At 37.0% G+C, this 144,179-nt stretch overlaps 1 non-coding gene across 1 annotated transcript; it reads right to left on the reverse strand.

The window, feature by feature from the left end:
• Positions 1 to 40,621: 40,621 nt before the first annotated feature.
• LOC141694859 (small nucleolar RNA R71) lies at positions 40,622 to 40,728 on the reverse strand. The gene has a single exon (XR_012564141.1). It is a non-coding gene; the product is annotated as a small nucleolar RNA R71 (small nucleolar RNA).
• Positions 40,729 to 144,179: the final 103,451 nt, after the last annotated feature.

The raw sequence follows: 144,179 nt of genomic DNA on the forward strand, positions 1-144,179 counted from the left end.
GATAATTGTTTTATTCTCATCCGTCAAATTGTCTCAATCATAGTCGTTAAAACTCTGAACGTTATCCATCGGGTATACTTACAGTTTATAAGTATAACACGACGGATAAGTGACATAATTTTTACAGTTTATTTATTCTTAAACGGCTATTTTGGGTTATTTTGATTGGTTACTTTATTTCACTTTATTATTTTTGACAGTTTATTTCTGAAATAGTATAAAAGCAGAATTCATTTTTATTCTATTCTTTTATCATTCTTAAATCAATTGCTCTAACTTCCTTTCTTCTCCGAAGCGAATTTTCTCTGTGCAAATTTATCATTCTCTAACAATGGCACCAGTAATCAAAATCATGTCTCAGTCTGGATTTATCTATGAAAAGAACAACTTTGTAGCTCTTTTGAAGAAGGAGATTCCACAGTCTGGAGACTTACACAAGATGATGGACTTTGTGAAGAGCTTTAAACTCAGTTATGATATGCTGGAATCACCCACAATCTACTGTGAAGTTGTGGAAAATATATGGACAACTGCTGTGTACAACTCTACTGATAAGACCATAACTTTCACCCTTAAAGGTAAGCAGTTTTGCATTAATAGTTACATTATCAAAGCATGCTTTAGAATTCCTGATAACACTTCTACTGTTCCACACACAGATACTAATATAGTTAACATGTTAAATTCTATGGGCTATGCACTTTCAACTTCTAAGTTAAGTGAGATTAGGAGGCTAGGTCTTAGAAAGGAATGGAGTTATCTGTATGCTATGGTGACTAAGATATTTTCTGGTAAAATAAGCAATTTTTGTCTCTGTTAACATTTTCATGCTTAACATGCTTTATATGCTAGTTACTGATAAGTACTTTAACTTCGGTGACTTGATCATGTTTGAGTTAGGTTATAAGTTAGGGGAACTTAATAAGAGAGGTAAAAGTGTCTATTATGCTAGATTCTTTATGATGCTTGCTAACCATCTTATTGAGAACATTGATGTAGAGAACCCAACCAACAAGCTGAATTGTTGGGTTCAAGAAAGGAGAATTATTGTAGACCTCAACAGAGCAAATAACCACAAAGAGGTGCCCCTCTACTACTCTCCAATCATGGAGGGCCCTCAGGTAATTGAGGTAAGCACCACTGTCTCCACTCTTCCAACCTCACAAATTTCTTTGCCTTCAAGTGTAGCTATGGCATCTGTATCAATGACCCAACAGATGCCTACCCAAGCTACCAAAACAACAATTTCAAAATCCAAAGCTAAGAAAGCCCACTCTGGTTTCTTTCAAAAGACATTAGTTGCAAAAACTACTAACACAAAGAGGGGAGTGTGAAGGAGAGTGAGTTAGGTGAGGGACAGGGTGAAAATCAAAGAAATCCTAAGGATAAGGCTTGTGAGATTAGTGTACCCAAGCCTAGTTGTTAAGTGGCATTTATGACAGTTATTTATGCTCTAATAAGCTTTGAGTTGGTGTATTTGTACTCAAGTTATTTGTGTTTTAACGTATTTTCAAGTGTTTTTTTGCATTTCAGGCTTTACTTCGAGAATCAGGTGAATTAGCATTGTTTTGAAGCTAATATGGTGTTTAGGATGTGTTGGAATAAAAGCTTGAAAGATTGGCTCGAAGCTGCAAGGAATAAAGAAGAAGAAAAAAAGAATTTTTGGCAGAAGGCAGGCGCGCCCGCGCTGGTGTTGCGTGCGGCCGCGCCGGGAGAACAGGAAGTCAGCGCGCCCGTGCTGGTGAAGCGCGCGGCCGCGCTGGGTCGGGATATTAAAATTCTGATTCAACTACAATTCGATTTGCTGGACTCCTAGGATGCATGGACTGCTATATAAACATAACTTAGGTCATTTTTCAGAGACATCAAGGAAGGAGAAGACGGAAGAGACCTTTTGGGCACAATTCAACAAGGTGAAGAGAATCTAGTTTATTCTTGTAAATATTTGTTTTAAGTTGTAATTTGGATGCTTGTTTCTTGTTTTTGCTGAATATTTACTCTTATTTGTACTTTGGTTTATTTATTCGTATAAAGACTACATTTTCTATATCATGTTTTCATTGGAACCCACGTTGGCGGTGAGTTCGATTATGGGCTAATCGTTATCGTGGGGTTCTAGAGGATTTATTTATGGATTTCTTTAGTTAAATTATTTCGATGCCTTAGTGTGTGGTGATTGTATGATATCCTAGTTATGGTTGTGCGTATTCGTCTTGTGAGCATCGTGAACTTATAAGATAGTGTGTTAATTCTTAATGAAACGAAAGTGAATTTAAGGATTAAGAACTTGCCATGCTAGCATAGGTTCATGTATTGTTATGCATGATTTGTTGGTAATTTTAACCATCTTACTTGCCCTATGTAATCAAGATAGATAACTTGTTCTTAAACCGTTATGTTATCAAATTCTATACACATATAGGGTCTCAATATAATTGGTGCCTATTCAGCTTCTATCCCTTTTGTGGATGTCTGGTATAATGGTACTCGTGCAACGAAAGTTGGCATTTATCAGTTTCGTGTTGTCTGATTAGTGTCATCACCATTGCATGCTAAGGTTAAGAATAATAAGGCTATTGAATGAAGTACTTAATGAAGTTAGAATCCCATGTTTGTTATATATATTAACTCAGTCTATCTTATTCTCGTACTTTCAATAATTAGTTTAATTCTTAGTTATAAACAACCTCACTTTGTTATTTTCTTAGCATTGAATAATAACCATACATTATTGCTTAAGTGCATGAGTTGATTAGTTAACCAATACAGTCTCTGTGGGATCGAATCTGATTTATATCTTCTACTACTTGCGAATGCGTATACTTGCGTGTAATATTAGCGCGTGTTTAGCGACTAACAAGTTTTTGGCGCCGCTTCCGGGGACTGTAGTGTTAATAATTAGTTTATGTGCTTTCCATCAGTGGTCGTTAAAGTTCAGAGATTGTTACTTATTTGTTTCCTTGTTTTATTTCAGGTGATCTAGCTAGGGTGTATGCATACGCGTTCGCGTACTCGTAAGAGAACACTAGATAAAGCTGAGGAAGAACTTGTGGTAGTTCGTAGGGAAGTTTTTGAGGAGGAAAAGAAGGTAGAAGAATAAGAGAAAGTTGAAGAGCCAATTGTAGTAGCTATGGGTGATCAAGCGGAAAATCCGAATGCTTTGATGGACTATTCTAAGCCTAAGATTAATGACATTCAGTCTAGCATCATTAGACCAGCCATCAGAGCTAACACTTTTGAGATCAAGTCAAGAACAATCCAGATGATACAGAACTCAGTTTAGTTTAGGGGTTCTTGTGACGGCCTCAACCCCGGGTTAGGAGTTGACGTCACTAACAATATTAAAATACAATTATAATACAATCAACTCACTTTTATTTCAATATAAACAAACCTTTTTTCACAAGATCTTTTCCAGGTTCTAGTATAATTTAGGTTACAAACTGATTACAAACCAACTTATTTAAACAACCTGACATAACTATTATTCTACAGCAACTCACAGAAGACACTTGGTCAGACACAACCCACTCAGAGGAGCTCAACACAGGAGGAACGGGAAACTGGCCCTTACCAAGACAACAACATCTCCTAAGAATCTGCAATGTGAAAATGTACAAACATATTTGCAAGAGTGAATGATCAATTGCTCAGCAGTACCACTATATGAATACTAATTAAAACAGTTTATAATAAACAATTGTAGGAACAGAAATCACAACTTGTTAGTAGAAAACAAGTAAAACAAGCGTAAACAGATGAAAACTGATGAACTGTTGAAAACTGGATCTCAATAGCTAGCATGCTCTCTAAAACATTTCATTAATTATGCTGTGTAAATACCAGAGTTAAATTTTAGCATGCTACTTTCATTTTCAAATCTTTTGTCCCATCGCAGGACCCATAAAACCATTTATCCCATTACGGGGACCCAAAATCATTTGTTCCGTTACGGGAACCATAAAACTTGACCCATCACAGGACCTATAAAATCACTTGTTCCTCCCCGGGAACCTCAAAATCACTTTCTCAGATATAAAAGTATTGGATGATCCCTGGTGAGACAGCTGATCAGGCTATCTCTATAGGATAACTCTATCTTGGCAATCCTATGAAAACTTGTTCCAGAACTCAGAGACTAGCTAGGTCTCTGTCACGCTGGGCTGGTGGTTATAATAGGGCGCGCAACCACTTCGCCTCTTACGCTATCATCCAGGCCGTTACGGGCCCCCTGCGCACACTCATCCAATTATCTGATCATTTTTATCCAGTTTTTGAAATCACCTACCTATCTCTTGTCAAAATAATTATATCACAGCACACTTTCCAAAACATTTTCATTTTGTTCAAAATTTAGAGATAGGTATTTTCAGAAGTTACTTTTCCCCCAAAACACAAGTTAACAAAACAATTTGAACACAGGGGATACGTAACTTAAAACATTTTGTTCCACTACAAAAATAAAACAACAGTATATTCATATATGCTGAACCATAAGGATATGGTCAGAGGTACTTGCCTCAATACGCTTTAACAACTATTACCGGCTGGCTTTGCACCGACCGAGATGCTAAGGATTTCGACTAGAACCTACAGGAACCGAGATATCCTAAATTAGACGTCCGAATATGCTTGACTATCCTCACTAACAATCTACCCGTACGTTAACAAACCCGACTCGTAACATTCTTAATATAGTAATACACGTATCAAGTAGGGTTCACGTCTTCAAAAGCCGGTTCGGTGTTTGTTTTCAGAAAATAGGTATATTTGTCCTTTTATGAAATTAGGGTTATCAATTTTCGTTAATTATTCCATCACAACACATAATCATGTTTCGTATAAAGTAGTTACATATAACCGATCGACGTTCCGATAGTCATTGGGTACGGCCTCGTATTTCCGTAGTTTAATTTTCCGGAAATCGGACAGCTCCTCCTTTAATTATCGGCAAACCCGTCGAACGTCTCGACATCAAATCAATCACAACCGCAATCAATCACAATCCAAAATCCAATCAACAACTTCAGTCAACAACGTCAATTTGCAAATTCACCAATACCAATTAAATACAATTATTAATCGTTATCATCCGTATTTTTATGTTTTAATCCGTATTTTACAATTTTTATTCGCATCTTGTGTTTTAAATCTAGGACTCAGATCGAATCATCATAGTCCACCGTCGGCTCCCCGAAGCTCATCGCCGACCGCGATAAAATTTACGGGTTCCCGTAAATTCTAGGCATCCTACGTAAATTCCATCGATTAATAATATAATTCTCGCACTAAAATATTTTATTCATATCACAAATATAGTCAAATATTTTCCGGCGAAAAAAATAAATTCAATAAACCCAAACTAATATTCGAATAGCAATTTGGGGAGATAACAGACAATAACATAACAACCGAGCCCAGGCACAACACCGGCGAATCACCGGAAAATGAATAGGTGACCAGAAAACGAATAGGTGACCAGAAAACGAATAGGTGACCAGAAACCGACAACAGCCAATACAGAGACCTCAACCCACGCCAATCACGCATCTACACACACAAGTAAATACACACACACACAAAGGTAAATACACACGCACGTATAATTAGGGGCACACGCGCCACCATAACCCGCCAGAAAAGCGAGGCCGGAGGCGGCGATACAAAGGATATCGTAGAAGAAAAAAGCAATAAGAAAGGAAGGGAGGAAAGTGTCGGCAACCACTGACCAGAAGGAGAAAAATAGAGAGATGCTGACAGGGGAGAGAGAGATTTGTTGAGAGAGAGAGGAACCGACATGAGAGATTAGAGAGAAAAATTGAAGGGGATGGAGTCACAAAGAGAGAGACAGGCGGCTGTTGAAGTAAAAACAGGGAAAGAAAAATAAAATGACAATATACTAACCCTTATCTGATTACTAACCTGAGAACTATCGCAATTTACCGATATATTTAACGGGTAAAATAACTCGAGAATTTACAAAAATAATTTTAAAGGTCTCGGAATAATTAGAGGTTAATAAAATAAAATTTCCGGAATTTATAAACCATTTTTGAAATTTTAATCAGACCCGCATTTTTACGATTAAACGAAACAATGCGCGAGTTAATTTAATCCCAAAAATTTCCGAACAAATTTTAAAATTCTCAGTATATTATAAAATTAATAAAATATGAACTTCATAATTTTGAAGAATTCTGAAATTAAATACTAATTTTACAATTAAATAAAATCAGAAAATCATTTAAAGATAAATAATCAATAAAATATTGATTTCTAAATTTTATAAACTCCTAAAAATAATAAATAAGATTGTAAAGGGATAAAAATAATTTTAGAGACAATCCAAATATTTATGGAAATAAATTTTGAATAAAATCACCTTTAACCATAAAACAAATAACACAGCGTCACAATCAAATACACAAATGATCCTCGAACACCAAAAATCACACATACTTAATAAAAATATTAACAAAAATAACATTCAGCTGACAGTACACATACACATAGTTTATTTATTTATTTAATTGGTAATTACAATAGGCAACTTTAAGATTGTAACTGCGGTGGCAATGCCAATTCATAGGCAACTTTACCAACTTTCCTCAATATTTCAAAAGGTCCGATATATCTAGGACTTAACTTGCCTTTTTGCCCAAATCTAACCAATCCTTTATAGGGTGATACTTTCAGCAATACCAACGACCCTATTTCCATATCCACGTCTTTTCGATGAAGGTCCACGTTCTGTTCCTGTCTATCTTGAGCTGCTTCTAACCTTTTTCGAATCAATACAACTGCATCCTTGGTTTGTTGAACCAACTCAGGGCCTAATAATTTCTTTTCTCCTACTTCATCCCAATAGAGAGGGGATCTACACTTACATCCATACAAAGCTTCGTAGGGTGGCATTCCTATACTGGCATGATAACTGTTATTATAAGAAAACTCAATTAACAGCAAGTGCTCATCCCAATTTCCTTTAAAATCCAAAGCACAAACCCTTAACATATCCTCTATTATCTGAATGGTTCTTTCACTTTGGCCATCTGTCTGGGGATGGTAGGCGGTACTCATTTTCAAATTAGTTCCTAAACATTCCTGGAATTTCATCCAAAATCTTGAATTAAATCTTGGATCTCGATCAGATACGATTGAAACAGGAACTCCATGCTTGGTCACAATTTCATCCAAATACAACTTGACTAGCCTGTCCAAAGAATACTTTTCATTGATCGGAAGAAAATGTGCAGACTTGGTCAATCTATCAATAATTACCCAAATACCATCATGGTTCGCCTTCGTCTTTGGTAGTCCTACCACAAAATCCATCGCAATTTCTTCCCATTTCCACTGTGGAATCTCCAAAGGTTACAACAATCCACTTGGTCTTTGATGTTCCGCTTTCACTGTCTGACATGCATGACATTTGTTAACCCAATTTGCAATTTCCTTTTTCATTCCTGGCCACCAAAAGTTCTTCTTCAGATCTTGATACATCTTAGTGCTTCTCGGGTGAATGGAAAACTTGGAATTATGAGCTTCCCGCAATATCTCATTCCTCAGTTCAGCCACATTAGGGATCCATATTCTTGAGGAAAACCTGAACATACGCTTGTTATCCTTTTGTGTGCAAAGTTCTTCTCCAGTTAAACTATCTAATCCTTGATCCATCATTTCTTCCTGACACTTCATAATCTTATTCATCAATTCTGGCCGAAAAGTGATCTCATACAATTGTCCTTTACTTTCATTTGGTGCTCAAACTTCAATTTCCAGCATCTCCAATTCTTTGGCAAGTTCCTTAGAAACGTTGATCGCATTTAACCTTTCCTTCCTGCCCAGGGCATCTGCCACTACATTGGCCTTGCCTGGGTGGTATTTAATGGAGCAATCGTAATCCTTAATCAGTTCTAGTGTTAGGTCACACACACTATAGAAGGGAGTTGAATACAGTGTCTAGCACAATCAAATCGAATATAAGAACTCAAGTAACAAAACACAGATTTTATTCAACATAATAAACTCTGTTACAAAGAACTGTTCTCTCTCAGTGATGAACAAATTATCACGAGAGCTGCTAGGGTTACAATAAATAATATTCTCGAATAAGATAACACATATAGTGTAAACCCTATGTTGTGTTTATATAGACACACAGTTACAAGATAATCTTCTAATTGATATCGAATATGATTTTGTATCCTAAAATATATCAATCAGTTATCTTTTCTTTCAAGTATTCTATTCTTCATAGAATTCTTCTCCATGCATATTTCTTTCAGTTTTAGTCTCGATCTTCTTTCCTTTCAATCAGCCGCCTTCCTTATCTGAAAGTCTCCTTAAGTCCTGATATTATCTCCTGATAAATATCTTCTGATAACTTAAGTTCTGATAACTTAAGTTCTGATATCTTAAGTCCTGACTTCAGTATAAGTACTGATTTCCAGTTAAGTCCTGATTTGTCCTGTTAGTTAAGATCTAAAAACTAAACACAAATCATCATTAGATATGACATCACAAATATAAATAACAATCTCCCCCAACTTGTAAATAAGCATAATATACAAGTTCAACAGATATTTGGTGATGTCAAAAATATTAAGTACAAATGCATGAGAATTTGACTAGATAACTACAACTTACAGTCCTTACAGCTTTACCATCCTTAAAGTCTGATATCAGCTTCAGTCTGTATATCCTTCAGAATTTAAGTAGTTGTATATCTTTGACTTGGATTCAGTATGTGATCTCTTTAATATCAGGAGTTGTTCTGAGATAGTTCTTCAACAGACTTCTCTCAGCATATTCAAGTTCATTCTGCATCCTCCTTTTTGCATCTTTAAGTTCAACTGTATCTTCACATGTTTAGAAGATAGCAGCCCTGAGATCATTTAATTTTGCTTTCCTTATATCCTGATCCAGTCTGATGATATAGGCTTTATCAGACTCTAGATTGAATTCAAGACCCTTAATACCAGAAAATGTAGTGATGATTTTTGCGGTAACTTCATTTCAACAATATCACCATTGTGATCTCTGTACTTAGGAAAATATGGTCTGTCAGACTTTACAGAATAAAGTCTCTTCTGTCTTTGAATATCAGATTTTAAATAACTGGCAGCACCATTTGTTGATCTGTTCTTTACTTGAAGTAGGAATAGAACATGTTCCAGTTCTTCAAAATACTTCAGTCTAATAGCATTCTTCCTAATCTGGAATACCCTCCCATCTGTCATTAAGTATAACATGACATCTTCTTTCAACACAGAATGATAAACCATTTGTACATATTCAAGTTGATTCAATCTCTCAGGAGTTGCACCTACTCCTGGTTCACTTAAGGAAGTTGGATCATTGGTAGTGTTGTGTATTCTCTTCTCTTTAGAACTACCCAATCCTGATTTGTCTCTAGCTTCCTTTCCTTGAACAACTCTTGCTTCAAAACCACTTGATGTAGTCTTCAAAGATTGAGTCTGTTGAGCTTTGGTGAATCCTGGTAGTAGACTTGTAGTAGGTTTAACATGAGCACTGTCAGAGGTTAATGTGTCGTTCTTCTTATCTTCTGATATCAAGCCAACTTGAGCTATGTCAGAGGTTGCTTGCTTCTTTGTAATATCAGAACTTACTACATCTTGACTCTGAACAACTTGAGCCATGTCAGAGGTTGATTGAGAAATCTTCTTTTTCTTCAGAGTAATACTAGTATCTTCTTCATCAATTATTTCCTCATCCATGATTGGCAGATAGACTTTTACAAAGTCATCAATTTTAGCTTTGCCCTTGAACCTTGGATCTACCTCCACTTGTGATTTGGCCTTGGTTGCCTCAGAAATTGTCTTCTATTTTATCACAATGCCCTTAGGCTTTGGAAGTTTCTTTTCAGCAATGGAAGCTTTAGACTTGGATTTGACATTTTTCCAGCTTTAAGTCTGGCTTCTTCTTCCTTCAGACTTTCAAGGTTCATACCTGGATTGTCTTTAAGAAATAATCTCTTTGAAATCTCTTCATCCAGCTTCTGTAGCTTGGGGTCTTGATAATAAACAGTTGTTTCCTTCCCCTTGAGCTTCAGTGTCTGCATAAACTTCTGTGATTCTTGACTTTCACCCCGTATCAGAACATCGGGCCTAGTCAGAACTTGTTTACCAGAACTTATTCTTCTATCAACATTAGAGCTGGATCTCTATGTAGAAATTTCAGCTTTCCTAGATAAAGAACATGGACCTTGACCATGACCTCTACCCTTTTCAGAGTTTCCCTGGTCATCATTTCCATCATCCTTACCCTTCAGTGGTTGAATAGATTTGCATTTGGACTTAATCACTTTCTCCCCCTTTTTAGCATCAGCAGGTAGAAGAAGAGAGACAACCAATTCCACTGAGGATTGTATCTCATTGAGTTGAGTTTGCTGAGAAGCTTGATTCTTTAGAATTTCAGAAATCTGATCTTGTTGCTTCTCCTGAGTCTTTTCAATATACCCAATTCGGTCAAAGGCTGGCTTAAAAAATCTGTTATTTTCCAATTTTACATTCATATCTTTCTGGATCAGTGATTCTTGAATTTTGTTCACCTTTTCATGAGTTATTGAGTGTTGACCTTGAAGGTGTCTGGTACTCAATGTAGTAACTCTAAATTGTGCCTTGAAATCATCATTTATCAGTATTTCATCAGCTTTGGCCAGGTGCTCAGCAAGTATGTTCTGAGTTGGAACAAAATCAATTGTGTTCCACTCCTTAGTCCACTCCTTTCCTCTAGGAGTTTCACTCCAAGGTACTGGTGCATCCTCTCTAACAAACTTCTTGATTAGATCAGCTTTGGATAGATCTTGTTGAGGTGCATGTCCAGATGGACCAGCTGCATCAGCATCTACATTTGTAGCAGCTTCACCACTAATTTCAGCATTGTCAGCATCAGAACTTACAGAGCCTGCAATATCAGCATCCTCTGATAGAATAACAGTATGTGAGGCTATAGAGGTTTCAACATCATCCTCTAAATTCTGATCTGTAACTAAGTTCTGATCAATATCTAAATTTTGATGCCCACCTAATATCTGATCTTCAGCATCTAGATTTAGAAGAGGTGTTGTGGGAATTTATGCAATGAAATCATCATCCAGAATTGGTGTTATTGGTGGAGTAACTTGAGTAGGTGGAGCTTCCAAGTACAGAACCTCAAGCACAACCAAGTTATGCATGTCTATTTCAGCACTTGTACCTGGATCTTCAGCATGTACTGGATCAATAATAGGAGACACGGGAGGTGTAGGCACTTTTTCTGGAATATCCTCTTGTTCTTGAATAGGAGACTTGTGAGCTGACTCATCAGTGGGAAGTAATTCAATTACTATAGGTTCTGTTGGGATCAGAGAAACCTGACCCCCTTCCTTAGCTGCTACTTCCAGGATTTCCTCAGAGTGAGATGATTCACTTACAGCCGTCCTGGCTTTTTGCTTTTTAAGTCTCTTTGCTGAAGTAGAGACTTTGGGAGCTTCATCATCATAGTTTAGCTTTCTAATCCTTTTGAGGAGCCTAGAACTCCTAGTTTCAGTATCTTTCTGAGAAGATATCTTCTCAGCTTCTACAATAACAGGTTCTAATAGGGGAACCTGTTCCTCATCATCTGACTCATCTCGCAGAATGATTCTCCTTCTCTTCTGCAGAAACTAAGGCACAGTCTGTGTCCTCTTGGGTTTAGAAGATGAAGGCTTCACTGGATGTGCTGATGGTTGTGGTTGATTTTGAAGTTGATGAGAGATGGTATGTTCTGATGGTTGTTGTGTTGGTTGTGATGAGTTGGTGGGTTGAACATCAGGATAGACAGTTGTATAAGTGTGTGGATCAACATTTACCAAAATGTGTTTTACTGATTAAGGAATTTGTAAGGGTCTTAGCACTTGTCTCTTATTATCAGCATGTAACAAATCATTAAAGGCCCTTTTTGCAAGCTTAAAGGGTGAAATTAAATTACTAGCTGGTTGGGGTTCATCAGCACAACAAAAAGTATATATAAGCTGACAGAATCTTGCAAAATAGACTACATTCCTATCTTCTGTCATCCTATCCCCTATGAAACCTAGCACAACACTTGCATAATCAAAATGAGTTTGATTGATAAGGGCATACCCGATTTGCTGACTCATTATAGGAATAACATCAAAGTTGGAGCATATATTGGCGAATGCCTTGGTGATACAGTTAAAGAAAAAGCTCTCCATTCCTTTCTGATATAAGATCATTTCAGTTGACCTAGCTTTCCCATACTTTGCTCATAGCCCAAACTTGCCATAAGCTGCTGTAAAACCGGCTCCTCCACTGTAGAGAATGTACAATCTTCAGGTAAATGGAGAGCTTTGCGAACAGTCGACTTGGTAACCACATACTCAACATCTCCTGATGTAAAAATGATGCTTGGTGAACCAGCAGCACCACCATTATCAAATAGCCCAGTTCTCCAAAATGTCAGCACTTGTTTGCTTGAAAAAGTTTGAAGTTGGGTCAAAGCATACCCAATCTCACTATTGGCTAAGAAATCTTGCACAAAGTGCAAATCTGATGGAGCTTCAGCCTTGTTTAGGATTGTAGAATAGTTATTTGGCATGAACTTGGCTCCATCAATAATTAAATCCTTGGGCGCCATCAGAAATAAGTGAGAAATTAGATGCCTGAAAGGTGTTTGATGAAATGCCTGTATAGAAAACCGTTAGAAAATGTGAGAGAATAAGAAAAGAGAGAGAGTGAATAGAATAGTAATGTGAATAAAAGATTTGAAAATCTTTTATCTCTTTTACTTAAACATCCCACGTGACAACAGTTATTGAGAAGTGAAACAGACCTTTACACTTGTCAGCCATGCAGCAGTTAAGATAACAGTTAATGGGCACGGTAAAGAAGTAATGATTACATTGCACGTTCAGTTTTTCAAAAAAATTGTTCCCACTAAACAAATGATTATTACTGCTTTATCTCACATAATCTAATATTCTGAAAAATATAACCGTTTAAGTAATGACTTAAAAGAAAACCAAATGAATAAATACTGCTACGTCAGCATCAGAACTTGATTATTATCAAAAATTAAAAGTCATCAGAATATGGCTTCTTTAACTCAAAAAGTGAATGTTTATTTCTGTAATTCTTCACATAAATACTGATATGGTTTCTTCAGAAATTAGTCATCAGAACTTCCATCAGAACTTGTCCTCAGAACTTATGCAACTGACACTTAAACTGTTCATCTAAAATAACATTGATCACCACAGTAATTTTCATCATTCATATGGAGTGTAAATGTGTGCATTAAGCTAAATATCAGACAAAGAGTAAAGTCTGATTCACTTCAGTATATCTTATAAATAAGGCATAACTAAGAACTGTGCTCAAAATCTGTTATTATGCTAAAGTCTACTATAGAATGAGTTCATGCATGAGTCCCCCTCAACTGTTTTGTGCTCATTTTATGCATCTTTTGAAATTCCTTTTTACAGTGGCTTCTCAGTGTAAGTGAGTCACAACTGCTTATCAGAACGTATGTTGTTGTCAAAGTATTTCTCCAGTAATCATAGAGCATGAAAAGTCACCAAAAAAAATTTGTCTTTTCTAATGCATATTACTTAATACCAGCAATACACTTGGGTCTTCCCTTCCATATTTTCACTCTAGATCTCAAAGGAGTACCTGACATTTAATATTTTTCTTCACTTTTTCTTTTGATAAGTGAGGCTTATCAGCACTTAGTACATTCATAAGATTTACCAACATCAGAACTTAACAGATAAGAAGCACTATTCTAGTTTTTGACTTAGTAATAAGATACACAAAGTAAACCTAGCCAAGCTCAATATCAGAATTTGCTTGTGATAAAAGATTTCCACATAAACAATTACTTCATACATGGGATCATCAGTATGTTAGAGACTACTATGTCAGCATTTAGCACAGTTATCCTCATTGGATTGAATAGTCACAGAAACATTCATATCACTATCAGAGTTTAGAAATTCACATCAGACAATAATCAGCACTTAGAAAATTTCAATTTAAGCACAGAATACACAAAGATAGTAATATCTTTAAATACTGATCATAAAGTCTGATGTATCAGAACATAAACTAAGCAGATTTAGAGAAAGAACCTAAAACCATTCCAAGTTCATTTACCAATATTTTAAAAGTAGCTTCAAATAGTGGTTTTGTGAAGATATCTGCTAGTTGTTGATCTGTTAATACAAAGTACAATTCCACTATACCCTCCATCACATGTTCCCTTATGAAGTGGTACCTAATGCTGATGTGCTTTGTCATTGAGTGTTGAACTGGATTACCTGTCATAGCAATAGCACTTTGATTATCACAGTAAATAGGGATTTTAGAATATGTTAACCCATAATCCAGTAACTGATTCTTCATCCAAAGAATCTGTGAACAACAGCTTCCTGCAACAATGTATTCTGCTTCTGCAGTTGATATGGAAATTGACTTTTGTTTCTTGCTAAACCAAGAAACCAATCTGCCTCCAAGAAATTGGCAACTTCCACTTGTGCTTTTCCTGTCAATTTTGCATCCTGCAAAATCTGCATCTGAATAACCTATTAGCTTAAAGTCTGATTCTCTAGGATACCACAATTCCAGATCAGCTGTACCCTTAAGGTACTTGAAAATTCTTTTCACAGCTGTTAAGTGAGGTTCTCTTGGATCTGCTTGAAATCTTTCACAAAGACAGGTAGCATACCTGATATCAGGTCTACTTGCAGTTAGATAAATTAATGAGCCAATCATACCTCTTTAATCAGTAATTCTACTGATATACCAGTATCCTTATCCAATTTTGTTGCAGTGGTCATGGGAGTGGATGCACTTGAACAGTCTTGTATTCCAAATTTCATCAACAAATTCCTGGTGTACTTGGATTGACAAATAAAAGTTCCTTCTTTATTCTGCTTGACTTGAAGGCCCAGAAAATAGCTAAGTTCTCCCATCATACTCATTTGATATCTTGACTGCATTAGCTTGGCAAACCTTTTACACATTCTGTCATTTGTAGAACCAAAAATGATATCATCAACATATATCTGCACCAAAAGTAAGTCCTTTCCATTGTTGAGATAGAATAAGGTTTTGTCAATTGTCCCTTTTTTAAATCCACTTTCCAGAAGAAACTGAGTTAAGGTCTCATACCGTGCTCTTGGAGCTTGCTTAAGGCCATAAAGTGCTTTATCATGTCTGTAAACATGATGTGGAAATTTTGAATCTACAAAACCTGGAGGTTGTTCAACATATACTTCTTCTTCCAATTCTCTATTAAGAAAAAACACTTTTTACATCCATTTGAAAGACTGTAAACTTTTTGTCAGCAGCATAAGCCAAAAATATCCTTATGGCTTCCAATCTAGCAACTGGTGCAAATGTTTCATCATAATCAATTCCCTCATGTTGAGAATATCCTTTTGCAACCAGCCTTGATTTATTCCTTGTAATTATGCCATCACTATCAGTTTTGTTTCTGAACACCCATTTTGTACCAACAACAGATATGTTCTTTGGTCTTGGCACTAGGGTCTAGACTTTATTTCTTTTAAATTCATTTAACTCTTCCTGCATTGCTTGCACCCAATCAGCATCTTGAAGAGCTTCTTCCACTTTCTTTGGTTCAGTCTGAGAAAGAAAAGAGTGATAGAGACATTCATTTGATGTTGTTGTTCTAGTTCTTATACCTGCTTCAGGATCTCCAATAATCAAGGCAGGTGTATGTGCTTTAGTCCACTTCCTTGCAGATGGAAGATTATCTATAAAACTGGATGCTCCCCTATGATCCATGCTGTCTCCATCAACATATTCTGATGCTCCCCCTGAAATTATGCTCTCTGAGTTGGATCCTTCAGAATTTGAGTTTCCAGAATTATCATAACTTGGCCCATCAGAACTTGAATTAGAACTTGAAGAGCCTGTTCTAGGTTCTGATGCTTCTTGAGATGTGGTTGTATCTTCAATATGATCCCTCTGCACAGGTGCATTTTCCTTTGGCGTAGTTATCACAGTTTCAATAACATCAGAGTTTAACCCATCAGAGTTTGCAGTACCAGGATTTAGACTGTCAAGATTTACAGAATTAAAATTTAAAACTTCATTCTCAAATCTCAACTGATCATGATCATTGAAATCGTCAAGTCCTGTAATCTTCTTATCATCAAAAGAGACATTGATAGATTCTATGATAACCCTTGTTCTTAAATTGTAGACTATGAAGGCTTTTGTGGAAAGTGGATATCCAACAAAAATTCCTTCATCAGCTTTTAGATCAAATTTGGATAGTTGTTCAGGATGAGTCTTAAGAACAAAACATTTGCATCCAAATACATGAAAATACTTCAGATTTTGCTTCTTTTTCTTCACCATCTCATATGGTGTCTTTCATGCTTGTTGATAAGTGTTGCATTCTGAGTAAAATAAGTAGTCTGCACAGCTTCAGCCCAAAAATAGGTTGGTAATTTTGCTTCATCAAGCATAGTTCGTGCAGCTTCAATAAGAGTTCTATTCTTTCTTTCAACAACTCCATTTTGCTGTGGAGTTCCAGGAGCAGAAAATTCCTGCTTGATTCTATGGTTTTTGCAGAACTCTTCCATAATCAAATTCTTGAACTCAGTGCCATTATCACTTCTTATGATTTTCACAGAGTCTTTAACCAATTTATCCAGTTGTTTGAGATGATCAATCAAGATAGATGCAGTTTCACTTTTTGTGTGCAAGAAATACACCCATGTGTATCTCGTGAACTCATCCACTATGTTCATAGCATATTTCTTCTTTGTAATAGACATGACATTCACTGGACCAAATAGATCAACATGTAGTAGTTGATAAGGCTCAAGAATTGAAGATTCAGTCTTGCTCTTGAATGAAGATTTTCTTTGTTTTGCCTTTTGTCTGTTAAAATTTAAATGAGAGAGTTTCCTGTGCCAATCCCAGCTTTCTTCAATTGATGCTCTGCTTAACAGACAGATTGCAGAACCATCAGAACTTGTTGAAAGCTTGTCTTCATAAATGTTACCATGCCTGTTTCCCTTTAGAACAACTTTGCCTGTAGATTTGCTTACAACTTTACAGTGTTCTTCAAAGAAATCCACATGATAACCTCTGTCACAGATTTGACTAACACTCAGCAGATTGTGTTTAAGTCCTGGGACTAGAGCTACTTTTTCAATGATGGCATTCCCAAGATTGATATTGCCATATCTCGGAGTTTTTCCCATGTTGCCATCTCCATAAAAAACACCTGGGCCAGCTTTCTCCACAAAGTCTGATAGCAGGGCTTTATTTCCAATCATATATCCTGAACATCCACTGTCCAGAACTAGGATGTTTTTTCCTGTTGCCCTGCAATCACAAAGACCACTAATGATTAGTTTTAAGGACCCAGACTTGCTTGGATCCTTTGGCCTTATTAAGTTTGTTAACTTTTGCAGTGAATTTAACATCAAAGTTTATGTTAACATTTTCTTATCATAATTTACAGTATCGGACTTTGCATCAGAACTTACACTAGAAGGAATAATGCTAACTTTCTTTAAAGAAGGTTTTATTTGATAATAATCATAGTACAAACTATGATATTCCTTACAAGTATAAATGGAATGACATAAACTACGATAATGAAAACAAGGATTTTGTGGCCTATATCTAACAGACTGACTCTTAACTCCTGATTTTTAAGTTAAGGAGTTTTTTTTAATTCTTCTTGCATAAAGAAGCCGGATGGTTAGAATTTCCACAGTTATAATATTTCTTTCTAGGAGTATTAGGAACAGGCTTATAATCATTGCTTTTATTCACACCTTCCTTTCCATTCCTATTTTTCCTAGGTGGCTTTACCTTGTTTACATTCTTAACATCTTTCAGCTTATGCTTAAGCTGCTTCTTTGTCATTAAGCCTATGTTAACTTCAGTTGGCTTATCCTGTTTTGGTTTGTCAGAAGTTAATTTCTCTTTAACTTCTGATTTATCAATATCAGACTTTACAGCTACAAACTTAACAGGATTTACCTTTGGCTTTTGTTTTACAACTATAGGCTCAATTTCTACAGTTCCTTTATTATTCTTATCATCTCCATAACCTAAGCCCTCTTTCCAGTTTCCACTACTTAACAAATTCTGAGTTGTTCTTCTAGAGTTAGTCCAAGTCCTGATAATCTCTCTTTCCTTTTCTAACTCAGTTTTTAGAGATTGATTCAATTTTAACACTTCATCTCTAACATAAAAAGCATCATCTCTTTCTTTCTGAGTTTGATGGAACATAACTAACTCCTTTTCTAAATAGTCATTCCTTTTCTTAAAAGCCAAATTTTCAGAAGTTAACCTTTCACATGTTAAAGTTTGATCTCTATAACTAATGAACATGGTTTTAAGATATCTTCTCAACTCAGTAATATCATCAGTATGAAAAGCATAAGTTGTTTGAGGTACCTTTAACTCAGCAGCTTCAGAACTGTTATCAGTATTTGCCATCAAAGCATAGTTCACCTCACTTTCAGAATCTGAAGTGTCTGTCCAGCTTTTCTTCTTTGTGACAAGTGCCTTGCCTTTGTCACCTTTTCCTTTCTTGCAGTCAGGAGATATGTGGCCTTTCTCACCACAATTGTAGTATTTAACATTTGAGTAATCTCCTCTGTCAGACTTTCCAGCTTTGCCTTCAGATTTTCTGAATCCTTTCTTATCAGAACTTCCACTTTTCCTGGAAAACTTATTTCCCCTTCTGAATTTCCTGTAAGCTATCTTTGTGATACCCTTCACCATAAGAGCACATAATTTCATCATCTCTTCATCAGCATCCATCTCAGATAGACTTTCAATTTCTGAATCCTCATCACTATCAGAACTTGATGACTCAGTATCAGACTTTGTGATAAGAGCCTTTCCTTTACCTTTCTTTGAGACAACCACTTTAGGGGATTCCTCCTCAGCCTTAAGAGCAATTGTCCTTGACTTTCTCCCATGCCTCTTGCTTCTTTGATCCATCTCAAGTTCATGAGTTTTGAGCATACCATAAATTTCATCAAGAGTAGTTTCATCAAGAGCATAGTTGTCTCTTATAGTAGTTGCCTTCAAGTCCCAACTTTCAGGAAGAGCTAAAAGGAATTTAAGATTATTATCTTCAAGATCATATTCCTTATCCACCAGTGACAGATCATTCAAGAGTTTGAAAAATCTGTCATATAAACCATTTAATGACTCATCAGGTTTTGAGTCAAAGTGCTCATACTCTTGAGTGAGTATAGTCCTCTTATTCTTCTTAATTGAATCAGTTCCCTGGCATCTTGTCTCCAAGGCATCCCATATCTCCTTTGCAGTCTTACAGTTAATTACCCTGTTTGACATGACATTATCAATGGAACTATGCAGCAAATATCTTACCTTTGCATCCTTTGCAATAGATGAGATATCTTCAGCTATATATTCACTTTTCTCCTTTGGTACAGTCTGTGCTGGGTGATCTGCAACTACAACAGAGAGCTTGGTTGGCTTATATGGTCCTTCATTAATTCTCTCAAGGTATTCTGGATCTGTAGCTTCCAGAAACATAGACATCCTCACCTTCCATATGGGATACTCAGAAGGTTTCAGTATGGGAACCCTAATAGTCTCATATCGATTATGGATTTGTGTCTTTGGAGTTTCTTCAGTTTTGGTGGGCTTGGTTGGAGTTTGTGTTTCTTCATACATGATTGTTTTTGGATCTTTACTGTATGTATGTTAACAGATTGCTCTGATACCACTTGTTGGGTCACACACACTGTAGAAGGGGGTTGAATACAGTGTCTAGCACAATCAAATCAAATATAAGAACTCAAGTAACAAAATACAGATTTTATTCAACACAATAAACTCTGTTACAAAGAACTGTTCTCTCTCAGTGATGAACAAATTATCACGAGAGCTGCTAGGGTTACAATAAATAATATTCTCGAATAAGATAACACATATAGTGTAAACCTTATGATGTGTTTATGTAGACACACAGTTACAAGATAATCTTCTTATTGATATCGAATATGATTATGTATCCTAAAATATATCAGTCAGTTATCTTTTCTTTCAAGTATTCTATTCTTCATAGAATTCTTCTCCATGCATATTTCTTTCTGTTTTAGTCTCGATCTTCTTTCCTTTCAATCAGCCGCCTTTCTTATCTGAAAGTCTCCTTAAGTCCTGATATTATCTCCTGATAAATATATTCTGATAACTCAAGTTCTGATAACTTAAGTTCTGATATATTAAGTCCTGACTTCAGTATAAATAGTGATTTCCAGTTAAGTCCTGATTTGTCCTGGTAGTTAAGATCTGAAAACTAAACATAAATCATCATTAGACATGACATCACAAATATATCTAACATCTAGCCATCTTCGTTGTCTCATATTTAGATCCTTTTGGGTGAATATATATTTTAAGTTTTTATTATCTGTATAAATCTCGTACTTTTCTCCGTACAGGTAATGTCTCCAAAGCTTAACACGAACACGATCGCTGCTAACTCCAAATCATGTACTGGATACTTTTTCTCATGAGGTTTTAACTGTCTGGAGGCGTAAGCAATGACTTTATCATGTTGCATTAACACACAACCCAAACCTTTCAAGAAAGCGTCACTATAGATTATGAAGTTTCCTGTCTCATCTGGCAAAGCTAGTACTGGAGCTGTTACTAATCTCTTTTTCAATTCTTGGAAGCTTTTCTCACACTTCTCCGTACAAATAAATTTCTCATTTTTCCTGGTCAGCTTGGTCAATGTCGTCGCAATCTTGGCAAAATCCTTCACAAATCTTTGATAATAACCTGCTAATCCAAGAAAACTTTTGACTTCCGTTGGGGTCTTCGGTTGTTCCCACTTGGATACAGCCTCGATCTTTACGGGATCCACTTTAATTCCATCTTTCCCCACTACATGACCTAAGAATTGAACTTCATCCAGCCAAAATTTGCACTTTGAAATCTTAGAGTACAATTGCTTTTCTCTTAGCCTTTGTAGAGTAATCTTCAGATGGTTAGCATGATCTTCTCCGGTCTTCGAATAGATGAGGATGTCATCAATAAATACAATCACAAACTTATCCAAGTATTCTTTATACACCCGGTTCATTAAATACATAAAAGCAGCTTGTGCGTTGGTCAATCCAAATGACATCACGAGGAACTCATAATGTCCATATCTAGTTCTGAATGCAGTCTTTGGTATGTCTTCAGGCTTAATCTTTAACTGATGGTAGCCCGATCTCAAGTCGATCTTCGAGAAACAGCACGCTCCCTTAAGTTGGTCAAACAGGTCATCTATCCTTGGCAGGAGATACTTTTTCTTAATGGTCAACTTATTTGACTCCCGATAATCGATACACAGTCTCATACTTCCATCCTTCTTCTTTACGAATAGTACTGGAGCACCTCACGAAGATACACTTGGCCTAATCACGCCTTTGTCCAATAATTCCTGGAGTTGCTTAGCTAGTTCTTTCATTTCTACTGGAGCCATGCGATAAGGAGCCTTTAAAACTGGATCTGCTCCAGGAACTAAATCAATGGAAAACTCAATCTCACGATCTGGTGGCAATCCGGGCAATTCATCTGGAAAAATGTCTGGAAATTCCCTTACTATTGGAATCTTTCTAGATCAAGTACTTCTTTCTCCACGTCTACCACATGTGCTAAGTAAGCTTCACATCCTTGTCTTAAAAATTTCTTTGCCTTTAATATCGAGAGAAATTTCTTTTCTTGCCTTTGTCCTTGATAATTTACCTTAACATTATCCTCGGTAACCATCATAATTTTCTTCTTCTTACAGTCAATGTTTGCCTTATACTGGGACAACCAATCCATTCCTAAAATCACATCGAACTCTCCTAGCTCAAAGGGTACTAGGTCAGCCAGAAAAGAATTCTCGTGGATTTTCAATTGACACTTAGGGCAAAACTGACTCACGGAAACTCTATCTTGATTGGTTACTTCTATAGTCAAAGGTTCAGCCAAATTTTCTAATAGTAAGTCCATTTTAACCACACAATCCTTTGATATTAAAGATTTAGATGCTCCCGAATCAAATAAAACTTTAACAAGTACGGAGTTGAGAGAGAGCGTACCTGCCACTACGTCTGAGTCTTGAGCATTGGACCTTCTCGTCATTTTAAAAGTTATGGCTTTAGTTGCGCTAGATGCTGGTCCTTGAGGTGCAGTACCTTGAGTAGCTGTCTTACAATTCCGAGCAACATGTCCCACCTTTCCACAGTTGTAGCGAGTAACTGCGGGTTTCTCTGAATTGCATTCCGATTCGTAATGACCCTTTTGATGACATTTGAAACACTGAACATCCCTTTTGCATGATCCACTATGTCTTTTCCCACATACCTTACAATCCATCACTAAGTTTTCTGACTGAGCTGGAGTGAAGGCAATTGAGGTTGTAGTAGGCCTAGCCTGAGGAAAATTCTGTATTCTAAATCTTTTATTCCTGTTTTGGCCAAACCGCTTCTGAAACCTCTGACTGGATCCTCCTGGATTCGTCTCACCAGTAATACCTTCAGATTTTCGCTTCTTATCACCTTTTTCCTTGGCACCCAACTTCTGATCACTTTCAATTACTAGCACGGCCTGAACTACAGAGGGATATGTCTTGAGTTGCAAGGATACAACCCCACTACGAATTTCTGGCTTCAGTCCCTGCTGGAACTTTTTCGCTTTCTGAGCTTCAGTACTCACATACACAGGCACCAATCGGGCCAATTCCGTAAACTTGGCCTCATACTCAGCCACACTCTTTTCATCTTGCTTCAATTCCAAAAACTCAACCTCCAACTAGTTCTGCAAACAATCCGAAAAATATTTTTCCAAAAACAACTCTGTAAACCTCGCCCAAGAGACAGGGCCTTCTCCTTCCACGACCCGGGTGGATTCCCACAAATAATTCGCTTCACCCTTGAGAAAATAACTCGCATAGTCTGATATAATATTATCACTTACCTGCGTCAGGGTGAAAGCTTTCTCCATTTCCTTTAGCCTAATTCTGGCAGCAACTAGGTCTACCTCGCCTTTAAACTCTGGGGGCTTTACTGACTGAAAAGATTTAAAATTTACAGTTTGGTTTACTTCTTTTTGCTTAGGCTGTTGATGAAGTTGCAGCTGTTGCTGTTGAATTTGTTGTTGCTGCTGCTGTTGTATGAACTGCTGCTGTTGTTGCAGAAATTACAGCTGCTACTGCTAAAATTGTTCTTGTTGATGGGCCATTTGATTAGACTGTTAGCGCAGCAAATCTAGCAACTCACCCATAACTGGGCCCCCTTCAGAAGCTCTGCTAGAGAAATTGGACGGGATATTCTTCTTGGGTGGCATTCTCCTGAAACATAACAAATGGTTTTAGTTTAAAAGAATTGCCCTCGGGTAGCAACATTTTCATGTGCCAAGAGAATGCTGCCGCAATAAAATATTCACATCCTTATTTGGTTGGGGTCCAACTTTAATGAGTGGCTAGATTTAACAAAATCAGCAACAATTGCAACAATAAAAATAACAACAATAATAACAGCACAACACTAGCCGCATGCACCAATACCTATAACAACCACCAACTAATATCGCAACCTACTAACTAAATTCACATACTCAGACTCGTTTTCACGGAATGAATGTCTAGGAATCTCTATCGGCCATTACCAATGACACCTATACGAGGGAAATACACTAAAGATCGGGGCAGTTCAAGAATCCTCAAAATATGCCAGGGTTACACCTTCGAACCCTCGACTAGACTCTTAAACTTGATCCTCTAAATGTAAGTTGCTGATTCACACCCTATACACCAACTTTACATCTTTCCGACTATATACCTAACCTAAATCAGGGACTCAAACCTGTAGCTCTGATACCAACATGTGACGGCCTCAACCCCGGGTTAGGGGTTGACGTCACTAACAATATTAAACTACAATTATAATACAATCAACTCACTTTTATTTCAATATAAACAACCCTTTTTTCACAAGATCTTTTCCAGGTTCTAGTATAATTTAGGTTACACACTGATTACAAACCAACTTATTTAAACAACCTGACATAACTATTATTCTACAGCAACTCAGAGACCACACTTGGTCAGACACAACCCACTCATAGGAGCTCAACATAGGAGGAACTGGAAACTGGCCCTTACCAAGACAACAACATCTCCTAGGCATCTGCAATGCGAAAATGTACAAACATATTTGCAAGAGTGAGCGATCAATCGCTCAGCAGTACCACTATATGAATACTAATTAAAACATTTTATAATAAACAATTGTAGGAACAGAAATCATAACTTGTTAGTAAAAAACAAGTAAAACAAGCGTAAACAGATGAAAACTGATGAACTGTTGAAAATTGGATCTCAATAGCTAGCATGCTCTCTAAAACATTTCATTAAATGTGTTGTGTAAATACCAGAGTTAAATTTTAGCATGCTACTTTCATTTTCAAATCTTTCGTCCCATCGCAGGACCCATAAAACCATTTGTCCCATTACGGGGACCCAAAATCATTTGTTCCGTTACGGGAACCATAAAACTTGTCCCATCACAGGTTCTATAAAATCACTTGTTCCTCCCCGGGAACCTCAAAATCACTTTCTCATATATAAAAGTATTGGATGATCCCTGTTGAGACAGCTGATCAGGCTATCTCCATAGGATAACTCTATCTTGGCTATCCTATGAAAACTTGTTCTAGAACTCAGAGACTAGCTAGGTCTCTGTCATGCTGCGCTGGTGGTTATAATAGGGTGCGCAACCACTTCGCCTCTTATGCTATCTTCCACGCCATTACGGGCCCCCTGCGCACACTCATCCAATTATTTGATCATTTTTATCCAGTTTTCCAAATCACCTACCTATCTCTTGTCAAAACAATTATATCACAGCACCCATTCCAAAACATTTTCATTTTGTTCAAAATTTAGAGATAGGTATTTTCAGAAGTTACTTTTCCCCCAAAACACAAGTTAACAAAACCATTTGAACACAAGGGATACGTAACTTAAAACATTTTGTTCCACTACGAAAATAAAACAACAGTATATTTTGTTATTCCCAAGGAACTAACAATGAGATTTACAAAAGGGGGGTTGAATGTAAATCTCAAAACTTTTTCAAGTTTTGAGCAGTTTTAAAGGCTAAGTGTTTTGATGAACAGTTGTGTATGAATTGCTTTGAGCAGGTGCAGACAGATATATATTCAAGACACAAATGTAAAGAACACAAAGGCTTCAAAAACTTTTCTGGTGGATTTGTTGTTCCACCAGAGATGTGTATTTCAGAAAATCTGTGATTCAAAGAATTGATCACAGCTGCGTCCTAGTACAAACTAGATGATTTTCTCTCTGGATTTTTATAAACAGCTCTGGAAAAAATTCATACCCTAATTACTAGCTGCAACTTGGTTTATATATCACCAAGTTTACAAGTGAAGACAAAAGTACAAATACAGTTAAAAAGGTTCTTTACATGTTTCTTCTTCATTTCTCTATCCAATGCAATCTAGGATAATCTGTGAATCTTTGAATACTTCCTTGTTTGCACCAGAATAGAAATGCTGCATTTTCTTGATTCTTCCAAGAGGCTACCACATTCCAATTGTCTCTGTCAACCCATGTGCCTCTGTCAGCTTATGAATTGTCACTGTCAACTGCTATTGAACTGAGCATCCGTTGAAGCTTTCATCCGTTGATGGCTTTATCTGTTGATGCTTTATCAGTTGAAGCTTTATCCATTGATGCACTCATCGGTTGATGGATGTTATCCGTTGAAGCTTTAGAGACATCCGTTGAAGCTTTGTTTCTCATCCGTTGAAGGCCTTTAATCTATCAGTTGATACTACTTCATTTATACAAAATTACAAGGCATGAAATATTTACAATTATCCCTCCTATTTGCATATCCACTAGTAGTCAACATGACTTATAATTTCCCACAATATCTAAGAATTATAACTTAAATACAGAAACTGAATTGTGCTACAATACTAAACTTATTTCTAAGTAAAGCTACTCCATCAACGGATAGCCAGAATGGTCTTATCCGTTGAGGCTACAAACACTAGATTTCCACTTAAGTGTTTTGTTTAACTTATCATCAAACTAATACACATATTCCTAACAATCTCCCCCTATTTATGTCTACTAAAATTGTAGGCATAAATTTGGGTTTAACTTGATGATAACAAAAAACTTAACAAATATATGAACTGAAATCAAGTAGAAATTCAAAAGTGCTGCAAAAGTGTATGTACTGAGATAGAATTGAAGAATTACATTGTTTCCAAGGATGCTCCTTTAGGCTGAGCAAATTATTATTTTTTCCTTTGTTCCCTTGTTTTCTTCCCTAGCCTCTTGTCATTTTCCTCTACTTGGAGTTGTAGTTGTCTGTAAAATTCAGCTTCATCTTCTTCACTGATATCCAACTTAGATTGCATGTCCTTGAGAGTTTCATTACTGGCAATTTTAAGCTGGTCTTCAAGTCTGAAAAATCTTCTGACTCCTTTATTGTCTCTGAACTCCATCAACCAATGAGCTGATTTATGAATTGTAATTCCATGCTCAGGGATGAGTAATGTTCTAGGCAAGGAATTAGACTCCCACCAAGTTTTCCTTATGCTGGCAATCTTGTTGAGAATCTCAGTTTTGGCAGTCTTGGTGAAGCCAGAATCCCTTTTGATAGCTGAGTAGACTCTAACCAAGGTAGAATAGCCTTCATTCAGAATTCTTTGAAGAGACCAAGTCATTTCCTCACTTCCTTTATACTTGAACACCAGCCTTTCTGGGAGCTGTTTGTATGCACTTATTCCCCTTACTTCCTCCAGCTCATCCAGATAGAGTTCAATATCTGTAAACTCCTTTATGTCACAAATGTGAACATAATCATCCTTTGAGGCTTGTGGCTTATGCTTAGGTTTATATTTCTGAGTGAATTTACTTGAGGTTGGGGGAGGTGTTGATTTGGATTTTCTTTTCAGTTTCTTTGGTGGTGGAGAGGTAGTTAGGAAGGTAGGCAAGTTGATGGTGTCCCAATCAATAGGTTCCTCTTTAGGGATGATTGGTTCACCATGGATATTTATACTAAAATCAACAACAAAAGGTTCAGGAATGGAAGGTAGTGGTTTAGATTTTGATTGGGTTTCCATAGTATCATCTCCACTCTTCCTTTTTGCATTGGCCTTCTTTTGGTTCCCTTTCTGCATTCATTTCTTTTTTCCTTCTTTCCTCCACACTCTCACCAACCACATTCCCCATATCCACATTTCTGCTTTCAATCTTGTCTTTTTCACTCTTGTCTTCAATCTTCTTCTTTTCTTCAGTCTGACTTGACTTTAGCTGTTTTTTAAGCTTTGTTTGTGCTCTTTTGTCAGCCTTCAGCTTTTTAGCTTCTTCCTTTAACCTCATAGTTTCTTCCCTCTTGGCTTTTGAGAATTTAGGATGTCCTTGCATTACACAGATACTCTTTCCCTCTCTATAAATGATAGCCATATTCATTATTTTCACTACATCATTGGTCTCTTTTTGCTTTATAATGCTACCACCCAAAACTTTGTCTTCATCAGGTTTTGGAAGAGGAAAATCCACTTCTTTTAGTTGACCAAAGTTTAGAGGGTTCTTTGTAGAGTCCCTATTGAATCTAGTGGATGGCTTGAGTATCATGGGTTTCAAATTCCTTAAAGAAGTTTCTCCAACCTTATTCCTCCTTACTGGCTAGTGCTCCATTGTGATTTGCTCAACTTTGTGCTATGTTTCACAGATAAGGATTTTATAGATGTAGAGCCAAACACCCGTTGCATCCTTTCATCAATTTTTCTCCTTTGCTCTTTCACCTTCATCTCAGCTGCTGCTAGCTGGATTAGATCAATTCCATCAAGCTTTCCTTTGATTTGAAGTGTTGGAGAAGTAGTGATGGCAGGAACTAGCACTTTGGATATTTGAATGTTTGTAGATGGCTCCCCTCCCCCTTCCACTTTATTCTCCCCCTTTTTATTATCATCAAGGAGAGGAGTTTAGCCTTGTGCTCTAGCCAGTTGCATTAGAAGACTTGTTTGAGACTGTTGATTTTGAAGAATGGTGACCACAGAGTTTTCAATAACTTGAACTATGTCCACCAATTTGGCCAGCCTCTTTTCAGCATCTGATTCTCTTCTCAGTCTCAGTAACAAGTCCTGCATGGTACCATAGGGCATGACTGAATCCAGCTTCTCATAATTGTAGGACTTGAAGTCAGCTATATCCTTCTTGAGTTCATCCACACTCAGATTCTGTCTTAATTGTTGTAGCTTCATGAGATGTAGAGAATCTAGGTGGGCTTGAAGAATAGCCTTGGTACCAGCATTGGAGGTGTTCTGAATGGCTTTTTGGATAGACATGATTTGTTTGACTAAGGATACATTGAATTATCCTGGTGTAGACTCCTTTGTCAATTCCCATTAAGGTAAATCTGGAATAGAACTTGGGACTTCATCTTCCCCTAAGTTCATGCTTCCATCAAATGAAACAGAGTCATCATCATTAGAATTTACTCCAAATTCTTCAGATGGCTCACCAGCTGTAGAAGGCATCAAGTTGATAGCAGCTTTATCCCTTTGTAGAGATTCTGAAGTATGTACTAGATTTAAAGTCTTTTCTGCCTCCTCATTGCCTTGAGTAGCCAACAATTGATAGGCTGATACAGGATGAATAAAAGTGTCAGCATCCAAGGAAATGTTATCAATTACAGCTTTGTAATGTTGCTGAAATTGTCTTTCCTTTTCAGCATCATCCACAATCATTGACTCATTAGCAATGGCTGGATCCACCCTTATACCTTCTGTACCTGCTTTTCTCTCAAAATCTCTCTTTTCTTGCATCAGGGGCTACCCCTGGCTCACACTCCTCACACCCTCACCTTCACCTACTAAGGTGGCACTTCTCTCACTTTCTTTTTCCATGCTGGAAGAAATAGCATGCATATTTAGACTCTCAAGCTCTCCTTTTGCCTGGGAGCAACCCAGCCTCTCACTCAAATTTTCACTCCCTTCCCTCAATCCTAGAAGTGATTGTACAGTAACCATGTCTTCTACACTTGGAATTGAGTCAGTTATTTGTGTAGAGACTATCAACGGATAGGGAGTATCCGTTGAAGTAGAAACTGATGGTATCAACGGATAACTGCTGTTAAGCTTATCCGTCGAAGAACAACCACTTGTCAACGGATGAGGAATATCCGTTGAAGAAGGAAAAGAAGTAGAAATTGAAAGTGACATAATTGTTGAATCTGTGTGGATTGATTTTAATTTAGGTGACACAGATTCTTCAACTAAGTTTGAAAGAATTGGCTGATGATCCAACAAATCATCTAAAAGATGATGATCACAAATATTTGAGTGAGGCTCCTCCCTGAGTTGTAAAGAGGGAGAATCAGGAATTGATGTGAATATCATGTCCATATCCAGAGATGGTGATGGAGAATTTGGTGATTGATGTGTGTCAATTTTGAGAGAATGGGGTTGTGACTCCACATTTGTTGGAGTCACATCAAGCTGAATTTGAGAAGACATAGATAGAAGTGGGTGTATCTGTGCAGTGTGTGCACCCTGTGTGGAAACTAAGGTTTTGACCCTCTTTCTTCTTGTATAGGCTTTTACATGTGAGTGTGTGGCTTCAGTGTCCCTCCCTTTTTTTTTATGTGTCCCTGGTTAGGGACTTTTTTTAATAGCTGCACCCTTTTATAGAGGATAGAACTAGGGATGAGTTTGAATCCTTTTCAACCACCACAGTCTTTTGAGAAACTGTGGCTTGGCTGGCTTGGGTACCACTCACCTCTCCGACCTTATTCTGGGGGGTTTCTTGATGTTCACCCCCCCTTACCACTAACACCCTGTACACTTCCCTCAAGGTTCATGGTAGGTGTTACAACTGTTGTCTTTTGAGAGACAACAGAGGTGGCTTTCTTTGACTTGGGTTTTAAAACTTTAGGTTAGGTGGCCTTGGTAGGAATCTGTTGGGGCATTGACACAGATCCCATGGCCATACTTGAAGGCAAAGAAGTTATGGGGTTGGAAGAAGTAAGAGTTGAAGAAGTATTTACCTCACTTACCTGAGGTGCATTCATGATTGGTAAGTATACCAATGGCACCTGACTGTTGAGGTTAATTCTCATAAGGTCTGCAAAGACCGTCTTCTCTTGTGCCCAACATTTGAGTTTATTACTCTCATTAGTTATGACCAAACCTTCAGTAACATGGTTAGCCAATAACATAAAGAATCTATCATAGTAGATGTTATGAGGTCAATTAGCCTTGTTACCTAACCTAGTACCCAATTCTAGCATAACATAATTGCTAAAATTAAAGTACCTATCAGAAACCAGCATATAGAGCATATTAATAAGAGATGAAGTTATTGCATCAAAATTACTAATTTTCCCAGAGAAAACCTTGATAAAGGCATCACCAAGAAAACTCCATTCTTTCCTAAGGCCTTTTCTTCTAATACTCCCTAAACTAGCAGAATCAAAAGAATAGCCTATGGAATCTAACATGCTAAATACATCATTATCAGTGTGTGGTGTCATGGCATTGTTCTCAGGTAGTTTGAAACAGGACTGTATATCATCATAGTTAATACAGTAATCTTTACCTTTGAGATAGAAAGTGATGGTCATATCAGTGGGGTTGAACTCTGCAGTTGTCCAAATCTCCTCAATCACCTCACAGTAAATAGTTGGGGCTTCCAGCATTGCATAGCTTAGTTTACAGTTTCTGATAAGTCCATCATCTTGTGATAATCTGAGTGGGCTTCATTCTTTTCCACCAAAGCTACGAAATTGTTTTTCTCATAGACAAATCCAGACTGGGACATTATCTTTACTACTGGTGCCATTGTAGTGGGTAAAAGCTTTTAAAAAATTGCAAGAAAGCGTAAAGTGAAAATAAGAATTCAAAGGGCTTTTATACTTTCTCAAATTAAAATATAAGGAGAATGATTAAACAATATTTTTAAGTAAATTACAGCCGTTTTAGAATAAAGAAAACCGTATGAATTCTAAAAACTGCCTTTAATACAAATACATACAACTGTGTATATATATATGTATCAACCATTAAGTAAAAGAATCAACGGCTGTGACTTACTTAAAACAACTGATGTGATACTTCAACGGATGAGGTAAATAGTTATCCGTTGAAGATTAACACAGTTTTATCCATTGAAGGATAAAATTACCAGAAATGTATTTGTCTTTCAACGGATAATGATCATCCGTTGATAGAACAATTTTGGCTTTCAACGGATAGGGAATATCCATTGACAGAATAAACTTTACTTAAAGCCAACTTTGTTCTTGCAACAAATTCATTTCAGGCTACAAAACAGATTATAATAAGGACATGAATTTATGAATAATTAAGCATACCTAGCTCACTTACTAATCTTGTGAAAGTTGATTCATCAAGTGGCTTGGTAAATATGCATGCAATCTGCTTTTCACTTGGAACAAAATGAAGTTCCACTGTACCATTCATCACATGTTCCCTTATGAAGTGGTACTTGATGTCAATGTGCTTGGTTCTTGAGTGCTGTACTGGATTTTCAGTAATGGCAATGGCACTTGTGTTGTCACAGAATATTGGAATTTTGTCAACATTTAACCCATAGTCAAATAGTTGATTCCTCATCTACAGTATCTGTGCACAACAACTACCAGCAGCAATGTACTCGGCTTCAGCTGTTGATGTAGAAACAGAATTTTGCTTCTTGCTGAACCATGACACAAGCTTATTCCCTAGAAATTGACAGGTGCCAGTTGTACTTTTCCTGTCTATTTTGCAACCTGCATAATCTGCATCTGAGTAGCCAATTAGATCAAAACCAGACTCTCTAGGGTACCAAATTCGTAGATTTGGAGTCCCTTTGAGATATCTGAAAATTCTTTTAATAGCCACTAAGTGAGATTCTTTAGGGTCAGCTTGAAATCTAGCACAGAGACATGTAGAAAACATTATATCAGGTCTACTAGCAGTTAAATATAGAAGTGAGCCAACCATGCCTCTATAACTTGTAATGTCCACAGACTTTTCAGCCTTGTTTAATTCAAGCTTGGTGGCAGTGGCAGTGGCCATGGGAGTTTTTGCAGATGAACAATCCATCAAACTTCTTTAAAAGATCATAAATATATTTAGTTTGACTAATGAAAATTCCACCACTAACTTGTTTAACTTGTAAACCAAGAAAATAAGTTAGCCCTGCCATCATGCTCATTTCATATTTACTTTGCATTAACTTAGCAAACTTTTTACAAAGCTTATCATCTATAGAACCAAATATAATATCATCTACATAGATTTGAACAAGTATTGTAGAGCCATTAACATTTCTAAAGAAAAGAGTTTTGTCAACAATACCTCTTGTGAAGTAATTATCTAGGAGAAATTTTGACAAAGTCTCAAACCAGGCTCTAGGTGCTTGCTTTAGTCCATAGAGTGCTTTCAATAGATAATACACATAGTCTGGAAAGTTTGGATCTTCAAATCCTGGAGATTGGCTTACATAAATTTCTTCCTCCAATTCTCCATTCAGAATTGCACTATTGACATCCATTTGATAGACTTTGAAATTGGCATGGGCTGCATAGGCTAGAAAGATTATGATGGCTTCAAGTCTTACAACTGGAGCAAATGTCTCATCAAAATCTATTCCCTCTTGTTGAGAATAGCCTTTGGCAACCAATCTAGCTTTATTCCTTATGACAATGCCATTTTCATCCATTTTGTTTCTGAATACCCATTTTGTGTCAATAGAGCTCTTGTTCTTTGGCTTGGGTACCAGCTTCCATACCTTGTTCCTCTCAAATTGGTTTAGCTCCTCTTGCATTGCTAAAATCCAATCTGGATCCAATAGAGCTTCTTCCACTCTCTTAGGTTCCTCCTGTGATAGAAAACTATTGTATAGACATTCATCTTGAGTAGCCTTTCTAGTCTGCACCTTAGATGTTGCATCACCAATGATCAATTCAAAAGGATGATTCTTGGTCCATTTTCTTTGAGGTGGTAGATTAGCTCTAGATGAGGTTGCCTCAGTATTGTCATGATGTGAGATAGAGTGTTGATTGGTTGAAACTCCCCATGAGTTACTGATCCTTTGAAAGGAACTGGAAGTTCTATCAACTGATGAAGTAAATTGATTATCCGTTGATAGACTATGATCAACGGATGCTTCATTATGTACTTCAACGGATGATGCACTTTGTCTTTCAACGGATGCTGCATTACTTCTATCAACGGATGCTGAATTATGACTTTCAACTGATGCGGCATTTTGTGCATTATCCAAAGGCAGATTTTGAATCCTTTTCGAGGTGCCTTCTCCATCATTCTCATCTTCACTATCATCACAATATATCTCAATGTTGTCAAATTTGAATCCTTCATGATGTCCCTCATCTGTTAGTCCATCAATCATTTTATCATCAAACACAACATGCATAGATTCCATAACAATGTTGGTTCTTAGATTGTAGATCCTATATGATTTTCCAGCAGAATAACCAACAAATATCCCTTCATCAGCCTTTGCATCAAACTTTCCTTTGTGATCAGGTTGATTCCTTAGAATGTAGCATTTGCAACCAAAGACATGAAGAAAGTTTAAGGTTGGTTTTCTTCTCTTGAATAATTGATAGGGAGTCATGCCTTTTGCCTGATTGATTAGAGAAATATTCTGAGTGTAACATGCACAGTTAACAGCCTCAGCCCAAAAATATGTTGGGAGTTTTGACTCTTCAAGCATTGTTCTTGCAGCTTCAATTAGTGATCTGTTCTTCCTCTCCACCACACCATTCTGTTGTGGAGTCCTTGGAGCTGAGAACTCATGCATGATCCCATTTTCTTCACAGAACAACCTCATGGTAGAATTCCTGAACTCAGTTCCATTGCCACTCCTGATATTCCTTACTTTTAAATCTGGATGATTGTTGACTTTCTTGATGTGGTTGATAATGATTTCACTAGCTTCATCTTTTGATCCAAGAAAGTAGGTCCATAAAAACTTTGAGAAATCATCTACAGTCACTATGCAATATCTTTTCCTTGAAATTGACAATACATTGATTGGTCCAAAAAGATCCATGTGTAGCAGTTGTAATGGTTCATCAATTGCTGATTCAAGCTTCTTACTGAATGATGCCCTCTTTTGCTTTCCTTTCTGACAAGCATCACACAGTCCATCCCTTGAGAATTCCACTAGAGGCATTCCTCTAACTAAGTCCTTTTTGACTAGATCATTCATTGTCTTGAAATTCAAATGGGACAGCTTCTTGTGCCATAGCCAACTTTCATCTGGACTTGCTTTGCTGAAAAGACAAGTAATTGATTATGCATCTATAGAGTTGAAGTCAGCCAAGTACACATTCCCTTTTCTAACTCCAGTTAGAACCACTTTGTTGTCCTTCTTACTTGTGACAACACAGGCTTCAGAATTGAAGGAAACAGTATTCCCTCTATCACATAGTTGACTGATGCTCAATAGATTGTGTTTGAGACCATCAACTAATGCAACTTCATCAATGATGACATTTTCCTTTGAAATCAAACCATATCCCATAGTGAACCCTTTGTTGTCATCTCCAAAGGTTATGCTAGGGCCAGCTCTCTCCTTGAACTCTGTGAGCAGGGTGAAATCTCCTGTCATGTGCCTTGAACAACCACTGTCCAAGTACCATAGATTCCTTCTTTTTCATGCACACAACAAAATCAAATCAAGTTGATTTTAGTACCCAAGTTTCCTTGGGTCCAGCCTTGTTAGTCTTTTTCCTAGACTTCATACTTCCTGCATCTTTTGACTTAGGTAACTTTGGGTCAACCTTGGTCTCAGATGTAGTTGGTTGAAGTGTAGGGTTAGTTACAGAATTATTTAGCACATTTGGTTGAATTTGATAAGGCATAGATTGTGCAAACATATTATTCCACATAGGCATGTTGTATGGCATTTGAGGCATACTGAATGCAGCAAAATAAGGATTATTAACATATGGCATGTTTGCAAAATGTGCATGAGGATTTTGTTGAGACATAAAAGGCATAGCATGCAGAGGTGACATAGACATATTAGGCATGGAAGGAGTTAAAGGCATGGGAGCATTCTTAACAGACTTGTAGTTAGCAGATAGATGATTAACACTTTTATAATGCACACAACTTTTTCTAGGAGCATACTTATCAGGTGTGTAATTGTTGTGTTTGTTAATTCCTACCTTCCCATTTCTATTAGATTTTCTTTTAGTTTCCTTTTTATCCTCAACCAACTTAAGCCTATTTTTCAACTGATCTAAAGTCATGTGTCCTATATTCACCTTACTGGCATCTTTGGATGTGCTAGCTTATTCTTTGACAAAGTTCTTGGAAGTTGAACCAAACTTCTTATTGAGATTTTTCAAATTGTTCTTTTTAGAATCACTTGCCTGTTTTAATTGATGAGCCTTCAACAGATGCTCCTTCTCTTCCTTCAACAAATAACTTTCATCATCCGTTGATTCCACATCCGTTGACAATCCATCAATTAATTCTACTTCCTTTTTGTTTTTCTTCCAGGCATTCTCACAGAGTGATTCAATTCCCTAAACCTTGATAATCTGAGCACTAACATCCCTAGATGTTTTTCAGGCCTTGATTACATCTTGCTCACGTTCTAATTATTTAGAAAGAATTTCTACTTTCTTAACAGATTCTTCTAGTTCACTCTCAACAGATAAGCATTTGATTTTAATCTTTTCAAGCTCAATTACCTTACCCTCTAACACAGCATTCCTATCACTTAAAAATAAATTGTTCTCTTTAATTCTTGTGTTTTCTTTAGCTAGTAATTTAAGGGAAACACGCAAATGATATAATTCATTGGACATATCATTTATAGCTTCATTGCATTCAATTTTAGAAAGCTGAGAGAGGTCGGTAGTAATTACCTGGTTGCTTGATGAACTAGTTTAATTTTCATCAGAATTAGCCATCAGGGCTAGGTTGACATATTCCATATCATCACCTTCATTGGCTCCATCAGCTGCCCAGTCATTTTCCTGAGTCAGAAAAGCCCTTTCCTTTTGTTTGAGCAAATCAAAATATTTCTTTTTGTAATCCACTTGCTCAAATTTCTTCTTATCAGAAGTTGGCTTTCTGCACTCATTTGCAAAATGCCCACTTATGCCATAGTTATAACATTTGAACTTAGATTTGTCCACCATGTTCTTGTTTGGCTTAGTGAATTTAGCATTTTTCTTGAATTTCATCTTTGCAAACCTCCTGGACAGAAAAGCTAGATGTTCATCAACATCATCAGAGTCATCTTGACTGGAGTTGTCTTCAACCTCAGCTACTTGCTCCTTTCCCTTGCTTGATTCTGATTTGCTTGTGCCAATTTTGAGACTTGGCATTGTCTTTTCTTCATTCCTGGCTTCAGTCTTCTCATTGTCAGCTACAAGTGCAACTGATCCACCTTTTCTCTTTCCCTTTCCCAACAGCTCATCTTGCTCCATCTGAAGTTCATAGGTCTTCAAAATTCCATATATCCTTTCAAGTGTGAAGTCCTTATAATCTTGAGAATTCCTTAGTGAAACAGTCATAGGTTTCCATTCCTTTGGTAGATACCTCAGAAATTTTAAGTTGGAATCCTTGACTTGGTACACTCTGCCGTACATCTTCAATCCATTCAATAGTTTCTAAAATCTATTGAAGGTATCATTCAGTGATTCTCCTTCTTCAAAATGAAAGTATTCATACTATTGAATGAGAAGCTGCATTTTGTTTTCTCTAACTTGTTCAGTACCTTAAGAGATAAGTTGCACAGTATCCCAAATTTCCTTAGTAGTTTGGCTGTTAATGACATTATCAAACATATCTTGGTCTAGGCCATTAAACAGAATGTTCTTGGCTTTCTTGTCCTTGTGAACCTCTTCAATATCTTCATCAGTCCATTCTGCTTTTGGCTTGGGAATAGACTGTCCAACAGCAACTGTGGTAGTTGCAGCTGTGGCCACTTTGTGAGGGATGTGAGGACCATTTTGAATGCAGTTGATGTAGCTTTCATCTTGAGAGAGAAGATGTAGATACATCTTCACTTTCCAGTGATGATAATTATCTCTTTCCAGGATTGGAATCTTTACACCAATATCCTTCTAACTCATGATTTTAGTGGAATAGATCTTTAAACTCTTTGTATGTTAAGAGCTTGCTCTGATACCAATTGTTATTCCCAAGGAACTAACAATGAGATTTACAGAAGGGGGGTTGAATGTAAATCTCAAAACTTTTTCAAGTTTTGAGCAGTTTCAAAGGCTAAGTGTTTTGATGAACAGTTGTGTGTGAATTTCTTTGAGCAGGTGCAGACAGATATATATTCAAGACACAAATGTAAAGAACACAAAGGCTTCAAAAACTTTTCTGGTGGATTTGTTGTTCCACCAGAGATGTGTATTTCAGAAAATCTGTGATTCAAAGAATTGATCACAGCTGCGTCCTAGTACAAACTAGATGATTTTCTCTCTGGATTTTTCTAAACAGTTCTGGAAAAATTCACACTCTAATTACTAGCTGCAACTTGGTTTATATATCACCAAGTTTACAAGTGAAGACAAAAGTACAAATACAATTAAAAAGGTTCTTCACATGTTTCTTCTTCATTTCTATATCCAATACAATCTAGGATAATCTGTGAATCTTTGAATACTTCCTTGTTTGCACCAGAATGGAAATGCTGTAATTTCTTGATTCCTCCAAGAGGCTACCACATTATAATTGTCTCTCTCAACCCATGTGCCTCTGTCAGCTTATGAATTGTCACTGTCAACTGCTATTGAACTGAGCATCCGTTGAAGCTTTCATCCGTTGATGGCCTTATCCGTTGATGCTTTATCAGTTGAAGTTTTATCCGTTGATGCACTCATCCGTTGATGGATGTTATCCGTTGAAGCTTTAGAGACATCCGTTGAAGCTTTGTTTTTCATCCGTTGAAGGCCTTTAATCTATCAGTTGATACTACTTCATTTATATAAAATTACAAGGCATGAAATATTTACAATTAGCCCTCCTATTTGCATATCCACTAGTAGTCAACATGACTTATAATTTCCCACAACATCTAAGAATTATAACTTAAATACAGAAACTGAAATGTGCTACAATACTAAACTTATTTCTAAGTAAAGCTACTCCATCAACGGATAGCCAGAATGGTCTTATCCGTTGAGGCTACAAACACTAGATTTCTACTTAAGTATTTTGTTTAACTTATCATCAAACTAATACACATATTCCTAACATATTCATATATGCTGAACCATAAGGATATGGTCAGGGGTACGTGCCTCAATACGCTTTAACTATTACTGGCTGGCTTTGCACCGACCGAGATGCTAAGGATTTCGACTGGAACCTACAGGAACTGAGATATCCTAAATTAGACGTCCGAATATGCTTGACTATCCTCACTAACAATCTACCCATACTTTAAAAAACCCGGCTCATAACATTCTTAATATAATAATACACGTATCAAGTAGGGTTCACGTCTTCGAAAGCCGGTTCGGTGTTCATTTCCAGAAAATAGGTATATTTTTCCTTTTATGAAATCAGGGTTATCAATTTTCGTAAAGTATTTTATCACAACACATAATCATGTTTCGTATAAAGTAGCTACATATAACCGATCGACGTTCTGATAGTCATTGGGTACGGCCTCGTATTTCCGTAGTTTAATTTTCCAGAAATCGGGCAGCACCTCCTTTAATTATCGGCTAACCCGTCGAACGTCTCGACGTCAAATCTATCACAACCGCAATCAATCACAATCCAAAATCCAATCACCCACTTCAGTCAACAACGTCAATTCGCAAATTCACCAATACCAATTAAATACAATTATTAATTGTTATCATCCGTATTTTTATGTTTTAATCCGTATTTTACAATTTTTATTCATATCTTGTGTTTTAAATCGTAGGACTCAGATCGAATCATCATATTCCACCGTCGGCTCGCCGAAGCTCATCGCCGACGGCGATAAAATTTACGAGTTCCTGTAAATTCCGGGCATCCTACGTAAATTTCGTCGATTAATAATATAATTCTCGCACCAAAATATTTTATTCAAATCACGAATATAGTCAAATATTTTCCTGCAAAAAAAAATAAATTCAATAAAGCAAAATTAATATTTGAATAGTAATTCGGGGAGATAACAAACAATAACATAACAACCGAGCTCAGGCACAATACCGGCGAATCGCAGGAAAATGAATAGGTGACCAGAAACCGACAACAGCCAATACAGAGACTTCAACCCATGCCAATCACGCACCCACACACACAAGTAAATACACACACACGGGTAAATACATACGCACGCATAATTAGGGGCACACGCGCCACCATAACCCGCCGAAAAAGCGAGGCCGGCGGCGGCGATACAAAGGAAATCGGAGAAGAAAATAGCAACAAGAAAGGAAGGGAGGAAAGGGTCGGCAACCACTCACCGGAAGGAGAAAAACAGAGAGATGCTAACAGTGGAGAGAGAGATTTGTTGAGAGAGGAACTGACATGAGAGATTAGAGAGAAAAATTGAAGGGGATGGAGTCACGAAGAGAGAGACAGGCGGCTGTTGAAGTAAAAACAGGGAAAGAAAAATAAAATGACAAAATACTAACCCTTATCTGATTACTAACCCGAGAACTATCACAATTTACCGATATATTTAACGGGTAAAATAACTCGAGAATTCACAAAAATAATTTTAAAGGTCTCGGAATAATTAGAGGTTAATAAAATAAAATTTTCCGGAATTTATAAACCATTTTTGAAATTCTAATCGGACCCGCATTTTTAAGATTAAACGAAACAATGCGCGGGTTAATTTAATCCCAATAATTTCCGAACAAATTTTAAAATTCTCAGAATATTATAAAATTAATAAAATATGGATTTCATAATTTTGAAGAATTCTGAAATTAAATACTGATTTTACAATTAAATGAAATCTGAAAATCATTTAAAGATAAATAATCAATAAAATATTGATTTCTAAATTTTATAAACTCCTAAAAATAATAAATAAGATTATAAAGTGATAAGAATAATTTTAGAGACAATCCAAATATTTATGGAAATAAATTTTGAATAAAATCACCTTTAACCATAAAACAAATAACACAGCGTCACAATCAAATACACAAATGATCCTCGAATACCAACAATCCACATACTTAATAAAAATATTAACAAAAATAACATCCAGCTGACAGTACCCATACACATAGTTTATTTATTTACTTAATTGGTAATTACACATTTAAATATTACAGAAATGTACGAGTCGTTATAGTTCTCCTACCGAAGACCCCAACATGCACATCAGGGATTTCATCGAGATCTGCGATACTTTCAAGTTCAATGATGTGACTGAAGATGCTATCAAGCTACGTCTCTTTCCATTCTCTTTGAGGGACAAGGTAAAGTGTTGGTTACACTCTCTACCAGCAGGATCTATCACCATTTGGGAAGATCTCGCTCAAAAGTTTTTCACTAAATTCTTCCCAATGGTGAAAACTGCAGCAATCAGGAATGCTATTACCCAGTTCGCGTAACAAACTGGAGAATCTTTGTGTGAGGCTTTGGATGAATATAAGGAGATGTTAAGGAAGTGCCCACACCATGGCATGCCTGATTGGATGATTATCAACTGTTTCTATAATAGATTGGGTGCTACTTCTAGACCCATGCTTGATGCAGCATCAAGAGGAGCCTTATGGGCTAAGAACTACGATGAAGCTTATGAACTTATTGAACTAATGGCTGCTAATGAGTACCAGAATCCTTCCTAGAGACTGACTCAGGGAAAAGTAGCAAGAATTCTGGAGTTGGACGCAGCAACTACTATAGCTTCCAACTTAAGGCTTTGACAATGAAGGTGGACACTTTGGCTAATTATGGAGTTAATCAAATCACTAGTGTCAGTGAGCTTTATGCTGGTGCCCATGAGACTGATCAGTGCGCAATTTATAATGAATCAGCTCAGTTTGTGAGCAACTTCCAGCGATCGCAACAACCTGTGCCAACCACCTATCATCCTAACAACCGCAATCATCCTAATTTCAGTTGGAACAACACTCAGAATGCGGTTCAACAGCCTTATCAGCAGTATCCAGCTAAGCAGTACAACCCCCCTGGTTTTTAGCAACTGCAGTATGCACCAAAACAACAACTCCAGCTTCAACAAGCTAATGAAAAATTTGAATTGTAGGAGTTGAAACTTATATGCAAGAGTCAAGCTGTATTTATCAAGACCTTGGAAAATCAAATTGGGCAAATTGTCAATGCCTTGCTAAATCATCAACCTGGTACATTTCCTAGTGACACTAAAGTGCCAAGAAAGAAGGAAGCTAAGGAGCAGGTAAACGCAATCACTTTGAGGTCTGGGAAGGTTGTGAATCCTGAACAAACTCAAGAGTTGACTGAAGAAGCCTGGGCTGAGAAAGAAGCAAAGCAGCAAGATGAAGAAGTGGAACCAAGGAAGACTACTGTTGAGCACACTCTGCCTGAGGGTAATACAGGGGAGAAACAGATCGATCCTCCACCGCCTTTTCCTAAGAGGCTGCAAAAGAAAAAGCTTGACAAGCAATTCGAGAAGTTCCTAGAGGTGTTCAAGAAACTTTATATCAACATACCTTTCGTTGAGGCTCTCGACCAGATGCCTAGTTATACAAAGTATATGAAAGGTATTATATCTCGAAAGGTGAAGCTAGATGATTTAGAGACTGTCGCTCTCATGGAGGAATGCAGTGTTGTGCTACAACAGAAGTTGCCTCCAAAGCTTAAAGAACCAGGAAGCTTTACTATTCCATGTACTATTGGAAAAGTGTCTTTTGACAGCTACTTATGTGACTTGGGAGCTAGCATCAATCTAATGCTTTTGTCAATATTCAAGCAGTTGGATCTACCTGATCCTAAACCGACGTATATGACTTTGCAGTTGGCCGACCATTCTATTACATATCCGCGAGGAATTGTGGAGGATGTCTTGGTCAAGCTGGATAAACTCATTTTCCCTGCTAATTTCATCATTCTTGATTTCGAGGAGGATAAGAAGATTCCCATAATTTTGGGAAGGCCTTTATTGGCAACTGGCCGAACCTTGATCGATGTGCAGAAGGGTGAGCTTACAATGCGAGTGCTGGATCAGGATGTTACCTTTAATGTGTTCAATGCTATGAATTTTCCTACTGATAATGAGGAGTGCTTAAAAGTGGAGTTGGTCGATTCGGTGGTCATATCGGAACTTGATCAATTGCTAAGGTCTGAAGCCTTAGAAAAAGCCTTATTGGGGAATTCCGATAGTGAAGATGACGAAGGTGAAAAACATTTGCAATATTTGAATGTTTCTCCCTGGAAAAGAAAGATTGATATACCTTTTGAATCTCTTGGAATGGAAGAATTGAACAAAGCTCCTAAATGCCTCAAGCCTTCTATTGAGGAAGCCCCCTCTCTTGAGCTTAAGCCTTTACCTGAGCATTTAAGGTATGCGTTTTTAGGTGATGCATCTACTCTGCCTGTTATTATTGCATCTGACCTTTCAGGTAGTGATGAGGAAAAGCAATTGAGGATTCTGAGAGAGTTCAAATCAGTAATTGGATAGACTATAGCGGATATCAAGGGAATCAGCCCTTCTTACTGCATGCATAAAATTCTGCTAGAAGAAGGTAGCAAGCCTATAGTCGAGCAGGAAAGAAGACTTAATCCTATCATGAGGGAAGTAGTGAAGAAGGAAATTTTGAAGTGGCTAGATGCAGGGATCATCTATCCTATCTCTGACAGTTCATGGGTAAGCCCGGTTCAATGTATACCAAAGAAAGGTGGAATTACTGTGGTGGCAAATGAGAAGAATGAGCTTATTCCTGCATGGACAGTCACGGGGTGGAGAGTCTGCATGGACTATCGGAAGCTGAACAAAGCCACTAGGAAGGACCATTTTCCATTTCCCTTCGTTGATCAGATGTTTGACAGGTTGGCCGGTCATGAGTATTACTGTCTTCTGGATGGATATTCGGGTTACAATCAGATTTGTATCGCTCCAGAAGATCAGGAGAAGACTACCTTCACTTGTCCATTTGGTACTTTCGCCTTCAGACGAGTTTCTTTTGGTTTGTGTGATACACCAGCCATATTTCAGAGATATATGATGGCCATCTTTTCCGACATGATTGGCCAGAATGTGGAGATGTTCATGGACGACTTCTCAGTCTTTTGCGATTCTTTTGATGAATGCTTGCAGAATCTGGGACACGTTCTCAAGAGGTGTGTTGAGACCAATCTGGTTCTCAATTGGGAGAAATGTCATTTTATGGTGCATCAAGGCATAATTCTCGGGCACAAGGTTTCTAGTAAAGGTCTCGAGGTGGATAAGGCCAAGGTGGGGGTCATTGAAAATCTTCCTCCACCTATTTCTGTTAAGGGAATTCGCAGTTTACTTGGTCATTCGGGTTTCTACAGGCGTTTCATCAAAGATTTCTTGAAAATTTCAAAGCCTTTGTGCAGTCTCTTAGAGAAAGATGTTCCTTTTAAATTTGATGACGAGTGCCTTGCAGCTTTTGAGACATTGAAGAAGAGTTTAATCACGACACCTGTCATAACCGCACCTGATTGGAATGAGCCTTTTGAGATGATATGCGATGCAAGTGATTATACAGTTGGAGCAGTTCTTGGGAAGAGGAAGAACAACATATTTCATGTGGTCTACTATGCTAGTAAGACCCTCAACAGTGCTCAACTAAATTATACTACTACGGAGAAAGAACTTTTGGCTATTATCTACGGTTTTGAGAAATTTCGATCTTATCTACTTGGGACTAAGGTGATAGTTTTCACTGATCACGGTGCAATTCGATATCTCGTCTCGAAGAAGGACTCGAAGCCTAGATTGATTCGATGGGTTCTTTTGCTCCAAGAATTTGAACTGGAGATCAAGGATAGAAAAGGAACTGAAAATCGAAAAGGAACTGAAAATCAAGTTGCTGATCATCTCTTGCGTTTAGAGAATCCTAATGCTACTTCATTGGACAAGACTTTGATAAATGAGTCTTTCCCCGACGAGTAGCTGTTTGGAGTGCAAGAAGAAGAGTCGTGGTTTGCAGACATTGTGAACTACCTTGTGAGTAACATCATGCCTCCCGACTTATCTTATACTCAAAGGAAGAAGTTTCTTCATGAAGTGAAGTGGTATATGTGGGATGAGCCATTTCTTTTTCGCCAAGGAGCTGACCAAATCATCAGGAGATATATTCCTTACAGTGAAACGGGGGGGATCTTGCGAGATTGCCACTCAACGGCTTATGGAGGACATTATGGTGGAGAAAAGACAGCAGCTCGTGTTCTTCAAGCAGGTTTCTTTTGGCCAACATTATTTAAAGATGCTCATCAGTTCCTTTTGAAATGTGATCGATGTCAACGGGTGGGTAATATGTCTAAGAAGGATGAGATGCCTCTTAATGTGCTTCTCAAGGTTGAGGTCTTCGATGTTTGGGGAATTGACTTCATGGGGCCATTTTTTTCATCTTGTAACAATCAGTATATCCTGTTGGCAGTTGATTACGTGTCAAAATGGGTTGAAGTTAAGGCGTTTCCAATAAAAGATGTGAAAGTGGTGCTTAATTTTCTTCACAAGCATATATTCACAAGGTTTGGAACTCCAAGAGTCATAATCAGTGATGAGGGGTCGCATTTTTGCAACCGCAAGTTCACTGCCATAATGAAGAGGTATAATGTGAATCATCGCATTGCTACGACTTATCATCCTCAGACAAATGGTCAAGCTGAGGTATCTAACAGGGAGATCAAGCGCATTTTGAAGAAAATGGTATGTCCATCAAGGAAGGATTGGTCTTTGAAGCTTGATGAAGCTGTTTAGGCATATAGAACATCATATAAGACTCCATTAGGAATGCCGCCATTTCAGTTGGTTTATGGTAAGGGGTGTCATTTGCCTGTGGAGCTCGAACATAAAGCTTATTGGGCTTTGAAGAAATTAAATCTGGACTTGGATGCAGCTGGAAAGAAAATGATATTTCAATTGAATGAACTTGACGAGTTTCGACTTCAAGCTTATGAGAACAATAAGATGTATAAGGAGAAATTCAAGAGGTGGCACGATTGGGGCCTAGTGCTCAAGAAGTTTGTGCCAGGGCAACAAGTTCTTTTATTCAACTCGTCTCCGTCTTTTTCCTGGAAAGCTGAAATCAAGATGGTCAGGGCCCTTCATAATCAAAACTGTATTTCCACATGGAGCAGTAGAAATTTTTGAGAATGATCCGGAACAAGCATTCAAGGTAAATGGTCAAAGGTTGAAGCATTATTATGGTGATACGGCAACCCGCGAGGTGGTTAGTGCCGTTTTATTGTCCACTTCATCTCGAGATTCTACGTCGAGCTAGCGACGTAAAAGAAGCGCTTCTTGGGAGCCAACCCAAGTATGTTATACATTAGTAGGTAGAGGAAGCAAGTAAAAAGGAGAAAAACACAAAAAATTCAGAAAAAAGAAAAAATTCAGGGCCAAGTACAGAAGTTGGGCGCGCCCGCGCTGGCCAAGCGCGCGGCCGCGCCATTTTTCCAGAAACCAAGCGCGCCCGCGCTGTCCTAGCGCGCGCCCGCGCTGTCCTAGCGCGCGCCCGCGCCGGTCTCCAGAGTTACAGCGCGTCCGCGCTGTCCTAGCGCGCGCCCGCGCTGTCCTAGCGCTCGCCCGCGCTGGTTCCTTGTTCAGAAAAAAATAAAAACAGCAGTTTTATTAGAGAAAATCGGGATTTTAAGTCCAAAATCAGTTTTAACCCAAATTTTACTCTTCCATATCCCATAATTCTCTCTCCTAATCAATTTCATTATTCCCATGATTCCCTTAATCAATTCCCACTTCTATTCCTTATCAAATTCACACCCATCCACCTATAAATACATACACTTGCATACAACTTCTCCACCAATCCACAAACTCTCAAACACAAATTCTCTCTAAACACTTAAGCTTTTTATCTTTCTTTTTCAATCCCGATGGCACCCAAAAGACAGAGGACTCAAGTTGGAAGCAGCGTCACCGATTCTTCTACTGCGAGTGGTGTGAGGCCCAGGTTCTCTACTCCTGAGGCTGAGGAGGAGTACACAAGGATTCTCTCGAAGCCTATTGCTAAGGAGAGAGGATTTCTGCCATTAGGGAACGATGGTAAGCTGTTGGAGATGATTTTGGAGATAGGCTGGGTTCCTTTTTGTGAGGCTCCCGCTGCTGTGCCCATGAGTGTTGTGCGGGAGTTCTACGCCAATGCTAAGGCAGAGAAGAATGGTTTTACGGTGGTGAGAGAGAGGACTGTTGAGTATAGTGCCGAGGCTATTAGGACAGTGATTGAGCAGCCTGTGAGGAAGGTGGGCCAGGACACTTGGAATGATAAGACTCCTGAGGACTTCGATTTGGATCTCATCGTTGCAACTCTCTGTGTGCCTGAGACTCATTGGAAGTTCAAGAGGGGCACTACTTATTACTCCACGTTCCCTGCATCATGCATGAACAGGTATGCACGGGCTTGGAACTCGTTTATTTGTGCTAACATCATGCCATCTTCGCATGTGCATGAGATTACGGTGGAGCGTGCTCATCTGTTTGGGGTATTCTACAGGGTGATTAAATTGATTTGGGGATGGTGATATATCAGGGGATCCTGAGGTTTTTGAGGGGAGTAACTACTGGGGCTATTCCTTATGCGTCCATTATGACGAAGTTGTGCGTGGCAGTTGGTGTTCATTGGCCCGCATATGAGCAGCTTCAGATCCCTAGTGCTCCTATTGACAGTTCTACACTGCATAGCATGGTTGAGTGGTATGGAGGGAAGCCCGATCCTAAGGGGCTTGGTTACTCATATGATCATTTTCCAGGTGGTGTGCCTATGGAAGCAGTTACAGCAGGAGGTTCTTAGCATGCACGTAGAGCAGCTTGAAGAGCTCACTATTGAGAGGAGGCTGGACCTTTAGGATCACAGCAGCAGCAGGAGGTAGCAGGAGCAGAGATGGGAGCTGGTTTGAGTTCAACGCAGTATAGGCGTCTTGCGAGGAGGATGAATGCGATGCACGACATCCATAGTCGTTTTGCACGCGATCTCACCCAGGCACTTAGGACCGCATTTAGAGCCACCAGAGTTGACATTCAGTGACCAGTTTTTGGTGAGGATTCCATGTATCCACCTCCGGACAAACCTGACACTCCACCCCTTGAGGGTGAGAATTCTGATTCACAGTAGGTATGCCTGATTCCTTACTATTACCTTCACTGAGGACAGTGAATATTTTAAGTTTGGGGGTAGTAGTTGAAGGAATATAGTTTGTATGAGTCTCATATAGTTTGCATGTTCATGATAGTTTTATTTCATATAGTTGCATATATTTTTCCATGTAGTTTTTTTTAATTTGGTAGTTTTTATGATAGTTTGTTCATGTAGTTTCATGCATTTGCATTATAATATGATTCCCTTAGATAATTTTTCTAATTAATTGGTGATATTGATGCTAGTGTGGTGATGTTGTATTTAGTGATATTGAGTCTTATTGGATTGATTTGCATGCTAGAGACACTTGTATTTTACTAAGTCTTATAGGTTGCTAGAGTGCTAGATCATAGTCATGATTTGTTTGACTATCGAGGTTTAATCACTTGTTTATATTTAAAATCTAGGATATGCTCTTAATAATAAAAGACATGGATATTTAAAAATTGGAGAATTTGGATTTCATTGCTAGTTGTGTGGCTAGGTGTCAAATGGCTAGTAGCCAGCTCATATTTTTATGAGTAGTCTAGGGTTGAATGAGATGGAACGAAACGCACTCATTCAGAAATTGTTGAAAAAGAAAAGAGAACAAAAATGTAGAAAAAAAAGAAAAAAAAAAGCAAAAGTGTTATGTATAATTGATCACGAGTGGGCTCTTTAGTACTCGAGTTATTAAGTTCTAAGGGGACTTTGTGCCTAGTGACCTAAGGCTTCTATAGTATGGGATCCGCTAACCTAACGCTCGCTACATGGGTGCTATTGTATAAGTCTTTTGTGGACCTCACTCATTGCACGATCAAATAAATATATTTGTGTTGTTTTGTTGTGAATAAAAGCATGAATACATGTTAACTCCTATATAAGAATTGAAGTGTTATAAGTTATTTTGAGTCTAGTTTTTATTAAATTTATAAACTTGTGATTGTTTTAATAAGTAGTGAGTTATGATTATCGATCTAGTTGCGATAGTATATCTGTAAGATTTTGCACACACGCACGTCTCTGGTGTGTAGATTGATTTGTGAGATTTGATGGATCTTTATGCGAATATTTGCATTTGCTGAGGTGTTGCTGGTTGATTGGTTAATTATTTTTTGGGGATCGATGCATTCATATTAGTTGCATTCATGTATTTTTATTTCTTGTTCTTTGAGTCTGTTTATGCTTGAGGACAACCATCGATTCAAGTTTAGGGGTGCGTTAAGTGGCATTTATGACACTTATTTATGCTCTAATAAGCTTTAAGTTGGTGTATTTGTACTCAAGTTATTTGTGTTTTAACGTATTTTCAAGTGTTTTTTGCATTTCAGGCTTAACTTCGAGAATCAGGTGAATTAGCATTATTTTGATGCTAATATGCTGTTTAGGATGTGTTGGAATGAAAGCTTGAAATATTGGCTCGAAACTGCAAGGAATAAAGAAGAAGAAAAAAAAGAATTTTTGGCAGAAGGAAGGCGCGCCCGTGCTGGTGTTGCGCGGCCGCGCCGGGAGAACAGGAAGTCAGCGCGGCCGCGCTGGTGAAGCGCGCGGCCGCACTGGGTCGGGATATTAAAATCCTGATTCAACTACAATTCGATTTGCTGGACTCCTGGGATGCATGGACTGCTATATAAACATAACTTAGGTCGTTTTTCAGAGACATCAAGGAAGGAGAAGACGGTAAGAGACCTTTTGGGCACAATTCAACAAGGCGAAGACGATCTAGTTTATTCTTGTGAATCTTTGTTTTAAGTTATAATTTGGATGCTTGTTTCTTGTTTTTGCTGAACCTTTACTCTTGTTTGTACTTTGGTTTATTTATTCATATAAAGACTACGTTTGCTATATCATGTTTTCATTGGAACCCGCGTTAGCGATGAGTTCGATTATGGGCTAATCGTTATCGTGGGGTTCTAGCGGATTTATTTATGGATTTCTTTAGTTAAATTGTTTCGATGCCTTAGTGTGTGGTGATTGTATGATATCCTGGTTATGGTTGTGCGTATTCGTCTTGTGAGCATCGCGAACTTATAAGATAGTTTGTTAATTCTTAATGAAGCGAAAGTGAATTGAAGGATTTAGAACTTGCCATGCTAGCATAGGTTAATGTATTGTTATACATGATTCGTAGGTAATTTGAACCATCTTACTTGCCCTATGTAATCAAGATAGATAACTTGTGCTTAAACTGTTATGTTGTCAAATTCTATAGATATATAGGGTCTCAATATAATTGGTGCCTATTCAGCTTCTATCTCTTTTGTGGATGTCTGGTAGAATGGTACTCGTGCAACGAAAGTTGGCGTTTATCAGTTTCGTGTTGTCTGATTAGTGTCATCACCATTGCATGCTAAGGTTAAGAACAATACGGCTATTGAATAAAGTACTTAATGAAGTTAGAATCCTATGTTTGTCATATATATTAACTCAATCTATCTTATTCTCGTAGTTTTAATAATTAGTTAAATTCTTAGTTATAAACAACCTCACTTTGTTATCGTCTTACAATTGAATAATAACCATACATTGTTGCTTAAGTGCATGAATTGATTACTTAACCAATACAGTCTCTCTGGGATCGAATCTGATTTATATCTTATACTACTTGCGAACGCGTATACTTACGTGTAATATTAGCGCGTGTTTACCGACTAACACTAGCCACACCACAGTTTCCCAACAAACTGTGGTTGTTAATAAGGAAATTAGCTCAATCCTAGTTTCATCCTCCTAAAAGGATGTTACTATTGAAACAAGCTCCCAACCAGGAGCACAGGCCAAAATGGTTAGGGACACAAGTTCACCACAGACTTATGCTAGAAAGAAAAGATCTAAAACCCTTGGGGATGCACAGGGCACACACACAGTGCAAAATGGAGCTAAAGACCTAGTCCCTGCACCATCTCAAAGTCAGATTGATGTGGCTCCAATAAATGTGGAGTCACAGCTAAAATCATTAGTCATTGGAGCACCTGAAACACCAAATTCACCCACACACTCACTGGATGTGGACAAGTAGTACAATCACTATTAGGACTGAGGGTAGGGAGTGAATTGAGTGAGAGGCTGGGTTGCTCCCAGGCAAAAGGAGAGAAAATGAGTGAACCAATGGAGACCATTTCTTCAGGTCTGGAAAAAGTGAGTGAGAGGAGTCCCACCTTAGATGGTGAAGGTGAGGGTGTGAGGGTGGGAAGCCAAGGGGAGCCCTTGATGCAACAAAAGAGAGATTATGAGAGAAATGCAGGTACATGAGTGATAAGGGTGGACACCATTGCTAGTGAGTCAATGAATGTCAGTGATGCAGAAAGGGAGAGACTATTTCAGCAAGAATATCAAGCTGTCATAGATTCTATCTCCCTAGATGCTGAGACATTTAATCATCCTGTTACAGCTTATCAAACTCTAGCTGTACAGAGCAATGAGGGGGCTGAAAAGATGCTCAATCTAGTGCACACAACTGCTTCTCTACAAAGAGCAAAGGATGCAATCACTGTTATGCCATCCAGTATTGGCAGTGTTTTGAACTGGCTGAAGACTCTTTTGGGGATGCTGGAGGGGATGATGAGGAAGACAGCATGAGCATAGGGGGAGATGCAGACATTCCCTCATGGATGCTAACCAAAGAATATTCATACTCACATCTCCAATCCACATTATTCAAGCTCATTCATGACACCCAAACAGCCATTCAAACATCCATAAATGCCAGTACAAAGAGATTACTTACAGCACATCTTGAAGCTCTACAGTTGCACAAGATTTAAGCTCTCCAACATAGTCAAAGCGCGGATGAAATAAAGTAATAAGTTTCTGAAGTAAAACAGGATTTCATAGCAAGGTTGGATGCTAGACTTCCTGGAACCACCATGACTGAGATAGCTCAGAAATTGAGGAAGGAAGCTGATCTAAATAGAAAGGTTGAGGACATGGAATCTAGATTATCTGATGTGGAGAAGTCATTGGCCAAAATACTTGTTAATCAGGAAACTCAGACTACTCTGCTCCAACAGTTGGTGGTTGTTCAACTCCCTTCCACTCAACAACTTGATGCTAACAAAAAGGGGGAGAAAGGTTCATCAAGTGAGGGGAGAAACAGCTCAACATTCAAGTCAGCAAAGTAATTATGCCTGCAATTGCTTTCTCTAAGCCACCAGCTGTGGACAGCATTGATCTCATCAATCTAGCAGCAGCAAAACTGGAGTCAAATGATATGTTAAAAAAGATTGATGTCAAAGTTGTTGAAAAGGAATTTGATGATAAGTGGAGAAGAATAGATGCAGAAATTCAACAGAAATTTGGGCCAATTCAGAAACCAGATAAAATCTTTAATCATCACTCTCAAGTCAAGCAGATTTATATAAATGAGATGAGTTTGAGTTATCTGGAAAAAGGCCAAAATTCTTGCATAAAGTCTCCAAAGGCAAATCTGGTCTTGAAGCCTAAAAGAAACTACTCAAAGTTCTCAGACAAAAATTCTATGGATACTGTGTATGAGACACCTAGGCCAGATGAGAAGACAATGTTGGCTAGGTCAATTGCATTTTTCAAAGATCCAGCTGATTCAGTACTTAAAAGAAGAATTGCAAAGATCTACAGAAATGGTAAGGAAATCTGTGTGGTGGCTAGACACCCTCAGTTTGTAGAAGCTAAAAAGGAAGAGAAGGAAAGAATCAGGCAAGAAAAGAAGCAAACTACCTTAGATGCTAAGAAGCTCAGACAAAAGAAGGAGCAAGCTGCTATCTTGGCCAAACTTCAAGATGTGAAGATTACAACTGAGATTTCTGCACAACCATCTGTGATTGCTGAACCTCAAAATCAGAAAATGCAACAAGAACCCCAACAGATAAAGAAATCAAGGTACAAGCAAAGAATCAAGAGAAAATTAGACTTCAGTGATGAGGAAATGGAAGATTATATTCCCAAACAGTCTACATCCATAACTCAGCCATCCAAGCCACCAGTGGTACATGAAAAATTCAAGGTGTTGGATCCAACTAGGAATATTCATGGTGAGCCTATAATTCCAAAGGATGAGCCAATAGACTGGGATAGTTTGCCAATTCCTGAACTAAACTTTCCTATTTTCAACAAGCCAAAGAAATAAAGACTAGAGCAATCAAGAAAGTGACGCCTGTGACTCTTAGATCCAAGACCCTAACCAAATCTCAACCCACGGTCAACAAGGGAGATCTTTTATACATCTGTGACATCAAGAAGTTCTCTGAAATAAACCTTTACTTGGAAGAATTGGAAGAAGTAAGAGGGATTGATGCTTACAGACGTCTTCCTGAAAGGCTAGTGTTCAAGTACAAAAAAGGGAAAGAGATCATATGGCCACTTCACAGGATTCTTCAAGAAAGCCAATCTGTACTGATAAAGGTCTATTCATCCTTCAAGAAGAACTTTGGATTTAATGTGACTGCAAGGAGAATAGTCCTATAGAAAATAGAGGAGCCAAGGAGTAATAGAGCCAAAGATGCACTTCCAAAAACTTTGTCAATTCCCTTCACAGGAAAGAGAGTGCATTTCAGGCCTTATTGGCTGATGGAATTCTTGGATAATAAGGGAGTTAGAAGATTCTTCAGAGTAGATGACCAATTGAGTATCTCTAGCAATGAGACTCTATTGGAAATGCAAGAAATGCTGGATCTATATGAAGCTGATGAACTTGAATTTCACAGACAACTCCAGAATCAAATAGAGGAAAACAACAGGAGGCTTGGGAAGAAATCCAGACAATCAAGGAAATAAAATTATCTGCTCAGACTAGAGGAGCACCTTGATAATGATTGTGAGAAAACTCTTTGTACACTTTGCTTTGTTCAATTTTCAATAGATATTGTAGCACTTATCAGTTTCATCTACTACTTTTCAATTTATATCTTTAGGGTGTTTTGTTATCATCAAGTTTCTCTTAATTTATGGCTACAATTCCAGTAGACATAAATTGGGGGAGATTGTTAGGAATATGTTATGAACTTGATGATAAGTTAAACAAATCACCTTAGTAGATTTAACTTAATGAATTTTGTAGCATTTAACGGATGATCTAATATAGTCCCGATGGATAAACTTTACAGTACCGACGGATGACAGATTAACATCCATCGAGTGAGTAGCTTATGTAATAATAAGAACTGTAGCACATTTCTACAAACAACATGTATTAGTCAAGTAGGTTGCTTAGGGTTCTGTAAATCATGTTGACTACTAGATTGATATACAGAATAGGTTGATTAATTGTAAATATGAGATGTCTTGTAATTCTGTATAAGTGAAATGGAGTCGGGTGATAAATAAACACCCGACGGATAATCTATAAGACTCCCGACGGATGATCAACAAAGCTTCCCGACGGATGACAAGCATAGACCCGACGGATGATCAAATTCATATAGTTGTTGATAGTGACAACACAGTCACATGCATCAGGTGTTTGCAAAAGGAATGTGGCAGCCTGTTAAGAAGGAATTTGAGAATAAAGAAGCATTACCATTTCCATGCAATTGTGAAAATATTCAAAGGTGCTGGAATAAAGTAGTGAAGCAGCATGAAGTTAGACTAGATATATTTTGTTTTATTATCTTGTCTTATTATCATGTAAACTTGGTGATATATAAACCAAGTGTAGCAAGTAGAACAATTAACTAAGCAGATACATTTTCAGAGAAACATATCAAGCTATATCCTGTAAGCATTTCTCTGTAGTTTAGTTATTCAAACTTGTAAGCAGTTGTGAGCTATTCAAGCTTCACAGGGTTCTCATTTGATATATATATATATATATATATATCTGGTGGATATATATATATATATCTGGTGGATACTTTCAAATCCACCAGAAAGTTTAAAAAGCTTTTTTTTATTACTTAGTGTTTTGATTTCTATCATCTTTTTATTCCGCACAACTGCTAATCAAACACTGTTATATTTATCAAGTTAGAACTGTTTTAAAATCTGAAAAAGTAGCCAGAATTACATTCAACCCCCTTCTGTAATTCTTGTTGTATTGTTAGGGAATAACATGATCTCATCACAGAATTCTTGAACTCAGTTCTATTGTCACTCCTGATTCTTCTTACTTTGAAGTCATGATTATTGTTGACTTGCCTTATGTGATTGATGATGATTTCACTAGCTTCATCTTTGGATTTTAGAAAATATGTCCAAGAGAACTTTGAGAAATCATCTACAATTACTAGGCAATATCTTTTCTAGAGATTGACAACACATTGACTGGTCCAAACAAATCCATGTGCAACAGTTGTAAAGGTTTTTCAATTGTTTAATCAAGCTTCTTTCTGAATGATGCATTAATCGGCTTTCCTTTCTGGTAGGCATCACACCATCCATCCTTAGTAAACTCCACTTGAGGAATACCTCTAACCAATTCTTTCTTGATTAGCTCATTCATGGTCTTGAAGTTTAGATGGGACAGCTTATTGTGTCATAGCCAACTTTCATCTTGACTTGCTTTACTGAGAAGATAAGTTACTGATTCTGCATTTGATGAGTTGAAATCAGCTAGTTACACATTCCCTTTTCTCACTCCAGTGAGAACCACTTTGTTGCTCTTTTTGTTGGTTACAAATAGGCTTCAGAGTTGAAAGTGACTAAGTTGCCCTTATCACAAATCTGGCCGATACTCAACAGGTTATGTTTGAGTCCATCCACTAGGGCAACCTCTTCAATGATGACATTATCCTTTAAAATCAAGCCATGTCCCACGGTATAACCCTTGCTGTCATCTCCAAAAGTGATACTTGGGCCAGCTCTTTCCTTGAACTCAGTGAGCAGGGTAGAATCTCCAGTCATGTGCCTTGAGCAACCACTGTCTAGATACCAAAAATTCTATATGTTTCCCTGCACACATCAAAACCAAATCAAGTTGATTTTGGTACCCAAGTTTCCTTGGGTCCTGCCTTGTTAGCCTTTTTCTTTGGTTTCTTAGGTTTGACCTCATTTGATTTGGGGATCTCAGATTCATCCTTAGTCATTTGAGTTGGACCTTTGAAACCAGTCATTGAAACAGAATTATCATGCACATTTTGGTTTACATGAAAAGGCATGCTATTTGCAAACATGTTATTCCAGTAAGGCATGCTAAATGGCATTTGTGGCATACTAAATGCAGCATAATAAGGATTAGGTACAAATGGCATATTAGCAAATTGTGCATTCATATTCTGAGCAGGCATATCACTCATAGGCATGACAGGCATGGTAGTCATGTTGGGAAAAGAAGAAGGTGCAGACATGGGAGTAGGCATAGCAAGCTTACAATTAACAGACAAATGATTAACACTACCTCATTTAACACAGATTTTTCTTGGTGTATATTTATCAGGTGTGTAGTTTTTATGTTTGTTAATCCCTACCTTCCCATTTCTATTGTTTTTCCTTTTAGCTTCTGTTTTAACCTCAATCTTTTCCAGTATGTCATTCAATTGCTTGATAGACATATGACCAACATTAGCTTTCTGTTCTTTTCTAACTTTACTTGATTCTCCTGGAACAAAATTTTTAGAAACTGATCCATATTTCTCATTCAATTTAACTAACTTAGCTTTGCTAACTGGTTTACTCACAACTGACAGATGTGGCTCCTTGTCTCTTGACGGATAATCCTTTTGATTATCCGAAGGATGATTTTCATCATCCATCGAGTCCACATCTGTAAAGAGTCCTTCAACCAGATTGGAATCAAGCTTCTCTTTGCTCTTTTTCCAGGCTACATCACAAAAGGATTCTATACCTTGAACTTTAGTAATTTGAGCATGAACATCTCAAGATGATTTCCATGCTTTAATTACTTCCTGTTCTCGCTCAAGCTGCTTCCTTGAAATCTCTTCTTTCTTTAAGGATTATGTTAGTTCATCGTTAGCAACATTACATTCTAATTTCAATTTTTCAAACTCAATAAATTGATTCTCTAGCACATTATTTCTTTCACTTAAAAACACATTATTCTCTTTTATTTTATTGTTTTCTTTTGTGAGAGACTTGAGTGTAACACGCAGGTGATATAATTCAGTAGACATGTCATTTATTGCACCATTACACTCAGCTTTAGACAAATGAGCTAGGTTGGTTGTGATTACCTGATTGCTTGATGAACTTGTTTCTGTTTCATCTGACTTGGCCATTAGGGCTAGATTGACATAGTTGATTTTTTCATCTTCATCCAATCCATCTGCAGCCCAGTCATTCTCATGTGTGATGAAAGCCCTTTCCTTCTGCTTGAGCAACTCAAAGTATTTATGTTTATAATCAACAGGCTCAAACTTCTTTTTACCAGAATCAGGCTTTCTGCACTCACTGGCAAAATGCCCTGCTAAGCCACATTTGAAACACTTTAATTTTGACTTATCAACCATGTTTCTATTTGGCTTGGCTGCTCCGAAATTCTTCTTGAATTTGAGCTTGGCAAACCTCGTGGATAAGAATGCTAGATGCTCATCTATATCATCCATTTCACCTTGGCTCATCTGTTCTTCATTTTCAGCTACCAGCCCTTTACCCTTGCTTTCACAGACCTTTGATGTAGACTCAACAGCTTCCACATTCATCTTGTTTTCTCTTACTTGCTCAGTTCCATCACAAATGATTTGAATTGTGTCCCAAACCTCTTTTGTTATTTTATAGTTGATTATGTTGTCAAACATATCATCATCAACACCTTTAAACAATATGTTCATGGCCATTTTATCTTTCCTGACTTGCTCAATGTCAAGATCAGACCATTCATGTCTGGGTTTTGGAATAGATGGTTCATTTCCAGTTGCAGCTTTCATTGGTACATGAGGACCTCTCTCTTTGCCATCCACATTGGCCTCATCTTGGGAAAGAAGATGTAGGTGCATTTTCACCTTCCAGTGGTGATAATTATCTTTTTCCAGAAATGGGATCTTCACTCCAACATCCTTTTTGTTCATCTTGTTGATTTTTGTGATCTTTACACTCTTTTTGCTTCAAGAGCTTGCTCTGATACCAATTGTTATTCCCTAACAATACAACAAGAATTACAGAAGGGGATTGAAAGTAATTCTGGCTTCTTTTTGAGATTTTAAAAAGTTCTAACTTAATATATATAATAGTGTTTGATTTGCAATAATGCGGAATGAAAGAATAATAGAAATCAAAAAACTAAGTAATAAAACACAAGCTTTAAAACTTTCTGGTGGATTTGAACGTATCCACCAGATATATATATATATATCAGATAGAGAACTCTGTGATGCTTTAAATAACACACAGCTGCTTTACAAGTGAACAAACAAACTACAGAGAAACTCTTAACAAGTACAGCTTTAACTATCTCTCTGAAAAATGTGCTTGCTTTGTTATATATTCTACTTACACTTGGTTTATATATATCACCAAGTTACATGATAATAAGAAAAGACAATAAAACAAAAATGAATCTAGTCTAATATCATGCTGCAACATTACTCTATTCAGCATATTTGAATATCTTCACATTGCATGGAAATGGTAATACTTCTTTGTTCTCAAAATCCTGCTTAACAGGCTACCACATTCCTTTTGCAAACACCCGACACATGTAACTGTGTTGTCACTATCAACAGCTATTTTGAATATGATCATCGGTCGGGACTATGTTGGTCATCCATCGGGAGTCTTGTTGATTATCCGTTGGGAACTTTGGTGATCATCCGTCGGGAGCCTTTGTAGATTATCCGTTGGGAGTCTTTCTGTCACTTGACTCTATTTCACTTGTACAGAATTACAAGGCATCTTATATTTACAATTAGCCAACCTATACTGTACATCAATCTAGTAGTCATCATGATTTATAGAATCCTACAGAATCTACTCAACTAAAACATGTTATTCAGAAATATGCTACAATACTTATTGTTACATAAGCTACACTCTCGATGGATGTTCAGTTGTCATCCGTCGGGACTATAAAGTTCATCCGTCGAGACTACATTAGAACATCCGTCGAGAGCTACAAAATTCACTAACTTAAATATACTAAGGTGTTTTGTTTAACTTATCATCAAGTTCACAACATATTCCTAACAAGAATAGGTTGACTAATTGTAAATATTAGATGTCTTGTAATTCTATATAAGTGAAATGGAGTCAAGTGACAGAAAGGCTACCGACGGATGATCTACAAAGGCTCCCGACAGATAATCAACTAGGCTCTTGACGGATGATCAACACAGTCCCAACGGATAATAATATTCAAAATAACAGTTGACAGTGATAACACAGTCACATGCGTCGGGTGTTTGCAAATGGTATGTGGCAGCCTAATTACAGGATTTAGAGAACAAAGAAGCATTATCATTTCCATGCAATTATGAAGATATTCAAAGATGCTGGATAGAATAATGTAGCAGCATAGAGTTAGACTAGATTTAGTTTGTCTTATTGTCTTGTCTTACTATCATGTAACTTGGTGATATATAAACAAAATGTAGCAAGTAGAACAAATGATCGGAGTAAGCATTATTTTCAGAGAGATAGAAAATGCTATATCTGTTAAGAATCTCTTTATAATTTTGTAAGTTCTCTTGTAAGCAGCTATGTGCTATTCAAGCATCACAGAGTTCTCAACTTTATATATATATATATATATATATATCTGGTGGATAAGTTCAAATCCATCAGAAAGTTTTAAAGCTTTGTGTTTGATTGCTTTGTGCTTTGATTTCTATTTTATTCTTATTCTGCACTTCTTGGAAAATCACACAGTTATATATTAAGTAAGAACATTCTTAAAATCAGAAAAAGTAGTTAGAATTACATTCAACCCCCTTCTGTAATTCTTGTTGCATTGTTTGGGATTAACAATTGGTATTAGAGCAAGCTCTTGAAGTACAAAGAGTGTAAATATCATTACAATCTGCAAGATGATTAGAAAGGAAGTTGGAGTGAAAATTCCATTTATGGACAAAGACAACTATTACCACTGGAAGGTGAAGATGCACCTACATCTTCTTTCTCAAGATGAAGCCTATGTGGACTGCATTGAGAGAGGTCCTCATGTTCCTATGAGAGCTGCTACAGGAAATGAGCCATCAGTTCCAAAGCCCAAACATGAATGGTCTGATTTAGACATTGAACAAGTCAGGAAAGATAAAAAGGCCATGAACATATTGTTTAATGGTGTTGATGGTGACATGTTTGACAACATCATAAACTGCAAAATAGCAAAAGAGGTTTGGGACACAATTCAAATTATCTGTGATGGAACTGAGCAAGTAAGAGAGAACAAGATGCAGCTCTTGATTCAGCAATATGAGCATTTTCACTGTGAAGAAAGAGAGTCACTCACTGATATATTCAGTAGATTTCAAAAGCTACTGAATGCTCTCAATTTGCATGGAAGAGTCTATCAAACAAAAGAATCAAACCTTAAATTCCTTAAATCTCTACCAAAGGAATGGAAGCCCATGACAGTCTCTTTAAGAAACTCTCAAGATTACAAGGAATTCACCTTGGAAAGACTGTATAGAATTCTAAAAACCTACGAGCTTGAAATAGAACAAGATGAAAAGATGGAGAAAGGTAGGAAGAAAGGAGGATCCATTGCACTAGTTGCTGAGCAAGAAAAGGAGAAGGAGATGAAGGTTGAAGTTGTTGAATCTACATCAAACTCAAGGGTTTGTGAAAGCAAGGGTAAAGGGCTGGTAGCTGAAAATGAAGAACAATTGAGCCAAGATGACATGGATGATATAGATGAGCATCTAGCATTCTTATCCAGGAGATTTGCCAAGCTCAAATTCAAGAAGAATTTTGGAGCAGCTAAGTCAAACAGAAACATGGTTGATAAGTCTAAATTCAAGTGTTTCAAGTGTGCTTAGCAGGTCATTTTGCAAGTGAGTGCAGGAAGCCTGATTCTGGTAAATAGAAGTTTGAGCCTGTTGATTACAAGCAAAAATACTTTGAGTTGCTCAAGCAGAAGGAAAGGGCTTTCATTACACAAGAATATGACTGGGCTGCAGATGGATTGGATGAAGATGAAGAAACAAACTGTGTTAACCTAGCCCTAATGGCCAAATCAGATGAAACAGAGGTTAGTTCATCCATTAATCAGGGAAACAGAAAGAATCTTTGGTATTTGGATAGTGGGTGCTCAAGGCACATGACTGGAGATTCTACCCTGCTCACTGAGTTCAAGGAAAGAGCTGGCCTAAGTATCACTTTTGGAGATGACAGCAAGGGTTATACTGTGGGATATGGCTTGATTTCAACGGATAATGTCATCATTGAAGAAGTTACCCTAGTGGATAGACTCAAGCATAATCTGTTGAGTATTAGCCAGCTTTGTGATAAGGGCAACTCAGTTACTTTTAATGTAGAAGCCTGTGTTGTGACTAATAAGAAGAGCAATAAAGTGGTTCTCACTGGAGTGAGAAAAGGCAATGTGTATCTAGCTGACTTCAACTCAACAAATGCAGAATCTGTAACTTGTCTTCTCAGTAAAGCAAGTCAAGATGAAAGTTGGCTATGGCACAAGAAGTTGTCCCATCTAAACTTCAAGACCATGAGTAAGCTACTCAAGAAAGAATTGGTTAGAGGTATTCCTCAAGTAGAGTTTACAAAGGATGGATTATGTGATGCCTTCCAGAAAGGAAAGCAGATTAAAGTATCATTCAAAAAGAAGCTTGATTTAACAATTGAAGAACCTTTGTAACTGTTACACATGGATTTGTTTGGACCAGTCAATATATTTTCCATCTCTAGGAAAAGATACTTACTAGTAATTGTAGATGATTTCTCAAAGTTCTCTTGGACATATCTTCTAAAATCCAAAGATGAAGCTAGTGAAATCATCATCAATCACATAAGGCAAGTCAACAATCATCCTGACTTTAAAGTAAGAAGAATCAGGAGTGATAATGGAACTGAGTTCAAGAATTCTGTGATGAGATTATTTTGTAAAGAGAATGGGATTATGCATGAATTTTCTGCAGCTAAAACCCCACAACAAAATGGACTGGTGGAAAGGAAAAACAGATCTCTTATTGATGCTGCAAGAACAATACTAGAAGAATCAAAGTTACCAACATATTTTTGGCATGAAGGTGTGAATACTGCATGCTACGCTCAGAATATTTCTTTGGTCAATCAAGCAAAATGCATGACTCCCTACCAATTGTTCAAGAATAGGAAGCCAACTCTAAATTTTCTTCATGTCTTTGGATGCAAGTGCTACATTCTAAGAAATCAAACTGATCAACATGAGAAGTTTGATTCCAAAGCAGATGAACGAATTTTTGTTGGATATGCTGTTGGAAAAGCATATAGAGTCTACAATCTTAGAACAAACATTGTTATGGAATCTGTACATGTTGTGTTTGATGATAAAAAGATTGAAGGACTGCAAGATGGAGATTTCCATGAGAGCCTCAAATTTGATAATGTGGAGATGATGTGTGAAGATAGTGATGATGATAGTGATCAAGAACCAATATCCAAGGACAATGCAGAAAAATCTACAACTAATGAAGCACATAATTCAACATCCGTCGAAAGACCAAGTGCATCATCCGTCGAAAGAAAATCTGCATCATCCGTCGACAGGAAAAGAAAAATATCTGTCGATCCCTTAATAGGAGTTGAAAGTCAAGTAAAATCACAGTCAGAAAGAACCCCACCTTCAAGTCAAAGATCCATAAACTCAGGGGGAGTTTTTGATCATCAAAACTCTACTAATCATCAAGACAACAATGAGGCCTCTTCATCTAGAGCTAATCTACAACAACAGATAAAATGGACTAGAGATCACCCTTTTGAGCTCATTATTGGTGATGCATATTCTAGAGTTCAAACAAGGAAAGCAACTCAAGCAGAATGTCTATATAGCAGCTTTCTCTAAAAGGAAGAACCAAAGAAGGTAGAAGAAGCTCTGTTGGATCCTGATTGGGTTCTAGCTATGCAGGAGAAGCTAAACCAATTTGAAAGGAACAATGTATGGAAGCTGGTACCCAAGCCTAAAAAAAACAATCCAATTGACACCAAGTGGGTATTCAGAAACAAGATGGATGAAAATGGCATAGTTGTCATGAACAAAGCTAGATTGATTGCTAAGGGCTACTGTCAACAAGAAGAAATAGATTTTGATGAAACTTTTGCTCCTGTTGCAAGACATGAAGCCATCAGAATTTTCTTCGCCTATGCAGCCCATGCCAGTTTCAAAGTCTATCAAATGGATATCAAAAGTGCCTTTCTGAATAGAGATTTGGAGAATTAAGTCTATGTCAGTCGGCCTCCTGGTTTTGAAGATCCAAATTTTTCAGAATATATCTACTATCTTTTGAAAGCACTTTATGGACTAAAACAAACACCTAGAGCCTGGTATGATACTTTGTCAAAGTTTCTCTTAGAAAATCACTTCACAAGAGGTACTGTTGACAAAACTTTATTCTTTAGAAATGTTAATGGTTCTTGCATACTTGTCCAAATTTATGTAGATGATATTATATTTGGCTCTACAGATGAAAAACTTTGCAAAACATTTTCCAAATTGATGCAAAGTAAGTATGAAATGAGCATGATGGGAGAACTAACTTACTTTCTCGGTTTACACGTTAAGCAAGTTAGTGATTGAATATTCATTAGTCAAACCAAATATATTTATGATCTTTTAAAGAAGTTTGATCTAATGGACTGCACATCTGCAGAAACTCCCATGACCACTGCAACTAAACTTGAATTAAACACTACTGAAAAGTCTGTGGATATTTCAAGCTATAGAGGCATGGTTGGCTCACTTTCGCACTTAACAACTAGTAGGCCAGATATAATGTTTGCTACTTATCTTTGTACTAGATTTTAGGCTGATCCTGGAGAGTCTCATTTAATAGCTATAAAGAGAATTTTCAGTTATCTCAAGGGAACACCAAAACTTGGCATTTGGTACCCTAGAGATTCTGGTTTTGATCTAACTGGTTTTTCAGATACAGACTATGCAGGGTGCAAGATTGATAGAAAAAGCACTGCAGGAACCTGTCAATTTCTAGGAAATAAGCTAGTATCCTGGTTCAGAAAAAGCAAAATTCAGTCTTTACTTCTACAGCTGAGGCTGAATATATTGCTGCTAGCAGTTGCTGTGCACAAATTCTATGGATGAAAAACCAATTGTTGGACTATGGTCTGCAAGTGGATAGAATTCCTATTTTTTGTGATAACACAAGTTCAATTGTCATTACTGAAAATCCAGTACAACATTCAAGAACAAAGCACATAGACATCAAGCATCACTTCATTAGGGAACATGTAATGAGTGGTACTGTGGAACTTCATTTTATTCCAAGTGAGAAGCAACTTGCAGATATCTTTACCAAGCCTCTTGATGAATCCACCTTCACTAGGTTGGTAAGTGAGTTAGGTATGCTTAATTATTCTTAAATTATTTGTGATAATTTTTGCAAGTTGAAATGCAACCAGAAATTTGATTGATTTTTCTGTTTTGGATGAAAATTTGGCTAAGTCAAATTTTACATCTCGACGGATGTTCCTTATCCATCGAATTTGATCATCCATCGAAATAGAATAGCTTGGTAAAAATTAATTACTTTTCTGGATTATTTTAAACCCGACGGATAATTGCGTTATTCTCATCCATCGAATTGTCTACATCTTAGCAGTTAAAACTCTGAACATTATCCAACGGATATACTTACAGTCTGTAAGTATATCACGACGGATAATTGACAGAATTTTGACAGTTTATTTTATTTTCAAATGACTATTTTGGGCAATTCTCATTGGGTTTTAATTTTTCCCGTTAAATTTTATCCCATTTTATTTGAGAATACATAAAAGCCTTACTTCAAGTTAATTTTAGCTTTTATCTTTCTCTATTGCAATTAACTTCTCTCTTCTTCCTCAAAGCAAAAATCATCTTTCTCTCTACAAATTTACTTGCTTTAATAGTGGCACTAGTAGTCAAGATCATGTCTCAATCAGGATTCATTTATGAGAAGAACAATTTTGTAGCTCTTGTGAACAAAGAAATTCCAGCCTCTGAGGATTATCACAAAATGATGGATTTTGTGAAGGGATGCAAGCTGAGTTATGCCATGCTGGAATCACCCACAATCTACTGTGAAGTTGTGAAGGAGATGTTGTAATATCTGGGATATATCGTGTAATTTTTTTTGCTAAAAATAAATATAATGCCTATGCAGTATTTATTATGTGAATTATTTGTTAAGTGGTACATGTGTTTGGATGTTTAAAAATAATATAAATTGAGTATTTTAATTTTTAAATGTCCAAAATAAAATATAGATAATTGTCATATCTTCCTGTTTATTTTTATGATGATTTATGGTTTTATAGGAAATTTATGGATTTAATAAATTCTTTTTCCGAGTATTTATAAACTATTTTATATAATCGGGAACCAGCCGACTTCACCTGTTATTACCTTTTATAACCCGAAACTCTTCCGAAAACTCCTTCATAACCTAATTGCAATATTCCAAGCATTTTCCATGTTTTGACTTTTTCGATCTGGCGTACGGTTTGTCCTGTGCGGGTCCCGGCGCAATATTTTCGATACAAAATTCGTTTTGGTAATTCAATAAAACTTGTATTTTTGATAAATGGGATCTTTTTATTAAACTATTATAATTATCACCTCGTAATACGTGTAACCAGGCGCTGAGACCAAGACCGCAGTACAAATTGTACAGATTTGGATAATTATCCCGAAAATCGGTACCGTTTTGGATTTGTTTTATAAATAAACGTACTATTTTATATCTGGGATACTAATTTTCCGTAAATATAAATATCCCTTACTGTATTTTATTTTGTACAGAAAATCATTTGTAGCCAGTAAATTATAAAATTTTACAGAGAAAATACTTATATTCATAAAACATTTCAAGAATCAAACTGCAAAATCAAGATGTTATTGATCTCTGATTGGAAAGCTCTGGTAACCAAAACGAAGGGTTTAAGGAGTACTATCAGTTTCTTCAAGTTTCAGAACTGCAGAATCAAAGGTTTATTTTATATATTTTTCGAATTATTTGGATTGAAATTATGAATTTTTGTTCAGATGATTGTTTGGATGATTTGATGATTGCATGTTGTAGAGCTTTTCTTCCTGATGATTTTGATATGTCATATGACTGATTTGGAGTTCAATAACATGTTCAAGATTGAGTTTAATCTTCGAATTTTGAAATTAGGGTTTATAACTCGTATGAATGTTCTTAATTGAAATTTAGGGGTTTCTGTTCTAGGGGTTATTAGATGTTTCTGTTGATTGCTTCGTGTTCCTTGTTGAATTTGCAATCGATTCATGTATATTACAATAACTGACGATTCCTGGTTTGCTCAAATCGAAGCAAACAAAGTTTGTCGGTTCCGGCGAACTTCTCGGCCAATTTTCTGCCAGTTCTGGGGTTATTAAAATGATTGGATTGCATGGTTGAGTTCCTGGTGGTAAGGAGATGTGATCTGGAGGTGGTGGTGGCCTGAGCATCCCTGGATCGTCTTCTCTGGCGAGACAGGGGTGTTTTCCGACGAACCCTGTAAAAATTACAGTTTAGTACCCGTAGTTTTGGAGAAGAAACAGTTAGGTCCATGAACTTTCCAGAATTTGCAAATTTAGGATTCCTGTTTATAAAATATTTAAAAATCATATTTTCTATTTATTTTAATTACGAAAATTCATTTTTAATTATTAAAAATTTCAAAAATTATTATTCTAATTCCAAAAAAAATAGTTTTAATTCAAAAATAAATATGAATTAATTAGTTAATTAATTTTAGTTAATAATTAATTAATTAATTGGTCAATTAATTCGAAAATTAATTGATTAATTGATTTAATTAATTATTAATTGATTTTAATTATTTATTTAATTAGATTTAATTATTTATTTTTGATTTCAAAATTCCGAAAAATAATTTCGAGCTTTAAAATACCTTTGACCAGGACTTGAAGGAGGGTTAAATCGATCAGAAATAGGCCCAATTCGACTAGAATCTCAATTTAATTCCTGGTCGAATACTTCTCCTCAAAATTAGCTTCGACCTGGGCTTAAAAGGATGGTTAATTCGGTCAAGAATATAGATCCCGACCGAAAAGGGCAGGATCCTGATCGACAATATATATATATATAGAGAGAGAGAGTATAAAATCCTGGTCGAAATTCGACCAGGAATTGAGATCGATATGTTTCTGCTCGAAAGCCTGTCGACCAGGGCGAAGTGATGGAATTCGACCAGGATCCTGGTCGAACAGGATTCCAGGTCGAACCAGCTATAAAAAAATGAGAAAAAGAAAAAAGAAAAAGATGGAAAGTCCTGAAAATATTTTCTGAAAATATAAATATTTTCATAAAATGAGGAATAAAGCCAGAAAATCAAGGAAAAATCCCAGAATTCAGGGAAAATTCCAGAAAATCAAGGAAAAATCCCAGACTCGATAATTATTATAAAATTATTTTGAAGCCAGATTCGGCCAACCGGACCATGTTTATTGCTTCAAAAATGATTCAACGGCCCGTTTAAATTCCGAAAAATGTTTTAAAATTCATATTAAATATCTGAAAAAATCCTTTTATCATCAAACCTTCTTTGAAAAGTATTTTCAATCATATATCTTACGTGTTATGTGTTATATGTGCATTGAATAATGTGTTAAATGCGTATATATACGTTATATGACTGTTTTGATCGTATCTTTTAATCCGTAAATCGGATTTGGGTGAAGCAAAGGGTAGATAGAAGCTTATATCAAATAGAATCGTATGAATTGAGTATTGATAGATACTTATGATATATGAACAGAAGAGGCCAGGCATAGGAAAGGAAATCAAGTAGTCGAGGAGTAAGAGATTGTGATTGGGAGTTAGTGAAGTATAGCAGTCTAATACCAGGCAAGTGTTCTGAACTTTCTCGAGATATATTGTGAATAGCTGATAGTTATGTCTTATATTGCAAGTGCTCTGAAGCACCGAACCCTAAACCTCGATTCCAGTTATAGATCTTTGAACCGTAAACCTTATTCTTTCTGAACCATTGATTACTGAATACCCGAATACGAACCACAGATATATAATATTACTCCACAAATACATACAAACTAAATACCGAACACTGAACCAAGATTTGCTTATATACTCAAACCATTATACCTTATACATTAAAATACCAAATCCTTGTATCCTTGAAACTTTGATTTCTTCGTTATCCGATTCTTTCACCAGCTGATAGCCATTTTTTGGAATTGCTATTTTGTTTCCTTGTGAAGATTGAAACCCGTCTCATGATTGAAATATCCCATGTTGATTATGATTCTGTTTATTGATTTATATTGTTTATTCTATCAATGTGATAGAATTGGATTATTTTATAAAATTATGGACCAGATTCGTGGTCAGACCAGATTCGTGGTCAGACCAGATTGGTGGTCAAGTTAGGCCAATGTGTGCCTTGGATCCAGTAATTAGAGCAGAACTGTGTGCCTTGCTCGGGGTTAGTGTGTGACTGATCAACAGCCTAACCTTGGTTTTTAAAATGAAAATATAATATCCAATTCTATATCATTATTCATTGTTCCCTTGATACAATAACTCATATTACTTGATCATTTAATTCTCAGTATTGTCAACGTGACTTGCTAAGCTAGTTAGCTCATTTGTGCGATTTTGTTTATGTTCTTTTCCAGTTAAGAAGGAACCTATTGGTAGCGAGGATCCCCAATCCAGTGCGAGAGCTAGGGGTCCAGGTTGATCGAGTTAAGCTAGCTGACAGCTTTTGAGATAGTTTAAGTTTGTAAAGTTTATAATGATGTTTAATATTCGGTTGTAAGTTTGAATAGTTGGGATTTGGGCGTTTTTAATATAAGTGTGTGTGTGGCTTGTGTGCATACTTTAACCTATTGATGTTTATGGTAGTTGGTAAGTAAGGTCACTGCATATTATTATTATCTTTATTATTATTATAAGCAGGTTATAAATAAGGTGTGTGTGCGTGGGTAGACCCCAAACATCTGACCCGGGTTTGGAGGACGCCACAGGTTTAGTATCAGAGCTACAGGTTATAAGTCACTGACACAAGCCTAGATTGACGGGAATGGGTAGAGGGTTAGGATTAGAAGTAAAGAAGTAGGAAGATAGAATGTCGAGAGGTTGAGTGCGACGGTATAACAGGTATTCGTATGATTCGCGTTGTGGTTCGAGATTCTTATTTTGCGATATGATTTCAGATAGCAGCGATGGCCGACTCTTTCATCCCCGTATCAGCTGATCACTCAGAGCCCTCAGTTGGAGGACCATCTTCAGATCCACGTCCTGTTGTCCCACCAGTGTTTGCTATTTTACCTCCACCTGTGTTGCAGCCTGTACCACTGTAGGCCATTCCACCTCCATGCATGAGGCCACCTATTAGAGGACCCCTACCTGCTGATTCAGGTTTTACTGGTCACTCAGTTATAGGTGTACCTTTTCATTTCTCTTCATATCCTTTTCCGCATCATCAGTTTGAGGATTGCCTTATGGAGCATCGACACCTTCAGGGTCAGATTCAGGAGTTATTGCATATTTTGCGTACCCGAGATATTGGATGTGGTGAGAGGTGACTCAGAGAGAGGCTTCAGGTGTTTCGGAGAGCAGCTGCTGTGAGGATTGTTGAGGCTACTTATGAGGATATTACCCCTGATTTTCTTGTGGAATGGGCTAAGTGGGTTCTAGAGGAGCTTGAGGAGATTGGAGGTCCAGACTTGCCTTGAGCCAGAGACACAGAGTCACAGAGATGGAGATGCTGAGCAGTGTTGTTGTAGTTGCTTATTATGTACAGTTCTGTGTAGTATGTATCAGTAGACTTTTGGGTTGTATTTATAGACTAGATCTGCTGACTAGTGAGTAGGTTGGTGTACCTTTTTGCTTTTACTTTTGAAGCATTTTTACGCTTGTACTACCTAAAACTTTTGGATCTATATATATCAGTACCTTTTCCTTTCCAGCATTGTCATTTACATTATTGCACATGTTTTACTTTACTTTACTTATTGCACCAGTTATACCTCTTGTGATACCATGTACCCTACCCCTCTAACTGTTTACATTCTGTAAAGAAGCATGCAATTTACTTAGTTCAACTGTTATAACTGTTTTCAAAAAGAGATATTTCTGTTTTACAAAACTTTTCTTTTATGCAAGGAATTTGATTTAAGGGCTAAATAAGCTGTTTGATTCTTTATAGAAAATGCTTCCCAGTAGAAATACCCGCACCAACACCCAGAATGAAGAAACCAACAACAACAACAACCAATACAATACCAACCAAAATGCAAACCCAGGACCTATAGACCCAGCAGTAGCCCAGTTTCTTCAGATCTTGGCTCAATAAACAGTTCACCAGACTCAACAACAACAAAGGCAGACCAATCCCCAGGTAACTTTTTAAACTATTCAGGCGGTGAACCCACCAGAATTCAAGGGTTCCTTAGATCCAATTGAAGCGAATGTTTGGTTAAAGGAAGTAGAGAAGTCGTTTGCTTTAGTTAAGGTAAAGGAAGAACAGAAGGTTGAGTTTGCAAGTTATTATTTGAAGAATGGGGCCACTTATTGGTGAGAAACTGTGAAGACATTAGAAGGTACAGATGTTATTACTTGGGAGAGGTTCAAAGAATTGTTTCTAGAAAAATATTTTCCCCAGTTTGCTCAGGATCAGATGGAGCTGAAGTTTTTGGAGTTAAAGCAAGGAAATATGTCAGTAGTTGATTATGAGAGTAAGTTTGAAGAGTTGTCAAGGTTTGTGCCATCTGTTAGGTCACACACACTGTAGAAGGGGGTTGAATACAGTGTATAGCACAATCAAATCGAATTCAAATAACACAAGTAACAGAAGATAGACTTTATTCAATGCAATAAACTCTATTACAATATGAAACTGTCCTCTCTCAGTGATGAACAAATATCACGAGAGCTGCTAGGGTTACAATGAATAATATTCTCGATAACAATAACACTTATAGTGTAAACCCTATGTCTGTGTTTATATATCACACAGTTACAAGATAATCGCTAATTGATATGGAATATAATTCTGCTTCCTAAAATATATCAATCAGTAATCTTTTCTTCCAAGTATTCCATTCTTCATAGAATTCATTCTTCATGCATATCTCTTCTTACGTTTGTCTCGATCTTCTTTCCTTTCAATCAGCCGCCTTCCTTATCTGAAAGTTTCCTTTATCTCCTGATATTATCTTCTGATAAATATCTCCTGAACCTTAAGTACTGATGACTTAAGTTCTGACTTCAGTATAAGTGCTGATTTCATTTAAGTACTGATTTGTACTGTTCAAGTAAGATCTGAAAATTAAACATAAATCATATTAGACATGACATTATCAAATATATCTAACAATCTCCCCCAACTTGTATATTAGCATAATATACAAGTTTAACAGATATTTGATGATGTCAAAAACATTAAGTACAAATGCATGAGAAATTGACTAGATAACTACAACTTACAGTCCTTAAAGCTTTACCAACTTTAACTTCTGATAACAACTTCAGTCTGTATATATATCAGAATTTGAGCAGTTGTAGATCTTGACTTGGCTTCACTTTCTGATCTCTCTGATGTCAGAAATTGTTCTGAGATAGTTCTTTAACAAACATCTATCAGCATATCTGAGTTCATCAATCATCCTCCTTTTAGCATCTTTGAGTTTTGCAGTACCTTCACCAGTTTGGAAGATAGCATATCTGAGATCATTAATTTTTGCTTTTCTCAGCTCCTGATCTAGTCTTATGACATAGGCTTTGTCAGACTCTAGATTGAATTCAAGTCCCCTAATACCAAGATATGTTCTGATCTGTGCAGTATTAGGCTTCATATCAACAATATCACCCTTATGATCTCTGTACTTTGGAAGATATGTGCTGTCAGACTTTACAGAATAAAGCCTTTTCTGTCTCTGAATTTGAGTCTTCAAATAGTTTGCAGCACTTTCTGTTATTATGTCATTCACTTGAAGTAAGAATAAAACATGTTCCAGTTCCTCAAAATACTTCAGTGGAATAACATTTTCCCTTATATGGTAAACCCTACCATCTGTCATGAAATATAACAAGATGTGTTCTTTCAAGTAAGTATGGTAAACCATTTGTACAGATTCTAGTTGATTCAATCTTTCAGGAGTTGCTCCAACACCTGGTTCACTTAAGGAAGTTGGATCATTGGTTGTGTTCTGCACTCTTCTTTCATCAGCACTACCCAATCCAGATTTATCTCTTGCTTCCTTTCCAGTAACCACTCTTGCTTCAAAACCACTTGTTGCAGTCTTCAAAGGTTGAGTATGTTTGGCTTTAGTGAAACCTGGTAGGAGTAACCTTGAGGATTTAACATGAGCAATGTTAGAGGTTTCCTTTGACTTATCTTCTGATATCAAGTCAACTTGAGCTATGTCAGAGGTTGTCTTAGAAATCTTTCTTGAAGTCAGAGTAAGACCAGCATCTTCAACAGAAATTTCTTCATCCACAGGAGGCACGTAAACCTTTACAGGTTCACCAACTTTTTCTTTGCCCTTGGACCTTGGATCTATCTGCAATTGTGATCTGGCCTTGATTTCCACAGGATTTGTCCTTTCTTTTATCACAATGCCTTTAGTCGTAGGAAGTTTCTTTTTACCAATAGAAGCTTCAGATTTGGAGTTGACTTTTTCTGACTTAAGTCTAGCTTCTTCTTCCATTAGACTCTCAAAGTCCATTCCTGGATTTTCTTTCAGAAATAACTATCTTGAAATTTCTTCATCAAGATCCAAAAGTTCATCAGAACTTATCCTTTTACCACTATCAGAAGTTATTCTTCTCCCAGTATCAAAATTTGTTCTATGACTTGTAGTTCCAGCTCTTCTTGATGAGATACCTCTACCTTGACCATGACCTCCACTCATCCCAGAGTTTCCTTGATCATCTTTTTTATCATCCTTCCCCTTCAGTGTCTTAACAGGTTTGCATTTGGACTTAATTACTTTCTCCCCCTTTTTGGCATCAGCAGGTAAAAGAAGAGAGACAAGCAATTCCACTGAGGATTGGATTTCATCGAGTTGAGATTGCTGAGAAGCTTGATTTTTCAAAATATCATCAATCTGAGATTGTTGCTTCTCTTGGATTTTCTCAATGTAAGCAACTCTGTCATTAAGGGACTTGAATTTTTCAAAATATAATTACCAGGATAAACAGATCTGTAGGTTTGAGGATCAGCATTTACCAGGATCTATTTTACAGACTGAGGTATCTGTAAAGGTCTAACTACCTTTTTCTTAAGGTCAGCATTTACCAAGTCATTAAAAGCCCGTTTTGTAAGCTTAAAGGGTGGAATTAAGTCAGTGGTAGGTTGGGGTTCATCAGCACAACAAAAGTTATATATAAGCTGACAGAATCTAGCAAAGTATACTACATTCCTATCTTCTGTCATCTTATCCCCTACAAAACCTAACACAGCTCTTGCAAAATCAAAATGAGTTTGGTGAATAATAGCGTACCCGATGTGTTGACTCATAATTGGGATGGCATCAAAGTTGGAACACTTATTGGAGAATGCCTTAGTGATGCAGTCAAAGAAAAAGCTCCATTCCTTTCTGATATGTGCTCTTTTCAACTGTCCAAGCTTGGCCAAACTCTGCTCAAACCCCAAATTAGCCATGAGCTGCTGGAGAACGGGTTCCTCCGCTGTTGAGAAAATGCAGCCTTCTGGTAGGTGTAGAGCTTTACGAACTGCTCCAGGAGTTACCACATGCTCAACATCATTTACTTCAAAAATAATGCTTGGAGTACCAGTAGCACCACCATTATCAAAATGCCCAGTCCGCCAGAACGTCTGAACTTGTTGGCTTGAAAGTACTTGAGGTTGGGTCAACGCATACCCAATCTCACTGTAGGCTAGAAGATCTTGCACAAAGTGCAAATTAGATGGAGCTTCAGCATGGTTCAATATTGCAGCATAGTTATTGGGTACAAACTTGGCTCCATCTATAATCAAATCATTTGGTGCCATGAGAAAAATTGAGAAGTTAGGTTGCCTGAAAGGTGTTTGATAAAATATCTGTATGAAAAAAAATCAGGAGATGAGAGAGAATGGAAGTAAAGAAAGAGAGATAAAGTGTGAAAGTAAATAAAAGAGTTTAGAATCTTCTCTCTCTTTTACTTATACACGGTAGAAAAAGTAACTGTTGGACACCTGTCAGACATGCAGCAGTAAAGGATAATTAATGGGCACGGGAAAACAGTAATCATTACTTGTCACATGCAGTTTTCAAGGAAAAACTGTTCCACTTACCAAGTAATCCCATTAATCAAGGTAGTTCAGTTTTAGTTTAAAATTTAAAACTGTTCCCACTTAATAAATTATTTCCACTGCGAGACCAATATTCTGTAAAAATATGACCAATGATAAGAATGACCATAAAGAAACCAAGTAACAAATATTGACATGTCGGAATCAGAACTTGATTTGTATTATAGTTAAAACGGTCATCAGAATATGAGTAAATCAGGATTTAAAAATGCTTCAGAATATCGAACGACTCAGAGACAAAATCTTGCATAAATATAAAATTTCATTAATATATTAAGAAAATACATTCCATGAAATTTAAAGTACATCAGAAAAATACAAGATTGTCCTAAGCTACAAATCCTAACAACAACAGCGAGACAGAGCTAATAGTGAAGAGAAACAGTGGAGCAGAAACTAGTTCTTCTTCCTACTCTCAACAACAGTGGAGAAAAACCAGGATCCTAGTCAATTTTAAACCCCATTCTTGAAAAATGCTTGGTTCATTCGACCTCATTCCTGGTCGAAGTTTCGACCTCAATCCAGTCCTGTGATACCCGTTATTTTCGGGTGTCTGCTCAAAAGATTAAGGGCAGGATTTACGACCTGGAATTCGACCTGAATTCTGGTCTTTTTTACCCGTTATTTTCGGGTATCTGCTCGAAAGATTTCGGGCAGGATTCACGACCTGGGTTTCGACCTGAATTCTGGTCTTTTTTACCCGTTATTTTCGGGTGCCTGCTCGAAAGATTTCGGGCAGGATTTACGACCTGGTTTTCGACCTGGTTTTCGACCTGAATTATGGTCTTCCACTAGCCTTCTTCATTGGGCCTTACATCTTTTAGGGCTACAATTTAGGGTATTGTATTTTCCGAATCCTAATTGGATTTGGGTCTAACCTTCTTTATTGGGCCTTATTAAATCTTACTGGGCCTCTTTATTGGGCCTTACTAAATCTTACTGGGCCTCTTTATTGATTTGGAATTCTCTAGAATTCTTTGGAATATTCTGGAATATTCCTTTTTCTGGGCTTTTTTCTTTGGGCCTCTATCCTTAATGGGCTTTTGTCCCTTCAACTTCCCTTTTCCTCTTATATAAAGAAGTGAGGAGAGGCTACTACTCCTCACTTTCTCATTTCTAAGTTCTTCTTCTTTCTCCTCCTGCCAAGATTCTTAGAGCAATAACAGCAAGTCGGAGTAGCAAAGCCTTTTTTAGGAGCACTTCTTCAGGTAAAATTCCTCCCTTTACTTCTTGTGCTTACTTTTACATTGTATGCACTTCTTCAGGTAAAATTCCTCCCTTTTTTCAGATGGCTGATAAGAAAATGACTCGTTTGGCCAAGATGAACGTGGCTAGAAAGTCCAATGAATTCCCTATTCGATCAAGGTACACTTCCTTGATCGACATGATCAACACCCGAGGGGATGAGTACCCGTCTGATGCGTATATGGACGCGCACGACCATATTAGTGCCTTGCGGGATCCCAAGGAGCTGGAAAAGTTGAGTAGTTGTTTCAAAATCAAGGAACCTTTCAAGCTGGTTCTTGCAGGTCCGGCCGATAGGGCCTGCCAGTGGAAGAAGGACGCATTATGCGTCTATAGGGATACTCTAAGGGCAGGTATCAGACTCCTTTTTCATCCGTTCATTCCTCTTTTGCTAGCTGATGTGGGCATCAGCCCTTGCCAACTCCCCCCTAATTCTTGGAGGCTCATTCTGTGCTATATGTCGTAATGTGCCAAGCACAATGTCCCCACTTCCGTTGCTGTTTTCAGAAAGATTTTCCAGTTCAAAAACAGCCCTGATAAAAGTCCGGGTTGGGTTTCTCTAAACCAGCGCCCTACTATTCCCCACATTATGAACGGGAAGTCCATCCCTGACAATAACTTGGGGTGGAAGAAAGATTTTTTGTTCATCGTTTGGGAGGGTGGAGATTGGGGCACCCTATTTCGATCATCTTTTGGGCTTGTCGTTGATGGGAGCCCAAACGATATAACTTTGTCTGAGGAGGAGGCTAGAGCTTTCAACCTCCTGACGCAAGATAATGGGACTTCCCATTCTTGGGACCTCATCAGGGAGACCGTTCTTGTAGGACGCGGCCCCTCTCCCGTCCCTAAGAAAAGTAAGTTTCCTCCCTTATATCACTTTTTTATTTCCTTCATTTTCTATTTTGCCGATTGCTCAACTTACTCATCTTATTTGCTGCAGTGGCTGAGAAAATTGAGGAGGCCACCAAGCCTAAAGACCTGGAGACAACCAGGATGAAGCGTGCTGGAAAGGTCTTTAAAGACCCGCGCCTTGGTGACCGCTTCCCGGAGTTCCTACTCCAAGCAATGGAACCAGGCGAAGAAGGCCCCAGCCAAGTTTTGCACACCAAGCAGAGGCCAGGGGCCTATTTTCAACCTGCTTGGGGAATCCGGGGCAAGGATTCAATCGTTGGCAGCACGGCGCTTGCCAAGAAATGGTCTAAACACTCCATCTCCCCGATGGACTATCAAGACTTTGTCCTTCAACAGGACTTAGAGGGGAACGAGCTTTTCGGAGCCTAGGCTTTGGCGACGGTACGTCCTTTTCCTATGCCCTTCATACTTGCCCTTTTTGATTTTCTTATCTCATACTTTTGCTGCTTTTCTTGTAGGCTAACGCCCACTTTCAAGGGGTGATTCACCACGCCAAGGCTTGGAAGGTTGGCCTGGAGGACGCTAACAAGAAGTTGGAGGAGGCCAACCAGAAATTAGAGGCCCTTGAAGCTCAACTTGCCTCTTCCACTTCTGACCTGGAAACGGCCCGGGCTGAAAATGTTATCTTGAAGGCTCAGAAGGATAAAGCCTTTGACGGCTGGATGGACACTCAGGAGTTCAAGGACTTAATGGTGGAGCACGATGCCCTCCTACACCCAGTTAGCTATAAAGAAGGCTGGGATGCTGCTGTGGAGGCCATCCAAGATGAATTTCCAGAAGTCCTCGAGCAGTCCTCCTTTCCTTGCCCTGTGCGAGTTCCAGAGCTTTGGGGTATTACTGACAAGCTCGCTGATCTGATCAAGGACGGCCCGTCAGGGAGACAAGGCCACAAGAGGAAAGAACTCGAGTCCAGCTCTGGGGAGGAGGAGACTTCTTCTGAAGAAGATTCTGAACCTGCTGTGAAGAAGGTCAGGGTGGAAGAGCCTCCAAGGGCTGCGCCTCAGAATCCAGTGTCTCCCGTATCATCCAAAGCATCCGAAGGCAGTTCTGATGGAACCTTTACGGGGACTTCTGAGGGGACGACTGAGACATCCGAAGAGACTTCGGATAGTGGTTCCGAAGAATCCCAGCCTTCCGAGGCCTAAGTTTTTTTTATGTATATCTTCTTTTTAGAGAATATGTGAACTTTGTTTATGTCAGAACTTGTTACCCTTCGGGGTTATCTCATATGCTGCTTTTCTTACTTGCCTCTTTCTACTTTATCTTTCCAATACTTAATATGCATTTAAACTTGAACTAATTGTCCCTTCGATTTGTGCAACGTGCACTCTTATAAAAGAATCATTAAAGTCTTCCTTTTCTTTTCAATGATTAAAGCATGATTTTTTGTTAAAACCACACAAGGTATTATCACAACTTTAACATCCATAGGTTGAAATAATTTCGAACTCTTTAATATGAAGTCTGGTTTTCCAAAACCTTACATAGCATGTCTTCGACCCTAATCAATAGTAACTCGACAATGTAAATTCTACTGGAATATAAAATCCTACGGAAGCAAAGCTTCAAGGTGCTTTTCAACCTACTTGTCATCCAGACAAGTGAGAATCGTATTCCAACTATCTTACACATAGTAAACCTTCAGGTTTTGTGCATGCCAGGTTCTCGGGACTTCAAAACCATCCATAGTCTCCAGCTTATAGGTTCCTCTACCCTGAACGCTCTTGACTCTGTACGGCCCTTCCCAATTTGGGGCAAGTTTCCCTTTCTGCCCTACACCAGAAGCTTCCACTTTCCTTAACACCAAATCTCCTTGCTTGAAGAATCTTTCTTTAACCCTTAGGTTGTAATAAAATGAAGCTTTTTTCTGGTATTCTACTATCTTCGCATGTGCCTCATCTCGTACTTCATCAGTTAGATATAGGGCTAACCTCTGCCCTTCTTCATTTTCCTCTGCATTGAAGGCTTGAATCCTGGGGGAAGAATGTGATATCCTTACAGGAACAACTGCTTCTGCACCATATGCTAACATGAAAGGAGTTGCTCCAGGGGTGACCCTACAGGTAGTCCTATAGGCCCATAATATGGGGAGTATCTCATCCACCCAGTTATTCCTTGACTTCTCGATCCTCTTCTTTAGCCCATCTAGGATTATCCGATTTGCTACCTCTGCTTGCCCATTGGCTTGCGGGTGCGCCACAGAGGTGAATTGTAACTCAATTTCATTTTCTTCGCAATACTTCTTAAATTCCTCGTTGTTGAACTGTGTTCCATTGTCGGTGACTAGGATACGGGGAATTCCATATCGGCACATAATATTTTCCCACAGGAATTGTGCAACCTGCTTAGTTGTGATCTTGGCCAAAGGTTTGGCTTCAATCCATTTGGTGAAATAATCAATGGCTACAATCAGAAACTTCCTTTATGCCGTGGCCATGGGGAAAGGCCCTAAAATGTCCATTCCCCACATAGCAAAGGGAATGGGCGAGTTGACAGAGGTCAGCATCTCGGGGGGTTGTCTAACAACAGGTCCATGCTTCTGACAGCGGTCACACTTCTTCACATATTCTTTTTCCTTATCATCCTTCTCTTTGCCCCCATTATCGACTCCCTTGTCTTGAGGTATGGTATCTTCCTGCCCCCCCCCCCCGACTTCTTGGTTGGGTATGGTACATTCCACCACGAAGTCAGCTAGTGCCTGGGATTTTATTGCCATACGTGGCTTATACTTGAGATCGAACTCTCCCAGCTCTATTGCCCACTTAATCAATCTCCTACTTGCCTTGGGACTGTGAATGATATTTCTCAGGGGCTGATTTGTTAGCACCTCAATCTGGAATGATATTTCTCAGGGCTGATGAGCCTGAAAGTTAGGACGCAGCTTTCTCGAAGCCATTACCAAGGCTAGAGCAAATTTCTCAATAGGTGAATAATTCAATTCAGCATCATGCAGAATTTTGCTGACATAGTATACTGGTTTCTGGACTTTCAGTTCCTCCTTAACCAACACCGCGCTCAAGGCACTCTCTGAAACAGCCAAGTACAGGAATAAAACTTCACTCAAAACTGGCTTGGCCAACAACGGGGCTTGCGCCATATATTGCTTCAGTTCTTTGAAAGCCTTCTGGTTTTCTTCGCTCCATACAAAGTCCTTAATATTTTTTAGTGACTTAAAGAATGATAGGCACTTGTCTCCTGACTTGGAGATGAATCGTCCCAGCGCAGCAACCCTTCCTGTGAGCTTCTGAACATCCTTGACAGTTTTTGGTGGTTCCATGTCCAGGATTGCCTTTATTTTATCGGGGTTAGCCTCGATTCCTCTCTTTGAGACCATCAATCCCAAGAATTTTCCAGATCCTACTCCGAAAGCACACTTTGAAGGATTCAACATCATCTTGTGGTACCTCAGGACCTCAAAAGCTTCCCTCAAATGGGTTATATGATCAATCTTTACTAGACTCTTGACTAACATGTCATCAACATAGACTTCCATAGTCTTACCAATAAGATCCTTAAAAATTTTATTTACCAACCTTTGATAGGTGGCTCCTGCATTCTTAAGACCAAATGCCATAACAAGATAACAATAAACACCAAAGCCAGTGATGAATGATACCTTTGGAATGTCATCCTTGTGCATCTTAATCTGATTGTATCCGCTAAATCCATCCATGAAACTCAGCATCTCATGCCCAGCAGTGGCATCAATCAAAGTATCAATCCTTGGCAATGGAAAATAGTCTTTAGGGCATGCATCATTCAGGTCAGTGAAGTCTATACACATTCTCCACTTTCCATTAGCCTTCTTCACCATTACAGGGTTTGCTAACCATTCCGGAAATTGAATCTCCTCAATGAAACCAGCCTCTAAGAGCTTTTCTACTTCCTAATTTATAGCCTCTTGTCTTTCGGGGGCAAAATTTCTTTTCTTTTGTTTCACTGTCTTCCTGCTTGGATCCACGTTTAACTTATGAGTAATCAGCTCCGGGTCTATGCCTGGCATATCAGCTGCTGACCATGCAAACATATCACTATTTTCTTGCAAAAATTTCACCAACTTCCCTCTAAGGGGCTCCTCTAATGTGGCTCCAATGAAAGTCATCCTTTAAGGATTCTCGGGGTTTAAAAGAATCGAAACCAAATCTTCTGCTGGCTTTTCTCTCTTCTCATCGTTTTCTCGGACATCCATATCTTCAATAGGAAGAACCTGCCCCCCAGCTCCATCTGCCCTCAAAGAGGCCACATAACAGCTTCTTGCCATTTTTTGATCTCCTCTCTCTTCTCCAATCCCATCTCGAGTCGGAAATTTCATAACTGAATGATAAGAAGAAGGGACTGCCTTAAAGGCATGTATCCCTGTTCTTCCCATGATAGCGTTGTAAGTCGAACTAGCCTTCACCACCACAAAGTCCAACATTTGAGTTACTTGCCTTGGTTCCTGTCCTATGGTTGTTGGAAACTTGATTATTTCTTCTACGGGACATTCCACTCCTGTGAATCCATATATCGGCATGTCGGTTGGGGTCAATTGGGAGTCATTATATCCCATCCTTAAAAAAGTATCATGGAGCAAAATATCCACTGAAGCTCCATTATCCACAAGGACCCTTCTTACCGGGTTGTTCCCTATTATCGGGGTTATGACCGACGGGTCGTCATGGGGAAATTTTACACCCTCCAGATCAGAATCATCAAAAGACATTGTTACTCCTGTCCTAGCCCTCTTCGGGGCTTCCCCAACAATATGCATAACTTCTCGAGCATACGCTTTCCTGGAGTTCTTGGATAACCCTGCAGCAGTTGGTCCTCCAAAAATTGTGTTGATCACAGGCCCTCGTGGACGTGGTCCTCTAAAAATTGAATTTATCACCGGTCCCCTAGGTTGGGGATTTCACCCCTGATCTTCTTGATCTCTCCTTTGGTCATCAAAGTTCCTTCTCACGTTGTTGTTTCTATCCCCTCCTTCTCCAGTGTATTTGTTCAATCTTCCTTTTTGAATCAGAAACTCAATTTCGTCTTTCAATTGTCTACACTCATCGGTGTCATGGCCAACATCTTTGTGAAATCTGCAATATTTGCTCTTATCTAGCTTGGCGGGATCAGCCTTTAAGGGCTTAGGCCAACGAATATCTCTATCTTTCTCAATCTCCATCAAAATCTGGCTTCTACGAGCATTCAGCTTAGCGTATTCAGTGAACTTTTGCCCAGGTCCTCCCTTCTTGGGGGTTGAATCAGAATTTTGTTCGGTTCTAGGATACTTGTCCTTAGCAATATACTCCAAATCAGTTTTCCGCTTCTTGCCTCCAGTGGGCTCATTACTTACTACGGTCTTCCTCATGCTTTCTTCAACCTTGATATACTTCCCTTCCCTCTCCTGGAGCTGCAACATGCTTTCAGGGGGACGTTTTTCCAAGGACATTTTGAAAAACTCATCCCTAGTTCCTTGTTGTAGTGCTATCATGGCTACCTTATCATCAAGATCTGGGACTTTTAAAGCCTCCTTTGTGAAACGATTCAGGTAATCTCTCTAGGATTCCTTTGCTCCCTGCACAATACTCATAAGAGATGCTGAACTTTTCTCATGGACTCTCCCACTGATGAACTGCTTAATAAAAGCCTGACTTAACTCTTTGAACGACCCAATGGAGTTTGGGGGCAAGCGACTATACCACCCCTGAGCCATACCCGACAGGGTTTGAGGGAAGGCCCGACACTTAATAGCGTCATTCACGGGTTGTAGCAGCAGTGCATTAGAGAACGTTCTAACATGATTAGCGGGATCTCCTGTGCCATCATAGGCTTTGATAGTTGGCATCTTGAACTTTCTTGAGATGTGGGCATTCATTATCACTTCAGTAAAGGGCGGAGTAGGATCATCAGGATCTCCAAGGGGAAGAAGATTGCTTGGATCAGTCCTTGGGACAACAGCCCTTCTCCGTACCGGACCATCCAGGTCTATGACAGGAGGAGGATTTCTCCCCCTAGGGGGCATCTGGGGTCTGGTGGTCTGGTGCGCCTCCAAGTCGCGCCTCAGACTTTGAATCTCAGCCTCATGAGCCCTGATTCTTTCCTGCACTTCTTGGGGATTCGCCCCTTGGGTGCTTTGAGGGCGTTGTCTTCCATCGGCCATCGGCTCTTTGCCAGGACACCTCCTTCTTGGGGCCACTTCATCATCCGAAGATTCGAAGTCTCTCTCAGTATAAGGACCAGAAAATTCTCGATCCTCGGGGATAGGAGCCAAACCTCGTATATAGGGGGCGATTTCCCTCGCGCTTCACTTCGCCCAGCATGTCCACTTCCTCCAACCTCGGGGTAAAGGGGCATCCCATAAGGGGGGTTAGTAGTAACAACAGTTGAATATTCATACCCGACAGGTCAAGAATTCACAGGTATATGTACTTGTTGAACTTGAGGATTCGTACCTTGAATAGTCGGGGGAGCCGTCCCTTGTGGCTGAGGTTGAGTTGCCCCTATCTGGGCTTCCCCTTCAGTAGATGCATAAGTTGAGTGGGGAGGAATCTCCACGGTTGACGAAATCACATGGGTTGTCCCCGATGGTGTTCCTTCCTTTAGAGCTCTAATTGTTCTCCGTGTTCTCGCCATGGTTGTTGTTATGCTTCCCACAGACGGCACCAAATGTTATGGATTAAAAACTAATATATATGATTACTGTATTTAGTACTAAGGAACGTGAGCTTCAAGGCTCGATTTGGCTGTTCTCGTGTTTCGTAGCTTAACTCTGCCTTTACGAGATGCCTACGTATCTCTGTGAATTAGATAATCAAGCCAAAAAACGTAGTTCTGATATGTGAGGTGAGGCCCCTTATATAGATGTTGGGAGTCCTAGAATTGGACTTGGTATAGGAGACTTGGTGGGCAAGTCTCATAATTAGAATGGACTTTGGAGTCCTAGATAGTAGGAAACTGATTCCTTATCCTTTTAGGTCCCCTTGAGGCTAATCTGCAAGGATTTATATCCTTATCGAGACTCTTCTCAATAACTGATTTTTTCCTTATTAATTAATTATGAAATTAATTAATATACAGGGTTTTTGGGCCTTCTTTGTTCCATCTGGCCTGATCTGGTCCATCAGGCCTGATCAACATGCTAACCTTTCTGGTCTGAATATCATACATCTTCTTATTGGGCCTTGCAGCCCAAACTGTAATATTTAATTATGTAATCAAGATTTATTTATCTCTATCAGAAGTGTAAAGCAGGATTTAATGCGCACATGAAACAAGTAAAAATTACTGTGCATGGACGTGTGCCACTAACCCTAATTATATTGACTGTTAATATCTCACCCAAACATATTCTGATTTTAAATAAGACTGTTTCAGATTGTAACCACAAATAAGTCAAGTAAAGAATCAGAGTGAAATTTCAGAACTTAGACTCATATCAGAACTTAACAGTCATCAGAACATGATTTCTTAACTCGAAAAGTAAATGCCTATTTCTGCAATTCTTCACACAAATTATGATTTCATTTCTACAGAGCTTAATCATCAGAATTTCCATCATAACTTGTCCTCAGAATTTTTGCAATTTGACACAAAAACTGTTCATCTAAAACATCATTTATCACCACAGTAATTTTCATCATTCATATGGAGTATATGTGTGTGCAGTAAGCTAAATATCAGATAAAGATTAAAGTCTGATTCACTTCAATATATCTTAAAAATAAGGCATAACTAAGAACATTGCTCAAGACCTGTCATGAATCTGAAGTCTACTTTAGAATGAGTTCATGCATGAGTCTACCTCAACTGTTTTGTGCTCATTTTATGCATCTTTTGAAATTCCATTTTACAGTGGCTTCTCAGTGTAAGTGAGTCACGACTGCTTATCAGAATTTATGCTATTATCAGAGTATTTCTCCGGTAATCATAGAGTGTGAAAAGTCACCAAGAAAAATATTTATTTTTGCTTTTCTGATGCATATTACTTAATACCAGCAATGCACTTGGGTCTTCCCTTCCACAATTTTTACTCTAGATCTCAAAGGAGTACTTGATTTTATTCCTTTTCTTTTCCTTTTCTTTTGATAAGTGAGGCTTATTAGCACTTAGTACATTCATCAGATTTACTAACATCAGATCTTAACAGATGAGAAGCATTATTCTAGTTTTTGACTTAGTAATAAGATAGACAAAGTAAACTTAACTAAACTCAATATCAGAATTTGCTTGTGTCAATAGATTTTCACATAAATAATTACTTCTAACATGTGATTTAGTATATTAAAGACTACTAGGGTATCATCTAGCATATTTATCCTCATTGGATTGAATAATCACAGAAACATGCATATCACTATCAGAGTTTAGAGATTCACATTAGAAAACAATCAGTAATTAAGCAATTTTCAATTAGGCACAGAATACACAAAGATAGTAATATCTGTAAATACTGATCATAAAGTCTGATGCATCAGAATAGAAGCTAAGCATATTTATAGAAAGAACCTGAAACCATTCCAAGTTCATTTACCAATCTTGTAAAAGTGGCTTCACACAGTGGTTTGGTGAAGATATCTGCTAGTTGCTGATCTGTTGGAACAAAATGCAATTCCACTGTACCTTCATCCACATGTTCCCTTATGAAGTGGTACCTTATGCTGATGTGCTTTGTTATTGAGTGTTGAACTGGATTACCTGTCATAGAAATAGCACTTTGATTATCACAGTAAATAGGGATTTTAAAATATGTTAACCCATAATCCAGTAACTGATTCTTCATCCAAAGAATCTGTGCACAACAGCTTCCTGCAGCAATGTATTCTGCTTCTGCAGTTGATGTGGAAATTGACTTTTGTTTCTTGCTAAACCAAGAAACCAATCTGCCTCCAGGAAATTGGCAGCTTCCACTTGTGCTTTTCCTGTCAATTTTGCAACCTGCAAAATCTGCATCTGAGTAACCTATTAGTTTAAAATCTGATTCTCTGGGATACCACAATCCCAGATCAGCTATTCCCTTAAGATACTTGAAAATTATTTTCACAGCTGTTAAGTGAGGTTCTCTTGGATCTGCTTGAAATCTTGCACAAAGATAGGTAGCATACATGATATCAGGTCTACTAGCAATTAGATAGAGTAAGTTCCCCCATCATACTCATTTGATATCTTGACTGCATCAGTTTGGCAAACTTCTTGCAAAGTCTGTCATTTGTAGAACCAAAGATGATATCATCAACATATATCTGAACCAAAAGTAAGTTATTTCCATGGTTGAGGTAGAACAGTGTTTTGTCTATAGTTCCTCTGTTAAATCCACTTTCCAGAAGAAATTGAGCTAAAGTCTCATACCATGCTCTTGGAGCTTGCTTAAGGCCATAAAGTGCTTTATCAAGCCTGTAGACATGATTTGGATATTTGGGATCTACAAAGCCAGGAGGTTGTTCAACATATACTTCCTCTTCCAATTCTTCATTGAGAAAAGCACTTTTCACATCCATTTGAAAGACAGTAAACTTTTTGTGAGCAGCATAAGCCAAAAATATCCTTATGGCTTCCAATCTAGCAACTGGTGCAAATGTTTCATCACAATCAATTCCCTCATGTTGAGAATATCTTTTGCAACCAACCTTGCTTTATTCCTTATAATTATGCCATCACTATCAGTTTTGTTTCTGAACACCCACTTTGTACCAACAACAGATCTGTTCTTTGGTCTTGGCACTAGGGTCCAGACTTTGTTTCTTTCAAATTCATTTAACTCTTCCTGCATTGCTTACACCCAATCAACATCTTGAAGAGCTTCTTCCACTTTCTTTGGTTCAGTCTGAGAAAGAAAAGAATTATAAAGACATTCACTTGAAGTAGTTGTTCTACTTCTGACACATGCATCAGGATTTCCAATTATTAAGTCAGGTGTATGTGATTTAGTCCACTTCCTTGCAGTTGGAAGGTTTTCTCTAGAACTGGATGCTCCCCCATGATCCATGTCATCTTCATCAACATTTTCTGATGCTCCCCCTGAAACTATGCTCTCTGAGTTGGATCCTTCAGAATTTAGGTTTTCAGAACTATCAGAACTTGGCTTATCAGAACTTGATGAATCAGAACTTGAAGAGCCAGTTGTATGTTCTGATGCTTCTTGAGATGTGGTTGTATCTTCAGTATGCTCCCCCTGCACAGGTTCATCCTCCTTTAACGTAGTCACCACAGTTTCAATAACATCAGAGTTTAATCCATCAGAGTTTGCAATATCAGGATTTAGACTGTCAGGATTTTCAGTATCAGAATTTAAGTCTTCATTTTCGAATCTCAGCTGATCATGATTAGTGAAATCTTCAAGTCCAGTAATCTTCTTATCATCAAAGGAGACACTGATAGATTCCATGACAACCATTGTTCTTAAATTATAGAACAAAAATTCCTTCATCAGCTTTTAAATCAAATTTTGATAGCTGTTCAGGATGAGTCTTAAGAACAAAACACTTGCATCCAAATACATGAAAATACTTCAGATTTGGCTTCTTTTTCTTCACCATCTCATATGGTGTCTTTCCATGCTTGTTAATGAGTGTTGCATTCTGAGTAAAACAAGCAGTCTGCACAGCTTCAGCCCAAAAATAGGTTGGTAGTTTTGCTTCATCAAGTATAGTTCGTGCAGCTTCAATAAGAGTTCTATTCTTTCTCTCAACAACTCCATTTTTCTGTGAAGTTCCAGGAGCAGAAAATTCCTGCTTGATTCTCTGGTCTTTGCAGAACTCTTCCATTGCCAAGTTCTTGAACTCAGTGCCATTATCACTTCTTATTATCTTCACAGAATCTTTGACCAATTTATCCAGTTGTTTGACATGATCAATCAAGATAGATGCAGTTTCACTTTTTGTGTGCAAGAAATACACCCATGTGTATCTGGTGAACTCATCCACTATGACCATAGCATATTTTTTCTTTGTAATAGACATGACATTCACTGGACCAAATAGATCAACATGTAGTAGGTGATAAGGCTCAAGAATTGATGATTCAGTCTTGCTCTTGAATGAAGATTTTCTTTGTTTAGCCTTCTGACAAGAATCACAAAGGCCATCAGGAGCAAATACTGACTTTGGCAGTCCTCTCACAAGATCTTTCTTGACTAGTTCATTTATATTGTTGAAATTTAAATGAGAGAGTTTCTTGTGCCAGTTCCAGCTTTCTTCAATTGATGCTCTACTCATCAGACAGATTGCAGAACCATTAGTACTTGTTGAAAGCTTGGCTTCATAAATGTTACCATGCCTGAATCCTTTCAGAACAACTTTGCCTTTAGATTTGCTTACAACTTCACAGTGTTCTTCAAAGAAATCCACATGATAACCTCTGTCACAGATTTGACTAACACTCAGCAAATTGTGTTTAAGTCCTGAGACCAGAGCTACTTATTTAAGATTACATTTCCAAGATTGATATTTCCATATCCCAATGTTTTTCCAATGTTGCCATCTCCATAAGAAACACTTGGGCCAGCTTTCTCCACAAAGTCTGATAGCAGGGCTTTATTTCCAATCATATGTCCTGAACATCCACTGTCCAGAACTAAGATGTTCTTCCTGTTGCCCTGTAATCACAAAGACCACTAATGATTAGTTTTAAGGACCCAAACTTGCTTAGATCTTGTGGCCTTATAAAGTTTGTTAACATTTGCAGCGGATTTTGTGTTAACATTTTTCTTATCAGCATTTACAATATCAGACTTTTTACTAGAACTTACACTAGAAGGAACAATGCTAACTTTCTTTAAAGAAGGTTTTATTTGATAATAATCATAGTACAAACTACGATATTCCTTACAAGTATAAATGGAATGCCATAAACTACCACAATGAAAACAAGGATTTTGGGGATTATATCTATCAGACTGACTCTTAACTCCTGACTTTGAAGGTAAGGAGTTTATGTTCTTATTCTTCCTGCAAAAAGAAGCCAGATGGTTAGAACTTCCACAGTTATGACATGTTTTTCTAGGAGCATTAGGAACAGGCTTATAATCATTGCTTTTATTCACGCCTTCCTTTCCATTCCTATTTTTCCTAGGTGAATGTACCTTGTTTACATTCTTAACATCTTTCAGCTTATGTTTAAGCTGCTTCTTTGTCATTAAGCCTACGTTAACTTCAGTTGTCTTTTCCTATTTTAGTTTGTCAGAAGTTAATTCCTCTTTAACTTCTGATTTCTCAGTATCAGACTTTACAGCTACAAACTTAACAGGTTTTAGCTTTGGCTTTTGTTTAACAACTATAGGCTTAATTTCTACAGTTCCTTTATCATTCTTATCATCTCCATAGCCTAAGCCCTCTTTCCAGTTTCTACTACTTAACAAATTTTGAGTTGTTCTGCCAGAGTTAGTCCAAGTCCTGATAATCTCTCTTTCCTTTTCTAACTCAGTTTTTAGAGATTCATTCATTTTAAGTACTTTATCCCTAATATAGAAAGCATCATCTCTATCTTTCTGAGTTTGATGGAACATGACTAACTCTTTTTCTAAATAAGCATTCCTCTTTTTACAAGCAAGATTTTCAGAATTTAATCTTTCACATGTTAAAGTTTGATCTCTATAACTAATAAACATGGTTTTAAGATATCTTCTCAACTCATTAATATCATCAGTATGAAAAGCATAAGTAGTTTGAGGTACCTTTAAATCAGCAGCATCAGAACTGTTATCAGCATTTGCTATATCAGCATTTGCCATCAAGGCATAGTTCTCTTCAGTTTCAGAATCTGAAGTGTCTATCCAGCTTTTCTTCTGTGTGACAAGCCTTTCCTTTGTCACTCTTCATTTTCTTGCAATCAGGAGATATGTGGCCTTTCTTACCACAGTTGTAGCATTTGACATTTGTGTAATCTCCTCTGTCAGACTTTCCTCTTTTGCCTTCAGATTTTCTGAAATTCTTCTTATCAGAACTTGCACCTTTCCTGGAAAACTTCTTTCCCTTCCTGAATTTCCTGTATGCAATCCTTGTGATTCCTTTTACCATAAGAGCACACAGCTTCATCATCTCTTCATCAGCATCCATCTCAGGCAAGCTTTCAGTTTCTGAGTCATCATCACTATCAGTACTTAATGACTCAGTATCAGACTTTGTGAAGAGCGCTTTTCCTTTGCCTTTCCTTGAGGGAGCTACCTTGGGGGATTCTTCTTCAGCCTTAAGAGCAACTGTCCTTGACTTTCCTCCTTTCATCTTGCTTCTTTGTTCCATCTCAAGTTCATGAGTCTTGAGCATACCATAAATTTCATCAAGAGTTGTTTCTTCAAGTTATAGTTGTCTCTTATAGTTGTTGCCTTCAAATCCCAACTTTCAGGAAGAGCTAACAGGAATTTAAGGTTTGAATCTTCAAGATCATACTCCTTATCAACCAGTGACAAGTTATTCAAGAGTTTGACAAATCTGTCATATAGATCGGTCAATGACTCATTAGACTTTGAGTCAAAGTGTTCATACTCTTGAGTGAGTATTGTCTTCCTGTTCTTCTTAATCGAATCAGTTCCCTGGCACCTTGTCTCTAACGCATCCCATATCTCTTTTGCAGTCTTGCAGTTAATTACCCTGTTTGACATTACATTATCAATGGCACTATGCAGCAAGTGTCGTACCTTAGCATCCTTAGCCATTGATGCGATATCTTCAGCAGTGTAATCACTCTTCTCCTTTGGTACAGACTTTGCTGCTTCACCTGCAACTGCAACTGCGAGTTTGGTTGGCTTGTGAGGTCCTTCATGGATTCTGTCAAGATATTCTGGATCTGTAGCTTCCAGAAACATAGTCATCCTCACCTTCCATATGGGATATTCAGATGGTTTCAGTATGGGAACTCTAATAGCCTCATATCGACTATGGATTTGTGTCTTTGGAGGTTCTTCAGTTTTGGTGGGATTGGTTGGAGTTTCTGCTTCAGACATGATTGTTTTTGGATCTTAAACTATTTGTGTGTTAACATATCTACTCTGATACCACTTGTTAGGTCACACACACTGTAGAAGGGGGTTGAATACAGTGTATAGCACAATCAAATCGAATTTAAATAACACAAGTAACAGAAGACAGACTTTATTCAATGCAATAAACTCTGTTACAATATGGAACTGTCCTCTCTCAGTGATGAATAAATATCACGAGAGCTGCCAAGGTACAATGAATAATATTCTCGATAACGATAACACTTATAGTGTAAACCCTATGTCTGTGTTTATATATCACACAGTTCCAAGATAATCGCTAATTGATATGGAATATAATTCTGCTTCCTAAAATATATCAATCAGTAATCTTTTCTTCCAAGTATTCCATACTTCATAGAATTCCTTCTTCATGCATATCTCTTCTTATGTTTGTCTTGATCTTCTTTCCTTTTAATCAGCCGCCTTCCTTATCTGAAAGTTTCCTTTAAGTCCTGATATTATCTTCTGATAAATATCTCCTGAACCTTAAGTACTGATGACTTAAGTTCTGACTTCAGTATAAGTGTTGATTTCAGTTAAGTATTGATTTGTCCTGTTCAAGTAAGATCTGAAAACTAAACATAAATCATATTAGACATGACATTATCAAATATATCTAACACCATCATATGTGGACACTGACAGGAAGAAGGCCAAGAGATTCCAGCAAGGTCTGAAGCCATGGATTAGAGGGAAGGTAGCCATATTTGAATTGGATACCTATGCAGGAGTTGTACAAAAGGCCATGATTGTAGAAACTGAGAGTGAGATGTCATAGAAAGAAAAGGAAAGTAAGAAAAGGAAGTTTGAAGGGAATCAAGGACAGTCACAACCAGGGAAGTTTCTAAATTTCAAGAAGGGCAAGTTCCAGCCAGGGAGAAATTTTAATACCAAGAAACAGAATGCAAGCGACGGAGGTCAAGGCAATCGTCCAGTCAATGTGAACCAGCCGAATTAGTTGAGGTTAACTTTTCCAGATTGTCAGGTTTGTGGGAAAAAGCACGGAGGAGTTTGTAATAAGTTGAACGTGGTTTGTTTCAAGTGTAATCAGAAAGGGCACTATTCAAGGGAGTGCTGCAACTAGCCAGCAAGAAAGCAAGTGAGCAAGGATCGGCCTACCCAGAATCTAGCAGTTAAGGTTCCAGCTATTGGGTTTACATGCTTTAAATGTGGGAAGCCATGACATATAGCCAGGGATTGCAAGACATCAGCCCCAGTCAGTAATGCATTGAGAATTTTGGGATCTACTCCAGCAGTGAATGATACTCCAAGGGCTAGGGTTTTTGACATGTCCGTGAAGGATGCTATCCAGGATTCTGATGTCGTGGAAGGTACGCTTAATGTGAATTCTTTATGTGCCAGAGTGTTAATAGATTCGGGAGCAACTCGATCGTTTATTTCTCAAGATTTTGTTAGTAAGTTAAATTGTTCAGTTGAGTATTTAAATGAAATAATGTAATAACCTGAAATTTTGGACTAAATGAAATTTTTTTATGAATAGTGATTTTGCTTTGAAACCCTGATGAATAGTAACCTTGCTGATTGTGGAATATTATCAGACCACCATATATAGGAGTTCTTTTATGAAAACTCGGAGTCTGTATTAGTGTTCACTGATGAAAATAAGTGTATATAAAGGTCGTCAGAATTCGAATTCGAACACTTTGATTTTTCCCAAAAATCCACCAGATACCGAAAGAATTGAGTATAAGGTAACATGATTAAAAGGATTTAAATTCAAGGATTATAAGAGAGGATTATGAAAGAAATATAAAATATTGAGAAAGGTTAGGGGAACCCAATAAGATCCCGAATATGATCCCTCAAATGACAAACGAGAACGAAAGTTAAGCGAACCATATAACAGATAAGCGGTCATTAGCCAAGTAATTAAGGGTTAATCAAAGAGGTTAGTGGATGATGAAGTCATCAAACCACAAGGAAGAGACATCTGTTAAAAGATGACACAAACAAGATGACACAATCAAGATGACATAAGCATGACAAATGGATATGTTTAGTTGGTTGAATGTGAGTCAAGTATTATTTACCATGATAAATTTTTAATTAACAAAGCAAGAGAAGCAACCAAGCAAAATCATAACACACAAAATTGGAAGTTGACTTTGCCTTCCAAGAAGAAAGCTCTCGGCCAAAACAAACCCAGAAACTTCAAACTGCCATATCTCCTTCAATACTCACTCAAATGTTGTGTTCTATAGCTCGTTGGAAAGGTATTGAGATAGCCTACAACTCTTGTTCACAAGTCTCTTCCAAATAAGCATGGTAAGACCCTCAATTTTACATTTCTTTCAATTGGACTTTTAGAAACTTCAAAACCTAACTTTGTGTTCTTGATTTCTTTGAAAAGATCAAGCTTGTAGGAGGCTCCCTAAGGTTTCCTAGCAACTTAACACCTCCCAAGGAAGGTATAAACTTCAAACCCTAGCCTTTACTTTGATTATTAGTGAATTTGATTGTTGGTTTTCTAAATGAGAAGCATGATCTTTGATTATTTGTAGTTTGATTTGAATTTGGAGTGATTTGATGAATGAATCTTGTTATAGTTAATAGAACTTGATTGTGGTTGGTTGAGATGAAGAATATGAAGAATAAGGACTGGTATAGTATTATTTAGTTTAGGTTTTGATGTGTTAATGATTGTGGGTTGTTTGGTGAGGTTTTGATGTAGTGAGAAACTTGGTAATCGCGTAAACATAGCCGTCGTAATGCCCGTTTTATTCAACTGCTAGTTCTTAGTGTTCAGAACAGGAAACTCAACAACCAATCTGTAACATTTCCATGATTAGCTAGAGCATGTCGTAAGCTTTGTTTTGATATGTGGTTCGCTTGGTTCTGATGTACGGTTTAGGAGAAACGACCGTTTTAAGTTACGGTGTTTCGCGAACGAACCTTTACCCCTCGCTTAACTTTGAAACCTTGTTTAAGGCCCTTAAAAGACAAACTGGAACATGAAACAATTATGTAAGGTGTATTAAGCAGTTGGTAAAGTACTCGTGAAAGAGTCACCTTAAAATTCATAACAATTAATTTATTAAAATCGGTGGAGCCGAGGGTACGCAACCGATTAAAGCAAATCGTTAAGCGTATAAGTGACTGTTAGGGTATAAGTGAGTTTTGACTAGTTCTTAAGCGACCGTGGTCTAATTCCGGCTTATGTTGTTGTTCATAGGTTACCAGACCCACTCTAAGCTTAAGTCTACCCCAGAACACTCAGGCAAGTTTTCTACCTGTTATACTGTTGTTGTGATGTAAATATGTATATGCATTATCTTGTGATAAGTGCATAATTGTTATTAGCAAATCTTGCGATATATTGGAGCATGTTGATATGATATATATGCATGCCTATTTTGTAATCTTGATATTCTATTATCAATTCAAATACTTATAAACTGCATAATATATATGCTAGAGATAAGTAGTAGTTGCGTATACCCTAAGTATAGGGGACCCAAAGGTGAGCATTTTTCTAAACCGAGAGTCGATGTTCCTGTTAGGTCCCAATTTGTTTGTAGAAGGGGGGGTTGAATGCAAACAATACCGTTTAATCGAATAAAATGCGGAATAAAATTGTGAAACAAAATTCAAGTTAAATAAAACTTTTATTAAACTTGAAAGGTGTTACAACTACGGTATCGGTTACAAGGGATTAATCTCAAATCAATTATTACAAATCTAGAATAAATTCGACATGAACTTTTTCTATTTTTGTAATTAAAAGATCAAATGCTAAATACGATTTGAGATTAAGTTCTAGGGATTTTAATCCGCTAGATAGATACACAAGAACAAGATAAGTATTTCTAGTTGATTGGATTTAACTTTACAATCTAGAAATTGATCTTGAAGTTGCAGATGAGATGTAATGTTTTTCTGCTGCTTTTATCTTTTGTTCTTGTATTGTGTTCTGTTAGATTGGTAAAAATGAATTGGTCTTCTGCTTCTTTTAAACAACACAGCCGAATTGATTGAATTGGAATGACAATCCTTTAAGCTTGTGAGACTTTCGGTAGGACAATGTTTACAACTAGCAAGACAATTAAAAATGAGCTAGCAAGACTTTCGGTATGACAATCAATTGTCATACCGATTGTCATAGTAGTACAAATGAAATTGTCTTACTGAATTATTAAGTGATTTTAATCTAAATAATAATTCCATCAAGACAGTCAACTGAATTAGCATGACTTTCGGTATGACTATCAATTGTCATACCGATTGTCATACTAGTACAATTAGTTGTCTTTTTAGAATTAAAACAGATTTTAACCAATTAAAATTCTGTAAATCCTTAATATTAATTCTAAATTAATTAATCAATTTAATTCAATTAATCAATAAATTAATCCTTGCAGATATAATTTATTTTCTTAATTAAATTATATGACTTAATTAATTAATAGAGAATTAATACTAACCCTGAGCAGCATCCATTCTTCTGAAAGTCACTGAGACTTATGAATCAATTCCGCCACTTCATTGCTGACACTCGATGTACTGTCTGGTTCATGAGTGACTAACTTCCGTGACGTTTCTTCATGTCTTGACTTTGATATTCTGATTGAATCCTTGTAATAAATGATACCCTGACGAGATCTCTGTCACTTGATTAAATCCACGATCTTGATTTATATCACTGAGGCATGATCAAATTCTTGAACTTCTTCCAGTGAATCTTCAAGTCTGCAGATGAACAATGTTTCTTTATTCTTTGACAGATGTTACATTGTGAGATCTCTCTGACGATTGATCCACTATTTACTTATTACATTCTTATTTGAGTTGAGTTAAATACTCGAATAAACGAGTAGGCTATGACATATGCCTTTCAATCTCCCCCTATTTGCTTGTTAGACAATAACAACAAATACCTAGAGGATAACTCAACTAACAAATAAGAAAAAGATATAAACAGTAGTGTAAAGTAAATAGCAGAAAAGTTCTGGATTATATTTAACATTTTCCAGATTCCAAATGAAATTTACAAGTGAATACAAGATAGATGTTCCTCTAGCCTGAATATATAACTACATTAGACTATCTTGATTCATAAAGCTCTAATCATATTACATTGAGTTTGAGCTAATTGACTTCAGTTATCTTCTCTTCTGACTTCACCTTCTTCTAAATCTTGAAGCAATTCCTTGTCAAAGACACGATCCTTTTCTGAAGTGAAGCTTGCTGGTCTGACTGGTTGAACTCCAACTGACTTCAGCTTATTCTTGAGTTGATTGTACCTTTTAACATTCTTTTCACAATAAGCTTGAATCAAGTCAGCAGCTTGAGTCTTCAACATGGATGAATATCCAGCAGTTCTCAAATGATGTTCCATCCAGACCAGATGCTTAGCTGAGAGGTCTTTAAGAGATTGTACATCTAGCTGACAGATTTGAAGACAATCAGACTTAAAGAATCTCACCTGATGAGGATTGTTGACCACTTGAGGACTAGCCCTGCTGGCAAACTCTTTAAGCCTTTCTCGAAGAACTTCATTCAATTCTGAGCTTCTTTTGATTTTGTTTAAAAGAACCCAAATCTCTGAAAAAGAACGATTCTCAAATAGATGAAGTGACACCTTGAATGATCCTTCACTCTGACAATATACAAAAATACTCATCTCATTTAGGGATCTATCAAAAGCAGCTGTGATCCTTGAGACTTCAGTCTTGATAGCATTCATGTACATGTCATTGTTAGGATTTGAGATTTCCAGCTTGTCAAGAAGATATAAGAACTACCTATCATTGTTAGTGCTCAGCTGAGGCACATCAAGTACTCTCCTAGCTTCATCCCATTTTTCACCAATCTTTATTCTGACATCTCTTCTCCTTTCTTGAACCTTAATGTCATGAAGACGTTGCTTTTGAAGAGTTTCTGTTCTTTGTATGTCTTTCCTCCTGTCAATGATCTGAGAGACCTTCTTGAGTTCAGCTTCTTTTCTTTTCATCTCTGACTGCTCTTTCTGAAATTCTTTCTCAAACATAGGATCCACTGTATCTTCCTCTTCCCAATCTTCAAAATCACTTTCCTCTTCAGCTTCAAATAACCCATCTTTATCTTCCTGAACTGGTTCAGTGGGAATGTCAAAAATATCAAAGTCATCCTGTTCTCCACTGTAGTAGACATCATCAGCCTTTCCTTTATCTCCAGCAGAGGTATCTTTTTCTTTCCCTTTGGCACTACTCCCTTTCTTCTCCCCCTTAGTTGAGGGATCCTCTACTGACTTTCCTTTGGAACCTCTATCACCTCCAGAGCCTGATCCTCCACCAGACGGTCCTTCAAAATAAGCTCTTTGTTCTTCATTAGGGCAATGAGAATTCTTGATCATGTAATATAGGTGCTTCATCCCTTCATTGAGATGTTCCATGCCTGTCTCTATATTTAGAAATCTTGAGGAGTCCAGTGAATGATTCATCTCAACGAGGTCTTCAAGAGAAGTCATTCTTGTATGTAGAGAGCAGAAGTTGGATATGTCATCAGCTGATAAAGTTGGAGTGTCCTGAATAGAATTGAGCTTTGGTATTACAGTGGTCTTTAGATCTGAGATGTCATTCCTTATGATTGCAAGCTCATTGTTGACAGAGGTGGAAGAAGAAGACCGTTCAACCACTTGTGCTTTGAATGCTTGAGCTTCAGCTTGGCTTTTAGCAAGTTCTTCTTTTAGGGCAGCAATCTGAGCTAACAGGTTTACAGTATCAGTGTCTGTGTGTGCTCTCAACTGAATTTCACTCGTGTTTGGCTCACTCACCTCACGTGCATGTGTTTCTCTCAATATAATTGCTCGTGAGGAGTCTTCCTGTTGCTGTTCTTCTGTACCTGCATTAAAAATCACCCTAGCCTCTTCAAGAGAGGTCAGTGGTGGTGCAATGGGAATTCGCGAGTCCCGATCCTCAGTCAAACCTATCATTTCATGTGAAATAGATGTCTGAATTGCTTCAGGGATAGATTGACCGAGTTGCCCTCCACTTTCTCCAGATAAATCTGCGAGTGGAGAATCCCATAAGGGAGCCAGAGGTGTTGGATCTGGGAGGGGAGAAAATGACTCTATTAAAGATGGCGGAGAGTCAGATTTTCCCTCTGAAGCATGTGACTGCTCTTCTGCCGTAACTATGGCAGGCACTGTAACCGACTCTACGTGCACTCCTCGCTGTGTGTCCTGAGTATGATCTGGGGAAGTGTATGGTTCCATTGTGAGTAATGGAATTGTGCTTGACTCAGTACAAGATGCCATGGCCCTATGGCGAATTTCAATAGATGCATCCTGTTGAGAGAATGCCTCTAGTAACTGTTCATTGGCCATTTCAAAGTCCATGTCCTGTTGGGAGGACAAGGATGGGCTTTCAGATGCCTCAGAATATGTTCTTCTTTTCTTAGGAGGAGGCAGAGCTGAGGGTTCACTCATATTTAACAATGTACTACTTCCTAGTAATCTTCTGGGTAACATTTTAGACAGTGGGGGAGAGGTTGAGATAGAATGTGACTCTGTGTTTGGCTCTATGACCTGGGATTGAAGCTGTGGTTCTACAACTTCATGGTCAGCCCTATCAACCACTGGGGGTCTTTCAACAGAAGTAGGAAGGGAGTGAGAGTGAGGAATTACTACCTGTAATGGAAGAGCATCTGATGTTGGAGGAGCCTGGGTGGCTTGAACCACTGGAGGTTGAGGTTGCTGTTCATGGCCGGGAAGATTGAAAATAGGTAAAGGAATATAAGTGGCCATGAAAGCAGATACAAGTACTGGAACTTGCATGAATTTGAAGGTTGTGTCTTGGCGAGTGTAAATCTTTTTGCTAACTGGAGGGGGTTCGGTTACCGCAGAGTTAGCAAAAAGGGCTTTGTGTTCAGGTGAGAGAAGATGATCTGCTATAAGCATGAGAAAACGAGCATAGTAACATGATACCCTACGATTTGTAGAATGATCACGTAAAGCAGAAGTTAGACGTCTCAAGAGAATGGGAAAAAGTAGTTTGCCAAAATTGATCCTTTGATTGAAAACAACCGCAAGACCAAAATACTGCAGAGTGGAAGTGATGTTATGAAAAATGGATTTTGTGCAGTTGGCAAACACTTTGGAAAGTGTATCGAAGAAAATATCCCATTCAGACACCAAATTTGATTTAGAAAGTTTGGTTAAATTGATCACCCCCTGATAGTGAATAGCATTGAAAAAATTTGTGATATCATTTTCATAGGGTAAATTACAGAAATTGTCCAGTGGAAAATTTAACGCACGATTGACGACTGTTTCATCAACTACATACTGTGTGTTTGCGACGGTGAATGAAAAAGATTTTGAATCATCGGCCACAGTAGAGGTTGTGCAAATCAGTCTAAGTAGATCGACGTTTAAAATCACATTTGATTTAATAGCAGAGCTAACAATCGAATGGTCATTTAAAAATCTAATCCATGGCTTAAATTTTTCAACATCACATTTTTCCGGATTAAAATAACCAACCTGATTATGCGCGACAATTTGGAAATTGAGAGCCATTTAAAATAATAATAAGACACACGCTTTCAGAATTTTAAGAATAATATTAAGAAAATTCGAATTAATTAAATTTATCTAATAATTCGAATTAAATTAATTATAATCGAAAAATTTAGACAGAAATGTATCTCGTTAAAATTCCTAACTCACAAACACAGTTTTGAAAGACCAAACGACACAAATCAGAAATTAAAATAAGAAATAAAAATGCTCAAAATCAACAAACACAAATCGAAATAAATATTGATTTTAACAAAAATTGAACAGCACCTTTGTATGTATATACTTGTATGTATATACCACAAAGTGATGAATTAGTATGCTGAGTAAAAACTCGAGCAAAGGAGAATCAGATTTGAAGATGTTTTTGATCGAAGAGAGAGAAGAGAGAGAATGAGGAAGAAAAACTGTTCGAATTTTTTTTTTTTTGAAAGAAATGAAAACTGTTGCAGATGATTTAAAACAAAACAAACACACGCCTTTATATGACAGCTGGTATGACAATCCTGGATTGTCATACCGATTGTCATACCAGGCAAAAGAATAAAAAAGAATAAGAATAAAACAAGTGATAATATATAACTGGTATGACAATCTGATAGTCATACCGATTGTCATACCAGTATAAAATAAAATAATATATATATATATATAATGTTTATAACTGGCAAGACAATCAATAGTCATACCGATTGTCTTGCCAGTTTAAAACTATACTGAAAAACACTGAAATGACAATTATATTCGCAAATGACTTTCAGCAAGACAATTTCAATTGTCTTGCCGATTGTCATTCTGGAAATAAAAGGATTTCACACAGAATTAATATGAAAATAAGTATATATATATATATAAGTACTGAAATGATTTTCAGCAAGACAATTTCAATTGTCTTGCCGATTGTCATTTCAGTAGAAGGACACTCAAATATGTACAGAATCTATAAATGTACTGAAACAAAGACAATATATCAGAATTTATTATTTTTATTCCAAAAATAGATTTCTATTGAATTTTAGCAAATAAAATTCATAGAAAAATATTTTTAGAGGAAATAGAATATTCTGAGATATTTTAAATTAACAAGTAGAGAAAATAAAAATAGATAAGATAATATATATTACATAGAAATAAGCAAGAAATATGATAAAATGATAAAATAAATTTGCAAATGAATTTTTCATTTATGAAAAATTCATTTGTAAATTCATTCAAGAACAGATCTCAGATATTAACTAAATTAATCACTAAAACTATTCAACATGCCCAATTTACCAACTAATCTGGTAAATGTGGATTCGTCAAGTGGTTTAGTGAAAATATCTGCTATTTGTTCTTCTGTTGGAACAAAAAATAGTTCAACAGTACCATTCATGACGTGCTCTCTAATAAAATGATACCTGATGTCAATGTGCTTTGTCCTCGAGTGCTGCACAGGGTTGTTGGTGATGGCTATTACACTTGTATTGTCACATAAAATAGGAATCTTGTTCAATACAGAGCCATAGTCTCGTAGTTGGTTCCTAATCCACAAGATCTGAGCACAGCAGCTTCCAGCAGCAATATATTCAGCCTCGGCCGTTGAGTTGGAAACTGTTTGCTGTTTCTTGCTGTACCATGAGACTAGCCTGCTTCCTAGGAATTGACAACTTCTTGAGGTGCTTTTCCTATCAATAACACTTCCTGCGTAATCTGAATCTGTATATCCAACAAGGTTAAAACCAGATTCTTTAGGGTACCAAATACCTAGATTTGGTGTTCCCTTAAGATATCTTAAGATTCGTTTAACAGCAACGAGATGGATATCTCTAGGATCCGCTTGGAACCTTGCACATAAGCATGTAGCATACATAATATCTGGTCTACTTGCAGTAAGATAGAGTAACGAGCCAATCATACCTCTGTAGCTTGTGACATCTACCTTAATGGAGTTTTCACATGGTCCAAGCTTGACAGCTGTAGTTGATGGAGTCCTTGCTGATGCAGAATCCTCTAGATTGTACTTTTTGAGGAGTTCCTTGAGATACTTGGATTGACAAATAAATGTTCCATCTAACCTTTGATTTACTTGTAATCCAAGAAAGAACTTCAGCTCTCCCATCATGCTCATTTCAAACTTGCTGTGCATTAACTTAGCAAATCTCTTACAGAGATTATCATTAGTAGACCCAAATATTATATCATCCACATAGACTTGGACTAATATAGTATCATTCTTATGTTTTTTAGAAAAAAGAGTTTTGTCTATGACACCTCTAATAAAGCTATTTTCAATAAGAAATTCAGAGAGAGTGTCATACCATTTTCTTGGAGACTGTTTCAGCCCATAGATAGCCTTGAAAAGAAAGAAGACAAAATCCAAATGATCTGGATCTTCAAAACCAGGAGGTTGCTCTACATATACCTCTTCATCCAGCTTTCCATTCAGAAAGGCGCTCTTGACATCCATTTGATAAACTTTAAAGTTTGAAAATGCTGCGAATGCCAGAAATATCCTGATGGCCTCAAGTCTAGCCACTGGAGCATAGGTTTCATCATAATCAATGCCTCCAGCTTGAGAATACCCTTTAGCTACCAGTCTTGCCTTGTTTCTTGTAACCACACCATCTTCATCTAGTTTATTCCTGAATACCCACCTAGTACCAACAGCTTTCTTGTGTACAGGCCTAGGTACCAGTTTCCACACTTGTTGACTTTCAAACTGATTGAGTTCATCTTGCATAGCAATCACCCAATCTGGATCAGTCAGTGCTTCTTCAATTTTCTTAGGTTCCATCTCAGAAAGAAATCCTGAGAACAGACACTCATTTTGAGTAGCACGTCTAGTTCTGACTCCAACATCTGAATCACCAATAATCAACTCAAAAGGGTGAGCTTTATTCCAGACAGTCTGTCTTGGAAGATTTGATCTTGATGATTCGCCTTGAAATTCATTGTGATGTTGTGTCCTACTAGATGATCCTTCAGCATCTCCCCCTGAGTTGTTGCCATGTTGACTTGAAGATTCTCCGTCAGTAGCAGTGGTATCTCCATTGTTGCCAAAGTTTCCATCACTATTACCTTGAGTATCATCAGGATTAACAGGTTCTTCACCAGCAACAACCTCAGGTTCTTGACCATGTTCTGATTCTGAATCTGACGTATCATCAAACTTCAGTTTCTCAGAAGGATCTTCAGTTTGGATACTAGGGAGTTTAGTGTCATCAAATGTAACATTGACACTTTCAGTTACTTTGTGTTGATCAATGATATACACTCTATATGATCTTCTTCCATATCCAACAAAAATACCCTCATATGCCTTTGCCTCGAACTTACCACGACGATCATCTCCATCCTTGAGCACGAAGCATCTGGCACCAAATACATGAAAGTATTTGATAGAAGGTTTCTGTTCATTCAAAATCTCATAAGGAGTTTTCATGAAGTCTTTGTTGATTAGAGTTCGATTCTGAGTATAACATGCAGTATTGACAGCTTCAGCCCAAAAGTACATTGGAAGACCTGATTCACTTAACATCGTTCTTGCAGCTTCAATCAATGTACGATTCTTCCTTTCTACCACTCCATTTTGCTGAGGGGTTCTAGGAGCTGAAAATTGTCTGGTAATCCCTTTGTCTGTACAGAATCCATTGAGAAGTGCATTCTTGAATTATGTCCCATTATCTGACCTTATTGCTCTAACAGGGACGTTAGAATCTAACTCAATCATCTTGATATGATCAATCACAACTTGTGGTGTTTCATCCTTAGAGTGAAGAAATAAAACCCACGTATACTTGGAATAGTCATCAACTATCACAAGACAGTAACACTTCTTTGACATAGAAAGGATATTAACTGGACCAAATAAATCCATGTGCAATAATTGCAGAACACCAGTTATGGAAGATGTGTCAGTGCCTTTGTGACTTGCTTTCTTTGACTTTCCTTTCTGGCAAGCCTCACATAGTCCTTCTAGAGAGAATTCCAGCTGAGGCAGACCTCTTACCAATTCTCTTTTGACAAGAGAATTCATTGTTTTGAAATTGAGATGAGAAAGTCTCTTGTGCCATAGCCAACTCTCATCTGACGATGCCTTTGCATAGAAACAATTGACTTCAAGATTGCTTCCAGAGTTCATGTCAGCTACGAACAGATTTCCTTTCCGGATTCCCATTAAGGAGGGTTTTTCACTTTTCTTGTGCAGAATCTGACACTTCAGCTTGTCGAATAAAACATTGTAGCCGTTGTCACAGAACTGACTAATGCTAAGCAGATTGTGTTCAAGTCCTTGCACAACATATACATTTTCAATGATAACATTTCCAGCTAGCAAACAGCCATATCCCTCCGTTAAACCTTTGCTGTTATCTCCAAAGGTAACCACTGGGCCAGCTTTCTCAACCACATTTGATAGCAGGGCTCTATCTCCGGTCATATGTCTTGACGATCCGCTGTCAAGAATCCACACTACCGGTTGTACCTGTTTAATGCCCTGCAATACAAATGGATTAGACCTTCTTCGGAACCCAAGCTTGGCTGGGTCCGGCACACTTGTAAAATTGGCCTTTATCAGGCAAAACAACATTCTTAGTTTCAATATTCTCAACGTTCTCAATGACTGAACATTTGACCTTGTGAACAGCCTTGACAAACTTCTGTTTAGGCTTAGGCACAAATGTTTCCTTTCTAGCTTTAGGAGGACTAGCAGTCTTAGACCTATCATGCTTTCTATTATTCTCATGCTGACGAGGAGTAGTCTTATCATTAGAAACATGCTTACCATTAAAATAAGCAAACAACAGATTAAAAGCACAAGATATACAATCAGGAACACCACATGCTTTATGAGAAGGATTAACAATAGGCAACTTATGCATGGTAGACATGGCATTTATGTTATCCAACTCATGTGTGTCTGAGTTAGTCTCATTTGCTTTCACAACCTTGACTGGAACTTTTGACACACTTGACTTGGAGACAGCTTTCTCATTAGCATTATCTTCAGCACGAATTTCTTCTTGAATAATAAAAGAGGTCTCATCAAATGGTTCAGCAATTGATTCTTTATAGAGGGGTTCATCAACACCCTTAAGCACATGTGGTACTTCCCTGCCTTTAGCACATACATGAGGAGGGGAGTTTATGCCTAATTTTCTAATAGCAGCATTGTAATCATAACCTATACCAGATGTTTGATTAACAGCTTGCTTATTGTAAAACTCTTTGGACTTCGAACAAGAATTAAAGTAAGCTTTAACCTTAGCCTCAAGACCGGTGATCTTGTCTTTGAGAATAGTTTCGAGTTGTCTATAACAGTCAACTCTATTCTCTAGAAAAGATACTTGTTCTTTTAGTTTATCTTGATTAATGTGCACAAGTCTTAATTCATTGACCTCTTTCTCAAGGTCTTTGATTTGTTGATTTAACAATTCATTATCACGACGAGCACAATCTAAGGAACCTCCTAGATGATAAACTAATTCAGCATCAGTAAATTTTACCTCTTTTCTTGACGATGAGGTGCTTGCATTACTAGCCATGAGAGCAAGATTCCCAACTTCTTCATCTTCACTGTCAGTATCATCCCAGCTTCTTCCCTTTGCCAGGTAAGCCCTTTCAGATTTACTCTTCTGATTAGAATCGTAAGAGTTCTTCCTAGCTTGTTTTGGCTTCCTGCATTCTGTGGCAAAGTGTCCCAACTCATTATAGTTGAAGCATCGAATGGTGCTTCGATCAACCATCCCTGTTTTATACCCACCACTGCTGGTGTTAGAGGATGAAGATCCACCTTTCTGGAATCTGTTGTAGTTGGACTTGTACTTGAACTTGGGATTCCTTTTGAATCTGACATTTGAGAATCTCTTGACAATCAGGGCCATTGACTCATCCTCCAATTGCTCCAGTTCTTCCAAGGAATAATAATCATCTCCTGATTGATTTGTAGTAGGAGAATCAAATTCTGCTACTATAACATTATCTTCAACCTTGGAAGACTGTACCATTCTTTCAGACTGTTGAGATTGTTGTTGATATTGTGGTTGTTGTTGTTGTTCATCAGCTACTAGAGCAGTAGACGTGCTGACCACTCTTCCTTTCCCGTAAACTTCCTTCTGCTGAATCTGCTCCAACTCATAAGTCTTTAACACACCATAGAGCCTCTCCAAAGAAATCTCACTCAGATCTCTTGCTTCTCTTATGGCAGTGATTCTATGTTCGAGATGAGTTGGCAGTGTTAAAAGGAACTTTTTGTTGACCTCCCTGATGGAATAGTATTTACCATTAATGTTCAGGTTGTTGATCAATGCATTGTACCTCTCAAACACTTCAGTGATTCCTTCTCCTGGATTGGATTTAAAGTATTCATACTCAGAGGTTAGGATTTCTAGTTTGTTCTCCCTAACTTCCTCTGTGCCTTCATTAATAATCTCAATAGTTTCCCAGATATGTTTGGAATCTTTACAATTCATCACATGTCTATTCATTAGGGGATTAAGGGAATCTACTAAGATTAATTGAAGGCTAGCATCCAGGGAAGCTTCTTCTATTTCAGCAGGAGAGAAGTCCTCAGGATCCTTCACATAAGTTCTCGCTTTGGTGATCACCACATCATTTTCTATTACCTCTGGTTCCATAACCATAGGAATTTTTGGACCCTTCTTCAACACTTGCAAATATTTGGGATTAGCAACCTGTAAAAACAGTAGCATCTTCTTCTTCCACATAACATAATTTTCTTTATCGAAAAGTGGAATTTTAACGGTTCCAACTTTTTGTGTAGTCATTATGAATTTTTTGAGTGAATAAAAAATTCAAGAAGTGAAAGAAACACAAAAGTCTAGGATCTAGATTTGTACGTTAATCAGAAGGCTCTGATACCAATTGTTAGGTCCCAATTTGTTTGTAGAAGGGGGGGTTGAATGCAAACAATACTGTTTAATCGAATAAAATGCGGAATAAAATTGTGAAACAAAATTCAAGTTAAATAAAACTTTTATTAAACTTGAAAGGTGTTACAACTACGGTATCGGTTACAAGGGATTAATCTCAAATCAATTATTACAAATCTAGAATAAATTCGACATGAACTTTTTCTATTTTTGTAATTAAAAGATCAAATGCTAAATGCGATTTGAGATTAAGTTCTAGGGATTTTAATCCGCTAGATAGATACACAAGAACAAGATAAGTATTTCTAGTTGATTGGATTTAACTTTACAATCTAGAAATTGATCTTGAAGTTACAGATGAGATGTAATGTTTTTCTACTGCTTTTATCTTTTGTTCTTGTATTGTGTTCTGTTAGATTGGTAAAAATGAATTGGTCTTCTGCTTCTTTTAAACAACACAGCCGAATTGATTGAATTGGAATGACAATCCTTTAAGCTTGTGAGACTTTCGGTAGGACAATGTTTACAACTAGCAAGACAATTAAAAATGAGCTAGCAAGACTTTCGGTATGACAATCAATTGTCATACCGATTGTCATAGTAGTACAAATGAAATTGTCTTACTGAATTATTAAGTGATTTTAATCTAAATAATAATTCCATCAAGACAGTCAACTGAATTAGCATGACTTTCGGTATGACTATCAATTGTCATACCGATTGTCATACTAGTACAATTAGTTGTCTTTTTAGAATTAAAACAGATTTTAACCAATTAAAATTCTGTAAATCCTTAATATTAATTCTAAATTAATTAATCAATTTAATTCAATTAATAAATAAATTAATCCTTTCAGATATAATTTATTTTCTTAATTAAATTATATGACTTAATTAATTAATAGAGAATTAATACTAACCCTGAGCAGCATCCATTCTTCTGAAAGTCACTGAGACTTATGAATCAATTCCGCCACTTCATTGCTGACACTCGATGTACTGTCTGGTTCATGAGTGACTAACTTCCGTGACGTTTCTTCATGTCTTGACTTTGATATTCTGATTGAATCCTTGTAATAAATGATACCCTGACGAGATCTCTGTCACTTGATTAAATCCACGATCTTGATTTATATCACTGAGGCATGATCAAATTCTTGAACTTCTTCCAGTGAATCTTCAAGTCTGCAGATGAACAATGTTTCTTTATTCTTTGACAGATGTTACATTGTGAGATCTCTCTGACGATTGATCCACTATTTACTTATTACATTCTTATTTGAGTTGAGTTAAATACTCGAATAAACGAGTAGGCTATGACATATGCCTTTCAGTTCCCGACTATAGTATATGTATATATATATAAATAGTTTTCAAAACTATTAATTGAATAAGGTTTATTTGATAACTTTATTTTATTTAATGACTATTATTTGGATATTCATTCGAGGACTTATGACTCCGCTTATTTTACTTAATGAATATTATTTTGAATATTCATTCGAGGACTTATGACTCCGCTTATTTTATTTAATGAATATTATTTTGAATATTCATTCGAGGACTTATTACTCCGCTTATTTTATTAAATAATATTCTTTATTTTATTAAAGAATAATGTTTCGATATTTCAAACTTATATTTGATTATTCAAATAAAGATCGTACTTTCGTATAAGTATATCTTTGGTTATTTATTATTCATTTCAAGTATGAGTTTTAAAACTTCTACTTCAATTATTTTATTGAGATTATCCTTTTATGGGAATATTATTTAAATAATAATATTCAGATATTTTCTAATATATCGGGACTGATTTATTTTATTAAAACAGCATTACTCCAAACATTCTTAAAAATATTTTCGAGTCTTCAAAATGATTTTAAAAATTAGAGCGGATCCCAAAACTCGTTTTCAAATTTAAGATCTTCCTTTCGAAGGGGATTTAAATACTCGCTTAAAAATCTGAGGGATCCGGCTCTGTGGTGTATTTTATATTCGCAACGAGGTTGCTGTTTTGAGAAAATATTTTGATTACTTGTCCAACGTTCAGGAAGTAAGTCCATCTATTTGAGTTGGCATAAGCAACATGGGCTCAGTGGGCGTCCATGAAACTGTAAGTGGCTCAGTGGGAGTCCATCAATGCGTAAGTGGCTGAGTGGCAGTCCAGCATAAGGTCCTAATGTGGCCAGGGTGATGACCAGTGGGGGATTCATCCATCTACTAGTAGAATAGGTGACTTAATTGGTAACTTTGCCTGATCAGCAAGATATCAGGTTTATGCCAAAGTTTCTTCTTTCCAAAATTCTTGGGAATGATAACTCTGCTTATACTTCCATAGCAGAAGAGTGTATAAAATGTATATATATATAGGTGTATATATATATCGGGACTAATGAAGTATCTCGTAACTTCATTCTTTCAAATGATATTTCAAAGATTGAATCTATTCAAGTCTTATCTTGTAGTCTCATCTATGTGATGAACTTTTGAAATTGATTATACCATGAACGGTGGTAGTTCAAGTAGTATTCGGAAAAGATATAAGTATATTGGAGTATCTCGTAACTTCATCTTTTCAACTTATATCTGGTTAATGATTATCTTATGAATGACAAAGGATTTTCAGAAAAACATTGAGACAAGGTTAGATGTATGAGATCACCTTGCAATGATATTTTTATACAGTTATAAACTGGAACTCTGTGTATATTATGCATGGAAGAGGATTTCAAAGATTTTCAAAAATATATATATACATATATACTGAATATTTTGCGACGTGGTCGCGTTACGATATCAAACTTGGTTCATTTCTTCTTGACCAAGACTTTCATGATTACTATGAGAATGCTCATATATTGTAAATTATTATACATATTATTTCGGTGGGCTTGTTGCTCACCCTTGCTTTCTTCTTTCATCACACAACAACAGATAGACAAGACGGACAGGACCAAGCTCCCAATTCCTGAGCGGATAGGAAACGTTCCGCAATTTCCTGTAGGTGTTGTTTCCGTTGTAGCTGAGGTAGGAACTACCAATAGGCTAGGCTTTCAACTTTTGATGTACCAGACTTATGTATATTTATGAATTGTAATAATGGCAAAGAATATATAAATTTATTCAGAAACCCTTTTGAGGTGTAATGGCTTATAATTGTGGAATAAAATGACTTGTGTTATTTTTGGATATTCATCTTTGAGACTATAACTTGTGGTGTGTGTATATTGTGGGGTCACAGTATGCAGTAGTTGGTTGATTATTAAGATTAAGTATTATTAAGGGAAATGGAACTCGTGACAACCCGGATCCCCGACCCCGGATTTGGGGGTGTTACATATAATGAATGTGGAATTAGCAAATCAAGAACGTGTATCTGTTAATCAAGTTTGTGGGAATGGTGAAATTGAGATTTCTGGTAATAAGTTTTGTGTGGATTTGATACCATTTAAGCTAGGAGAGTTTGACGTTATCTTAGGAATGGATTGGTTATCTAAGCACGATGCCCAGATAGATTGTTGAAATAAGAAGGTAATGGTGAAAACGCCAGACGAAAGGATAGTAATATTTAAGGGCCAGAAATAAGCAAAGAAGTTCTTAAAGATTATTCAAGCCAAAAGGTTGCTACGACAAGGATGCGAGCATTTTATTGCATATGTAATTGAAAAAAGTCAGGAGCCCGCAAAACTTGAAGATATTCCGGTAGTCAATGAATTTCCAGACGTGTTTCCCGATGAGTTACCAGGACTTCCTCCAGATAGAGAAATTGAGTTTGCGATCGACTTAGCACCTGGAACGGAACCAGTATCCAAGGCCCCCTATAGAATGGCGCCCGTCGAGATGAAGGAACTAGCAAAGCAATTACAAGAGTTGTTAGAGAAAGGAGTAATCAGACCCAGTATATCCCCATGGGGTGCACCGGTGTTATTTGTCAAGAAGAAGGATGAGAGCATGAGACTACGCATAAATTATCGGGAACTCAACAAGCTTACAATCAAGAACAAGTATCTTTTACCTCGAATTGATGATATATTTGACCAGTTGAAAGGAGCCAAGTACTTTTCCAAGATTGATCTGAGATCGGGATACCACCAGCTAAAGATTAAGCCAGAGGATATACCAAAGACAGCTTTCAGAACAAGGTACGGACATTATGAATTTTTAGTGATGTCTTTTGGATTAACCAATGCCCCGGCAGCATTCATGGACCTGATGAACAGAATTTTCAAGGAATAAGTCAGTTGATTCTTCCGAAGAACCGGAAGCGAAGACTTAGACAAGTTTGTTATTGTATTTATAGATGATATTTTGATTTATTCAAAGATAGAAGAGGATCATGCAAAACATTTGAGGACAGCTTTGGAGATTTTAAGGAAGAAAAAGTTATATGCTAAATTCTCGAAGTGTGAGTTTTGGCTACAGGAAGTTCAGTTCTTAGGACACATAGTCAGCAATGAAGGGATCAAAGTGGACCCAGCGAAGATTGAAGCAATTACAAATTGGGAAAGACCGAAAACACTGACAGAGGTAAGAATTTTCTTGGGATTAGCGGGATATTATCGGCGATTTGTTCAAAACTTCTCAAGGATTGCAACACCATTGACGAAGCTTACACGGAAGAATGAAAAGTTTATATGGAACAACAAATATGAAGAAAGTTTTCAGGAATTGAAGCAAAAATTAATTACAGCACCTGTTTTGTCACTTCCAGATGACCAAGGGAATTTTGTAATCTATAGCGATGCTTCTCATAAAGGATTAGGATATGTTCTGATGCAGCACGATAAGGTTATTGCGTATGCGTCAAGGCAACTAAAACCACACGAACAAAAGTATCCTACTCATGATTTGGAGCAAGCAACCATAGTATTCGCTTTGAAAATTTGGAGACATTATCTATATGGAGAAAAATGCGAGATTTATACGGATCACAAAAGCTTGAAGTACATGTTCACACAAAAGGAGCTTAATATCAGACAAAGAAGATGGTTAGAGTTGATTAATGATTACGATTGTACGATTAACTATCATCCCGGTAAAGCAAATGTTGTGGCGGACGCATTAAGTCGAAACGAAAAGTTGAATGTGTTATCAATACCCGAGGAGATATACAAGGAATTTTAGAAACTAGAATTGGAAATCAGAGTTTGCAAGCCTGATGAAGCAAAAGTGTATAGTATGACTTTCCAGCCAGAGTTGTTAGAGAGGATAAGGAAGTGTCAAGAGGAGATAATGGATCAGGACATTAATCGTTTGGTAGGTGAGGAATTGTGCATGCAAAAGGACGATCAAGGTATTCTTAGGTTTTCTTCTAGAATTTGGATTCCTCCAGTAACGGAGTTGAAGAATGAAATTTTACAGGAAGCTCATAATTCAAGGTATTCAATCCATCCAGGGAGTACCAAGATGTACAGAGATTTAAAGGAAAATTATTAGTGGCCAGATATGAAGAGGGAGATTGCATAATGGGTTAGCAGATGTTATACATGTCAGAGAGTTAAAGCAGAGCATCAGAGACCAAGTGGATTGTTGCAGCCATTAGAGATTCCAGAATCGAAGTGGGAGCACATTTCCATGGATTTCATAGTCGGATTACCAAGGACAAAAGCCAATCACGATGCCATTTGGGTTATAGTGGACAGACTTACCAAGTCAGCTCATTTCCTGCCTATAACTGAAAGATTTTCACTAGACAAGTTAGTCCATATGTACCTGAAGGAGATCGTAGTTCGTCATGGAGTGCCTATGTCTATCATATCCGATCGAGATACGAGATTTAATTCGAGATTTTGGAAGAGTTTTCAAGAATGTTTAGGAATGAAACTAAATATGAGTACGGCTTACCATCCACAGACGGACGGCCAAAGTGAAAGAACAATCCAGACAATCGAAGACATGTTACGTGTTTGTGCTATTAATTTTAAAGGAAGTTGGGAAGAGCATTTACCCTTGGTAGAATTTGCTTACAACAACAGCTATCATGCCAGTATTGGGATGCCACCATATGAAGCTCTATATGGACGCAAATGTCGATCTCCAGTATATTGGGATGAGGTAGGAGAACGCAAGATACTTGGACCTGAATTGGTGCAACAGACAAAGAAAGTTGTTGAAGTTATCCAGAAGAGATTAATAGCAGTAAAAGACCGTCAGAGGAAGTATGCAGACCAATCAAGGAAAGATATGGAATTTAAAGAAGGAAATCTAGTATTGCTGAAAGTGTAACCGTGGAAGGGATTGAGAAGATTTGGGAAGAAAGGAAAACTGAGCCCTAGATATGTCGGACCTTTCGAGATTTTAAAACGTGTTGGCAAAGTAGCTTATGAATTGGCGTTACCCCCGCACATGGAGCACATTCACAATGTTTTTCACGTATCGATGCTTAAGAAGTATACTCCAGACTCCAGGCATGTAATCGAATACGAGCCAATAGAACTTCAAGCAGATATGTCATATGTAGAGAGTCCGATAGAGATTCTAGAAGAGAGAGAGAAAGTGTTAAGAAATAAAGTGGTAAAGTTAGTAAGAGTACTGTGGAGAAACCCAAAGGTTGAAGAATCATCCTGGGAATTAGAAAGTGATATGAAAGAAAAGTACCCTCATTTGTTTTCTTAGGAGATTCTGAGGACAGAATCCTTTATGGGGGGAAGGATGTAATATCTGGGATATATCGTGTAATTATTTTTGCTAATAAATAAATATTATGCATATTTAGTATTTATTATGTGAATTATTTGTTAAGTGGTTTATGTGTTTGGATGTTTAAAAATAATATAAATTGAGTATTTTAATTTTTATATGTCCAAAATAAAATATAGATAATTGTCATATCTTCCTATTTATTATATGATGATTTATGGTTTTATAGGAAATTTATGGATTTAATAAATTCTTTTTCCGAGTATTTATAAACTATTTTATATAATCGGGAACCAGCTGACTTCACCCGTTTTTACGTTTTATAACCCGAAACTCTTCCGAAAACTCCTTCCTAACCTAATTGCAATATTCCGAGCATTTTCCATATTTTGACATTTTCGATCCGGCGTACGGTTTCTCCTGTGCGGGTCCCGACGCAATTTTTTCGATACAAAATTCATTTCGGTAAATCAATAAAACTCGTATTTTTGATAAACGGGATCTTTTTATTAAACTATTATAATTATCACCTCGTAATACGTGTAACCATGCACTGAGACCAAGACCACAGTACAAATTGTACAGATTTGGATAATTATCCCGAAAACCGGTACTGTTTTGGATCTGTTTCATAAATAAACGTACTATTTTATATCCGGAATGATCCAACGGGATACTAATTTTCCGTAAATATAAATAGCCCTTATTGTATTTTATTTTGTACAGAAAATCATTTGCAACCAGTAAATTATAAAATTTTACAGAGAAAATACTTATATTCATAAAGCCTTTCAAGAATCAAACTGCAAAATCAAGGTGTTATTGATCTATGTTTGGAAAGCTCTGGTAACCAAAATAAAGGGTTTAAGGAGTACTATCAGTTTCTTCAAGTTTCAGAACTGCAGAATCAAAGGTTTATTTTACATATTTTTTGAATTGCTATTTTGTTTTCTTGTGAAGATTGAAACCCATCTCATGATTGAAATATCCCATGTTGATTATGATTCTGTTTATTGCTTTACATTGTTTATTCTGTTATTGTGATATAATTGGATTGTTTTATAAAATTGTGGACCAGATCATGTCAGACCAGATCGTGGTCAGACCAGATTGGTGGTCAAGTTAGGCCAATGTATGCCTTGGATCTAGTAATTAGAGCAGAGTTGTGTGCCTTGCTCGGGGTTAGTGCGTGACTGATCAGCAGCCTAACCTTGGTTTTTAAAATGAAAATATAATATCCAATTCTATATCATTATTCATTGTTCCCTAGATACAATAACTTATATTACTTGATCATTTAATTCTCAGTATTGTCAACGTGACTTGCTAAGCTAGTTAGCTCATTTGTGCGATTTTATTTATGTTCTTTTCCAGTTAAGAAGGAACCTATTGGTAGCGAAGATCCCCAATCCAGTGCGAGAGCTAGGGGTCCAGGTTGATCGAGTTAAGCTAGCTGACAACTTTTGAGATAGTTTAAGTTTGTAAAGTTTGTAATGATATTTAATATTCAGTTGTAAGTTTGAATAGTTGGGATTTGGGCGTTTGTAATATAAGTGTGTGTGTGTGGCTGTGTGCATACTTTAACCTGTTGTGGTCCGTGATAGTTGGTAAGTAGGGTCACTACATATTATTATTATCTTTATTATTGTTATAAGCAGGTTATAAATAAGGTGTGTGTGTGGGTGGACCCCAAACTTCTGACCCGGGTTTGGAGGGCGCCACAGATGTGGACTACCGCTGTCTATCAAGAAAATGACAAAACTATAACTCTCAACATTAAAGGTAAGGAATTTTGCATTAACAGTGATACTATTCAAGCATGCTTTAAAATTCCTGATAACACTACTACTAAACCACACACAGATGCTGATTTAGTTAGCTTACTTAATTCTATTGTCTATGCACTTCCTACCACTAAGTTAAGTGAGATTAGAAGGCTAGGTCTTAGAAAAGAGTGGAGTTATCTGTGTGATGTAATTACCAAGGTATTTTTTGGTAAGATAAGCAATTTTAATTCTATCAACACTACCATGCTCAACATGCTCTACATGCTACTTACTGATAATTACTATAATTTTAGTGATGCTATCATGTTTGAGTTAGGTTACAAGTTAGGAGAGATCAGAAAGAGATCTTAAAATGTTTATTATGCTAGATTCTTTATGATTATTGCTAACCATGTTTGTGAGGACCTTGCAATTGAGAACTCAACCAACAAACTGGATTGTTGGGTTCAAGAAAGAAGAGTAATTGTAGATTTAAACAGAGCAAATCACCACAAAGGGGTGCCTCTTGTCTATTTGCCTATCATGGAGGGCCCTCAGGTAAGTGAGGTAAATACTTCTGTCTCTACTCCTTCTACCTCCCAAATTTCTTTGTCATTGACTGTGGTTATGGCATCTGTATCAATGACTCAACAGATGCCTACCCAAGCCACAAAATATAAATCTTCAAAATCCAAATCGAAGAAACCACACTCTGGTGTCTCTCAAAAGATGCCAGTTTCAAAATCCACTAAAACCAAAGAGGGGAGTGTGAAGGTGGGTAAGATTGGCGAGGGACAGGGTGAACATAAAAGAAACCCTAAGAATAAGAATAAGGATAGTGAGGTGAGTGTACCCAAATCTAGCCACACCACAGTTTCCCAACAAAATGTGGTGCTTAATAAGGAAATTAGCACAACTCTAGTTTCATCCTCCCAAAAGGATGCTACTATTAAAACAAGCTCCCAACCAGGAGCACAGGCCAAAAGGGTTAGGGACACAGATTCACCCCAAACTTATACAAGAAAGAAGAAATCTAGAAAACTTGGGGATGCACAGGGATCACACATAGTGCAAACTGTACCTAAAGACTCAGTCACTGCACCATCTCAAATTCAGCTTGATGTGGCTCCTATAACTGAGGAGTCACAGCCAAGATCTTTAACTATAGAAGCACCAAACACACAAAACTCTCCCACCAATTCTCTGGATGTGGATATGATTCACACATCAATCCCTGATTCTCCTTCTTTAACTCTGTTGGAGAAGCCAAAATTCAGTGCAAGTGAGCATCATTTTCTAGATAATTTGTTGGCTCACTTGCCAATTCTTTCAGCAACTGTTGAGACTTCTGTGCCTAAATTATCATCAATCTGCACAGAGTCCACAATAGTTTATGTAATATCCGGGAAATATCTTGTAATTATTTTTATCAATAAATAATTATTATGTAATTATTACATGAATTTTTGGGGAATTATCTGATGATTGATATTGATGTTTGGGTGTTATGTATGATAAAATTAGGATATTTTAATTTTAGTTATCCATAAAAAATATAGATAATTTTGGTATTTTTCTGGGAATTTTTGGATTGTTATGTGATTTTATAAGGATTTATAGAATTAATAATGATTATTTTTACATAATTATAAAAATTACTTTTTAGAATCAGAAATCGTCTCACTTCAACTGTTTTTGCGTTTTTACAACCCGAAACTCTTCCGAAAACTCCTTCCTAACCCAATATGATAATTTTGAACACTTTCCGTGTTTTGACTTTTTCGATCCGAGATACGGTTTGACCTGTACGAGTCCCGACGTAATATATTCGATACACTAATTATTTTATAGGTCGATAAAACCCGTATTCTCGAAAGGCGAGGTTTTATCACCTTATTTTTGTGAAAAGTGTTTTTATAAGAGGCTCTATTTTGATAAATATCCAAATCTAGTTTTAAAATTGTATCATTGTATAGTTACTTAGGGACTAAGTAACCTATTTTCGGATCTGATATGTAAATGTAATTATGGAATTATTAAATAAATAAAATATGTGATGGTTCTGTTAGCTGTGTGTTGCCTATTGTTAATTTTGGGAGATTGTTAGGTACGAAAAATTCTTGTATAATTAATTATTGAGTTGTATGAATTTATTTTGTTTTTAAAGTGATTTTATTGAATATTTATTCTCATAAATGCTAAAATTGTTTCTAAAATTATTTTGTTGTTTTATAATTTTATTTATTATTTTTAGGTGTTTATAAAATTTAGAAATCAATATTTTATTGATTATTTATCTCTAAATGATTTTCTGATTTCATTTAATTGTAAAATTCGTATTTAATTCCGGAATTCTTCAAAAATTACGAAATTCATATTTTATGTAGTTTATAATATTATGGGAATTTTAAAATTATTTCGGGAACTTTCTGGCTTTTATTCAACCGCCTCTTTATTCGGTAATTCGTTAAATACGGACATTTGGTGCGTTTAATAAATAAGTATTAAATCAAGGAAATTTCATTTTATTCATTTTTAGATATTTTGGGAATTTAAGAATTTGTTTGGGTAAATTTTAGAGTTATTTTACCTGCTAATTTCTCATTAAACTGATAAATTGCGATACCAAATTTCGGGTTCTAGGATAAATAATCAGATTATTACTCTCATCCTTACCCTTTTATTACCTCGATATTGTCTCTCTCTTCCCTGTGTCTATCGATCGCCTCTCTCTCTCTCTGTCAATCTCTCTACTCAATCTCTCTCAACTCTCGTCTCTCTCTCTCTTCGTTTCTCTCCTGGTTCTCTCTCCCCTTCCCCGTTTTCTTCTTTTTCCTCCCGGTTTCTCCCCGTTTTTCCCCTCTCTATACTCTGTTGTTGTTCTTCCGGTTATTTTTGGCGAGTTGCCGCCAATCGGCTTGGTGGCTCCTAGGTATGCATGTATACTTATGTATGTATATGCGTGTCTCAGTTGGGTTGTGTTGTGCCTTGTTGATTGTTGCTTTGGTTGCTACCTCTCGAAAATTTCGAGAGGTGCGGCGGCCCTGCGCAGCGCGTAGGCTCGTGGTTCTGTGCTTTTGTTTTGTTATTTCGGTTCGATTGTTCCTGATGTTATTTTTCTATTTTAATTATTTCATTTTCTGCAGGAAATTGTTGATTAAAAATTCGTGATATTAAATTATTATTCGTGCGGGAGGTGATTTTTAATTAATCGTGAAATTTATTCGGGCACCCGAATATTTTCGGGCACCAATAAATTTTTATGTACCACCGTCGGTGATGAGCCTCGGCGAGCCGACGGTTGACGGTGATGATTTTTATCCGAGTCCTACATTTATAAATTAAATAAATTAGTTCGTGGAGTTAGTTTCGAAAGGAAAACGATTAATAATAATTAATAATTGAATTCGTATCGGTGGTTAGGATTGGTAAATTGGATTGTGTTGCGGTTGTTGTTGTGATTTGACGTCGAATTGTTTCGACAAGTAGGCCGATAAACAAAGGAGATGCTGCCCGATTTTCGGGAAATTATTTTGAAAATACGGGAACATAACCCGCAATTATCGGACACGTCAAACGAGGATATATATATATATTATACGAAACCAAATTACGTGTCGTGATAAAATATTTTATAAATACTCGATCACCCTATTTTCCAAAACGACGAGTGTACATATTTTCCAAAAACAAATACCGAACCGAGTTTCGAAGATGTGAACCATAATTGCTATGTGTATTTCAATAATACATAGACATACGAGTCGGGTTAGGAAATCGCATGGGTAGAAGTGATAATGATATTATGTCAAGCTAGGCGATTATCTGAACTAGGGTATTTCAACCCTGTAGATCCTAGTCGGAAGACCCGGGGAGTGACTTCGGTCTAAGAATAGCCTAGTGGTCAATTGTCAGACTCAACAAGATTCCAATCGAAGGACATGAAGGATAGAATTGTATCCAGAATATGGTAGTGGTTTGACGATAAAGTCGAACGTTCAAGTCGAACCAAAGTCAACCAGTAATAGTGATTAAAGCTTATCAAGGCAAGTATTCCTGAACTTTCTCATAACATACTGCAATTACTTCATTCCTATTCTAAGTTCAAAATAGTTAACTATTTTATATTTCGCTGCAATTACTCTTAATTATGCAAGTTTCTTTCATTATTATTCTTATATTATCGATTGATCTCTTGAGCAAATACCTATTCTTTTAGGTTGTTTGCGAATCCTGAATTGGGATGTTATGAAATTAAAATGATTCAACATCAAAATACTCTACGGGCTGGATGGTTATGATGTGGGCCAGTGATGAGCTGGACCCTATGGGCCAGGGATGGACCGGACCCTTGGGCGATAGTGCCTGGGTACCCGAATGGATCTATATAGTAATATATAGATATGCACTGTATCCTGGCTGATCAGCAAGATATTGGTGCGAACTAGTGTCCAGTCTAATTTATTGTTGATCTCCATTAACGGCATTCTCTCTCGAAAGGTTTTATGATTCTAAAATCAGACAAAACCCTGATTCAGGAGATAAATCTTGGAATTGCTCGTCACTTCTATTTTATAATTCACGGCTGGTAACAGCTAATGTTTATTCGCTCAACTACTTCAAAGAAATAGAAATGTAATAATTGTTTAAAGATTTTTTTCGGAAAAGTTCTTTTGATATGGATACTTGAAAATTTATTATATACTTGCTGGGCATTTTTGGCTCACTCTTGCTTTGTAAAATTCTTATTTTTTTCAGAAACAAATGAGGATAAAAGTGAATAGCTTTGATAGACACCAGAATTTAGAGGGATCTCCGTTGTGAGAAGATGAAGTTGTTAGAAAATATGAGACAGGGGAATTAGTACAAAGGTATTTACTTTTGTACTTTAGTTGTTGTGGCTTGTAGATAATTAGATTCTTGTTTCACGCCATAACTTGTAAACGATCCGTATTGAATGGGGTCATTTGTATACTATTTTATATTATGTAAAGATTGTTTAGTGACACCAAATATTGACCCCGGATTTGGATTGTTACAAGTTGGCATCAGAGCAACAGGTTATTGGTCCTTGAAATAAGAATATGTGAGAATAAGATAGGAGTGATAGGCCTTATATGATAGGAAAGATCTAGGCATATTCAGTTTAAGTTTGAATTGAGTGCGAATTAGGATTAGCGGATCCGATATGGATTTAGTAAGACAGGGTATTGCTGAGAATGGTGTAAGGTGAGCATAGCAACGCTATAAATATATTGAGTTTTCAGATCCTATAGTAATGAGGAGTCAATAGCTCGACGGAGACTGGGTATGTTACCCTACTTTTCATGTGGTTTTAAAGAAAATGCGATTGATTCTTGTGAGAACTTCATGTAAGGGAAGCTAGGAGAGTGTTAGTACGATTTAACTTTAAATTAGGTAATAGGACAAGCTCCACGCTGGAGGCAACAAGTTGATGGGAGCTGATGAAGAGCCAAAGTTGCAAGTTTCAAAGGCACTACCGTTGCGAGAAGATTCTTATCACTTATTGGGCACTGCGCAAGGAATGAGCTTTACTATATTAGGTATACATAAGGCTAGCAAGAAGGTACGACCATATCTACAGGCAGAACATCGAATTGCATGTGTGATTGTAATTATAACGTCAAGAACGACGACGAGAATATCAAAGACGGTGGCAGACGTCAGCATTGGGTTAGAGTTACAAATAAAACGATATACGACAGTAACTTGAAGTTTCGTCGACCAATAAATGTGAAAAGAATCCAAGGAGAAATAGGAAATACACCGAAGTGGGGAGACCGTACATGGGCGTTCTTTTAATTAAATATTTCATTAGCGGATTATAAGAATAGCGAGTAACTTATATAGTAATGATGACCAAATATCTGCTTTTGAAAACTTTAAAACGAGTTTTCGAAAAAGATTTTCTTAATAAACTTTCAGAAGATCTTTGCATAAAATGAGTTTCACCATTTGGTTGTCAAAATAGTACTTAAGTTCTTGTTATTATAAGTAGAGAACGGCCTAAAAGAAAAATGGATATAGACTCAGTGTTATTAGTTCGGAGGACCAAGTAGACCCACTAGCAGGAAGAAAGTTTAAAGTTTTTCTGGGAAAGACGAACGTAAAATTTGTTTAATAATATCAATAATTGAATCAACATGTTAAAACATTATTTACCCAATTCACGAAATTATTAAAAATTTAACAAGATTCGTGATTCGAACAGACAGAGGATAATTGAAGGAAATGGAAGACTCTTCCAGATGATTGGAGAAGAATCGTATTTCTATCAACGAAGTTGAGGCATTGTGTGACCGATGGTTATTCTACGCGGCATAGATGAAATCAGAAGTAGTGATTAAAAATTTTGTAAGGACGCAATTATGATAGAATTATTAGAATAGTCAATATGAAGGCATTTCCAGACGACATTTCGAAGTTATGACGTGACCAAAGTTGTGAATCTGTTATTCGGATGATTCTTGAAGGTATATTTAATTGAAGCGTGGAATGTGACCAACACTATCATTCTTACCCTAATACGATAGCATATATTCTTCTTGATTCTTGAATACGTATGAGATTTTTTTATTGATAAATTATATGAGGCGAAAACGAAAGAAAATTTATTATACTCCTTCCGAATTATTTCTCTTCTCAAAATATTGCTTCCTGATTGAGACAAACAGTGTTATGATGTGACGCTTTGTCAGAATGACGAAGAGTCTGGTGGGATGCCACCTAATCATGTATTGTATGCCATATAGTATGAAAGACTGGCCAACTTGAGTACAAATATGGTTGTCTCATTCATATCTAAATCTTCACTCATTCTTCTTCCTTCAATTTATGGACTTACATATTCTCCCAATCGTTTGTTGCATTGTTACTCCTTATCCAGTTTTTCAATCAAAATCATATTCACAAACTGCCCTCTTGCGTAGAGTCTATTCTTTGACGATTTCAAATGAAATGGAATAGTCTCGTATAACAGGTAGAATTACATGTCGAATGTAGATATGATTGCAAACCAATAAATGGTGAACATTTGCGGGCAAGGAAGAATGGTTACACCGATAACATGGTCGTGGCGAAGACATCAAGTTAGACAGTTGTTCTTGTTACGAGGATCTCATCAGTACGGTAGATTGCGTTAACGCGATGCACTTCAAATCAGAAAATTTTGACGTGAAATAAATAGTTAGTGAACCGTAATAAATTAATTAATTATAAAATAAGGAATTAAAGTTGTGTACATCAGACAAAGCGAACGAGTGTCGGGACGACAACCGAAGATCAAGGAATTCTTAATAATGACTCAGACAGGCAATTAATACGTGAAGCATCCCCTCGTCGCGGGAAGATATTTGCCGTGAAGATTCAAGATCAAAGAAAACTTAATTGCAAACAAATTCAAACGTGTTCTTTAAGAAATTGTGAGGTTCTCTAACTTGCATAAATAAGTTATGGTAAATTTAACACCCATAGTCGAGCCAGTGACGAAAGTTCGATGTGGGAGCATAAGTGGAGATGAAGTAATGGTGATTCGACTGTGAAACCTTTTAAGAAATAATGATCTGATGATTGAATTTTCACCAGATTGTGATGAAGATAATTAAAACCATGTGTGGTTATTAAAAGATAAACAGACTAATTAAATTGAGTGTGTATCGTCAAAGATAGAGGATTGGTGTGATTAGTTGACAGAGGCGGCATAATTTTTAAAAATAACTATACACAATTAGTAATGACAAGAAATAAGTTAAAAGAATCTGAAATAAAGTTTTGGGAAACAATGAGATAATTTTTAAGTTCATTATTGACATTTAGTAATATTCTAAAAGAATTGAGAAAAGGTATAATTATATTAATCGTTGTGGGTTAAGACCTTAGTTGGATTAAAAGTGATGCATGCTATGTCAAGATAGCAGTATATGTGATTATCAGCATGGTGTATTCTGAATTATGTTAAATTAATTAATTTGGTTGATGGAAGTGGATGATATGAATGTGGATGATTTGATTGATTGATGGCGTCGGCTTGAGTCCGACTGGTTGTCAGCGGTATAGGGGAAGTGCTGCCAAAATTTTCAGAAATTACCCTACTTTTGAGGATAAAGAAGTATATTTTCATATTTTATTGATCAGCAAGATATTGGTGCGAACTAGTGTCCAGTCTAATTTATTGTTGATCTCCATTAACGGCATTCTCTCTCGAAAGGTTTTATGATTCTAAAATCAGACAAAACCCTGATTCAGGAGATAAATCTTGGAATTGCTCGTCACTTCTGTTTTATAATTCACGGCTGGTAACAGCTAATGTTTATTCGCTCAACTACTTCAAAGAAATAGAAATGTAATAATTGTTTAAAGATTTTTTTCGGAAAAGTTCTTTTGATATGGATACTTGAAAATTTATTATATACTTGCTGGGCATTTTTGGCTCACTCTTGCTTTGTAAAATTCTTATTTTTTTCAGAAACAAATGAGGATAAAAGTGAATAGCTTTGATAGACACCAGAATTTAGAGGGATCTCCGTTGTGAGAAGATGAAGTTGTTAGAAAATATGAGACAGGGGAATTAGTACAAAGGTATTTACTTTTGTACTTTAGTTGTTGTGGCTTGTAGATAATTAGATTCTTGTTTCACGCCATAACTTGTAAACGATCCGTATTGAATGGGGTCATTTGTATACTATTTTATATTATGTAAAGATTGTTTAGTGACACCAAATATTGACCCCGGATTTGGATTGTTACAAGTTGGCATCAGAGCAACAGGTTATTGGTCCTTGAAATAAGAATATGTGAGAATAAGATAGGAGTGATAGGCCTTATATGATAGGAAAGATCTAGGCATATTCAGTTTAAGTTTGAATTGAGTGCGAATTAGGATTAGCGGATTCGATATGGATTTAGTAAGACAGGGTATTGCTGAGAATGGTGTAAGGTGAGCATAGCAACGCTATAAATATATTGAGTTTTCAGATCCTATAGTAATGAGGAGTCAATAGCTCGACGGAGACTGGGTATGTTACCCTACTTTTCATGTGGTTTTAAAGAAAATGCGATTGATTCTTGTGAGAACTTCATGTAAGGGAAGCTAGGAGAGTGTTAGTACGATTTAACTTTAAATTAGGTAATAGGACAAGCTCCACGCTGGAGGCAACAAGTTGATGGGAGCTGATGAAGAGCCAAAGTTGCAAGTTTCAAAGGCACTACCGTTGCGAGAAGATTCTTATCACTTATTGGGCACTGCGCAAGGAATGAGCTTTACTATATTAGGTATACATAAGGCTAGCAAGAAGGTACGACCATATCTACAGGCAGAACATCGAATTGCATGTGTGATTGTAATTATAACGTCAAGAACGACGACGAGAATATCAAAGACGGTGGCAGACGTCAGCATTGGGTTAGAGTTACAAATAAAACGATATACGACAGTAACTTGAAGTTTCGTCGACCAATAAATGTGAAAAGAATCCAAGGAGAAATAGGAAATACACCGAAGTGGGGAGACCGTACATGGGCGTTCTTTTAATTAAATATTTCATTAGCGGATTATAAGAATAGCGAGTAACTTATATAGTAATGATGACCAAATATCTGCTTTTGAAAACTTTAAAACGAGTTTTCGAAAAAGATTTTCTTAATAAACTTTCAGAAGATCTTTGCATAAAATGAGTTTCACCATTTGGTTGTCAAAATAGTACTTAAGTTCTTGTTATTATAAGTAGAGAACGGCCTAAAAAAAAATGGATATAGACTCAGTGTTATTAGTTCGGAGGACCAAGTAGACCCACTAGCAGGAAGAAAGTTTAAAGTTTTTCTGGGAAAGACGAACGTAAAATTTGTTTAATAATATCAATAATTGAATCAACATGTTAAAACATTATTTACCCAATTCATGAAATTATTAAAAATTTAACAAGATTCGTGATTCGAACAGACAGAGGATAATTGAAGGAAATGGAAGACTCTTCCAGATGATTGGAGAAGAATCGTATTTCTATCAACGAAGTTGAGGCATTGTGTGACCGATGGTTATTCTACGCGGCATAGATGAAATCAGAAGTAGTGATTAAAAATTTTGTAAGGACGCAATTATGATAGAATTATTAGAATAGTCAATATGAAGGCATTTCCAGACGACATTTCGAAGTTATGACGTGACCAAAGTTGTGAATCTGTTATTCGGATGATTCTTGAAGGTATATTTAATTGAAGCGTGGAATGTGACCAACACTATCATTCTTACCCTAATACGATAGCATATATTCTTTTTGATTCTTGAATACGTATGAGCTTTTTTTATTGATAAATTATATGAGGCGAAAACGAAAGAAAATTTATTATACTCCTTCCGAATTATTTCTCTTCTCAAAATATTGCTTCCTGATTGAGACAAACAGTGTTATGATGTGACGCTTTGTCAGAATGACGAAGAGTCTGGTGGGATGCCACCTAATCATGTATTGTATGCCATATAGTATGAAAGACTGGCCAACTTGAGTACAAATATGGTTGTCTCATTCATATCTAAATCTTCACTCATTCTTCTTCCTTCAATTTATGGACTTACATATTCTCCCAATCGTTTGTTGCATTGTTACTCCTTATCCAGTTTTTCAATCAAAATCATATTCACAAACTGCCCTCTTGCGTAGAGTCTATTCTTTGACGATTTCAAATGAAATGGAATAGTCTCGTATAACAGGTAGAATTACATGTCGAATGTAGATATGATTGCAAACCAATAAATGGTGAACATTTGCGGGCAAGGAAGAATGGTTACACCGATAACATGGTCGTGGCGAAGACATCAAGTTAGACAGTTGTTCTTGTTACGAGGATCTCATCAGTACGGTAGATTGCGTTAACGCGATGCACTTCAAATCAGAAGATTTTGACGTGAAATAAATAGTTAGTGAACCGTAATAAATTAATTAATTATAAAATAAGGAATTAAAGTTGTGTACATCAGACAAAGCGAACGAGTGTCGGGACGACAACCGAAGATCAAGAAAATCTTAATAATGACTCAGACAGGCAATTAATACGTGAAGCATCCCCTCGTCGCGGGAAGATATTTGCCGTGAAGATTCAAGATCAAAGAAAACTTAATTGCAAACAAATTCAAACGTGTTCTTTAAGAAATTGTGAGGTTCTCTAACTTGCATAAATAAGTTATGGTAAATTTAACACCCATGGTCGAGCCAGTGACGAAAGTTCGATGTGGGAGCATAAGTGGAGATGAAGTAATGGTGATTCGACTGTGAAACCTTTTAAGAAATAATGATCTGATGATTGAATTTTCACCAGATTGTGATGAAGATAATTAAAACCATGTGTGGTTATTAAAAGATAAACAAACTAATTAAATTGAGTGTGTATCGTCAAAGATAGAGGATTGGTGTGATTAGTTGACAGAGGCGGCATAATTTTTAAAAATAACTATACACAATTAGTAATGACAAGAAATAAGTTAAAAGAATCTGAAATAAAGTTTTGGGAAACAATGAGATAATTTTTAAGTTCATTATTGACATTTAGTAATATTCTAAAAGAATTGAGAAAAGGTATAATTATATTAATCGTTGTGGGTTAAGACCTTAGTTGGATTATAAGTGATGCATGCTATGTCAAGATAGCAGTATATGTGATTATCAGCATGGTGTATTCTGAATTATGTTAAATTAATTAATTTGGTTGATGGAAGTGGATGATATGAATGTGGATGATTTGATTGATTGATGGCGTCGGCTTGAGTCCGACTGGTTGTCAGCGGTATAGGGGAAGTGCTGCCAAAATTTTCAGAAATTACCCTACTTTTGAGGATAAAGAAGTATATTTTCATATTTTATTGAGATTCTCATTGGTATTCCAGATGATCGCGATCTCGGTTTTTGAAAAAGGGTTGTTAGGACCAAACCGACTTTATGTAATTGGTCTTTGATTTCATTTAGCTAGTCATCACTTGGTTTAATTGATCAATTAAAAGAGTTAATTGATTAACTTCACCAACTAATGTTCAGTTAAATAGAGATCGATTCCAATTAGATTAAGTCAAATTATGACATGATTTTCAGATCCGAAATCAAAGTAATTAGAAATTGGAGGAAGCAATGGCATTAGCAGAAATCAGAAATTTAGTAGAATTAATGTGATGTTACAACAGGCATGTGCGAGGTTTTATCTAGATGAATAGGCCTTTGCAATAAACAAGAAGAGCATTTTCAAGAACTGAAGGTGTAAGACAAAACAAAGAGATTTTATCATCTGTAATAACGTTTTAGGAAGGACTTGAATGTATACCCATGTCGAATGGCGATTGAATGGAAGTTACTGTAAAATAGTGGGAAACTCGCAAATTCAAGTATCCGATGTAAGACAAAGACTGACGAAGTCCGCATGTGAACTCAGGAAAAAGAAATGTTGATCAATTGGATAAAGCCAAATATGCGATCAGTGATGATTTAAGCGAGGCTAAGAAAATAGCTACTGATGAATTTTGATAATTCTGTTAGTAAAAAAAAATTAAATTACATATTATAACTAAAAGCCTTCATTCTAGTGTTAACTCCAGAAATAGTTTATCTAGTAATGAACATATTAGTAATATCAAGAAAAAAAGATTCCTTATGTGTAAAAGAGATAATGAATTATGAGAATGGAAAACTTTTAAGAAAAAAGGTGGAATCAAAAGGATGATAAAGAAATTTTATAAAATAGTCCAGGATATAAGCAAGCTGTGAACGTCAGTTGCGCCAGAACTAATTTGAGAATGAAGTGAAACGCCGATAATTAGAGATAGGAATTTCATTCACAGAATGTGTGTAAACGGGGAAGATTAAACAAAGTTATTGGTGGCGAGTGTATGCCTTTTCTGGCGCCCTATAGGTACCGTATGGCTGCAAGATACCGGTGTGGTTTCGTGACTGATCCTCAGGAACCACATGTAATATAATTTGTTCCAATCTAAACTGTTGTTTCTAAATTGTTTTAATAATCATAGAATAAATGATTTATCAACTGATTCTGTTCTGAATAAAAGGTAGAATGCAGTTTTGATTCGGTCTCTGATTTATGCTGATACTTACTTTGTTGTTAAATATCAAAGGTGGTATTAGTATAGATGATCGATGTTGACTTCAGTATGAGATGTTGTGAGCATCAAAGTTCGTACTGATATCTAATTTGACATGACAACAAAATGATTATTAACATCGAGAGTTCGGTTTGAAAGGGAAGGACATGTAAGTAATTGTCGTAGCTACAGAAAAACCAAAACCTGCATTAAAGGGGTGAACATGATATAATTATTAGGAATAGGTTGACCAAACCTGATTATCCTTTTATTGTTAAATGCTTTAACCGGGGAATAAAGTTCGTTATTACTTTAAGGAGATCGTAGCATGTTACCAGATTTAAGTATAAATTGTAATTAATTGATCTGATTAATATGTTGGAAGAAGTGTGGGAAACACTACGAATCGTGATGAACTGGAATAAGTGATACCATTCATGAGTAGATAGGCACAAATAAGGCAGAAGTAAGAGATAAGGGTTGGTTAAATCGTGGAAACTCGGGAAATTTAGGTTACTCCGAGAATATGATACAAGACACGAAGATAGAAGATGACTTTCGGGTTATGTGGTGTAAGGAAAAGAAGAAACTTTATATGTGGTGGAACGTTAGAGAAAAGCATTGCACTAAAAAATTTATCGGGATTCCCTGGAGTTAAATAAATAATAAATTAGGCTATATTGTACGTGAAAGGTATCCAAATTAAGAAATTTTCTTTCAGATAGTAAAAGATTCTCGCTCGATGGATATATTCGATAGTGATTAAGTGGTGAGTTAAATGCAATTATCAAGATTTTCTCTTTAATTTTTAAATCTTAAAATGGCCTTAGGACATTTAGAGACCGAAGACGCCATGAACTCAGTATATTATGCGCAGATGAATGAAAAGTATAGAAGATCGGCTAAAGGTTCTGGAATACGATTGAAAACGATCATAGGCCAGGCTAATCGAATAGAAAGAGACATGGAAAGTAAAGTAGAACAGTCAGTGAAAATGGGAGGCATTCATGAACACGAATTATTAGAATTAGAAAGAAAAGAAGATTAGTATAAATTAAGTTAGTCCTTTGAGACAATAAGATCGATAGAACGATTGCGAATGAGTTGGCCTTGTTGTTATAGGTATAACGAGATCACAAGATATTTATATGTGTACAACCAGGGAGAGTAATTTAGCTCCAAATGTATGAAGTAAAGATTGAGTTGGGTTGCATGAGCAACTGATAGATTTGATGTCGGTAGGAGACCGTTGAATAGTGTTTAAATTGATGAGTTCTGAGAAATTCTAAGTGAAATATTCGAAAAATATCATTGTTTGCTCCTCAGCATGATTCTGAGGACAGAATCTTTTTGAGGGGGGAAGGATGTAATATCCGGGAAATATCATGTAATTATTTTTATCAATAAAAAATTATTATGTAATTATTACGTGAACTTTTGGGGAATTATTTGATGGTTGATATTGATGTTTGGGTGTTTTGTCTGATAAAATTAGGATAATTTAATTTTTAATTATCCATAATAATTTTGGTATTTTTCTGGGAATTTTTGGATTGTTATGTGATTTTATAAGGATTTATAGAAATAATAATGATTATTTTTACGTAATTATAAAAATTACTTTTTAGAATCAGAAATCGTCCCACTTCAACCATTTTTGCGTTTTTACAATCCGAAACTCTTCCGAAAACTCCTTTCTAACCTAATCTGATAATTCTGAACATTTTCCGTATTTTGACTTTTTCGATCCGGGATACGGTTTGACCTGTACGAGTCCCGGCGTAAAATTTTTGATACGCTAATCATTTTATAGGTCGATAAAACCCGTATTCTCGAAAGGCGAGGTTTTATCACCTTATATTTGTATAAAGTGTTTTATAAGAGGCTCTGTTTTGATAAATATCTGAATCTAGTATTAAAATTGTACCGTTGTATAGCTACTTGGCGGCTAAGTAACCTATTTTCGGATCTGATATGTAAATATAATTATGGAATTATTAAATAAATAAAATATGTGATGGTTCTGTTAGTTGTTTGTTGCCTATTATTAATTTTGGGAGATTGTTAAGTACGAAAATTTCTTGTATAATTAATTATTGAGATGTATGAATTTATTTTATTTTTAAAGTGATTTTATTGAATATTTATTCTCATAAATGCTAAAATTATTTCTAAAATTATTTTTTTTGCTTTATAATTTTATTTATTATTTTTAGGAGTTTATAAAATTTAGAAATCAATATTTTATTGATTATTTATCTCTAAATAATTTTCTGATTTCATTTAGTTGTAAAATCTGTATTTAATTCCGAAATTCTTCAAAAATTATGAAATTCATATTTTATGTAGTATATAATATTCTGGGAATTTTAAAATTATTCCGGGAACTTTCTGGATTTTATTCAACCTCCTCTTTATCCGGTAATTCGTTAAATACGGACATTTGGTGTGTTTAAGAAATAAGTATTAAATCATGGAAATTTCATTTTATTAATTTTTAGATATTTTGGAAATTTTAGAATTTGTTTGGGTAAATTTTAGTGTTATTTTACCCGCTAATTTCTCGTTAAACTGATAAATTGCGATACCAAATTTCGGGTTCTAGGATAAATAATCAGATTATCACTCTCATGCTTACCCTTTTATTACCTCGATATTGTCTCTCTCTTCCCTGTGTCTATCGATCGTCTCTCTCTCCGTCAATCTCTCTACTCAATCTCTCTCAACTCTCGTCTCTCTTCGTTTCTCTCCTGGTTCTCTCTCCCCTTCCCCGTTTTCTTCTTTTTCCTTTTGGTTTCTTGATAAGTGGCATTTTATACCACTTAGAACGTCTTAAAATAGCTTAAATTGGTGTCTTGAAATCAAGTATTTTGTGTATTTGATGCGTTTTTCTAGTGTTTGTGCATTTCAGGGTAATAGTTGCATTTCGGAGGAGTAATCATCAAGAATAAGCCTTGGCATGTGTTCACCATTGCGAGAGGAAAGAAAGGGGCAGATTACAGCGAAGAAACGGAGCAAACTCAGGAATTTTCCAGTAGGGTCCTGAGCGGCCCCTCAGCATAAAGAATTTTCCAGTAGGGTCCTGAGCGCCCGCTCAGCTATGCTGAGCGGCCGCGCAGGGTCGGGAAAAATAATAATTTGTTTTAGATTTCTACTTCTGTTTGGCTTCTAACTTCTATGTAATCTGAGTTTTATGGGACTATTATATAAGTAGATTTAGAGACGTTTTCACAGGGTTAGATAGTGGTATTAAGCAAGGAGCAAAGGAGATAAGGAAGAAGACCGTTTTAGCACACCGCAGCGAAGAGGAAGCATATTTTCTTGTGATTCTTTATTTCGTTTTAACGTTGGATGCTAGTTTTCTTTGCTTTGAACCTATTTACTCTTGTGACGTACTCTAGTTTAATATAATTAGTTTAGTTATTATTCTCTTGTGTTTATTTATCATGTTTTCATATGAACCCATGATGACGATAAGTGCTAACATGGGCTAATCGTGATCATGGGGTCGTAACGGATTTACTATGGAATTCTTTATTTAGTTGTTTAATACCTTAGTGTGTGATGATTGTATGATATCTAGTATTGGTTGTGCGTATTCGTCTTATGTGCGTCGCGAACATATAAGATAGGGTGTTAATCTCTTGTGAAGCGACGGTGGATCTCGAGATTTAGAACTTGTCATACTAGCATAGGTTCATGTATGATGTTGCATGATTAGTGGGTAACTCTAACCGTTTTATTCGCTCTGTGTAATCAAAAGGAATAACTTGTGCTTAAATCATTGTGTTGTCAATTTCTATAGACATATAGGGACTCAACATAATTGATGTATATTCAACTTCTATCTTAATTGTGGATGTTTGGTAGAATGGTATTAGTACAATGAAAGTTGGCTTTTATCAGTTTCGTGTTTTTCGATTAATATCATCAATGTTACATGCTAAGGGTAATAACAATAACTATTGAAGGAAGTAGTAATGAAGTTGTGATCTCATGAGTATTTTAATATTGTTAATTCGAAGTGTTAATTAAGTGGGTAATTACGTAGTTAATTGTAGTTAATATTTAGTCAACAATTCTAAGTGTTAGTGTCTTAACATTTAGAAGTAATCATACATTGGTGAGTGAGTTTAATTGAACAATAATTAGTCTGAGTCTCTGTGGGAATGAACTAGAAAGTATTCTATATTACTTGTGAACGCGTATACTTGCATGTATTATTAGCGCGTGTTTTCGCCCTTACATTTCTCCCCATTTTTCCCCTCTCTGTTCTCTATTGCAGTTCTTCCGGTTGTTTTCTGGCGAGTTGCCGCCAATCGGCTTGGTGGCTCCTGGGTATGCATGCATACTTATGTATGTATATGCGTGTATCTCAGTTAAGTTGTGTTGTGCCTTGTTGATTGTTGCTTTGGTTGCTACCTCTCAGAAATTCCGAGAGGTGTGGCGGCTCCTGCGCAGCGCATAGGCGCGTGGTTCTGTGCTTTTGTTTTGTTATTTCGGTTCGATTGTTCCTGATGTTATTTTTCTATTTTAACTGCTTCATTTTTGCAGGAAATTGTTGATTATAAATTCGTAATATTAAATTATTATTCGTGCGGGAGATGATTTTTAATTAACCGGTGAAATTTATTCGAACACCCGAATATTTTCGGACACCCGAATATTTTCGGGCACCAATAAATTTTACCGCCGTCGGCGATGAGCCTCGGCGAGCCGACGGTGTACGGTGATGATTTTTATCTGAGTCCTACGTTTATAAATTAAATAAATTAGTTCGTGGAGTTAGTTTCGAAACGAAAATGAATAATAATAATTATTAATTAAATTCGTATCGGTGGTTGGGATTGGTAAATTGGATTGTGGATTGGATTGTGTTGCGGTTGTTGTTGTGATTTGACGTCGAATGGTTTTGACGGGTAGGCCGTTAAACAAAGGAGACGCTGCCCGATTTTCGGCAAATTAATTCCGAAAATACGGGAATGTAGCCCGCAATTATCGGAGACGTCGAACGAGGATATATATATAGATTATACGAAACCAAATTACGTGTCGTGATAAAATATTTTATAAATACTCGATCACCCTATTTTCCAAAATGACGAGTGTACATATCTTCCAAAAACAAATACCGAACCGAGTTTCGAAGATGTGAACCATAATTGCTATGTGTATTTCAATAATACATATACATACGAGTCGGGTTATGAAATCGCATGGGTAGAAGTGATAATGATATTATGTCAAGCTAGGCGATTATCTGAACTAGGGTATTTCAACCCTGTAGATCCTAGTCGGAAGACCCGGGGAGTGACTTCGGTCTAAGAATAGCCTAGTGGTCAATTGTCAGACTCAACAAGATTCCAATCGAAGGACATGAAGGATAGAATTGTATCCAGAATATGGTAGTGGTTTGACGATAAAGTCGAACGTTCAAGTCGAACCAAAGTCAACCAGTAATAGTGATTAAAGCTTATCAAGGCAAGTATTCCTGAACTTTCTCATAACATACTGCAATTACTTCATTCCTATTCTAAGTTCAGAATAGTTAACTATTTTATATTTCGCTGCAATTACTCTTAATAATGCAAGTTTCTTTCATTATTGTTCTTATATTATCGATTGATCTCTTGAGCAAATACTTATTCTTTTAGGTTGTTTGCGAACCCTGAATTGGGATGTTATGAAATTAAAATGATTCAACATCAAAATACTCTACGGGCTGGATGGTTATGATGTGGGCCAGTGATGAGCTGGACCCTATGGGCCAGGGATGGACCGGACCCTTGGGCGATAGTGCCTGGGTACCCGAATGGATCTATATAGTAAGATATAAATATGCGTTGTATCCTGGCTGATCAGCAAGATATTGGTGCGAACTAGTGTCCAGTCTAATTTATTGTTGATCTCCATGAACGACATTCTCTCTCGAAAGGTTTTATGATTCTAAAATCAGACAAAACCCTGATTCAGGAGATGAATCTTGGAATTGCTCGTCACTTCTGTTTTATAATTCACGGCTGGTAACAGCTAATGTTTATTCGCTCAACTACTGCAAAGAAATAGAAATGTAATAATTGTTTAAAGATTTTTTCCGGATAAGTTCTTTTGATATGGATACTTGAAAATTTATTATGATGTGGGCCAGTGATGAGCTGGACCCTATGGGCCGAGGATGGACCGGACCCTTGGGCGATAGTGCCTGGGTACCCGAATGGATCTATATAGTGAGATATAAATCTGCATTATATCCTGGCTGATCAGCAGGATATAGGTGCGAACTAGTGTCCAGTATAATTTATTGTTGATCGCCATTAACGGCATTCTCTCTCGAAAGGTTTTATGATTCCAAAACCGGACAAAACCCTGATTCAGGAGATGAATCTGGGAATTGCTCCTCACTTCTGTTTTATAATTCACGACTGGTAAGAGCCAATGTTCATTCTCTCAACTACTGCAAAGAAATAGAAATGTAATAATTGTTTAAAGATTTTGTCCAGAAAAGTTCTTTTCATATGGATACTTGAAAATCGATTATATACTTGCTGGGCATTTTTGGCTCACTCTTGCTTTGTAAAATTCTTATTTTTTTAGAAACAAATGAGGATAAAAGTGAATAGCTTTTGATAGACAGCAGAATTTAGAGGGATCTCCGCTGCGAGAAGATGAAGATGTTAGAAAATATGAGACAAGGTAATTAGTACAAAGGTATTTACTTTTGTAGTTTAGTTGTTGTGGCTTGTAGAATATTAGATTCTTGTTTCACACCATAACCTGTAAACGATCCGGATTGAATGGGGTCATTTGTATATTATTTTATGTTATGTAAAGATTGTTTAGTGACACCACATCTTAACCTCGGATTCGGATTGTTACAGTTTCAACTCCAAACTCTATAATTTGCTCTATTCCGGTGGATATTGTTCATCGGTCGGCCAGTGATTGTATCCCGATGGATGTGCCTAACAGCAGTCATCCATCGGCTATCCTAACAACTACCCCGATGGATGTTCCTCATCCTTCGGTACTCTCTACACAAGCTGATTTTTCAATAATTGTTATAAGTGTAGATGAGTTAGTAGTTGTACAATCACTCCTAGGATTGAGGGAAGGGAGTGAACAGAGTGAGAGGCTGAGTTGCTCTCAGGCAAAAGGAGAGGAAAAGAGAGAAATTATGCAGGCTATTTCTTCCAGCCTGGCAAAAGTGAGTGAGGGAAGTTCCACCTTAGTAGGTGAAGGTGAGGGTGTGAGGGTGGTGAGCCAAGGGGAGCCCTTGATGCAAGAAAATAGAGAAAATGAGAGAAATGCAGATACAAAAGATATAAGGATGGAAGCCATTGCTAGTGAGTCAATGAATGTCAGTGATGCAGAAAAGGAGAGACTATTTCAACAAGAATATCAAGTTGTCATAGATTTTATCTCCTTGGATGCTGAGACATTTACTCATCCTATTCCAGATTATCAAACTCTAGCTGGACAGGGTAATGAGGCTGCTGAAAGGATGCTAAACTTGGTTCATACTTCTGCTTCACTGCAAAGGGCCAAGGATGCTATAACTGTTATGCCTTCAACAGCTGGTAATGACTTGGAATTGGCTGAAGAATCATTTGGGGATGTTGGTGAGGATGATGAGGATGATAGCATGATCATAGGAGGAGATGCAAACATTCCTTCCTGGATGTTAACCAAAGACTGTTCGTATTCACATCTCCAATCCACCCTATTCAAGCTTATTCATGACACCCAAACAGCAATTCAAGCATCCACAAGTGCCAGCACAAAAAGGTTACTCAAGGCACACCTGGAATCTCTATAGCTGTACAAGATTCAGGCTCTCCAACACAGTCAAAATGTGGATGAAATCAAGCAAGAAATTCTAGATGTCAAACAAGATTTTCTAGAAAGGTTGGATGCTAGACTTTCAGGAACCACTATGACTAAAATAGTTCACAAGCTAAGGAAGGAAGTTGATTTGAACAGAAAGGTTGAGGCCGTGGACACTAGACTGACAAATATGGAGAAGTTAGTGGCCAAAATACTTGCAAATCAAGAAGCTCAAACTGATTTGCTCCAACAGTTGGTGGTTGCACAACTCTCTACCTCTATTTAACTTGATGCTAACAAAAAGGGGGAGAAATATCCTATCCTCCCAGTTAGTCAGGGGGAGTCAATAAGTGAGGGGGAGAAAATGCTCAAGATTCGAGTCAGTAAAGTAATTGTGCCAGAAATTGCTTTCTATAAGCCACCAGCTACGGATAGCATTGACCTAATCAATCTAGTAGTAGCTAAGCTGGAATCAAGTGACAAATTGAAAAAGATTGATATAGCAGCAGTTGAGAAAGAGCTAGATAATAAATGGAAGCAAATTGATGAAGAAATCTAGAAGAAGTTTGGTCCAATTGAGAAGAACGACAAGGTCTTTTCTCACTTCTCTCAATTGAGACAAATTTCTGTGAATGAAATGAGTCTAGGTAATCTGGAAAAGGGCCAACCTTCATGCATAAAGTCTCCAAAAGCCAACTTGGTTTTGAATCCCAAAAGGAATTACCCAAAGTCATCTGACAAAAATCCATTGGATCTTATGTTTGAGACTTCAAGGCCAGATGAAAAAAAGTTGTTGGCAAGGTCCATTGCATTCTTCAAAGAGTTAAGTGACTCAGTGCTAAAAAGAAGAATTGCTAAGATCTATAGGAATGGAAAAGAAATCTGTGTGGTGGCTGAACACCCTCAGTTTGTAGAAGCCAAGAAGGAAGAAAAAGAGAGAATCAAACAAGAAAAGAAGAAGGTTACTTTAGATGCTAAGAAACTCAAGCAGAAGAAAAAGCAAGTTGTTATTGTAGCCAAGCTTCAAGCTGTGAAAACCGCAACTGAGATTTGAGAGAAACCACATGTGGTAGCTGAAGATCAAGTTCAGAAAATGCAAAAGGAACGTCAACAGAAAAGGAAGTTCAGATACAAGATTCTTCCCAAAAGAATGTTGGATTTTGATGATGACAAAATGGAAGAATACATTCCCAAACAGTCTACAACTTCAACTCAAGCATCCAAGCCATCGGTGGTGCAAAATGAATTTAAGGTAGATCCTATAAATAATTTTCATGGTGAGCCAATAGTTCCCAAGGATGAGCCTATAGACTGGGATAATTTTCCTCTTCCTGAACTCAACTTACCAATTGTTGTAAACGACATGCCTGTACTTTAACAAGACTAAGATAATTTGTCAACCCTGAGTAAGTTGTATTGTTATCTAAATTTGTATTTTGTACTTGTAATACTTAAAGTCTGTAAAAATGCAAAGGAGCATACTGGAGTCTTTTTCCTAAAACAGTATCAAGCCTAAGGATTCTATCTGGAAGAAGATCAAAATGATCATGCCTCAGAAGAATTGTGAAGAAGCTTGGAGTTGAATAAATCTGTTTGGAGAAAAATATTATAAGTCAAGGTCTCTACAAGTCATAGATTTAATGTTATAGAGAAGTCATTCGAGAACTCCAGAGAGTACTGACGGATGAGGAACATCCATCGGGATAGTAGTTTGGCTAGCCGACGGATGAGCAATATCTACTCGACGGATGAGCAATATCTACTCGATGGATGAGCAATATCTACTCGACGGATGAGCAATATCTACTCGACGGATGAGCAACATCCATCGGGAGTAGAGAAGTCAGGAAAGCTACTCGAGAACTCAAGAAGATATTGAAAAGCCAATTTGAAGAACTGAAGATTGGAGATATCGACAAGTCATTCCTTCACTAGAGAACTCAGAGTTGTCGACAAGCCTATATTCATTCGAGAACTCAGAGATATCTACAAGTCAAAGTGAAGATGTGAAGACTAGAGATCTCGACAAGCTAAAGACCTCTACAAGCCAAACTCAATATGGAGTGCTAGAGATCTCGATAAGCCTATATACTTATCGAGATGTCAAGTGTTCTATTAATTCAAACTGGAGATCTCGAGGTACATTCTCAAAGTACAGAATTGCAGATCAGTTTAATATCCAAGATAAACAATCAACAAACAATCCAACAGCTGGATTGACAAGTCTACAAAAAGTAGCTTGAAGAGTGTGCAAGATCAATGGCAAAAATTAACTGACGGAGGAAGATTAAAGTAAACACGGGATGCTAAAGATATGCTAAGCCAGAAATGGAAGATATGCTTTTCTATAAATAGAAATGGCAAGTGACAGTTTAAAAAAGCTAATAGCATGTTTATTATCCACTATGTAAACCAGCAGTTAACTGAGTTATAAAGTTAACACTGGTCCTCTAGTTAGAAGTAACAATTTAGATAAAATCTCTTGTATCACTCTCAAGAAGAAGCTAAGTTCTTTAACATCAAAGAGCTTAGAAATTTTGTAGCAAAACAGTCTTAATTTTTAATATTAAAATTAAGTGAGTTTTGAAGATTTGTGTTCTTTATTTTCTACAAGTTTAGATTCTGCATGAACACTTTTCTATACAAGGTTTAATATACTTTGTACAACCATTAACTTTCAAGAAAAGCCTAAAATCAGAAAAACACATTCACCCCCCCCCCCTCTGTGTGTGATTCATTACCTAACAAGTGGTATCAGAGCAAAATCTGAAAGTAAACAGATTCAAGATCTTGGAAGAATGAATACACAGAAAATCAGTAGCATCAAAATTCCTACCTTTGACAAAGCTAACTACACTCTTTAGAAAAATAAAATAATGTTGTTTATCAGGATGTCCAATCCACTCCACATTCAGATCCTCAAGAATGGACCCTTCATTCCTATGGTAAGAGTTGAGGAATCTACAGATGGAGACATGGTCATACCAGCTCATTTCTCCTAAAGATCCAGCTGAGTATTGAGACCCTGAAAAGGAGAAAGTCTCCCTGGATAGCAGCTTGCAATTGATATTGATTGAGTCACTTGATAATGTGATGTACAACAATATTGTTAACTGTGACACTGCCAAGCAAATATGGGAGAAGATTGAAATACTCTGTGAAGGAACTGAAGAGGTTAGATCTAATCAAAGAAGGATACTGATTTCACAGTATGAGGGTTTCATGGCTAAGCCTAAGGAAAGCATTACTGATGTGTTTGAAAGATTTAATAAGCTGATAAATGACTTACAGTTTCATGACAAATACTATGAAGCTGAAGAGGTGAATCTAAAGTTCTTGCTTACTCTCCCTAACCATTTGGAACAGAAAATCTCAGCAATCAGGGAAGGGAGAGACTTGAGCAGAATAACTCTGGAAGTTCTATATGGAATTCTCAAAACATATGAACTAGAGATGATTCAAAGGCAATCGTTGAGGTCTGGTCAAGGACATGTTGTGGATGGCTCAAGTGCTTTAATTGTAAATGAAAGCAAATCCTTCAATGATGAACTAAGATCCCAAACTTCAGTTGCCTCAACAAGTGAGCAGAAAACAAATGATTCACAGGAGCAAGTCATACTAGAATTGAAAAAGGATGAATTCTACACTCTTGAAGAACTGAATGAGCTAGATCAATCAATGGCCTATTTAGCTAGAAAATTCTCTAACATTAGAGTAAAGAAGCCAAGGTACTTTAGAAATAAAGAACAATCCTTAAAAACTGGGTCTGTTGACAAATCTAATATAAGGTGCTTCAATTGTGATGAACTAGGCCACTTTGCTACAGAATGCAGGAAACCTAAGAAGGCAAAGAAAGACAAAGCTTATCTTGAACTCGAAGCAAAGTATGAAGCTCTTCTGAAAAAGCAACAGAGCAAAGCTTACATTGCGGAGGGAAAGAGTTGGGATGATTCAGATAATGATAAAGATGAGGAAATTGAAAACTATGCTCTGATGGATTTGGAGCAAGGTGAATCATCCTCATCAAAAGCACAGACACCAATTCTTACCACTATTGATTTAAACGTAAATCAATACAAGGAAACTGTTGAAAAGATGAGCACAGAAATGTTTCACATTCACACAAGCATGGTTGTTGCTAATGAAGAAGTTAGCAGATTAACAAAGATAAATAAGAAGCTCGAGAGTGAAAAGTAAGAAACTGAATTATTGCTAGTTGAGCTTGAAGCTTTAAAACAAGAAAATGCTTATCTTAAGAACAAGCTCAAGTGTGCAAATGAAATTGAAGTAGTGTTAAAGGAGAAGCTAGAAAAGAATGAATTAAAGATGAAATCTTTCAGAAATGCATCTTAATTGGTCGGACAGTATCATGAGAAGAATAAGCCATGTGCAAACATTGCTATTGGCCTTGACTATGATGACATGAGTGACAAAAAGAAAACTGTAGGTGACAAAGGGAAAGCATAGAAGACTGAGAATGCTCCAACCTTTTTGAAAGAGGTTAATGCACCTATATTCAAAGCATGTGTAGTTAACTTCAGTGAAGAAGAATTGATTATCAAGCAAAAAATCGTTGATGAAGATAAAAAGAAGAAAACTGAAGAATCAGTTCAGTCTTCCAATACTGAAGAGAAGCTCATGAACAAACAAAGTCCCAAGACTCATGTTCAAGAAACCAAAACTGAAGATGCAAGAAAGAAAAAGAAAAATAGAAATGGGAAAATAGGGATAAACAAAAGCAATAATTTTGCTTATGTTGCAAATGCTCCTAGAAAGAAGTGTGAAAAATGTGGCTAACTCACCTTTGTAAAAAGGTTGTTAGCAAGCCAGTTGAAGGAACTTGCAAATATAATGAAGTAATATCTAATGATCCCTATTCATTCCGTGACAAGTTTGACTGCATTCTTTGCAACATGAAGGTAATGAAGAGTTACCACAAACTGAGAGTAGACCTTAAAGAATCAAGAAATGAGTCCACATCAGAAGGAAAACATGTACAATAATCACTGAATTTTGTTTCTTCTAAAACTACTCATTCTACTTCTACTGAACAAGTTACCAAGAAGAAACTACCCGACACTGCTTGGGTTTCCAAACACACTTAAGACTCATTGTGTACAGGGCAAGTGAAGAAAGTCATCTGGATCATAGACAATGGATATTCCAGGTATATTATTGGTGGTAAAGTCCTGCTATCACAGTTTGAGGAGAAAGATGGCCCATTGGTGACCTTTGGAGATAACAGCAAAGGATTTAAAATGGGATATGGCAAGATTGTTCTGAAAATGTTGTATTTGAATAATGTAACACTGGTAGCTGATCTTGAAGTGAGTCTTTTTAGAATTAGCATATTGAAGACAATGGTCTCAAGTCATATTCAACAAGAAGAATGCACTGTTATCAGCAAGAAAACTGGTGAAGTTGCTCTGAAAAGAGCAAGGAAAGAAAGCTTGTTTGTTGAAGATTTTGACTCAACAAATAAGGATGGTATTTGTTACTTCTACACCAAGATATCAGGAGAAATAAACAAGCTATGGCTTAAAAATCTGTCTCACTTGATTTTCAAGAAAATTAACACCTTGCCAAAAAGGAGTTGGTAAGAGACATGCCTAAGATGGAGCTTTCTAAAGTTGAAGTTTGTGTAGTCTGTTAGACTAAGGAAATAGAGAAACTACTCAACAATAAAATCATGGAAATGGAAGCTCATCTCATACAACTGAGTTTGAGTGCACAACCTCAGGGGGAGAAAGAGGGTCTTCAGATACTGAAAAGAAGCTCAACTTGGGATTATGATATCCCAAGGGAATCAGTTTTGGAGTTTGTGGTCTCACAGATACAGATTTTTCTAGATGGAGGGCTGACAAAAAGAGTTCCAGTGGAAGGTGTCAACTTTGTCTTTCAAAGACCTGTATCCTGATATTGCATTAAGCTCATTTTTGTACCAACAGAAAAACAATTAGCTGAGATTTTTACTAACCTTTAATGAAGCAACTTTCGCTAGATTTGTAAGTGAAATTGGATTGCTAAACTCTTCATCCTAAGGCAAGAACTCAGCTAATGTTTTGCAGCAGATTAATCTCCAGTAAATCAAAATTAATTTGATTAAATTAGAAATTAACTGAAATATGAATTATAAATATTTCAGAAATCTCTGTATATTTGTTTTTCAAATTCAATTAACTTGGAATTTTTCAAATTCTAAGTAAACTGCTCAGTTGTTAATTAACATTCTTAATATGTAAAATTAACACAAGGCAAAATTACAATAACCAAAAGTATTTAGAAAACTGAGTTCTCGATAAGTATAAATTGACTTCTCGACGAGTCATTTTAGGACTTCTCGAGTGAGTCCCCGATAAGTCAATTTACTGAATTCTCGAGTGACTTCTCGATAAGTTTAAAATGACTTATCGATAAGTCCTTGTAGAGTTCTCTAATCGTGTTCATTCACAGAGATCTCTACAAGTACAATTCTTGACTTATCAATAACTCAGAACTGAGATAATTTAAATTGATAAATTATTTTGGTAAAATACTTTTGGAAAATTTATTCTAATGTTATTTTGAATTTATTCAAGTAAAAGTTAGAATTAGTTCAGTCCACTTTTTGGACAAACTGGGTATTTATTTGACATTTTGATAAGTCAAGTTTAAGTTCTCTATAAGAGTAATTTAAAATGACTTCTCGACATGTACTTCACTTCTCAAAATGACTTCTCGATAGACAAACTTTAAATGTCTATTTTTTAGTTCTCGACAAGTTATCTACTTTTACTATAAATACCCAGACTTCTCGATACATACTCTTACTCACAGCTTTCGAGATCTAAAGTGACCTAGCTCCCAATCCAAAACCGTTTTCTCTCTCATTTTTCATCCTTTCTCAGAAATCTTTCTTACCCATTTATTCTCATCAATCAACTATGGCCTAAAATGTTGCTAGGACATCTATCCCAGAGAAAGGAACCAATTATCTTATTTTCACTGATGCAAACCAAGCTCCTGATAGTTTCAAGGGGTTTGTGAAGTTGCTGTCTGAATCATATCTTGCAGGTGCTTTGACTGCAAATCCAGTACTGTATCTAGATGTGCTGCATGAATTCTGGACTATAGCTGTAGTGAGGACTGACGTTAACTACAACTCTCTCTCTCTCTGGTGGTGACATGAACAATTGGAGGCCAACGAATAGAATTCAATGATCAAGATGTGAATAGAGCTTTGGGGCTGCCAACTGAGAATCTAGTGGAGGTACCAACTCCTGATGAGCTGACTGAGTTCATGGACTTTATCAATTATGGTGGGAGAATCAACCTGTCAAGCATAAACATAACCAATCTAAGGAAGGAGTGGTCATTCAACTTTGACTCTGTAGTAGGGGCCTTTACTTATAGAAAAATAGGATATGACAATATCTCAAGTGTTGTGCAAAAGCTGGTATATTCAATTGCCCGCAACAGACACCTGAATGTTGGTTTGTTGATCCTGGAAGAACTTGCAACCAGGCTGATTATGCCTCTGACAGCTAGAGGTAAGGAAATTTTCTTTCCTAGATTTATTATGTCCACTTTAAATAATAAAGTAGCTAACATACACCTACTGAATGGTATAGATAGTTCTAAAATAGGCAACTGTAAGCAAGTGTCCAAAATAATATTTGGCTCACTTACTACAAAGAATAAGGTGAATGTAAGTCAGAAAATCACTCCATTTATGTTGGAGAGATTTAGGACTTATCTTTATCCTATGCCTGACATGAGATCTAATGCACAATCTAGTACAGCTATGATTCATGAACCTGTGGAAGTACAAACACAGGATTACCAACAGGGATCTTCCGAAGCTGTAACCATTATTTCACAACCTTTAGAAGCTAGGAAACCAACTACCTCATCTTCTCAAAAAAGTGAGGTCAATAAAAGTAAGAGAAAGAGGATAAACCTAGTTGTGTTAACTGAGAGTGGTGAGGAGAGAGCTGAAAGAGAATCACCTCTGGTCAAAAGATCCAAAAGGAGTAAATAAACTGAGCTGACCACCCTATCCTCCTCTACATCCTCTCAACAGGATGCAGTTGTAAAAACAACCAGGAGTGAGTTTGCACAGCCTGCACAAGAAGCAATTCAAGTATATGGTAGGAGAAATAAGGAAGGCACACATTGTGAGAGCACATCCCTTGAAACTCCCTCATCTATTCAGGGGGAGCTGCCAACACTCACAACTGAGCATCAATCTCTTCTATCTAATATATCTTCTATTCCAATTCCACTTGAATTTATTTCTCAAGTGCACCAAAAATCAAATGACTTAGCTCAAGAAGCTTTGCTCACCACCCAGACACCTCATTTAGATGGTGAGAGGCTACATGCTGGGGTAGACCGTGATGACACCATCACAAACATGGGGGGTTCATCAGTCTTTACTGAAGACCCCATGGATACCTCTAATGCACCTTCATGTGCAAAACAGTCTTCACAGACTGAAAGGTTTGAGGGTAGTACTCCTGAGGGGGAGCTATCTAAATCCTCTCCAATTCAATTGGAGTTTCCTTATGAAGGAACAACTCCCCTCATAACCCTAGTAGAAATTGCATCTGCAGCTGAAGCTAGGAGTACACTTGCCCATGATCCTGTCATAGGGGAGGCAAGCACAGCATATTCAAGTGCCAGTGTGTTGCAAGACACATAAGGGTTTGAGGCTGGTGTACATGACAGTAACCCGGTTAAATCCCCTCCAATTCAATTGGAGGTTCCCACTACAAGTGGAGGACAACACACTGTTAAAACCACAGGACAATCTGTGAGTCAAACTATGATCTCAGTCACAGGAGTTTCTGATGAACCATCCACCTCTCAACCTCAACAACCTCATATACTCTCTCAATGGCTACAAGAATCTGTCTCTCAACCAACTTCTGTAGATGATTTACTAGTAGAGCAGATCTCTGGACTGGCCAACATCTCACAGCATCTTCTGACTTCAAACATGATCAACCAAGATTATCAAGCCATCATTCTTGCTTATAATGAAGAGGTTGAGGAGCAAAAGGAGAAAATTGCCAATGATGCTGAGCCAGATGGGAATGTCGATGCATGGCTGTCTGAGGACTTTGCCTTAGAGATGAATCAAGTTCTAGCCAGATTTAGAGAAGAGTATGTTACTATTCTAGGAAGCAATGCAAAAGACTTGAGCCCAGAAGCTGTCTATGATGTCATTACAGATGTATACAAAGCTCAGCTCAAAGCATTTCATATGTTTGGTAAGGGTCTTGAAATCAAACTCACTGGGTGTTATGGGTTAAAACTACTATATATAATTGATGTATTTAATACTAAGGAACGTGAGCTCCAAGGCTCGATTTGACTGCTCCTGTGTTTCGTGACTCAATCTGCCTTAACAAGATGCCTACGTACCTTGCTGATTGCCAAGGATCAAGTCAAAAAACGTAGTTCTGATTGGTGGGGGTGAGACCCCTTATATAGATGTTGGTGGTCCTTGAATTGGACTTGGTATAGGAGACTTGGTGGACAAGCCTCTGAATTAGGATAGACTTAGGAGTCCTAGGAAGTAGGAAGCTGATTCCTTATCCTTTTAGGTCCCCTTGAGGCTAATCTCTAAGGATTTATATCCTTATCGGGACTCTTTTCAACATCTGATTTCTCCCTTATTAATTAATTACGAAATTAATTAATAATCAGGGCTTT

The sequence above is a fragment of the Apium graveolens genome, chromosome 10 (genome assembly GCF_009905375.1).
Source record: "Apium graveolens cultivar Ventura chromosome 10, ASM990537v1, whole genome shotgun sequence".
NCBI classification, from domain to species: Eukaryota; Viridiplantae; Streptophyta; class Magnoliopsida; order Apiales; family Apiaceae; genus Apium; species Apium graveolens.